The sequence below is a fragment of the Myotis nattereri genome, assembly GCF_964212035.1.
Source record: "Myotis nattereri genome assembly, chromosome: 3".
NCBI classification, from domain to species: domain Eukaryota; kingdom Metazoa; phylum Chordata; class Mammalia; order Chiroptera; family Vespertilionidae; genus Myotis; species Myotis nattereri.
Window position 1 is genome coordinate 68,307,605 of NC_138077.1, and position 144,179 is coordinate 68,451,783.

The following is a 144,179-nucleotide window of genomic DNA, read 5'->3' on the forward strand; positions in this document are numbered from 1 at the left end:
ATTTTAATGCATTTATCTCAACCGTATTTATATGATACACACATATTCAAACACATATACACACTGCAGTCCTTGTGACATAATTGAGATCACAGAATATAGTATTTTAAATCTTACTATTTTCACTTAATAATATATTATTAATATTTTCCTATAATTTAGCATATTCCCTGAAACCATTACATTGGAAACATTACATTTATACTGTTTTATATTATAAATGCACCATTATATATTAACTTTTCTCCATTAATGAGTTTTCCTATTTTTTCAAATATTTGCTCTTTTAAATAATTGAATAAACATCTTAATACATGAATCTTTGATTATTTTAATATAGCTATAGGGTAGATTGCTGAATGGGAAATGATTCAGTCAGAGAGTATGGCTTTATTTTTAGAAAGATGCATTAGTTTATATTCCTGGAAACAGTGTATGAGAGTGTTATTTTATTATCCTGTTTTCAAACTGAATATTATAATTTAAAAATTCTTTATTACTATAAAGAGTAAAAATGGCATTTCACTGTTGTTTCAAGCCTCCTGGTTTTTAAGAGGTTTCTTCTTTTCGAGGAGAAATGAAGGGTAACTACATGGATGGCATATTTATTCACAAGATCGATAGTAGGGCTATCTGCAGTGCTTTCCATCGTAAATGGAAGCATTTGGTGGTGACTGATATTCTCAGTGTGTGCTTTGCAGCATCAACATGTCAGAGCACTGGCTGCAGAAAGGAGAGGAAGAAGGGGGCAGGTCTGAACAGGTGGGGTGCTCAAGCCCGGAGTGGGACCCTGGGAAGGGTAGGCGCCCTCGGAGCAGCTGAGGCAGGAGGACTTTGCACACGGGGAGAGGAGGTGCTCGGGGATAGAAAAGCGTGTTTGAGGGTGTGACGGTGTTGAGACTGACACTGTCGAATAGCCATCTTACCGAGATGTTCCTATTGAGAGAAAGGATGCTGAAGTGGGCAGAAATCATTAGCCACGCTTACAGCAGAAATGAATAGTCAGACCTACCCATCTGGTGAGCAGCCTCCTGTCAAGCAAAGTGGCAAGTGGCAAGATGGCCATCCAGGAAGGCAGAGTATGCATCCAGGGTACAAGGTGGCAGCTATTGCTCAAGCAGACAGCACCTGGCACTGAGGAGTGCCTTGACCGACTCCTGGTGGGGGTCACTGACCTTGATGAGACAGAGAGAGCTAAATACATCGTCTGCACAAACGCGGGGCTAGATCAGGGAGTTGCAACAGGCAGGAGCAGACTGTGGGTTGTTAGCTGTGATTCAGGGAAGGACCAGCAATGTAAGGGGGTGATCTGAGGATCTGAACAAGTTAGGTCAGATCCTTGAACCCTGACACCCAAACAGGAAGCCAGTTGCCAAAGCTTGTGTGCAAGCTGTGGGCTGGATGGAGAGATCCTTGAGATCTATGACACTGACTCCATAGGATCGTCAGGCAAGGTCTGAGATTGAGCCCAGATTCTGCCTCCAGATGGGGGTGGAAAGGTCTCAGTGATGGGGACTGGCAGACGGAGTTGGCAAGGAGCCAGGAATGTCCTCACAGAAAACAAGCAGAGAGCTCAGGAGGACACCCCGAATGAAACTCAAAATATCGCATTTCGTTCTCACCATTCAGGTTCATGAACAACTGGAAACTTCAAATAAGTTGCAAGAGATTTATGGGTGAGGGGAAGTTATATATGTATTAGAAGAGGCCCTGTGGGGAATGAACAAAACACATAACCACAAAAGTAGCCTAAAAGGAATAAAATGAGCAGCCACAATGAAGTGTTTTGATACCAGCAAGGGGGAATGAAAAAGCAGGAGAAGGATTTGTAGGGACACTTTTTTTTAAAGCCAACTTGTCGTAAATCAAGAGCATGAGATTACTGATGACTTTAAAATGGCTAAGGTATTGAACTGATTTTCTTAATCTGTCTTTAATAAAAGAAATGGAACCAAGCAGCCGTTTCAATTAGGTGGTAATGTAAAGTTTGCAAAAATGTCCACAGCTGGTAAGAAAAACCTGGAGACTGTATAAATATGCAGCTCAGCAGGTCTTGATGGGATTCATCCTTGAAGTGATGCCTGCAAATAATACACATTATGCAGGGAAAGGGGTAGGCAGAGTGGGGGATGGGGGAATGCAGAGGGCAGACAGCCAGCTACTGAACCCCTAGAAGAGTGCCATGCAGGGCTGGAGGAGATGTGGATCATATAAGAGATGCGTGTAATGTCCTCATTACAGTGGTAGGGAGCAGGCACTAATGTGTGTTACCACTCACGAAAATACCCAGAGGGTGAAGGAGTTAGGAACACCGGTAAGGAGTTGTAAGTAGTGGTCAACAGCATCATGCTTTCCCACATGTCTTTAACACATTCAAAACCATTTGTCAGATTACTACCAACGGCATTTTTAGAAAGAGCTACCTTCGTGTTGAAGAGCATAATGTTATGTTTTGTTCAATCCAGGAAATATTTGCCAAGTACATATTACGTGCCTCGCTTGTGCTGGGGCGGGGGGCATGAAGAAGACAAAAATATATTATAGTTCGTCTCTGCCTTTGTGGAGCTTATGCAGTCATAGAGGCACCAAAAAACAAATGAGAAAATCATGCAATATGGTATAAGCTAGATGCTCAGCATATGAGGGGCAGGCCCTATGGGGCAGGCCAGAGAACAGACTTTCAACAGTATAGAAGACGTTAAGAAGGCACTCAAAATTAGCCTTAAAGATGGGAAGGATCCAGGCAAAGAAGAGCATGAGCTGCCCTTGCAGAGGTCAGCATAGTGGGTCATGTGTGTTGGGTGGATAGTAAATCAGCTGAGAACTGAGAGCTTGTGCTGGGAAGTGGGAGGAGGTAAAGCAGATAGCATGCCACATTGCAAAATGTTAGAGCGATTGTCAACTGGTGTGCCGCAAGAATTTTTAAAACATGCAACACCTGATTATTTAGTTCAGGGCACTGACCTCTTTTCCTTTAGATGTCAAGTAAAAACTGACAACAACCAACATGACAATAGCCACCTGGTGTGAATGAATCAAAATTATACCTATTTTTTTGTCAGATTGGCAAAAAATATATTTTTTGGTGTGCCAAAGAATTTTAGTAATTAGTTTATGTGTGCCATGAGAGGAAAATGGTTGAAAATCGCTGCACTAGAGTGCTATTTTTTCTTACTTTAAGATTTGTTCAGCGAGGAGTTATGTTGGTTTTCTTCAGTAAGTGACATGAGAAGCATGGAATTTAGAAAGAGGCTCAGCTTTGGAGAACACAGAAAGAATAGAGCATGGGCCATATGCCTTCAATATTAACATTACTTTTCTTGCCACCACCCTGATCTAGCCACCACACCTCTCCCCTTGCTCCACTTTGGTCAATTTCAACATGGCAGCCAGAGCGATCTTGTTGAAGAATAAGTGGATTATATCACTCCTCAATTGAGACCCTTCCAATTGCTCCTAATTCACGCAATAGATAGCCCAAGTCCAAATAATGCCCCAGAAAGCAGTGTTATCATTGCAATTAGCTATCATTAATATTAATGATAGGAAGAGAGCGAAGGGGAGGCCAGCCATGTTAAGCATGGTCATCTGGACAGCTTCACCAGGGAGCTGCAGCTTCATGCTCCCCAGGGGAACCACTGGTCCATTCCCTGCAAATCACTGGGGGAAGGGTCCAATAAAGGGGAAGATGGGCGCATGTGCATAGATTGGTGAGGGGGTGACCCCAAGATTTCAGAAGCCTGTGAAATCTTGGATAGTTAATTGGTTAGTTTGAAGACGCTCTTGGTTAAAATCCCCAAACAAAGAGTTTCCTCTCTCTTTGTTCTCTCTTGTTCTGTGACCCCTACTCTCCCTGTGTGTTCGCACATTCTCTCTCCATAGTCATGTGGCCTTAAGCAGCCACATGGCTCATGGCCATGCCTACCCCGTATACCATGGGCTACACCTGGGAACACAAGCTAACCTGGCCAGATACTGGACTGGACATTAATAAGGAGAAGAAACTATGGACATTGACCTTTATTCTGGCCCTGCTGCAGACACTGCTGGACTTCTTCTGTGGCAAGATGGTTAGAAATGGGACTGTGGAATGAACTCCCTTAATTTTACATCATCAATAAAACTTTCCATGAAACTCCATCCTCCAGTGGGAGCCTCAGAAAATTTTTTTCCTAGTGGCACCCCAAGAAGTCTACTTCCACTGATAACAGTAGTATCCCATCCAATGTCCACCTCTCTCATTCCTTCCCAAATCTCATGTTCTGCTTCTTTCTCTTCCATCACTCATTGCTATACCTCAAATGCTCTGCTTGCATTGGAATTTAACTTGGCAGACACTCAAGCCTATGTATTGGATGGATGGAGAGATAAATGGATGGATGGGTGGATGGATGGATGGATGGATGGATGGATGCATAAATATCACAGAAAGCTGAAAAGGGTAGTGTGTGTAAAGTGAAAGAGTGCTTAAGAATGGAGAAACGGGGTATTACTGAGGAGAGACAGCATGAAAATGCCAGAGTCTTGAATTACTGAAGGAATAATTAAGGAAATGCATTCCCTTGCAGCAGAAACCCTGCTATTACTCAGTGTGTCTGAAACGGCTGATAAGGTCAGAGTTTTATGAATGGGAATCATCTTTAAAGCATGATCAACATCTGAATGAGACCCATTAAATGACCTGTGACATGAATAAATCTCAACTTTTTTTTTTTTCCAGGATATTCTTAGTGAGGTTTTGAAACATGTACTTTTTCTCTTCTAGCTTTAATTCTGCTTGATATTAATGCAAATAAAATCCATTTTAATACTGGTCAAAATTCTAAAATCAGTTATTAGTAAATTCTATTCATTTTCAGAGCTCATTTTTAAAATAGCATTTTGAAGTTTCTAATGACAAATATTTTAATCCATTGTTTTACAATGAGAGCTCTCAAAGAACCTAACATGTGGACATTGAAAATAAGGAAAACATATATAAGTGATATGAAGAAAAGGAACATAAACGTGAGTGGGGAAAATGAGGATAGAAACAGGAAAGGGATGGGGTTAAATTTTTTCTAAAGTGCTGCTATTAAAAAAATACTCATGGGCTAGAGGTGAGGTTTGATCAATACAAGAACAAACAAATGGTGTGGAGGTGGGGTCGGTGTGGGCTTTGAGATGGATGAGAGAGGGGCTGGGGGAGGCTTTGCATAAAGCGCTTAACATCCTCTCAGCATCCACCTGGCAATATGTGGTCCAGATGGTCTAAGGACACAGAAGGTATGTCTGCAAGGAACAGAGAGGCTTCGAGGACCTGAGCAATTAAGAGAAAGGGGTGGGGGGCTGATATGATTGAGGTTCTGTTTTTGTTTTTTTTTTACTGTGCAAAACAGTCCATACACATAGGTGTGCAAGAAATATCACATCTCTTTATGTTCGTCTAATCAACTTCTAAAGCCATGCTTCCATCCCAACTGGTAAGTTGGAAATTTGAAGCTATTCTTGCAACATTCTTCTGTTACCTTTTCTATTTCCAGGTTGTTTCAAAGTCCTGGAGTTGTATACAGTACCAATGTGGTGGTGGTCGTGATTGAAAATTCTTCCCAGACATCACTGTGTCAGCACATGGATCTCTAAGCCCACCACTCCGCTGCTTCTGAACCAGGACCAGGACACGGACAGTCCTGCCTCCCATACTCACTGGGAAACCATTCCCTCGGATATCTGCTACACATACAGGGAAATACCACAGACAACAAGTGTGTCTGTATTCCTTATGGACCTACCATTCTAGAGCATCTTTTTTAGTTTGAAATAAATGGCCTTCTCTTCAAACTCTATTCTCAGCATACTAGTTTTTTAGGTTTCCAGGGGAAAACCCAGAAAAGAGTGGAATTAAACTCCCCTGAAATGGGGAAAGATGAGAGATCACTGCCCCAAAATAGGGAAGGAGTAAGGTAAAATTAAGGAAGAAAACATAAATTAATAACTTAAATATTATCTTGCCATTTACATAGATTCCCTGCCTACTAGTATAAATAAATGAATAGTAAGAAATCTGAATAAAAGTCACCAGCTTCCTTCCTGGTGTGGGCCGGGGAAACACACTGCCCACATCCCCTTTCGAGAAAGGAATGGTTGCCCCAGCTCTCAGCCTGGAGTAGACCCTGCGCAGAGGCCTCCTCACTCAGGAACATGCCCAATCCTGGGCAGCTCACATCCAGTGACCCAGGGAGGCAGGGTAGGGAAACCCGGCCATTTCAGCCAAATGGGAGATAATGCTAATGGGCCATATGTGCTCCAGACCTCCCTGTGGGTGAACTGAGTGTTTTTGGACCTGCAGCAGAGTCCTTTCGCCCTCTCCATTCCACAGGTGTGCATCTCTAAAAAAGCGCCCTGCACACCAAAATCATCTCCGCATCTGCTTCCAGAGAGCCCAATCTACAGCAATTCATCTAGGAGTGGTCCCAGACAGCAGTCAATAAAACAGGAATCTGGAGTCAAATCACTAGCTGCCAGGCAGGCAATGAGGACCCAATTGGTGATAGATGGAATACGGTATCCCCTGGCCCAAGAAGGCAGTGCGTTGGGTGATAAAATGGAAAGACATATCCATGAGTAGGAATGCACTAGCAGGTGAAATTCATCAGGTGTTTCCCTAACTGGTTTGGCTCAGTGGATAGAGCATCGGCCTGAAAGGTCCCAGGTTTGATTCTAGTCAGGGGCATGTAGCTTGGTTGTGGGCACATCCCCAGTAGGAGGTGTGCAGGAGGCAGCTGATCAATGTTTCTCTCTCATCAATGTTTCTAACTCTCTATCTCTCTCCCTTCCTCACTGTAAAAAATCAATAAAATATATATATATATATATATATATATATATATATATATATATATAAAGAAATTTATCAGGTGCTGAGAACTAAGGTAGAACTGTAAGGACAATGGGATTGGATGAGTATTGCCAAGAGCCATTGACATCCTAAAAATAATGAAAAGCTGCAGGCAAGTAACAGGCAATTGAAAGCCAAATATGAAAGTCAGAGGATCTCCCTGGTAGTTTACAGGGAGGTTCCCATAATTTGCAGTTGAGGTCCAAGCCCAGGACTAAATCTAGTGATCTCCAGAGACAATTAAATTTCCAACCCAGCAGACCCGTTATGCCAGCCTACTTGGGAAAAATGGGACCCTGACACACACTTGGGATAGAAACATCTATTTTTGAATCCCCAGACTCCTAGGGAGACCAACTGTCCTGGTCTCTGCTGATTGAGGGGTTTCCTGAGATGTGGGACTTTCTGTGCTAAAAGCTATTCAATCCTGGGCAAATCGGGGCTATTGTTTGCCCTATAAATCCTGAATTCTCTTGGAGATAGCATGTCCCTTTTGCTTTGTATCATTGCAGTTTCCCCCCTTACAGACAAGCATGTGCCCCACTCAAGATCTCCCCCAACTTCTCCTCCTGGCTTCTAGGCCCATAAGCAGAATTAAGTCACAGCATAATCACTGCAGGACATGCTGGGAGAAAATAGACTCTACACCAAAGGAGCAGCAAGACCCAGCCAACATATACAGGCAGGTGCCAGGGCAGTAGCAGGGCGACTAGCGTCTGAGGCTGCTTGAAGGAGAGAGGCTGGAACATATCATTGGACAAGCGAGAGTTTACTAGTTGGGGAACACTCTCCTGCGATATACTTTGGCCAGACCACTAGGAGCTGGCGTCTGTCCTCTGTTACTAGGACGATTTCTAGAAGCATGGAAATAGCAATGGCCCATACTAAGCACAGTTGGAATGGCAGAATTGTCTTGGGTGATTGAGGAAGAAAGGATGAAAAGGCTCAGGGATGTGGATAGGCTGAGGCCTGAGAGCAACCAAAGGATGATGCTCCACAGAGGACATCCCAGTAACCAAGGCCATCAGGCGTGGCCATCATGAGCATGCTGGCGAGGGGGGCTCCAGCATCACTGGCCTGCGTAGCAATGATGAAAGCACAACAAATGGCAATAGGTTACGACCCCAAGTGATAGGACCCCAAAATAAGAGGGCACGTGTGTCATGCCTGAAGCAAGCCGGGGGGACACAAGTTTCCAAACGAACAGCAAGGGCATAGCAGCAACCAAAGGGGCTTGGCCTGCAGAGAGCTGTGTAGATTGCAGGGGTCCCCAGAACAGCAGCCTACTGGATCCAAACTCTTGGGGTGGAACCCAGAAATCTGTGGCATAACAAGCTCTCTAAGTGATTCTAATGCAAGCTCAAGGTTGAGAACCACTGAGTTCACAGAACGCTGGTATGATGGAACTGACTTTGGAAAGCAGGAATATGCCAGGAAACCCAGGAAGTCAGCATCAATCACAGCAGGTGACTTTTATGCTAGAGTGTCCTTTGCATTTTAGAAAAGGCTTTGCTTTCTCTAGCCAACAAAAGAACAAAGAGAGTTACAAAGAAGCCACAGATTCTTCAAGTCACTTTGCCTTATGCCTCTCTCTCTCTCTCTCTCTCTTCTCTCTCTCTCTCTCTCTCTCTCTCTCTCTCTCTCTCTCTCTCTCTCTCTCTCTCTCTCTCTCTTTCTCCCCCTATTTAATAAAGGTTTATTTTTCAAACTGTACAGCCGGTGAGATCTGTTGTTCATGCATCTTCTCCAGCAGCTGGGGCGACCACATCTTTGGTGTTTCTGGTGTAAATCACCTGAGCTCTGTGCTTTGAGACTCGTTTAATAAGTCCTTCACTAAGGAGCTCCTGAAGGGCTGCTCTGGCCAAGGAGCCATGAATCTTTAGCCTCTGGGAGACCACAGCTAGGGTTACAAGCTTGTAGTTGGGAGCTTCTTTACAGAGCTTGTCATATGTGGCTTTTTCAAACAAGACCAGATTATTGAGCTTGTCCTGAACTTGGACCACTTCTTCTGTTTGCCCTTGGACCACTTCCTCTATTTGCCCTTGCCCCCCGTGAACAAGTCTTTGTCTTTCTTGGCCAACTTTCCAGCATCTTTCTTCTTCTTGTCGTCCTTGGGTGGCATCGCCGGACTCGGAGAGCAGGGATGTGCTGCTGCCTTGCCAAGATATTGGCCCGAGAGGCCTTATGCATTTCTACTTAGGAAATGCCAAGCTGTAAAATTAGCAACTGGGAGTCCTGAGCAATGAATGGCTCCCCACTCTGCTTCACTGAGCAGGGGAACATGATGACCACGTCTGCCCAGCAAAGCTGCTTGTTTCTTTGCTTTGATTTGTGCTGATAAATACAAGTCAAAAGCATTAGTCCTACACTGTGGCTTTGGGCTTTATTATCAGTAGGAAGGAAGAAGTTTAGGAAAAGTAAGGGGAACCCTAGCCGATTTTGTACAGTGGATAGAATGTCGGCCCAAGGACTGAAGGGTCCCAGGTTCAATTCCTGGTCAAGGCATGTACCTTTGTTGCAGGATCGATCCCCAGCCCTGGTCAGGGTGTGTGCAGGAGGCAACCAATCAATGTATATCTCTCACATGGATGTTTCTCTCTCTCTGTGTCTCTCCCCCTCCCCTCCACTCTCTATAAAAATCAATGGAACTATATCCTCAGGTGAGGATTGGGGGAAAAAGTAGGGGGAGGCCCAGGAGATTGTGGACAAGACAATGGGTTATTAAACACAGTTTATGAACTAATACCAACTTGGAAACATAGTAGACTTATTTTGTGGATGAGTCACTAATTTCTCTAGAGCCTTCTTATAGCAATTTCAAGGGCTATGGAAGGAAAATTTTTCTTTCCCTTACGTTGTCCTTTTTGGTGAAAACATAAATCTAAAGTTAAGGCTTTTCCCAAAACCCCTTGGGAGAAGAAACAGGGAAAATATCTGATTGCAAGAGTTTACAATTGCATCTCTAACCAGAGACATAGCCTTCCCATTTTTTTTTTTTTTTTACCCCCATCTTGGAACTCTTGCACAAACCATTTATATGTGTAGAATGTCTGCTCTTCTGTTTACCTGGACATTTTTTATCCATTCAACACTCAGCTAAAATATATTTTCCAGGAAGTCTTCTGGATGGATCAAAGTATATCCCCCTTTATTACTTTGAAAAATGAATTTGACTAAATCACAATCAAACATGTTTCTATAATGAGGCTTTGACTTTATTCCAATATGTTTTTGACATTCTGGGAAGGGTGCATGTGGAAATGTAGCTATGATTCCAAAGCAATGATGGATGAGAAAGAGCCGGAGGCTATTTGGAAGTCTAAAAATACAATGGGCGGGGACAGATACTCTCCTTTCTACTGATTGGTTGTAGGGGTGGAGGAGAAAACCAATGAAAACCCTGAAGATGGGAGCTGTCTTCCCTGATTACTCTATGTCATATGTGCACAATTAGAGATGTTTGACGTCGGTGATGTGCTGGTCAGCTGGCACCACTGGCAGTGTGAATTGTGCATGTCCTTTTCCAACTCCAGGTTCAGTGCTGTCCTGTCATGAGCTCAAAATTGTCCATGGTGTGAATATCAAACTCAACAAATGCTGCAAACAAAGGTTCCTTATCTAATCCAGTGAGCAGACTTATTAGCACTCCACTGTGCACGTTATTTTATTTTAAATATTTTTTATTGATTTTTAGAGAGAGGGAAAGAGAGAGAAACATCCATAGGAGAGTGAAACATCCATTGGCTGCCTCTTGCACACCTCTCACCAGGGATTGAGCCTGAAACCTGGGCATGTGCCCTAACCAGGAATCAAAACAGCAACCTTTTGGTGCACAGGTCATCGCCCAACCAATTGAGCCACACCAGTGAGGGCCACACATTCTTTTTTGATATCCCATATCTACCTCCAACAGGCTCATTTTTTCCTCTACCTTCTTGAACACGGTGTATTTATAGTACCATTTTAATGTGTTTGTCTATTAATTCTATCCTCTAAGTCAGACGTTGACTAACTGGAGGGCAAATCTAGTATGCAGCCTGTTTTTATATGGCCCAGGAGTTAAGAATGGTTTTACATTCTTAAAGGATTATAGAAAACAGACATCATTAGCCATTAGGGAGATTGAAATAAGAAACAATGAGATAGCACTTCATTCTTACTAGGATAGCTATAATCTAAAGACAGATAACAAGTGTTGCTGAGAATGTGGAAAAACTAGACCCCCCCTACACTGTTGGTGGGAATGTAAAATGGCGCAGCAGCTTTAGAAAACAGTTCTTCAGAAAGGCTATGCCATAGAGTTTCCATATGATCCAGCTATTCCATTCCTATGTATAAATGCAAGTGAAATAAACACAGGTTCACACAAAGACTTGTATGTGAATGTGTATAGCAGAATTAGTCAAAATAATTCATAATTACTTCCAAAACTGAAACAACTGGACTGGTGAATGAATAAAATGTGGTATGTCCATGCAATGGAATGTTATTTGGCATAAAATAATATTACTGCATGGATGAGCCTTGAAAGAATTATGCTAAGCCAAAGAAGCCAGGAACAAAGGACCGCATATTATATATGATTCCATTCATATGAAATGTCCAGACTAGGTAAATCCACAGAGACAGAAAGACTGCTGGTTGCCAGGGGCTGGGGAGGAGGGTTGAGCATTGGATAAGAGCGGATTTCTTTTTGGGGTAATGAAAATATTCTAAAATTGATTGTGGTGATGGTTCCACAATTCTCTGAATATACTAAAAACCACTTAATTTTATACTTTAAAAGGATGACTTTTATGGTATCTCAATAATTTTTTAAAAGTGGTTTCCAGACTTTAGGATATTATAGACCAGTAAATTATTCATCCCTAAAAAAAAAAAATAAATAAATAAATAAAAAAAATAAAAAAAAAATAGGGGTCTACCATAGGTGCTAAATTTTCTTCTCTTTCTTTCTTCCTTCTTCTCCTCCTCCTCCTCCTCCTCCTCTTCTTCCTCCTCCTCCTCCTCCTCCTCCTCCTCCTCCTCCTCCTCCTCCTTCTTCTTCTTCTTCTTCTTCTTCTTCTTCTTCTTCTTCTTCTTTTTTTTGGTAAATAACCACATGAAAAGTTATCACCTAACACCAAAATCATTTCATAAAAGGACATTTTTGTGGGGTGCGGCTACAGTGTTTTGGCCAGGTTCAAGCTTCGGACTAATGAAAGGACAGGGTCCTCTCATTGCCACATGCAAGTCCTAGCTGGAGGTCAGGGCCCTCCCAGCACAATCATAGCCAACAGCTATGGTTGTAAGCTTGAACCTATCTATGGTCCAAACACGTGGCCCCACGTGCCTTGTGCTAGAGTTCAGGTGCATGTAGTTGAGCAGGGCTGAAACTCATGAGGATGCTGTAAACAACTTGATCATGCCCCTACTTTGCCTCGTGGCATCTGCTATAAAATAAAGACAGGGCTTGTGGGCGCTGGCGCTGTCTCCTCATCAGGGAGCAGCGTCCCACCGAGACCCAGCTTTCATTCTCTTGTCTGTCTTTTCTCAATCCTTTCACTTCCCCACTCAGGATCACCTTTGGCCGTAACACATTTTAATATCTAAAGGTTAATCAAGAATTAAGTAAACCAAAGAACTTATATGCATGCATATTAGCATAACCAATGGACACTAAGGCGGTGGGGGCTTGCCTGGACTGGGAAGAGAAGGGGGAGGGGGTCAACTGGGGAAAAAGGAGACATATGTAAAACTTTAGACAATAAAAAAAAGAATTAAGTAAATTTCTATAAGTGGAATAAATTTAACTTCACCGAAAAATGAAGCCCTGCACATTTGTAATACCTTAATAAAAAAAAAAAAAGAAGAAGCCCTGTCCAATGCGGTTTAGTTGGTTGAGCATCATCCCATGAACCAAGAGTTCACAGTTCGATTCTTGGTCAGGGCACATGCCTGGGTTTCAGGCTCGATCCCCAGTAGGGGGTGTGCAGGAATCAGCCAATAGATCAGTGATGGCGAACCTTTAGAGCTCGGCGTGTCAGCATTTTGAAAAACCCTAACCTAACTCTGGTGCCGTGTCACATATAGAAATTTTTTGATATTTGCAACCACAGTAAAACAAAGATGTATATTTTTGATATTTATTTTATATATTTAAATGCCATTTAACAAAGAAAAATCAACCAAAAAAATGAGTTTGCATATTACACGCGTGTCATAGGTTCGCCATCACTGCAATAGATGGTTCTGTCTCTTCGATGTTCTCTCTCTCCCTCTCCCTTTCTCTCTCTCTCTCTCAAAATCAATAAAAACATTTTTTAATAAAAGCATTATAATATGTAACTTGTCACGTTTTAAAAAACATTTCCAATACGGCTTATGTATAAAGTACTTTTGCTACTATTATTAAAATACTAGAGGCCCAGAGCGTGATATTGTGTGGCCCTGCCCTGCTGTGCTTTCAGCCCCGCCCACCCGCCTACCCCTCTCACAGCCCCTCTTGCAGCCGCACCCACATCACTGTGCCCACCCACCTGCTGCCCCACCCACCAGCCACCAGCCTTGCTACCATCAGAGCCTGTGGGCCGTGGGGGAGGGCCCAAGAGGTGCTCCATGCACCTCTTGCTGGCTGGTCGTTTGGTCATTTTGGTCATGAAGCCTCTTGGCCTTTTATTATTATGATTTTTTCAAAAGGATTCCTGTATTTTTTCTATTTTTGCCATTTCTCAATTTTTCTGCATTAACACTTATTATTTCATTATAATGCTGTTTGCTATTACAAAACAGCAAAAGGACTCCTGTATAAAAACTTACCATTTCTATGAAAGATGTTCTTTGAATCTTGAATTTTAATTACTGTACTTAGGTTATTAAATTTTATATGTATTTTAATCACAATTGATTTATTGATAATAATGTACATGAAAAATTTTAGTTGATAAAAACTTTATTCAAAATATGTCAAGAACTATAGAGTTCAAAACTGTAAAAATAAAAGGCAATTTTTGGTGACTTAAAAATAAAGAATATCTAAAACCACCACATTAACATCTATTATTTATAATGCAATCTTCAGACTCAAAGGTAACCTTTCTATTTCTGTATTTGCAACAATTGAGCTAGAATCCTCCTCCTTATGCCACTACACTGTTGGCAACCCCTTCAGTTTTAACACTTAAAATACAATTCGGGTATTTTCTGACAAGCAATAATATATACTATTGATTTCCTCCTATACATCAAGAGAAAAATAGATCAAATTACTAGAAACTAATTTTCACTAAAAAAAGAACATATTAGTAAAACATTTCTTTTGAAAATAAGTGGATTAGTCTTCTTATCCGTCTCCTTTTTTTTTTTTTAATTGCGCTACACTAGAACACTCTACCTAAAGACTCTCCCGATTTTTTGCAACACATTCATACAGTACTGGGCATTGGCAAAATGTGTTTCAACATTTATTAGTTAGGACTCACAATACCTAGGTGCTGTGATATTACAGAACTAACCCCTTGTTAATATGGGAAGAACCAAGGCACAGGGTGAGATTTTGCCAGGGCAAGAGTGAGACCTCATTAGCTTCTGGCTTCTTGTTTCCAGAGCCAGATGCATCTTTACAGAGGACATTCATTTGTTTAACAATGGAAGCTAAAGTACATGGATTTGTTGTGGGAGAGTTAGTTTTGGCTTTGTAAGTAAATCATTCAGAGTGTGCATAAGGTAGAGAGAACAATTTCAGTGTGAAAGGGTTAATAGGAAGAAAGTTAGAACCAGAGTAGAGACTCTATTCAGACAGAAATTGCTTTTCAGAAATAAAAATAGCAATACAGGAATAGTAAAAAATACAATAGCTATAGAGTTTCTCATTTCTAAGCCAAGGTTTTTTTGTTTTGTTTTGTTTTTTATAAAATCACTTTAAAAGTAAGTTCTCTCTTGAAGACAATCGTTAAACATCTTCTTTTTCCCTCCACAAAACTCCTATGAGGTAGAGTGCGCTAACTCCCAGGAGTGAAACTGAGAGGTAAAGAAGAGGTTAAGACCACATGGAGAGTGAACAGGCTGGAGCAGATGTTATGTCTTAGAGCACTGGCTTAGAAATAGAAACAGAAGGGAGAGGATAAACAGGAACTTTTCTGGATGGACAAGTGGAATAATCCAGGATCCAGTAGCAATACCAGCTACTTAACATTTTTTACAAAGGACTTGGAATTTCAAATACACGATGAAACCTAAGACAACAAATGCGCTTCTGGGTATTAAAGTGCTCAGTTGATGGGAATATATGTACTAATTCCTCATAAGGCCATGTGAAAACGCAAAGGCATACGTAAGCCACAGTGTGGGCAAGTGCAATCTGGTGCATTTAGTGCAAAATACTGCTGCCTATAGTTAAAAACATGATGGATGCTGAGCCATCAACATAGCATAAGAGAGGAATTTAACTTAGTTGTGTAAGGGTAGATTTAAAAAAATACTGGTGATTGTTAGAAAGAAAACCAAAACAAGGGAACCCGTTCACTTGGAAACTCATGTGCAATCCTGGGCATCATAAACCCGCTGTGAGCTATTAAGGGACAGTGTTTGTGTTTGAAGTACATTCCTGACCTCTGGAGGGGACACATAAAACATCTCCTCGTGACTGTCAGGCATATTTTGTAGCGGGAGAGGACACAGTTCCAAAGCAGTGTAGAAAATCCAATGTTCTGGATTCCCAGGAAGGCTTCCCTCAAGATCTCCTCTAATCGACTTTCACAGTTAAATCCCAGGCCATGGTAATAAATACACCCCATTTAGGCCACAGGGAACCTGTCATAAAGTCTTTAATGGTAGGGCTGGAGAAAAACCCAAGAGGGCGGCTATTGGTGGAAAGATGTGAGTATCTCTGACTGCTGCTTTCTGCTTATTGAAAATTGTTTGGGACAGCAGTTATAACCCAGTAATAATGTACAGTCCAAGAGTATATCTCCTTGGGTCCAACTGACATGACTCCTGTGTAAAACGCTTGCAAGTGGCAACTGTAAAGGACACAGCTACAGAGTGCGAACACTTCGAGGGCAGGGCCCTCCCCACTTTCAATTCATGGAGATGTTACCATTGGCCATAAATAGTCACAACCTCTGTTCCCCTGAAATTGAGGCATTTATCCCTACAGCTCACAGCCAGAGGATACAGACTGTAATTAGCACATGTTGGTGCAGGGAGATATGTAATTTGATACAGATCATGGCCTTAAACTCCCCCAAAGGGATTAGAATATTCTGGAGAATGAACCCATGGAAAGGAATTTTCTCAGCCTATGGAATGAAGAACGCTTTAATTGACACTGGTGGTTTCTCTGCCCCCTGAGATACAGAAGGCAATTCCACATCATGGTCTCAATCGATAACGTCTGATAAAAAGATGCTTAGTATGGTCTGAATTTTTGACATTCTCTCCACAATTGCAATTTAAGAAGAAAATAACTATCTTAATATTGGAAATAGAGTAAAAAAAAAATCCTGATGTTTTAGATATGTTGGCTGTCAAGGTAAATATGGCCTCCCTTTTCCTCTAACCATTTTTTAGAGATGTTAAAACAAATATAATAAAATGGGCTTGAAATAGTGAGATGTTTGCACATGTAAGGGTTCTCTTGTATACGTGAATAGCAAATTTTTATTCAGTTGCGAATGTTAAGTAGTCCTTTTTTCCCTGTCACATACCACACACACAGACCCCTAAGAAGGAAAAGGCTGTCACTAAGGAGAAATGCCAGTGAGAGTCTACTCAGCAGGTGGCTGACTTTACAGCAGTGAATACATCTACCTCAGCCTAGTGTGAGGAATCCTTAACAAATTGTTATATTCCATGCATTTTAATTATTTGGGCATATGTTAATTAGTCTTATTAAAGGAGTAGTTATTTAACCTTTGAAGTATCCCGAGTTGGAAACACACCCTCCAAAAGTTGTTATATAGCATTTGAAAATTCTAGTCCTGGGGTGGGAAATTTTTTTTTTTCCAATGGTCATTTGGATATTTATAACATCATCTGCAGGCCTTATAACATTATCAACTTGAAAATTAACCTGCTATATTTGGTCAAACATTTAATGAACTCACCCCTAATGCCTTAGCATGGCCAGACATACCCCACCCCTGCTCTAGTCACTTCAGAGGCTAATACAAGAGCTTTATCTGTAGCTCTAGAGTCTACACAATACGTTTTGTTAATGAGTAATTATTTTCAATGGTCAAACTGGTGGTGTTAAAGGTACATGGATTGACCCAAATACTGTAGGGCACTCCAGCCCTTCCCTGAACAGGTAGGAGACTCTAGCAAGCCCACTAGCCCTGGGACCCCTAGATTCTGTGTCTAGAATTTAAACAGAATTGGGTGCCTAACACTGAGTCTGCCTCAATATTACTGGATTCATTTCTAATAACCCTTTCATTTAAGATATTATTGGATTCCTTAATAGAACAGAGTTGGGACTTTTTCAAGCTTACAGGACAGGTTGACTGTTACAGGATGTCCATTCTAGTGCCTGCTTACTTATAAACATGGATGATGCAAAATTGGTCTAAAACCTCATGTCGGTATAAGGTTTGGGGGAAGAATATCTACAGCCCTCAACCACCTCTACTCACTAAAGGCCACTAAAAGCAAATAATGGCAAGTGGCCAAGTCTAGCTTACAACAATTTTCTCTAAATGAGGAAATACAAATGCCTTTTCAGGTGCCATAAGATTAATCCAGTCATATCTACAGTTGAATGGGCTTGCAAAAGGCAGTTTTTAGTTAACAGAAGAACTGGAAGTCCCTGGTTCTCTTATAAGATCTGCAAACAGGCCAAGGACAAAAGACCTTGTTAGTTAAGCACAGGAACAAGAGAAGCACAGAACTATGACATTTCTACTTCACACCCCTCCTCTTCTTCTGGCTTTCCACCAAAGCCAGCTCTCATTCTTGCTGTCCAGTGTAAGAGCGCCACCACCCCTGGGAGTGCGATAAAGGTGAAACAAACTAAACAGAGCAATGAACTAAGTTGAGCAAGAGCTGTTAGAAGTTTGTGCCACTAAAACTGAACCTACTGAAATGGAGTGGTTTTAATTATTTATAAGACTGGTTATTTTTGCTGCTATGGTTAATCTAATGGGTCTGAGCATTTTGAGATGTTCAGAAACTAAAAATGAGTGTGTATATTCTTGCTGTCATCTTAATAAACATTTCTATGGTTTTGTCCATGTTTCCTCTTATAACTCTGCTTTAAATTTTTCAAGAAAACCTCTTCTCTAACACCATTCCCCAAAAATAGATTTGAAAGAATACCAATGATAGGCATGATCCGTGGGAGTGCAGTATGGGAGTGTGAGCCTTTCTGTCCCCACAGGGGCTGCTGGAAAGGGAAGAAAACAGGAAATTTGGTTCTAATCAGTGAGATGATTCATGCAAGGTTCTTGCCCTAGAATCCAGTCCATACTATGCACTCTGTAATGGTAGCTGTCATTAGTAGTAATTTGAAAAACAAGAGCAACTACTGGTGATGGTAACGTGTACTTTCAATTCTAGGCAAAGCCTGAAAGGCTAAAATTTAGGTATCAAGTTTTCAATATGACATTTATTACAGTAAAAGGAATGTCTTCCTTATACTCAAATCAGGTCTGAAATTTTCATTTGCCACTTGGTTCTCCTTGGGGACACTATGGTATTCAAAATGCTGCAAAGGTTCAACATGCAACAATAATAGAGACATAGGCATTTTCATTTGAAGAGAACTTACAATATTCCATCCATTGTTAAAAGTCTCACCATATTGCTGATAGGGAAGGTGTTATAATCTCTGCTTTATGGCCATTGGCAACTGATGCCCTGGACTTGTTAAGTGACTTGCCTAAATTTCCATGGCTAAGAAAGGGTGAAGCTTGGAGTAGAACCTGCTCTTTTGATTCTTGGTATAAAGGTCTATCCTCTATGTCCCCAGGAAGTAACAGGTTTGAGGGGAAGGCTCTATTGTATGTAAAGAATGGCACTAGGAGACCAGCACAGTGCAGGGAAAGACTGCACAATGAGAAACAAATAGTAACTTTTAGACTACTGTTAAAGAGGACTTAGGCAATCATTCTCAAAGATGGACAAACTGCACCATCCTTATGAATAAACAAGGCCATAAAAATTAATGAGGGGACCTGTTAATTCAGTTTACAGCACCTTTCTTTAGTATCTACTATAAGCATGTCACAGGGAAGCCTGGCACAGGTAAGACTTTTACATTACGTGCCCCAAAGAGCATGGACTTCTTCAAAGTTAGAACACATATGAAGGTCAGGGATAGGAGAACCCTTATAGAAGACAGAACAAATCACCATTAAAGATTTAATCTAAATTCTTATCTCATTACGTGGACCAATCCTATGTGGTACAGCTGCTTTATTTTAGTGTGACCTGCACAGAACTGGTTATCTGCTACGGTAGCAACAGGGCACACTCCTGGAGCCTGGGCGGCCCACACAACAGGCAACGAAAGCTGTGTGTTTAAAATGGACACACATACTCCCCCTTGAAATGCAGAGTTGCACCATAAGTGGGTAAGTGCTCTGGGATTCATTTCTGTTTCAGTGTGTTTTAGTAAAACCAGGAGAGTCTCCAGTATCAGCTGTGGCTTACATCCCTAAGCCTCACTTACCGACCTTTAAGAGTCTAACTTCCAATTTTAGATAGCCACCGTCAAGCAGTCTAGGCTCCAAATTTGGAGATTGACAGGCTAATTTTGGAGGGTATATTTTGGTTGAGGGGGCTGGTTGATCAAACCCTTTTAAAGCTCCTTTCAATTCCACTCAGTATTTGGAGAGAACAGATGGGATGCAATTATACAGCTTACGTGACCCATGCAAGGGGCCAGCAGCTATAAAATCAACCATTTGTTAAAGAAATACCATACCTGACAGAGAAGCAAAAAGGATATTGAACTGCCTGGCTGTGAGGGAGGTATCCACATGCTGAAATTCCTTTTCCATAACTACACTGAGAATCTTACAAATGCGACACTGGGTTCTTCTTGGTAGGGAAGGTGTTATAGAAAGTCAAAGGGCTCCTCAAACCCAGTGCTTCCCAATGTCCTTCCCTTGTGCAAATGAAGGCATCTCCATTCCCCACTGGGCCCCAGGTGAGCTTCTCAGACACTGACCCAACAACCTGCTTCCCTGCAGGACCGTGGAAACCACCCCCCATGCGTGGGGCGTTTTTAGCTTTCTGAAGGAGGCCATGCCTCACAGTATCTCCTCTGTAACAGCCAGGATTTTATAAAACACTGCCCTGGGAGGAACAGCTCCGACCAGAGTCATGTTTCTGTTGGAAAACAATTGCAGGGATTCTTCTACCTTTAGTTACACCAACTTACTGATGGGATTCCACGCAAAGCAATACAATCAAATATATCCTTTGTGTGTCAGCTTGCTACAAAGGGCAGCAAAGTCTAGCTCTGTGATACAGCTGTGAGGGGCCTTAGAATTTATCCTTTGATCCCATATCACTTTTAAATTGCTAATTACCTAGCCAAAGCATTGAGTTAGAATTTTCTCCCAGAATAATAGGTCACCCAGGCCATGGGGGGAGTGTATTACTGCTGTAAAACAACCAGATGATTTCTCTGACCAAGGAAACTAAGGAAAGGAAACAAACGCAGGAGCAAAAACTAGAGCCAGCCCTACATGAATCACCAGGTATCCTTGGTATCTCATTAGAAATCTGTGTTAACATTCTCCCGCCCCCTTGAAGCTTAGGTTGGAAATATGTAATATTTTATAGCACTATGCCACTCTTTCCTAACAGATGACAAGTCTGTAGTTGTGTTTTTTTATATCAGTGGCATACCTCTAATCTTCCAGAACCCACAATAAAACAATGCTTCCTCGTGCTGTGAGGGAGGATGATCGACATTTGTACCTGTGCTCCCTCCTCTGCTCACCCCACTCTAATTACCACCTTGAATCTCAGCGAGGAAAAGCTGGCAAAGGGAAGTGAGAAAACTCAAGACTAACATCGACAGGCACCAGAGTGGTGCAGGATACACTGGTATGTTGGTCACTACATTACTGGCTTTTGTTTTAGCATCTCTTTATTCTTGTTGTTGACCAGGTAACGCAGGGGAGGAGGGATCAAAGACAACTTGTGGGTTCAGCACATATGCCACATTGAAGTGGCTCTTTTTTTTTTTGTTGTTAAGTTTTCAAATTTTCCACCTGTCATTTCAAAACAGGAGTTATTTCACAGTGGTTTTCCAGTAGGCTTTTCTGAGGTGGATAAAACATGGACAATATGTAGTCTGAAGAATGCAGAGTGGGCAAAGGCCTGTGTGCATGGGATTAGTTTGAAGGAGATTTCAGTAGGGAAAGCTGAGCCTGTCATATACAATACCACAGAAGAGGGAAAAGGCTCAGGGCTGTCCACCATTTAAACAGGGTCTTTAGAACTTAATAGGTGAGAAGTAAGCTAATCTGGCTAGTAAAGGACAGAAGTGTGGGAACAGGGACAGAGCAAGAGACGGACCTCGGTTAGCACTCTGCTATTCAACACTAGGCAGATACCCAACCTAGGCAGGAAATACGCCCCTCAGGACCTCAGTGACCAAGAAGGAGCATCTCTCACAATGTGGCAAGAGTCTAAAAGCAACCAACACGCTTGAAGGTTTAAACTGCCCTTTGTTGTTGTTTTGTGGATAAAGAACAAATTTTGCCTCTTTCCTCAGGCCTCTTATTTGTACACAGGTGTTGTGATTATATTAAGCATATCAGGGAAAGCCAAATTCCAACTAAATAATTAGTGAAATGGATCTTGAACTCCTTTTTCTGCCCGTTTGATTGACAGATGAATAGGCTGGCCTGCCTGAGACCCAGTGAGGTTAACACTCCCAGCTGGGGCCTTTCTTTCTGGAGAATCACTGCTGGCATCCCAGGCAGATGCTCTACTTTAAAATGAACATGCCACTGTAGGCCAGATGTTAGTAGTTAAACATCATCACACCATCGTCACAGAAACACACAAAGCTGCAGTCAAGGTCACAGACACAGCTGGTGGTGAAGGAAGTCTTACTGGAGGAAAGACATTCGCCATTGGCTCCAAGTCATTCATCACGACTTCTGATACTTAGAGGGGGACCGTTTTATATGAGAGAGAGCAAAATAATAACTATTGACCTTGGTTTCTCTCCCTAATCTGGGAATAACATTCGGTAGAACACCCACTAGAAGCAGAGCCGTCACACGTAATGCTCTCGGGGGTTGATGTAGACTCTCTCGGGATCGTTGCTCCTATGATGCTTGCCAGGGCTCCGGTCTTGGTAGCACATCTGGTTGTAGAGAGGGCACATCTGCTGAATCCCATCTTCCCCCACTGGATTCTCATCTTCATACTCAAATCTCCTGCTATTTAGTCCATTCTAAAAATTCAAACATTGCTTACATTAGCAGAACAGCTGTTGGCATTTTTCTAGCACTTCGGTAAAAACAAGCAAGAATAGAATTCATTACAGTCTGTGTTCCTGATTCCTTAGCCCACACACTATTGAATGGCAAGGTAAAGTTCAACAAATTTTCATTTTCTAGTCCTTTGTTGCTTTCCATACCTGAACAAGACTGGTGGTGTCTTCTAAATAGAAAATTGTGACTAATGACTGGAGACTATAGTTAATTTCAGTTTTTGAAATTTGGAATTAGTATCTAGTTAAGGTAAAATGGTGAAAAAGAAGGCTGCGAACTTCAGGTGTCCCTCAGCATGGCTCAAGCTTGGAAAGACTGCATGAGATATACAGGGTGTTCCCCCCAAAATATATACAGGCTCTAACAGCTGATGGCTCAATTTAAAAAATGAAATGTATTTTAATGAACACTGCCTTTATAATTATTTCAAGTGTGTATATACATTTTTGGGGGGACAAACAAGCAAAAACAATGAAATACAAAAAACAGAATCCCAAAAGAAACTTCAAGATTCACCACTGGGCAGTTAGGGAAGACACACAGAAAAATGAACTGGTTTTTTGACCATACGTCCAACTTACTGAGAATAAGAAGTACTATAAAAAAATATGTGTATTCTTTTCTCCTGACTGGTATGGCTCAGTGATTGAGTGTCAACCCATGAACTAGGAAGTCACGGTTTGATTCCCAGTCAGGGCACATGCTGGGGTTTCAGGCTCAATCCCCAGTGTGGGGCCTGTAGGAGGCAGCCGATCAATGATTCGCTCTCATCATTGACGTTTCTATCTCTCTCTCCCTCTCCCTTACTCTCTGTGAGAAAAAAATTCTCCTGTATTTTTTAACCTTCCTTCCTTTCTTACACAGCTGACACTATAAAATGAACTCCATGATGATCTCTTTGTCTGGATCTGATCCCTCTACCTGGTTATTGGTTTCATAAAAGTTGGTTACTTCTAAGAGGGATAAGCAAGAGCAAGAACTTTATAAAATGATACTGCAGATGCTTAGATATCAGAGAGATGAATAAAATAAAATTTCTTAGAAATCAAGTGATATTTTAATAAGTATGGTGGCCACCGGCTTCACCTCAACAGCATAACCTCAACAGCAGGACCGAGTTACTCACAGAGGGCTGGAGACCGCCAACCTCTCTTCCTTTGAAGTGACTCTGCAAAGGCAAGTGTTCAGTCTGGAGGAAGAAGAGAGAAAAAGGTATGCCCTTTAAAGCACCAAGCACATGGCAAAACAGATAACCAAGACCACTAAGACTCCTGTTTTTATGAGGCAACCATGTCTTGTGAAATGTTTGCCAACTAAACAAAATGCTCTACATGAACATGGGGAAAACAGCTACATTACTTGAGAGTTTTGTCTCTCTTTCTCTCTCCTGGCTCCAGACTACTTCTGGAAGGAATAAGAGACTCAGAACATCTGCTGCAGAAGTTCTCAGGCAAACTTGTTTACACCTTACATCAAGGAGGACTCAGCACCGAAGGTCTCTCACCTTTTCTCAGGGAAGAGTGCCATTTTAAATCGCTAAAAGTAGTTTCATGGTGCTAATGAAAGGTCATTTTTTTGGATTTCTCTACAGATGGTTTACATGGTCACCCTTCTCTTCCTGCTATTACTCCCTGCCCCCGAGCCCCACAGGGATCATAAAGGGGACTTACGTTTTCAAACCCTGAGAAGGCTCTTTCTCAGTGGCCCTTGGGCTTATACAAACATACTTACCCTTCAGCCTCCAGGTCAGATATCACCTCTTCCTGGAAGCCTAGCACTAAGTGCTCAGGCAGACAGCCACTCTCCTTTCTGTGCTCTCACAGTACGTATCATCCCAATTATTTATGTACTAGAGGCCCAGTGCACAAAAATTTGTGCACTCGGGGGGCAGGGGAAGTCCCCTAAGCCTGGTCTGTGACCTCTCACAGTCTGGGACCCCTCGGGGGATGTCCACCTGCTGGCTTAGGCCCACTCCCTGGGGGGATCAGGCCTAAGCTGGCAGTCAGACATCCCTCTGGCAACCCGGGAGCCCTCATGGGATGTCCACTTGCCAGTGGGGAGCAGACCTAAGCTGCAGTCGGACATCCTTAGCGCTGCTGAGGAGGCGGAAGAGACTCCCACCACCACTGCTGTACTGGCAGCCGTCAGCCTGGCTTGTGGCTGAGCAGAGCTCCCCTTATGGAAGCGCACTGACCATCAGGGGGCATCTCCTGCATTGAGCGTCTGCCCCCTGGTCGTCAGTGTGTGTCATAGTGACCAGTCGTTCCCAGTTGTTCTACTGTTAGGGTCAATTTGCATATTGCCCTTTTATTATATAGGATATGCCTCTCTCCTTCACTAGAGTGGGAGTGCTGGTTGGAATATTTTACAAACTTCATTTCATTTCATCTTTATAATAATTCTACAAAACCAATATCTCTATTTTACAGATGACTGAAACCAAAGCTCAGAGTGGTTCAATTGTCCCCAGTCACACAGCTGGGAAGTGATAGACTGTGATTCAAACATGGATTTGTCCGATGCCTAATCCTGTATTTTTACATCATCTGCTTTTATATCAGTGGCTGGAAAATAATGTTCAATAAAGATAACAAAAGAATGCCTAGCCCTGACCAGTTTGGCTCAGTGGATAGAGCATCGGCGTACAGACTGAAGGGTCCCAGGTTTGATTCCAGTCAAGGGCATGTACCTTGGTTGCAGGCACATCCCCAGTAGGGGGTGTGCAGGAGACAGCTGATCGATGTTTCTCTCTCATCGATGTTTCTAACTATCTCTTTCCCTTTCTCTCTATAAACAATCAATAAAATATATATTTTTTTAAAAAAGAATGCCTAAAAGTCACATAACTATAAACATGCTCTCCATTTTACTGCCTTTCTTATACTGTTCTTTTTGTCTAGAAGGTCTGCCCCTTAGTCTCTGGTAACTAAAATACTACCCATCCATCTTGCCCTGACTAAAGTCATTTTTTTCCTCCTACAAGGTTTTTCCACATTGCCCACCAAAGTTAATTTCTCTAGTCCCAGTTTTTCTATTGTTCTTGTTTATCTCTCTATCAGAGCACTCATCGAGATCTGTTTGTTTCATTCATAGTTCCTAATGTCTTTATCTTTCAAGGCCATCATCCCCCATCCTCACACCCTAGCCTGTGGTTCTGTAACAGGAAGAAGTCAACAGCTGACCAATGAATTTACTGAATTCTAAACTATTGATTCTTGATATCACATTCCAGGGTTATCCAAATTATAAATTATCTGTGCCTCTCCTCCCCCGTCTTATTTTGCATGATTCTGGGTGCTTTCCACATGATTAGTTCATATAGACAGTACACTAAAGTCTAATACTGGGCCAGTCTCAGGGACGAGTGACCAGTCACACAGAACCTAGTGCTCACCAGGGTCCCACTTTGGGATTTAATGCTCTGTGGTTGGCACCTTAAGTTTCTTCATGTCACTGTGAATGTGTATTGGAAGTGATCTAATGTGATAAAGGAGCATGTTTCAGGGACTTGTAGCCTCAGCTCAAGGGTGTCCTGCCACCCGCTGCTGGTCACTGATTTAGTGCTTGGCCACCACTTACCCACTCTGGTGCCATATCCCCTCCCTCTACATACCAGTACATAGGATGTCCCAAATATTTTAAGGACAGTATTTTTTAAAATATATTTTATTTTCAAAATTGAGCTATTAGCTGTTAAAGTGCATATGCATTTTTTGGGGACATCCTGTACTTTCCCCTCCTGCCCCTGTCCAGTGACTGCTGCTGCCTTCTGCCTGGCAGGGGCCTGAGTACTAGCACAGGGAAGGCTGGGGTCAGGAGTGCATGCCCCTCTGCTTCATCCGCATCTGGGAGGTGCCTGGAGAGCATGTCTCATGAGGGCAGACTAGGTACCTAGTCGGGACATCTTGACATTCTTAAGTTTAAAGCAAGGGGCCCTGCATTTTCATTTTTCCCTGAGCCTCTCAAATTATGTAGCTGGTCCTGGTCCAAGGAAAATAGACTCAGGGAAAAATACCTAAAGTTAAAATTCACATTTTGTTTGGTCTACTTGCTGTTTTAGATGGTCCTGTTGCTGTTCCCCTTCCATTAATGCAGGTCATTGAGAAATGATTCTATGTTACTGCCGAATGTAATTTGCCAGGAGGCAGAGCACTTAGACGCCTCTGCAGAAAGAGTAAGTGCCCTCTCCCGCTGGTGGAAGTGTGTGGAGAGCAGGGTACGGTCCATATGGAAAGAGATCATGTTCCAGAAATACAGTGATTAGGACCTCAAGAGTTCAAGAGAAGACTTGGTTGAAATATGTGCTGCTTAATTTTTATGCTATAAAATTCCAAATGATAAATTTAACATGACCATATAATAAATGATCATTCACACTTTACTGAGCACTCAGTAAGATCTGCATTTGGTCATTACCAACAAAATACAGTACAACCTTAAGTTCTCCTTAGAAGCCAGTATTCATGGCGGACACTGGATGGCACAGCGTCATGAGTAACAATATAACCAGTGTTAGTTTAAAAGTATTGGGCAATTAGAGAGGAAGAAAATTCTATTCTGTTTCAATACAAAGAGATTTCATAGATCCATGGCTTTATAAGTAATGAAAGCATTGCTACCTGTTTCTCATAATAGGAGATATAAAATTAGCCAGAAGTGGTACGCTTGACAATAAAGGACAAGAAAAAAGTGGGTCCTAGACTGGAACGATCTTCACATGCACTAACTGGACAATAAGCAAATACCCAAGCTCATCTTCTATACCCAATATTGTAAACCTTCATCCATACATCACTATGCCTCCCACAAGCCCATGAATTTTTAATTTTGTAATACAATATTTAATCAAATAGTTTATATAGACAGGAGCCCCACATATCCTAGGGATGCACCCACCTCACCCCTACAACCTGCCCCAGAATCAAGGGCTATTGAAAAGCATGCTTAACTCTATACTGTGTGGCCATCCAATTTCTCACAACATACGTGAGGCATAATTTATTCAAACAGTGGGTGGCTACATGTGTTCTCTTTTTGCTAGTCCATAAACTACCTGAAATGTTGCATATTCTGATTTATTTACAAAGTTACTGATCACAGTATATAGAAAACTGTCTTGCATAATACCTCACACATTTGGTGTTTAATACATATGTAATGAATTAATCTATGATACTTTAATTGTTGGATTCATGGCATATATTATTCCTGAATGTTTTTCCTAGGAAGAGTTGGGCTACTCTGAATCTCTAATACATATTTCAGTTTCCCTATTTACATGTATCCACTATGTTAGAGCAATTTCTATTGAGCTACAACCCATATCACTTTCCTAATTTATTAAAGTCACAGAGACTTTCATTCCTGGATTCCAAGGTGCTAACAATACTAGTTTTTCAAGTTTTATTCTATGTGATCTTAATAAACATTTTGCCTTTTCTGGCTCAAAATATAAACTAACATCTTCACTTTTTACTATGTATTATATTTTAACCTGTTTCCAAAACAAAGTTTTCAGAGTTGTTGAGGTTTATTTTCAGTAATGACAGAGCAAGATTTCAAGCCACTATTGCCATGAGGTCAACAATAACTGGACTCTCAGCTCACTCTGGCAGTGTTCATGTGGATCCATTATTCCCACTTCCCAACCTGAGTCTTTTTGGTGTCCTATCTTGTTTCATAATTTCATCTTTAGAGATAAATGAAAAGATAATATCCATTAAAAATTCTACTTCTAAAAAGGTCCTTAGCTTACCTCCCTAAACCTCAGCTTAACAAGTTACCTAAAACTCATTACATGCTGAAGGAGCATCAGTCTTTCCTCCGTTCTTATTGTGAAGATATTCTAAGCACCCTACAACCTCACACCTGCTGTGTAATCGGTGGCTCCTCCACTGCTACTTTCCCAATTCAAGCATTTGCTGAGCTCCCCTATCACATCATTGGGTAACTTTCCGCTGCCACACCAGACATATTAAAATATTTTAATGTGCAGTCACTACTTCATATGGAACCAGAAAATCTCAGAGTATAGATTATATGAATAATGTATGAATAATAAATACTCAATTACGTTGATTCTGACTGAAATCTTGGCTGGTTCTCTTAGAAATGGAGCAAATTATTACACATTGCCCTATTATACCTGTATAGAAACTCTGAATCTTAGATAATACAACCTTTTTATGACTCTCTACTTTTTAGTTTGTTTCTATTCTTTTGTTATTTTCTCAATTCCACTGTTGAGTAGGCGAATCTTACCTCTCTTTCTTTCCCCTGGGTCAGAGCTTCAGGTTAACCTAGGATTCACATTGAAATTACTTTTCACTCGACTCTAGAGAAGGTTCTGGAATTGCTGGGTTGCAAGACCCTAGTCATTTTCTCTGAGCTGAGTTCTTGCTCCATGACCTACAATATTTTCCTGGTTTACCTTCTACAAGATGCTCTGCATCCATTGACACACATTCTCTTCCAATTATGCCTCCTTAAAGCTTTTAAATGGGCTTCATCCTATCAACATATTTTACCCTAATGCTTTTTCCTTATACTGAAAAGTGACACATTTTTACTTCTGCTTCCAGTCATGATGGAGAACTAATACCAGAATAGCCCTCCTGTCATAAATTACTGAAAAACTGGTCAAAATATACAAAACAACAGTTTTCAGACACTGAACATTTTGCTGCACAGCACTGGCATCTCACATAATGGGAACACACACACACACACACACACAAACACATACATGCATAGGCACACACATGCACATGCACATGCACCCCTGATTTGGGAAGAGGAAAACGCAAGAAGATTACAGGGTATTGCTGAGCTGAGGAGTCAGAGCTCAGCACTTGGCAAGCTGAGGTGGTTGTAACTGTGGGACAGAGCACGAAAGTGAAGAAGAATCCTCACTGAACAGGTGAGACATTCAGTAGAGACCCCAGGGTTATACCAGAAGAGCAAGGCTAAGGAAGCTCTAGAGGAGAGACAATTCTAGAACCACCCTAGTAAAGCAGTGTCCAGCATCTAATATAAATATACTGAACATGAAAAAACAGCAAGAAAAATATAAGTAAAGAGAAACAAAGAGAAAAGTGATGAAAATGTATGATAGAATTAGGAGATAAGAACTTTAAAAGAGCTCTTATAAATGTTTGTTTAAGAATATAAAGGAAAATATAAACATAATATGAGAATTGAAAACTCTGAAAAATAACCAAAGAGAACTTCTAGAACTGAAAAAAAATATATATCTTAAATGAAAAAGTCACTGCATGTCCCTAATAGGCTATTTCAAAGTCAAATTGTTGAAAAACAATGATTAAAAAACAAAAAAACCCTAAGATGTAGCCAGAGGAATAAAGAAGATACAATATGCACAGAGAAATAAAGATAATAATTATCACTGGCTCCTCAGGAGGAAAAAACGAAGGCCAGAAAACAATGAAGTTACAATTTTAAAGCACTAAGTGAAACAACAAAGTCAAACTAGAATTATATATCCCATAAAAGTATTTTTAAAATGAAGGTAAAATAAAGAAATTTTCAAACAAAAGCTAAGAGAAGTTGTCAGCAGATCTACACCATAAATAATGTAACAGGAAAATTCTTCAAGTCAAAAAACACTGATTCCAAACAAAACATCAATTTCTAAATGTTTGAAAAATACATATTATAGCCCAAAACAAAAATATAAGAATGTATTTTTGGGTTTATAACATGTATGAATATAATGTATAAAAATAATAAGAAAGGAAGGGAGGAAATCTAAGTATCTGTTAAAGTTCTTAATGATATAATAGTATAATGTTATATTAAGACTAGTGGCCCAGTGCACGAAATTCATGCACATTAAAAGGGATTAATTAGAGGAAATATTTTAATATTGCTATTTGCCTTTTCTCTATAAAAGAAGTGTCAGAGATGAAAGAAAATTAGTAAAATGTATATGAAAATCTCCCTCCTGTCAGAGTCTAGAGCGCACTGCGGGACCCAGAGTCAAGTCCCCACCGACCCACACACAACTGGAAATCACATGAGACCCAGACCTGGCTGACCCCACCCCCATTGGGCAAGGCCTAGACCTGGCCAGCCCCACTCCCTTTAAGCCCTGGGGCTGGTGCAGGGAGCGGAGACACGAGCCTCATGTCCCGGGGCCAGCACTGGGAGTGGGGACACAAACCTCATGTCCCCGGGCCTGGTGCCGGGTGGGGGATGGGATGCAGCCTCATGCAAGTCCCCAATGCTGTAAGTCCCTGCCCACCCATGCCTGCTGTGCAGGCAGCCTCTTGCAGATTGGTCGTGACATGTGAGGGTGTCATGACCATTAGCATATTAGCTCTTTATTATATAGACTAGAGGCCCAGTGCATGAAATTCATGCACAGCGGGTGTGTGTGGGGGTCCCCTCAGCCTGGCCTGCACCCTCTCCAATCCTGGATGTCCGACTGCCTCTTGCAATCCAGGACCTCTGGCTCCTAACTGCACACCTGCCTGCCTGCCTGATTGCCCTTAACCCCTCTGCCTGCCTGATTGCCCCTAACTGCTCCCCTGCTGGCCTGATCGCCCCTAACCACCTCTGCTTCACCTTGTACCTGGGACCCAGGATTCCCTCCTGCCAGTCACAGGCACCCAGGACCTGGGCTTCCCTCCCTCTGGCTGGCCGCAGGCACTCAGGACCCAGACCGGTCCCAGTGGCAGCAGACCATGGGTGGGCAGCTTTGCCTGGGCCGCAGCCATAGGCACCTGGGACCGTGGGGCATGGAGCTAGTCCCTCTCCTGGGCCATAGGCGTAGGTGCTGGTGCCCAGGACTCTGGGTCGGGTGGCTTAACCCTCTCTCAGGCCGGAGCCTGGCTGGTCCCCATTCCTCTCTCATGAGCTGATTTGTGCCTGGCTGATCTCCATTCCTCTCTCGTGAGCTGATTTGTGCCTGGCTGGTCACCATTCCTCTCTCCCCAGTGTTGAGCGTCTGAGGAGTTCTGGTGCAAGGACCATTTGCGTATTAGCTCTTTATTATATAGGATAGTGGTAAGTTAAAAATGTACATTCTAAAACCCAGAGAGATCACTAAAAAAGTAAAAACAAAGAGGTATAGTTAATAATTCAATAGAAGAGGTTAAAATATTAAAAATCTCAGTTAATTTAAAAGAAGGCAGGAGAAGAAGGAAAAAGGGACAAATAACTCATGGAACAAACAAAACAAGTAACAAGGCCCAAACACAACAAGAAATGTATTAAGAATAGACTAAACTAAAGTGAGGGATTCTGAGACTAGGCAAAAAAGGCAATTCTCAACTAGATGGCATCTATGTGAAATGCGATCCTATATAATAAAGAGATAATATGCAAATTGACCATCACACCCTCACACAAGATGGCCACCCCCGTGTGGTCACAAGATGGCCACCACAAGATGGCCAGCAGGGGAGGGAAGTTGGGGGCAACTGGGCTGGCAGGGTAGGGCAGTTGGGGGCGACCGGGCCTGAAGAGGAGGGTAGTTGGGGGGACCAGGCCTGCAGGAGAGGGCAGTTAGGGGTGACCAGACCTCAACAGATGAATGAATAAACAAATTATAGTATACTCAGAAAATGGGATACTACTCTGCAATAAAAGGAAATTTATTCATGCAACAGCATGAATCTTAAAAAACATGCTAAGCAAAAGAAATTGGATGCAAAAGAGCGCACAGTGATTCCCTTTATGAGAAGTTCTTTTAAAAGGGCAGAACTAATATGGTGTGACAGAAATCACATTAATGGTTGCCTTGAGGCAGGAGGTGTGTGTGCATGGGTGGGTGGGGTGGTGGTAGAGGGTTTATGCAAGAAATTTTATAGATAGGTAATTTTTTAGAAATGTTCTTGATTGGGGTAGTGGTTACATCAGTGTGTACATTGGCAACGTTTATCAAACTGTATACTTAAAGTGGGGCATATGTATCTCAGTAAAGTTGAGTTTTTAAAAAACTGTATCTTTGCATTTTATCATAGTTATTACATTTTGGAGGAGCATGCATGTGGAGGTGAAGTAGCCACTGAGAGTCCAGAGTCTGACATGATACAAGTACATGGTAAATTCTTGATAGTTTACAACAGATTGTCCTTGATGCATGAGGTTCTCAGCTATTGTATCTGATTGTCTATTTGTGTTCTAGTGATTGCATTGCAAACCTATAGAAATGATTTCAGCACACCAAAGGAGTAAGATTTAAAAAAATGGCTACCACACATAACTCACAAAATATGGATTCCTCAAGGCATAAAGATTACTACATTCCTATCTATTAACTATCTCTGAACAAATTTATAAAACATTATTAAAATTATGAACCAAAGGTCAATTTTCCTTTTCACTTTTTTAAATAGTTGTGAGAGCTGCTGACCATGTTGCATAAGAAACAACTATAAAGACTGTGCTCTAATCAAGCAAAATTTATAACATTAATTAGGCAATTGTTTAATGAGATCCATAATTGTTACTGTTCTCCATGATAATTACCCATAAGACTGAGCTATTCACACGAATGTCTCTATTATTAAAGTAGACCCTTGCCATTCACAGATTTAACATTGCTGGTTTTTAACTACTCATGAGTGAGTTTAAAAGGTTATGACAACTACTAATTTGTAATTTTGTTGAGACAAAAATGGAAATCAAGACCTGGGATGTTTTTGCAATGGGATAATTTTTTAGCTAGTTAATGAGCTTAGCAATTGCTCAATATCCATCTTTCAATGTGTCTTTATCATTATCAACCCTGAGTTTTAAAAAAGATACGGGCATTTAGAGATGTATTAGTAACATTTTCAAAAACCTATGCATGTCAAGGGGGGTGCTGTATTATTAATCAACTTTTTAAAAAAATTATAAGCATTTCCTTATTATTTTTTAGTTAGCTCTTTGTTCTCTAGTGTCTGCAATCACTCATGATGGATACAGATTGCCACTACACATTGTACAGGTTAAATGTACAAAGTCTGTGTGACCTTGTCTCCCAAGAATTGAGATTTCCTTACAGCTCCTCTTTCTGAAAGTCTGGGAAGTAAGGTTCACGTCTATGTTCTGTGCATGCATTCCATCCTATAAATGATTTCCTGTGGACTCCCTAAAAGGTTGACAGGGAGGTTCCCCCAAACCTCACATGTTGCTATCACAGAGAAGATGCTCAACGAACACTTGCTGACATACTATCCATGCACAGGAGGTTTTGGTGCTGCAGCATGCTGGGAAACCTGTGCCAGTTGGACTACAAACCTTGGGGCCTGAATCCCTAACTGCAAGGACCACACTCTTCTGTTCCTTGACCCTTAAGTAAGGTGTTGTACAAGATGCTTTACATGGGCTCCTATTCTTATACTATCTCCTTGAAGGCAATTTTATCACTGGTGCCATCATAAAGAAGAGGAAAAGCTAAGGCTTAGAGAGATGTAGCCATGATCCGAAATTCATAGAGCTGAGATTCAAATGCATGCGTATGTAATGCCAAGGTCTGTGTCTTAAACCATCATACAAGGCTGCCCATCTTGAGGATAACCAGTCTCTTGCCAACTAGACAGCAGAAAGGGACTGGAAAGCAGGAAGATGAGCACATCAAAGGAGAGAGGGCAGAAGACTGAGGGGGAAGACTGGCATGCTCAGTACGCGCCAGCACTGCCACCTGCTCTGGGTTCTCCGCATCTGCACTGGCCACGCAGACGCTCTGGCCTGCATTACTCCATGCACTGGCCACGCAGACGCTCTGGCCGGCATTACTCCATGCACTGGCCACGCAGACGCTCTGGCCTGCATTACTCCATGCACTGGCCACGCAGACGCTCTGGCCGGCATTACTCCATGCACTGGCCACGCAGACGCTCTGGCCGGCATTACTCCATGCACTGGCCACGCAGACGCTCTGGCCGGCATTACTCCATGCACTGGCCACGTAGACGCTCTGGCCTGCATTACTCCATGCACTGGCCACGCAGACGCTCTGGCCTGCATTACTCCATGCACTGGCCACGCAGACGCTCTGGCCGGCATTACTCCATGCACTGGCCACGCAGACGCTCTGGCCGGCATTACTCCATGCACTGGCCACGCAGACGCTCTGGCCGGCATTACTCCATGCACTGGCCACGTAGACGCTCTGGCCTGCATTACTCCATGCACTGGCCACGCAGACGCTCTGGCCGGCATTACTCCATGCACTGGCCACGTAGACGCTCTGGCCTGCATTACTCCATGCACTGGCCACGTAGACACTCTGGCCTGCATTACTCCATGCACTGGCCACGTAGACGCTCTGGCTTGCATTACTCCATGCACTGGCCACGTAGACGCTCTGGCCTGCATTACTCCATGCACTGGCCACGTAGACGCTCTGGCCTGCATTACTCCATGCACTGGCCACGTAGACGCTCTGGCCTGCATTACTCCATGCACTGGCCACGCAGACGCTCTGGCCTGCATTACTCCATCCCCTGCTTTCGCTCCAGCCTCCACTAAAGGAGAACAAAGGCAAGGCTTTTCTTGAGCAGTCTGAGACGCTCAAGAGATTTTTTTCTTTTAATCTGCCCCAGCCCATGGTCATTTGCTAGAGGATACTTAAAAAAAAATTAATTTAGCCGAAACCGGTTTGGCTCAGTGGATAGAGCATCGGCCTGCGGACTGAAAGGTCCCGGGTTCGATTCCGGTCAAGGGCATGTACCTGGGTTGCAGGCACATTCCCAGTAGGAGATGTGCAGGAGGCAGCTGATCGATGTTTCTCTTTCGTTGATGTTTCTAACTCTCTATCTCTCTCTCTTCCTCTCTGTAAAAAATCAATAAAATATATTTAAAAAAAAATTAATTTAGAGGGCATTTTCCCTACTGTCCTGTTGTTGGTTGATATCCTGCAGTGATGTAGTTGGCACCTTAGAATGCAATGTCTAGTCCCCTCATTTATAATATTAAAGATTGCAATGAGCCAGTAACAAGAAGACAGGACTACAGAATGTCCTAGTGGCAAATTTCAAATGTAGGCTTAAGACATGAGGTTGATTTATAAACAGAAGAATATTGGATATTTAATCCCACAAGGCAGCACTGGAATTGTCTCAAGTCACTGCAGAATTATAACAAGCCTAGTTGTTGAAAATCTGGTCTTATCCAAAAGGAAGTCGATGTTCTTTCTTATCAATGATAAATAAATTTCATTACTTCTACAGAGTATACATTCCAGATTTTAATTTTCCAAAGTGAAATTTGATATGACACATTTTAATAAAATTTCCTATCTTGGTTTTGGCCTTGCTTAATCCTTACATTAAAGTGCACAAGAAAATGATATTTCACCTAAATTGTAATATGTATGCAAAGCCAAATATCTAATTAAAGCAGACAGATGATAAAGGCGATGGAAAATGATTTGCAGGCAAACTAGAAACACACAAAGAAGCCTAAAATGTCCCTAACCATAAATCCTAACCGTTTCTAGGGCACAAGTCAAATGATTATGTATTCATATGCACTATTTCCCACAACAAGTAAATACCTGCACATTTTAACATCAGAAGGCTACTCTGTCCTTGTCACATCTGTGCTCTTCAAACCCAAACCCAAATGCTGCACCGGATTACCCACTTTATCTCCAAAATTGCCCACAAGGTAAACTTTCAATTCAGAGCTGATCATGTAGTTTAATCCATGTACCCAAACACCCTCAAAGGTGTTAACTGTCTCTCTGTATCTGGCACAGTATTGTATCCCAAACCACTATAATATACTAAATGTCGAACACCATTCTCCTTATGTTCTTTCCTATTGAAAGGTGAGACAATACAGGATTGACTTCCCTTACCAATAATCTACATTTTCTATTGAGGGTGTGACTGAAAAAGGTAGAGAATGACATATGGGAGCACTGGAATTTTCTCAAGTCACTGCAGAATTATAACAAACCTAGTTGTTGTTGAAAATCTGGTCTTATCCAAAAGGAAGTCAATGTTCTTTCTTATCAATGATAAATAAATTTCTTTATCTGTTTGCTTAATGATTACTATCCCATAAACTAAATAAGGAATCTCTTGAACATATTTAGTTAATAATTGCATGTATTTTCTTCAGGGTTTTAAATTTATTTATTTATTTATTTTTTACTATTTTCCTGAAAGGGAAAAAAAAATAGATAACATAAACTTTTTCTCCTTCTGAAGGAAGATAATCTAGTAACAGCACAGAAAATGAGACAAAGAAAAATCACCTGCTATGGAAAGCTAATATTAATCTCAGGGACACCAATTCTGTACATAGAAAACCCAGAGTAGGTAGTTTTACTTGAATTAGAAAAGTAACTATAATCCCAGTTTGGCATTTCCCTGCACATGGTTGCTAAAGTCTTAAGCGATTTGCACAAAGGCATCATAAGTGGGAATCCAAGCTCATGAGATAAGCACAGCCAGGTGATGCCTCAGTGATTAGAAGGAAGGATCCCAGCACTGTGGTTTGAGGAGGAAAGTGAACCAGAGGATACAGAAGCAGAAATACTGTCTTGAGATCTGATGGGGATTTTGTTCTGCTGTCTATGAGAACTGAGCACTACAGAGGTACATTTAAGTCTTCTCTAATGGACTAGAAATTAATAGTCTTCCCTCTAAAACACCCTCACCATGAATAATACTCTACTAATGGGGATGCAAAAGAATTTATGGGCCCCTGCTCTCCAGGAATTTATAATCTTGTTTCATGTGGCTCTTCTTCAGTTTGAATGCAACCTCCTTAAAATTGGGAAGCCTGTCCTATGTTTTTACTTTTTCTTTACTATCACCATACCCAGGTCACTACAGGGATATGAAAGCTGATGATCTGATCTGCTTAGATGCCCAAATCACTACAGATCCCCAATTTTTATCTGAATCTTTTAGGGATAGATATATTTGGAATTCAGAATTTTTCAGATTTTTAGAAAGGTGATAGGTACTTATTCCATATATTTATAAAACATCTCTGGTACAAAATCCCATAACCAAGCATATAAATATTTTTGTAGTGGAAATATGAATATCCTCCATTAAGTGAAGAAAGTAGTGAATATATATAATTTCAGGGGAGTCAGCAAGTTCAGATCAGATTTTGGTACAAAACAAGTCAGGAAAAACATCAGGTGCTTGGCAGTGTTGATAGCAGACTGTGGAGCTGTAATCCTACCACAGAATGACAGGACTTCAGAGGCCACAATAAGCAAGGTAAGCTACGGAGAGGTGGAGGCTGAACAGGATTAGTGAGGAGCCAAGCCTTTACTGGTGAGATGGGGAACCCATGTGACTACACTGAGGACACTGGGCTAGATATGGTGGGGGCCCAATCCCCAAGGGCCAGACCCGGAGTTCCAAGTCTCCAGAACAGGGGTGGGGAACCTTTTTTCTGCCAAGGGCCATTTGGACATTTATAACATCATTCACAGGCCATACCAATTTTTCAACTTAAAAAATTAGCCTGCCATATTTGGTCAAACATCTAATTAACTCACCCCGAATGCCTTGGCAGGATTAGACCAACTGATTTTGCAGGTCTTATACGGCCCGTGAGCCAGGCGTTCCCTACCCTTTCTCCAGAGCGACACAGTGAAAGTGGGCTTGATAAATATTAATCTGACCAGTGATGATGATGATGATGATGTAGGAGAATTTAGCATTTTACTACTAATAGTAGGGAACAGAGAAGAGGACATGAGAGGAGGCAGAAAACACCAACAGACCTATAGGCCTAAATCAAGACTGCGGATGCTGCACGCATAGCCAAAGAGAGAGACTAGGAGGAAAAAACGGAGACATGTAGGCCACATACTTCATTACAATTTTATGGGAGAGAAGTATGTTAATCTGTGAAAAGGAAAAGTGTGGATAACAGCAGAGGTTGTTACTACAGATTGAGTGGAATTGTGAAAAAGGTCACACCCGACCCAGGAAAACAGAACATAGATTTTTCAGAAGCATGATAAAAGGAGAAAGAAATATCAGCCTAACTATAGGAGGGAGTATATACAGGAGCTGGCTCATCTTGATGAGAGGACAGAGGCTGCAAAAGTCTCCAGGTAGCTAGTGAGCAGTGCATGTTACAGGTATTGAACCAGTTGTGAGGTTCGGGAGGAGTACAGGGATAGATAGTACCTGGGGAAAAGTGGGTAGGACTTTATGGGCCCCAATGAATGATAAAGGCAAATCAGAGTTGAATCCAGACATTCTTATTGAAAGCATCTGAGTGAAAGATCTAGAAGAGGCGAAAGTTGCTCAAGGCCTGGAAATGACTAGATGCAACAGAATGGGAGGGGTTAAATGTTATCACATGGAGGGAAATGCATGTGGAGATGAGGAGCAGCTGGAGTTTCAGAAATAAACCTCCTTGTTCACAGAGATGAAGCATGTTGTATTAAAGGAGAGTGGCATGCACTTGGAAGAGGAGTCATGTTTTCCTAGCAGACCAGCATGGGTAACACATCAGAGAGTGAGCACCATCTGTGTATTAAAGGGAAAGGCATAATGTTTGCTTTTGATTGTAGCTGGTTTAAAAAAAAAACACACCAAAAACTGTTGCATTTCTATGTAAGGTGCTTAGAGGAGAGGAGGGAAAGAACATATATAATGTAAGTGGCTTCAAAAGCTGCAAACATTTTCTATTACTTTTCCTCCAAAGAAGCTGGGAGTGCTTCTCCAGAATCTCATTTTTAGTTTAAAAGGATTTGGGGAAACTCAGCAATATGGGTGGAACAAAGGTTCTCAGGAAGATCTGTCTGGATTTCAGAGTAAGTCTAGGTGCTCTGCTGTGTTAACAGAGCACATGAGGGCTACAACCAATGTGTATTGCAATTGCAGATCAAAGAAACTGGCCAACAGGACAAATACCCTCCTGGTAACAATTTGTGGGTGGAGAATTCTCTAACAGATATTATGACACCATTAAAGATGAAGGTTTTACTGCTTAGCCTGTTCAATTACTGAACGTAAAGACCCTCTTTAATTGTCTCCTTCTAAAATCAATTTTGAATACTATTATCATTGTATATTTAGTATGGTTTGGGGAAATATAAAATTTTTTAAATGAGTACATAAGGAAGCTACTTAATACATATTTCTTTTCTGTGACACAGAATCCAGGCTAACTTTAGACCCTTTAAATGTGTACAAGTTAGATGGAAAGGCGTATATTTTCAACCATCTTCATTTAGATTTAAACATGTTTATGACATTTCAAGCTTATCTTCATTGATGAATATGCATTTTAACTTAGCATGATTTAGGCTTTTGCATCAAAGTGACAGGGCCCAGAAGGACACACAATGTGGGGTGATGTGTGTGCATATGCATGTGTAAGCTGAGGTGGGCAACGGTGGTGAGACTCTAGAATAAGGAAGGAAAAAGGATTATGGAAAGCAGCAGCTGCCAGACGCACAAGGAGAAAAGATCAGCACCAAGATTAGAGGGCTTAAAATCTACTTGTAGAACTCATAAAGAAAAGTCATAAAATATGGCAAGTATTCAGGCGAAGGATATATAACAGTACGTCCTTTTATTTTTAAAATACCATTTAGCCCTGGCCAGTGTGGCGCAGTTGGTTAGAGTGTTGTCTGTGTACTGAAAGATTGGGGGTTCAATTCCCAGTCAGGACACATACCTAGGTTTTGGGTTCGATCCCCAGTAAGGGCACATACGGGAACTGATCAATGTCTGTCTCTCTCTCCTTTCCCCTCTCTCTAAAATCAATAAGCATATCCTCAGGTGAGGGTTAAAAAATACTAATAAAATAAAGTACCATTTTAGTTGAATTTGTATTCAGTTCAAAACAAGAAGGGCTCAAAATATTTAGATGGTTAATGCCAACCAAAATGTCTGAATGTTTCCCTGCTTTGAAATGTTGGCGGGAGGGGGGCGGGGGATCTACCTCAAGTACTTGGCTACAAATCTGTGCAACAGACTTTAAACAGGCAAGTCGGATGACGAAGTGAGTTGTTCTGAGAAAATACATGCACTTCACATTGTAGCTAAACTCTTTTATTTTTAACTTAGTAGGGGATGACATATATTTCAACTGTTTTTAATTTAAGAGGTTTTTTTCTCTCCCTATGAGGTTCCACCCATATGTGCACTGGAGTCATATGATATCTCCTTATAAATAGCTTTCAAATGGCAACATGCACTGCATATGGAGCCCTGTTCAATGCAGATGCAAAGGCACCTGATGTGTTGGGAAAGGATGATGTATTAAATTGCAGCAGCTGAGCATCTTCTGGGTACAACCCCAGGGGCTGTGGGCTAACACAGCTACAGAAGTCTAAGACTGTCCTTAATAATTGATGAACCAAAGCAGCAGACTTGCTTAGCCCTTTTCATCTGAAGAATTCTAAAATGTCAGTGCAAGAGGGCCTCAGGAGTTATTCAGAAACAAATGCCCATCTTTTACATATGAGGAAACAGAGTTCCAGAGAGAGAGGTATAGGGATTTCCCCAAGGATTCATTCATGACAGAGCTGGACACGAATCTGGATCCACATTTCTTGACTCCCAGGCCAGGGATATCTCCGGGATTTGCAATGTGGTGGACACTCGATGTGGTGTGGACTCTCAAATACCGGAGAGATCCCTGGTTCTAATCATGGCTCCATTAGCTGGGCAACACTGGTAGTTATTTGATGCTCTGGGCTCCAGTGTGCTCATCTGAAAGTGGAGGATAATACTAGCATGGTATTACAAAGTTGTCAGGAGGACCACTTGAGTTAATACATATAAATCACTTAGGACAATGCCTTGCATTTAACAAAAGCTAAATAAATGTAAGCTCTCATTAGTAAGTGCTACTATTTGTTCTCTCAAATGGTAGTTAACAGGGAATAGAAGAGCCCAAACTTAGAAGCCCTTTCCTGGAAATGACCCTGGGGAAAAATTTAACCCATCAAAGCCTTCATTTTCTAATCTAAAAAATAAGGAAAATAGTAATTCCTACCTGACAAGGTGACTGTAAGGATTAAGTGAGATACTTCATGCAAAATGTTTACAGTAGTGCATGGCATATAAGTGGTGCTCAATAATTAATAGGTATTATTCATAATACAGTAATTCAATGAAAGCTTTTACCAACCTACTTCCTCCTTTTCACTACCTTTCACCTGTCTCCATCCCTATGCCCCCAAAGAAGAAAAGAGTAGGGGATTTTTTTTTATTCTTCAATATTAAATAAGGGAAGGAAGAAAAAAGTTTCAAAAATAGGATTTAATTTACTATATAAACAGCCAAATTAATATATCAGTGGCTAACAGCTGACATTTGAAGACAGGAAAAAGTGGATGCCTGAGCACACTTTCAACTCACCAGCATGCCATCTAGGGCCTTAATGTAGCATAGCATAATTTTGCTAAGTGCAGAACTAGCCAATAAATGAACAAAAAGACATGCTTTCCTGTCACACACTGTTAGTGACAGTGTACACTGGTATAAAGTATAAATTTGTTGGCAATAACCATCAAAATAAAAATCCATATACCCATTAATTTTTCACTTAGAGAATTAACAAGTATGCTTCCATGTGTATAAAAATTTGTTTTTACAAGTTAATCAATGCAGCTGAATGTAAAACTGTTTCCCTAATTCTTAGTTCAAGATTCTTGGCATCTTTCCAGTCTCTAGTCATATGTACCTATCATCGAGGATTTTAATGCAGAAGTGATATCCTCCCATTAGACCTTAGAAGTTAAGGAAATGGAATAAACAGCTTTAAAGTATGCTATGCTAACCATGCTTACAATATACTAATTTTCTGTGATAGTGCATTTTACTTACCCTTGAGCACAATTTGCTACAGGAAAAACATATTTATTTATTTATTTTAATATTTTTTATTGATTAAGATATTACATATGTGTACCCTCTACCCCCCCTCTCCCCGCTCACCCCCTCACCCCCCCATTGTCCGTGTCCATTGGTTAGGCCTATATGCTTGCATATAAGTCCTTTGGTTGATCTTTCCCCCTTGCCCCCACCCTCCCCTACCTTCCCTCCAAGGCCCGACAGTCCAATCAATGCCTCTCCGTCTCTGGATCAGTCCTTGTTCATCAGTTTATGTTGTTCATTATATTCCACAAATAAGTGAGATCTTGTGGTATTTATCCGCTCTCCAGTTCCATCGATGCTGTGGCAAATGGTAAGAGTTCCTTTTTCTTCTTCCTCTTCTTAAAGAATACCTTTCAGCATTTCATATAATGCTGGTTTGGTGGTGATGAACTCCTTTAGCTTTTTCTTATCCGTGAAGCTCTTTATCTGACCTTCCATTCTGAATGATAGCTTTGCTGGATAAAGTAATCTTGGTTGCAGGTTCTTGCTATTCATCTCTTTGAATATTTCTTGCCACTCTCTTCTGGCCTGCATGGTTTCTGTTGAGAAATCAGCTGACAGTCGGATGGGTACTCCCTTGTAGGTAACTGACTGTCTTTCTCTTGCTGCTTTTAAGATTCTCTCTTTATCTTTTGCTCTTGGCATTTTAATTATGATGTGTCTTGGTGTGGTCCTCTTTGGATTCCTTTTGTTTGGGGTTCTCTGCGCTTCCTGGACTTGTAAGTCCATTTCTTTCACCAGGTGGGGGAAGTTTTCTGTCATTATTTCTTCAAAAAGGTTTTCAATATCTTGCCCTCTCTCTCCTTCTGGTACCCCTATAATTCTGATGTTGGTACGCTTGAAGTTGTCCCAGAGGTTCCTTACACTATCTTCATATTTTTTGAATCTCTTTTCTTTTTTCTTTTTCGGTTGGGTATTTTTTGTTTCTTTGCATTTCAAATCTTTGACTTGATTCTTGGGATCCTCTTGTCTGCTGTTGGATCTCTGTAAAGTATTCTTTATTTCAGTCAGTGTATGCATAATTTCTAATTGGTCCTTTTTCATGACCTCCATGGTCTCACCATACTCCTTGAGGGATTCATTAAATTTATCGGCGGTTTCCATAAAATTCTTGACAAACCTTATAAACGTGGCCTTGAACTCTATATCCAGTCGTCTGGCCTCCTCCGTTTCTGACAATTGTGACCTGTTTCTCTGTCTCCGCATTTTGGCTGCTTCCCTGTGTTGATAGAGTGTCCCTGCGCGCCAGGTGTCCTTTAGGGCCCAGTAGCTCAGCCTCCCCAGTTACCTGGGGTGGACACTCTTGGTGCACTCTTGGTGCCTCGGTTGTTGTAGGATCACTGGGAGGAATTGACCTCCAGGCCAATTGGCTGTGGGAAGCAGCTGTGTCTGAAGTGGGAGAATGGTCCCCCTCTGACCACTGGGTACAGTGGCTCCTGGATCTAAGGAGGTGCTAATTCAGCCCCTGCCTGAGGCCACACAGCAGGAACTACGAAGAGGCTCAGCTGTGAAGCAATGCAAGCCGCTGCGGGGCCTTGGGCCTTCTCTTGGAAGTTCCGGGTCTGGCTGGCCCGGCTGCAGTTAGGTAATTATCAGGTTGCAAAGTTCTGGGGCATTCACATGCAAAAGCCTCTGCCGCAGCCGGGTGGGGCGTGGTCTCAGGGAGTCAAAGGGCGTAGAAAGAAGCAATGGCTGATTCTCCGCACCCGGAGTCGCGCGTCTCAGTGTCCCGGTAACGGCTGCAAGCACCTCTGAGGGAAAGCGGCCCTCAAGTTCGCCCGCTGCCGCCTGAGAGAGCCGCCTCTCCCCGTATGAGTCCTAAGTCCCCAGAGACTTCCTAGAACCGGAGATCAGAGCAGTTGGGAGCTTGTGATTCAAAAAGACAGCCGCGTCCTCAGGTGCCACCCCCTTTCCGCGCGCGCGAGCCGCTGCCGTACCTCTGCACTCAGCCTCCGCAGCTCCTCTGGCTCTCAGCGTGCTTTTCTTTTCTTCTAGTTGTAGAAATTACACTCAGCCAGACTTCCTGTTGTTTTGGACCATGTTTGCTCCGTCCTTTGGGCTAATTTTCAATTGTTGTGTGGGGCGACTATTTCCCGGTGTTTATCTATGCCGCCATCTTAGTTTCTCTCAGCGAAAAACATATTTATTGACAATATCACAATATCATGCTGTATCATGCTTAATGTCAAATTTTAATTCTATAGTATCAAACATTTGGGGGAGTAGGAAAGCCCAGACTTCAACCCCCATTAGATGAACAATTAGACATCTATCCACAAACAAAAACAGCTCAGGGAGTGCTCAGGAGTCCATTTAAGAAACTTCAGCAGAACAAACCACCTGAGGATAGCCGTGGGTAACCGCAGGAAAAGGGAAGGAAGGGCGGCTTCATCCTGCCTGCATCACTCCATCCCCCAGGCCAGTGCTGTTCAAGGAGAGAGAACTTTCCAGATAGAAAGAGTTCCCCTTCTTGGAAAGGGAGGGTGGGGTGGACAGCCAGACTCTCCAGCCTTTTGGGACACCCCACAAAACTTCGGTTTCACCCACCCAGAGACTGGCAAAGCTGAGATGTACAGAGACAGCCAGGAATAAGGAAGAGTGGGGGCTACCAGTATCTGCCATGCGACCCATGCAACCAGTTCCCAGTGACCAGCTCTGCAGAAAACCCCAGAAGCTTCCATCACCAAAGAAACCAGAGCGAACACAGCCACCAAGGAATCACTGCAGATTTTACCAGTTTTCACTCCCAGTATTCATGTTTGCAGATCACCAGCCACTTACCCATTCCTCAGCCTCCCTGACTTCATTGTAGCCCGAGGTTCCCCTCAACAGCAGCCAGCCCAGGTCTGTGTGGCCACATGAGTACAAGGCACCAGCCTAGACCTCTGTGGCTGAATCCCACCACAGTGCATGCACCTGGAGGTAATTCCTCAAGCTGTGCACTTGCATACCACCAGCTCATGCCCATCACTGGCTTCCACTGCTGTGTATGCGGCCCTGGCAAGATCCTGCAGTCACAGACGTACACACTGACAGTCAAGGCCTCTCACAGATGCTTGTGGCCCAGACTCAGTTCTCTCCTGTGTCACTGCCCTATACCACTGGGCTTACCCATAGGACTTACGGGACACCATTAAGGTCAACCATCACATATGCATCTCTGGAATCCCAGCAAGAAAAGAGAGAGGGGCAGAATGCTTACGTAAAGAACTAATGACTAAGAAATTCCCAAACCAGGGGAGATTTGGGCATCCAAGTTCATGATGGTAATAGGTCACCCCATCATTTCAATTCAAAATAATTTTGTCCTAGTCACATTAAAATAAAACTACATAAAATCAAAGTCAAAAAGGTCTGTCGGAAAAGCATCTAGATTAAAAAAAACACACACATGTGCTTGATAATTGCAGTTTAAATGACTTAAAAGAATTTTAGAAATCAGAATCAGGACTAATTAAGTTGATAGTTTAGATTTCTGATTTTCTAGCCATTTTGGCTACCAAAAATGAAATATACTGCATTGTGAGGTAGTTAAGTTGTTTATGCAAGTGTTTTAATTTGACACCGGATGACTACCTTCTTGGAATACTGAAGAAAATTTTGCCTTGAGTGGGAGGAGGAGCTGTGGAACCTCAAATGGTGTTTCAGCTGCAGAGCAATGACTCAGATTTGCCATATGATGCCCTAACAACTATTCACATTCCTCCTTTTAAAAAATTAAGTATGATGGATCATGGGCAGTTAGTTCATTATGGAAAAAACTACCATCCAGAACAGGATTACTCAGTTGTAGAGAACTTTAAAATCGTAATGGGCATGAGGGTGAGAGATTACTCTCTGAAAATAATTTTGATGCTTCTACTTCTAATTACATATAGTATTTTGAAACAGAATGACAGAAAATAATAACTAAACCTAACCTAGTACAAACTGCTTTCATAGAAACTAAATACAAAAGTAGACTTATACAAGGTAAATTGAAGTTATTATTAATTATAATAACAACACTTAGTAAGTCAGTCTTTTTTAATCTTTTTTAAAAAATATATTTTATTGATTTTTTACATAGAGGAAGTGAGAGGGATAGAGAGTTAGAAACATTGATGAGAGAGAATCATCGATCAGCTGACTCCTGCACACCCCCTACTGGGGATGTGTCTGCAACCAAGGTACATGCCCTTGACTGGAATCGAACCCGGGATTCTTCAGTCCCCAAGCCGAAGCTCTATCCAGTGAGCCAAACTGGCCAGGCAAGTCTTTTTTAATCTTAGTCAACCTAATGGGTGTGTAGTAGCATTTTATTGTGGTTTAATTTGTATTTACTTCAGGACTAATGATGCTGAGTATCATTTTCCTTTGAGCATCTTTTCATGTGCTAATTAGCCAATAGCATATCTTCCTTAATGAAAAGTTTATAAATAAAATATTTCTGCCCACTGAGCTGGCATGGCTCAGTGATTTAATGTCAACATATGAACCTGGAGGTCATGGTTCAATTCCTGATCAGGGCACATACCCAGGTTGCACACTCTATCCCCAATGTGGGGCATGCAGGAGGTGGCTGATTGATATTCTCTCTCATCATTGATGCTTCTCTGAATCCTTTCCTCTCTGAAATCAATAAAAATATATATTTTTAAAAATTCTGTTCACTGTTTAAAAATTGGGTTGCTGTCTTCCTGTTATTGTATCTGAGTTGTATCTAAATACAATTCCTTTGTCTGATTTATGTGTTGTAAGTATTTTCTCCCAGTCTGTTGTTTGCCTTTGTTCTCTTAATGGTATCTTTCATAGCTCAAACAGCTATGAGATTATATTATAATTTGCATTTTAATAAGAACTTTTAACTTAACCAAGTTAAATTTATTATTTTTTATATCTCATTTTGTGTTATAGTACAATTAATTTGTTTGGTGTGTGTGTATGCACAGGCACACATGGTTTCCAGTTTTATATGTAGTTCACATCTTAGCAAGATGTGAAAATTTTCAACTTTGTAAATTGCCCTTTCTTTTTATTTTAATATATTTTAATTGATTTCAGAGATGAAGGGAGAAAGAGAGAGAGAGATAGAAACATCAAGGATGATTAAACAATAAAGAATTTTTAAAAAAAGAAATATCAATGATGAGAGGGAATCACTGATTGACTGTCTCCTGCACGCCGGCGTCTCCACCAAGGAGAAAGCCCACAATCCGGCACGTGCCCTGACCTGGAATAGAACCAGCAACCTCTTGGTTCTTGGGTCGCCACTAAACCACTGAGCCACACCAGGCCAGGCTACCCTTTCTTGAATATAGCCTGTAATTTCTTAGGTTCTGCTTAAAAGTAAAGCTACCATGGGAACACACACATCAGTAATAAGGCATTTAAAATGTTTCAAACAAATACATTTACATGGCATTTCTTTTAATAAATAGGAATGATGGCCTAAATAATTACTGCCCACCAAACATTTGAAATGGAGATTATTATCTTCTGTAAAGTATCAATGCATTTAAAACAGGAATCATGAAAAAGTTGAGTATTTCCTTTTAAAGACCTTTAACAATTCCTTATTCTTCCAAAGTTACTTATGTGCATGAAATATTCTGGTTAGCAAGTTTATATCTCATCTAATAGGCACTGTAGTGCCTAGTTAAAGCTACTGCAAGGATATCATTCAAAGTGTAGTTCAAGTTTTAGTATTTATGTGAGAAAACAGTCATAATTGTAAACCAACATAAAAAATGTATAATATTTTTCTTCAAAAAACAGTAAAAAAATTTGAAGTAATTTTTGCTTTTTATAAAGACAATAATATCTGTAAAGGGCAATAGATCTTGAAATGAAACTTAATTAAACTATGTATAGAATCAATTACCTCTAAAATACATGCTTTCTGTAAATATTACACTTAGAGTTCACATTAAGATATCTATAGAGAACACTGGCTCCTAAGTAACACCAACGTTATTTTGCACTCTACCACCCATATTATTTTCTTAGGAGAAAAAGACTCAAGAGACAGGATGAGAAGGGGCCTTCAAATTCAACATTACTCCAACTGCAGAAATGATTCCTGTAACATACAACAAAGGTGGCGGAGTCCTTTAAACAAGGCCATTAGGAACTATGTATTACTTCTTGATGTATCAGCCTCATTATCAGACAGATCTAATTATTGGAAACATCCTTTAAATGAAAATAAATGTTTTTATTTTTTAACTTATCTTTATAGTTGAAAGTATAACAGATCCCCCTCTTTTTTCCCCCATTGACTCCCTCTACCCTGCTCCCACCCTCTCCTTCTGCTTTCACTGCACTATTGTCTGTCCATAGGTTATGCATATAAATTCTTTGGTTAATCTCTTCGCGCGCCCCACCCCACTTCCCTCTGAAATACATCACTCTGTTGAATGCTTCAATATTTTGTTCCTCAGTTTACTTTGGACCTGGAGAGTATTATGCTAAGTGAAATAAGCCAGTCAGAGAAAGACAAGTATCACATGATCTCACTTATATGTGAAACCTAAGGAAACATCTTTTTTCTATTGAGTATTCAAATCTATGTTCCTATGACCTTCACTTTCTAGTCCTGGCTCTGTTTTCTAAAACTACAAAGAAAAAGAATACTTTCCAAATCAGTGGAACAACAGGAAATCATCATGGATAAGCAGCCATGTCATCACAGGAGGGCTAAAATGAACTCTAGCTGGGTCTCCTGAAAAACTAGTAGGCCTAAAAGAGTTCATTGTAAGGGATGATCCTGAATGTGTTACACATGTGATTGGTATTCGTCACCACACAAAGGTAAGGAATGTGAATTGTGACATCTTTGTAAATATGTACAGCAATGATTTCCACAGGCCTACTGATTTCTGAAAAATATTTATTAGGTAGCATCATGATTCAAACTGAAGTACCATTCCATATACATTGTTCCCTCCAAAAAGTGGGTTTAATGAATGCATCAATGACAAAATGCTTTTTAATCTGAATTATATGATCAACGTTTTAATTTACAAGCCCAAGGAAACATATATAGCACTTTGGGGCTTATTTCTTCTCAGAATCCGAGTCCCAAATAGCAAGCAACATATTAAATATAAAACATTGAGCCAACTACTTGCCTAGCACACGTTCCTAATTACGCATAGTTCAGTAAAGCAAACCAAGGGAGATTGCTGTATATAGAACTGAGGAGACGAACATCTTGGTTTGAGAATATGTGTCAAAGAATCAACAAAATAAATATGGGATCCTGCCACAACCAAACTTAACCGGTGGTGAAAACATGTCTTAGGGGAAAGAGAGTGGGAACTGTGTCTACTCTTACTTATCCTAGGAACAGAACATTTGTCCTATGGTAGTTTGGTAACTATGGAAACTCATCTGACAAGTTGCCAAGGGCAGACAGGGAGAAAGATTCCCATACTCACGTAAGAAAATGAAATAATTTTGTGGCTCTAGCTCAAATGACTAAGGTTAATTCATCCAAGGATAACAAACCTTTTTTTGTTTTGTTTTTTATATACTGATTTTTTTAAAATTTAATTTTTGGCAGTTTAAAGACTTCTAAACCAATAAGCATCTTGAAATTAACTGAGTATTTCTAGCTGATTTCTAACTTGTAGCATTCAAAAAATTATGGCCTCTGCTTTATTGTTGTTTTGTTAAGCCAATAAACCCTTCAGAAACATTTAAATTAATTCATTCAAACATGCTTTCCTCATATTTAAGAGGTTTCAAACATAAAATACATAAAATTTTATTTTAATGAAAATGTATTCTAATTTAATTTCATTTAAGACATCTGAAATAGATTCTAAAATAACCGAAAGTGTATTAAGTATTCAGTAAATCTGTCATTAAATGAACTTTGTTTTAAATGAAGTGATCAATTACCCATTTTCTAGCTCTTCCTAAATATATATTACACTCTTTTCTAAGCACTCCATCACTACATGAAAGAGAATTACAGTAAAATATTAAATATATGATATACTATTATACACAGCACATCACAATATTAGAACCCAGGCTGCACTCCAAATAAGATCACGATTTCCAATTACACTTTGGAAACTGACTACATAACAAATACTTTACCTATAGTTCACATTGGTACATTATATTCTAAATTCGATATTCCAATTAGCTTAGGAAATTTTTTTAGAGGTTAAGATATAGGAGTCATATAATTATGGGAAGAAGGTACTTTGAATTGGAATGATCAGAATTGAGAAAAGGCATGGGGTAAGAGTGAGGGCTAGGGATGTCTCTTAGAGAAACAGCAGTCTCAAAATTAGGGGTAAGTGCACTTATATGCATACTGACACTAGGGTACAACTAAGTGAAATCAGGACCAACCTTGAAATTATAAATATAAGACTGCTATACCAACACACAAGGAGGATTCTGATAATCAACAGCCTGAGATAGCCTCCCCATCATGTTAACAGGTGATAGTAAAAAATATTACTAAATGTTATCTCTATTAAACTCTATTGTAAGTCTCTATGAATCTATTATTCTCTGATGTGAGGCAGTGTGGCAGACATGAGGCCTCATTGGCATTACACACATTACAACATGAAGGTAGATACCCAAAGCAACTCTCCTTTTAGCTCAGTTCAATTTGACCAAGGACTCCATATTGAATTAACTTTAAAGGAGTTTAAAAATAAATCACTATAATTCACTAAATGAATGAATGAATTCTCTAAGTTTAGATGTATGGGTAACATTTATCTTAAATAATATAGCATTTACATCTTTCTCTCAGAAGTCCATATGTGGCCTTTATCATTTATTTTATTTTGTTTTTAACATGTCAAAAGAACTTGAAAAAAAAAACAAAAAACCCAAAGAACACATATTCAAACAATCTGCCAGGACTAAAATCAAGAATAAGTAGCCAAATTTAGAGTTAAATTAGGTTGATAATGTCTGTGTGAAACGATGTACAAATAATGAAAAAATCCATTCTCTGAAAACACTTTAGTTGCTTTGTTCTGAAAATTTACAATAACTCAGCTCTCTGTCCAGACTTCTCTGTACTTAAAATGAATCACTCCCTGAACAGAAAATCATGAGTTCTTTTAAACAAAGAAAACTATTAGATCCTCATAAATTTGGGAGGAAATTTCATTGTACTTAGCTGACTGTATTAAACTTCAATAGTTCTTCTACTTCTACTTACTCATAAGTCAATCAAGAGTCACCTATAATTAAGACTTCTACTTCCCTGATGGCAGTGTGAACTTAACACAGGTCTCAAATAAACCACTCAAGATTTAATGTTCTGATTGCATCTCAAGTATGAATAGTCTGAATTTAATTCTTTAAAAATCAAGGCAAAAAACATAATTTAAGTAAATTAATGGTTATAATAATATCTTACTGCATGAATTCCCAAATAGCGTTGAGCCATTAAAACAGTTTTCTTCCCCAAAGTTTAGCTTTACATCTGAGTTAATGTTTCACCTTTAACATGGCTTATGAGATGCTTTACAGTATTTTGGCGGTAATGTTAAAAGAATTGAGGTCTGTTTCCAGTTATTATGAGTTGATAGTGATAATTCTTTGGAAATGATATTATAGGTTGGCACTTTATTACATCATCTTGTTCAAAGACAACGATGGACTGGCAATACACTTTCCAAATTGTTTAAAATAAATTTCCTAAATGTTACACATGCAGAAGGAGGAGGTGACACTGTCCGATGTCTTCCCTGTTCACCACCAATTCCTGCAATTACCCTCAACAAGCTTGAGAAACTGTGATTTTATAAATAATTTTACTGTAACTGAATCTCAACAGCAATTTCTGAATAGCCTATGTGCAGAGCAGCTTACTAAATATCAAGAAAGGTTACAAAGGCAATCGTAGTCATGGTTTCCACTTCTAAAGAGCGTATAATCAAGAAAACTGAAAAACAGGAGAACCACAAGCGCACATGTATAAGTACAAGTAGTATGTAATTTTTATAGTGAATCAGTTATCATAACAGTGCTAAGGATTCAAAGCAAAGAAAGAAGATGGGATGTTTTAGCATAGATCGAACCAGGAAGAATTATAATAAAGTCTTACAAAAGGGTGTGAATGCTCAGAACATCTTAAAAAGCCAACATTTAATTCTTTTATTTCAATCATCTACTTTCTTTTATTGGGGACTAGAATGAAGCTAGCTATTTTAGATCATTTAATCTCCATAAAGTAATTCAATCAGTTTGAGAAATAGCTGTGAAGGAACTATTGCATAACTTGGTTTCATACTTTTGTTTTCCTTTCTTAAGACAGTCCTAACTTCCCTACTCAGACAGTTCAGCCACAAATCAGAAATAGGTAGCAATGAGAATTGAGGTCAAAGGATTTCAAGTCCTTTCTAAAAATCCCACGATTAATTCACTGATGCTGTTGATACCATTAAAAACACTGAGATGCAATACAACTTGGAAGCTTTGTTGTCTAGAAATTACCACTACAGCTTCCCAAGACTATTGTTTTATATTGATTTATTTATATTGATCAATTTACATATATTGATCAATATATATTTATATTGACTTATATATTTACAGTAAGTCTAAAATAAACTTTGAATATTTTTACAATTTTCAGCAAGTCAAATTCATTGGATCTCAATCTTCTTAATTATAACAAGATTGTTAGATCACATTTGATTCTACAGAAGATAAGAGTTAACAAGACTCTAAAATAATTGTCCTTCCTATAACTCATTTATGTCCTATTTTAAATTTTTTATTAAGCTTCTTCTCTATGCTAATTACTATGGCTATACAGAGATAAATAGAACATATAAAGAGATACTGGCTACTTTAGTGCCACAGGTTACAAAACACTATTAGAGGTCAAGTTTTTCTAATAATTCCCATTTTTCAAGTGAGATGAGAATTACTCATACTGTTTCTATCTCCTAAGCATACAGAAACTGAAGGAACTTTAGTAGCCAATTTAAACCACTACTGTCTTTGAATTCACTAAATCTCCTTCTTTATAAAATTTACACAGGAAAAATGAAATGATGTATTATAAAAACAACTATTAATAGCAACTGTATTAATAGCAACTAACAAAAAAAGTACTAGTTCCCCATTCCAGAAAGAAAGCGTAGCATTACATTTTCATCATATAAATTGTACTTCATCAAAATTAAGAACTTCTGTCCTTCAAAAATCACTATTAAAAGAATGACAAGAGAATGGAAAAATATTTCCAAATCATCTATATCATAAAAGTTCTGTGGTTGTGACGCTGTAACGGCAGAACGACCAAACAACTGGTCACCAGGCGGTGCATGGAGCACCTCTCACGGGCCGGGACTTGTGGCTTGCCCAGGGCAGGCTGGGCTCGCGTGGGGCTGTTGGGGCTCACATGGGGCTGGCGGGGCTGGCACAGTGGAGGCGGGCCCGCAGCCCACACAGGGTGGGTCTGGGGTCCTGCTGCTCACGCAGGGCAGGTCTGGGGTCCCGCCAGTGCGGCAGGTCTAGGTCTCACGCCATTTCGCGTGCTGGGCCTCTAGTATATCTGATAAAGGACCTGTATCCAAAATGTCTTTACTGCTAGGGCTGCTATAACAAATTGCCATGGACTGGGTGGCTTAAAGAACAAATTTATTTCTCACAGTTCTGGAGGCTAGGAAGTACAAGCCTCATATTTGTCTAAGATTTTGGCTCTTGGTGAGGGCCCTCTTCCTGGTTTATAGACAGCTGTCTTCTTATATCTTTACACTAGAAGCTCAGCATGCGAAATCACGCGGCCTTGCCCACCCGCGCACATGGCCTGCTGGTGACCAGTCTTTGGTCGTTCTGCTGTGACGGTGTCCCAACCAAGGGGTTTTTATAATAGAGATGGCAGAGAGCAGGGGGAGAAAGGAGCTCTTTCCTGACTCTTCTTAAGAGGGCACGAATCCCATCATGAGGGCTCCAGCCTCGTGACCTAATTATCTAACAAAGGCTCCATCTCTAAATACCTTCACATTAGGGATTAGGGTTTCAAAATATAAATTGGGGGGAGGGGGAGACACAAATACATAAAGAAATCTCAAAACTAAAAAATTAAAAAAAGAAAGAGAAGTAAATAGTTAGACAGTATCTTCACCAAAAAAGATAAATGAATCATAAATCAGCAAATGAAAAAAGTTCTACATATTAGTAACTAAAAAAAAAAAAATTAAAAATACAAATTAAAATCATAATGAAGTACAAACATACATCTATTAGAATGTCTAAAGTTTAAAAAGTCTGATCATAGAAAGTGGTAGTTAGAGTATAGACCAGGGGTGGGCAAACTTTTTGACTTGAGGGCCACAATGGGTTCTTAAACTGGACCAGAGGGCCGGAACAAAAGCATGGATGGAGTGTTTGTGTGAACTAATATAAATTCAAAGTAAACATCATTACATAAAAGGGTACGGTCTTTTTTTTTTTTTAGTTTTATTCATTTCAAATGGGCCGGATCCGGCCCGCGGGCCATAGTTTGCCCACGGCTGGTATAGACCAACACATGCAAGCCTGGTGGGAACATAAATGGAAAAAAACACTTAGGATGACATTTTAGCATTTTCTTTAAATACATTTTAAGTTACCTTTACCATATGACCCAGTCATTTCATAGCTAAGTGTTTACCCAAAAGAAATGAAGGCATATCCTATATAATAAAAGTCTAATATGCTAAGTGTCCGGTCAGCCGTTCAACCAATCAAAGCATAATGTACTAATGATATGCTAAGGCCGCTCAGCTGCTCGCTATGATGTGCACTGACCACTGGTGGCAGATACTCCGACTGGTAGGTTAGCTTGCTGCTGGGGTCCAGCGGGTCAGGACTGAGCAAGATAGGTCAGACACACTCTGGAGCCCTCCCATGGTTTCTCCCTGGATGGCTAACCTCCCATGTTCCTCCCCAGCCCTGATCATGCACCAGTGGGGTCCCTCAGCCTGGCCTGCACCCTCTTGCAATCTGGGACCCCTCGGAGGGTGTCAGAGAGCCAGTTTTGGCCTAATCCCACAGGCCAGGCCAAGGGGCACCACTGGTGCATGAATTCGTGCACTGGGCCTCTAGTATTTGCACAAAGACATATGTAAGTGCTCATAGCAGCATTGTTTTGTAATAGCCCAAAACTGGAAACTATTCAAATATCCATCCACTAGTAAATGAATTTCAAAATTTAGTATATTTACAAAGTACACATATCTAGAAGAAATAACTATTGATCAACACAACATGAAGGAATCCCAAAATCATTATGTGGCAAGACCAAAAAAGAGAATGTAACTGTATGATCCTATTATATAAAATTCAAGAACTTGTAAACTAATACATGTAGACAGAAAGCAGATCAGTGTTTGTTTCCCTAGGGATGTGGAAGGAGAGCAAAGATTACAAAGAGGTGCAATGAAACTTATGAAAATGATGGATCTCTGCGTTATCTTTTTTATGCTGATGTTTCCTGGGTCAGTTTGTTATGTATGCATGTATCTATGTATGTGCTTATGAATAATACGTAAAATGTATCAAACTCACACTTTAAATATGTATAGTTTGTTGTATGCCAACTACTACTTCTATAAAATTATTTTTAAAAAAGATTTCATAGTAGGCATTTATTTGTCACTAAATATGTGAGGTCCATAAAGACATTAACTTTTTTATTTGCTTAATTAACTAAGCATTCCCAGTACTGGAACATATTAAGCATTCAGGAAATGTTTGTTTGATAAATGAATGACAGTGAAAAAACAAAACAAAACAGAACTATGAATAAAAAAATATAACTCCATACATTTTTATTTCATTTCAAGCATTACTAAGCTTATAATAAAAGTATAAATAACTTACAAAAGAAGTAGAGGCTGAGTTTATATTAGTCAAAGTAGTATTAGTTTTATTATTCTACTATATATATATAATAATTTCACTGCTTGCTCTCTTCAATATTTTTATTGGGAATTATATATTTTAACAATAATAATAACATCAAATATATAGAGTTCACTAGATTTCAGGTAATTTTCTAGGGTGTAACATTTGGTAATTTATTAATCTCTATAAATAATCTTATAGAGGAGGTTTACTTTCTCATTTATAAGAATGCTGGAGGCCCACTACACTAATTTGTGCATGGGTGGGGTCCTGCCAGTCTGCTGTGATGGGAGACGATTGGGCTAGGACAGTGTGGGGAGGGGATGTGGGAGGTTTGCTGGCCGGCCCCGACCCTGATCGGGGTGGGGGAGTGATCGGGGGCAGGGCTGGCTGGGGGAAGGGGCAGGCTGGCGGTGGGGTGCTGATCAAGGGTCGGGTGGAGGGGCTGCAGGCCGGTTGGTTGGCCGCAGTGCGTATCATAGCAACCAGTTGTTCTGGTTGTTCTAACGTTCAGGTCGCTTGGCTTTTAAAAATACAGACTAGGAGAACCAAGATGGCGGCATAGGTTAACGCCGGAGTTTGCTGCTTTGAACAACTACTTCAAAAGTGAAACCAAAAAACGGAAGGGACATCACCCAGAACCACAGGAACGCTGGCTGAGTGGAAGTCCTACAACTAGGAGGAAAGAGAAACGCATACGGACACTCAGAGGAGGCACAGTGCTGAAGTCAAATTCTGAGGTGCGGAGTGCGCGGAGCAGGCTGGCGGCGGAGGGCGCGGTTGGCGTTTTCAATCGGGAGGGAGTCGCAGACTCTGAGCTCCAGATACGGGCGAGTCTTTAGGGACCCAGGAGAAGCGGGACTGTCTGGCTTCAGTCAGAGCGAGTGCAGCTTTCTCTCCGAGGTGTGCAGCGGGTGCTGGGACTCAGAGAGGCAGAGCCCCTGGGACAGGACTGAGAGCTGCCATAACTGCTCTCTCCGGCCCACCCTGTTGATCCTGTGAGACCCGCCCCGCCCAAGCCCTGCACAGAGGCATTTGCCGGATAGCCTCAGGCAAAGGCTAGATTAGCACCTCCCTAGAGGACAGAAGTTCTCTCACTGCAGACACAGCTGATTCTCATAGCCACTTGGCCTGGAGGTCAAACCCTCCCTGGCATTAGCTACAACAATCAAGGTTTAGCTATAAGATTGCGCACAAAGACCACTAGGGGGTGCACCAAGGAAGCATAACAAAATGCGGAGACAAAGAAACAGGACAAAATTGTCAATGGAAGATATAGAGTTCAGAACCACACTTTTAAGGTCTCTCAAGAACTGTTTAGAAGCCGCCGATAAACTTAATGAGATCTACAAGAAAACTAATGAGACCCTCGATGTTATGATGGGGAACCAACTAGAAATTAAGCATACACGGACTGAAATAACGAATATTATACAGACTCCCAACAGCAGACCAGAGGAGCGCAAGAATCAAGTCAATGATTTGAAATGCGAGGAAGCAAAAAACACCCAACCGGAAAAGCAAAATGAAAAAAGAATCCGAAAATACGAAGATAGTGTAAGGAGCCTCTGGGACAGCTTCAAGCGTACCAACATCAGAATTATAGGGGTGCCAGAAGATGAGAGAGAGCAAGATATTGAAAACCTATTTGAAGAAATAATGACAGAAAACTTCCCCGACCTGGTGAAAGAAATGGACTTACAGGTCCAAGAAGCGCGGAGAACCCCAAACAAAAGGAATCCAAAGAGGACAACACCAAGACACATCATAATTAAAATGCCAACAGCAAAAGATAAAGAGAGAATCTTAAAAAGAGCAAGAGAAAGAAACTCAGTTACCTAAAAGGGAATACCCATACGACTGTCAGCTGATTTCTCAACAGAAACTTTGCAGGCCAGAAGGGAGTGGCAAGAAATATTCAAAGTGATGAATACCAAGAACCTACAACCAAGATTACTTTATCCAGCAAAGCTATCATTCAGAATTGAAGGTCAGATAAAGAACTTCACAGATAAGGAAAAGCTAACGGAGTTCATCACCACCAAACCAGGATTATATGAAATGCTGAAAGGTATCCTTTAAGAAGAGGAAGAGGAAGAAAAAGGTAAAGATACAAATTATGAACAACAAATATGCATCTATCAACAAGTGAATCTAAGAATCAAGTGAATAAATAATCTGATGAACAGAATGAACTGGTGATTATAATAGAATCAGGGACATAGAAAGGGAATGGACTGACTATTCTTGGGGGGGGAAAGGGGTGTGGGAGATGAGGGAAGAGACTGGACAAAAATCGTGCACCTATGGATGAGGACAGTGGGTGGGGAGTGAGGGTGGAGGGTGGGGTGGGAACTGGAAGGAGGGGAGTTATGGGGGGGGGGATAAAAAGAGGAACAAATGTAATAATCTGAACAATAAAGATTTAATAAAAAAATAAAAAAACATAAAAATACAGACTAGAGGCCTGGCCCACGAAATTCGTGCGCAGGTATGGTTACAGAACAATAAATAGGCAATCAATTATAAAACTTTGTCAAGTATTCTACACAGCTTTTGAATGAGCTATTTTTTCAATTTTATCAAACTGGCAAACAAAAAAGTTCTACTAAACAGTATTAGAGAGGGAAACGGATTTTAGTATATATAAAACCCATTTTCCCCCTTATCATGGGGGATACTATTAGAGAAGGAAATGTGTTGTAAGATACATAATCACCCCTTTTCCATGGGGGATATGTTTAAAGACCCCCATATCAAGTGGATGCCTGAAACCACGGATAGTACCACAACCTATACATACTACATATTTTTCCTATACACACATATCTATGATAAAGCTTACTTTATAAATTAGGAACAGTAAGATATTAACAACAGTAACTAATAATAAAATAACTATAATAATATATTGTAATTATTAAGTACAATAAGTGACTAATGGACGAGTACCTTATACAGAGTTGATACACTGGACAAAGAAATAACTCATGTCCCAGGTGAAGCGGAGGCAAGATGAGATTTCATCACCATACTCAGAAAGACACACTATTTAAAACTTATGAATTGTTTATTACTGGAATTTTCCATTAAATATTTTTAGAATGTGCTTACCCTGGGTAACAGAAACCATGAATAAGGGGGACTACTGCACTATTTATCTATATATATAAAAGCCTAAGTGACCTTTACGACCGAACGACTGGAAGAATCAGTCAACCAGTCACTATGACAAGCACTCATCACCAGGGGGTAGATGCTCAATGTAGGAGATGCCCTCTGGTGGTCAGTGCACTCCCACAGCCAACCTCCCACAGCTGGCCAACCTCCCGCGGTTCCTCCCCCTGGCCAGTCCCTCCTCCTGGCCAGCTGGCCAACCTCCCATGGTCCCTCCCGCTGGCTGGCCAACCTCCTGTGGTCCCTCCCCTCGGCTGGCAGGCCCTGATCAGCCCAGTCCCAATCCTGGCCCCAATCAACCCTGATAACCAGCCAGGTCTAGGAACCCCACCCGTGTATGAATTCGTATACCAGGCCTCTAGTGGGAATATAAATTGATATAGCTAGTTTGGCCAGCACTGTGGCACCTATTTACATGTTAAAAAATCACAGCAACTCTATTTCTTTGCATATATTTTATGAACACGTGTACTATAAAGTATATAGAAGCATCCTTACTGCAACAATTATAGTTATGGAAAAATATTGGAAACAACCTAGGAAAATAGATAGGTAATTTTTGGTATGTCAACATGATGGAATACTACTTCAGCCATTAAAATGGATACAGAGACAGCAATATATCTCAAGCTTGAATGTGCATTTAAAATTCACCTGATGTGCTGGGTAAAATGTGCACTGCCTCCAGCCCAGAGATTCTGATTTAGTAAGCCTGAAATTGTGTTAAAAAATCTTCATTTTTAATAACCCAAAGGATTCTGATACATGGTAACATTGGCCACTCTGAAAAACATTGGTCTGTAACAGAGTGGGAAAAACAATTTCTAGAATAATATGTATTGTATGACTACATTTATGTTTTTTTAAGAATATTTGTAGATTTAAATGTAAATGATAGATGCATGAAAGTAAATTTGTGGAAAAAGTCTGAGATCACAATGGTGATCTCTGAGGAAGGAAATGAGCTATGAGGGGATGGATAAATAAAGGAGGACTTTCACAGTTTATAGATTTCTGTAGTATTTGATTTTTTTGATAGCAAGAATATACTTAAGTATTAAATAAACAATGTTAAGAAAATACAACATAATAAAAAGGTAAAATACATTTTAATGTCATGAGTTAGTATCTGTTTCTTAAATGAAGTTTCACTTTTGTAGTATTATCATCTAAAATCCTGACAAGCTGGTGGTACTTTTTAATTACTTTTTGACAACATGCAAGACATTCCTTTTTATTTCCCTCATACTTACGCGTGTCTCCATGCATTATCTCAGCAATACAGAAATATTCCCATTCAAGGAACTATTCACAATATCAGGCCTCCTTCTCCTGACTAACATATTTAGAATGAAAATTATCAGGGATGAATTTGGCACTATTACCACAAAAGCAATGGTTAAGCAGGGCAAATGTGGGTAGTGAGAAACTGCTTCTTGCTGTGGTTTCTCAGTGGTAGAAAAACACTGATGGGCAGAACATTTGGGAGCATGGCCTGGCTTATTAGGTCACTAGGCCTAGTTCTGAGGGCTGAGGGCTAATGCCTTCAAGTAGGAATTAGTTTGAAGTTGACACATTGTCTACTAAGTAGAACATTAGAAGACATTTATTATTATAACATGCTATCCTGGCATGAAACTAATTAGATAGTAATTACACACTTACATATTGATTTCTTAGTAACCAGAAAACAGTTCTATGTAATTTATATTTTGATATCACAACATTACTTAAAACAGACATACAGTAAATATCTGACATTATAATGCATGAATCATAAATTATCTTGCTGATGGATAATGAGTTTAGCCTAAATTTTTCTTAAAAGCTTTATTGTATTAAGTTATTTCATCTCCAACTCAAGTTCTGACTCTTCTAGGTGGAATGATAGCAACTAGTCTACAATTAGCAATATTTTATAGAATGTTTACAGCTAGAAGAGAAAAATAAACAATTACGTTTTTCATCTGCTTAATTTTATAGATGAGGACAAAATCACAATATTCCTAAATGGTCTCTGATTCCCAAAGCCCAGTGTTGTTATCCATTGCAGGTGCAATGTTTAATATACCATGACTAGATAATATTTTGAAACAAATGATATATACTGATTAGTACCTTTTATTTTATTCCATTTTAAGTGCACTCATGAACACTTACCTGATATAGAAGGTCTTTTTGAGGCAAAGGGGGGGATCTTTTTTCATACACAGGCGGTGGTTTATGTGTGGGTGGAAGGTCAATCCTGCATTAAAAAGGTTAAAAAATGTGACTGCCATATTCAGCAAAAATTAAAAAAAAGAGAAGGGGAAAACAATCAAGGTTCTCTTAATTTTTGAGGATATTTTCCTCATTCTAACATTTATATATCACTGTACATTATATATTTAATTTGCTCTTATATTTCCACTAACCTATCATAGATGGAAAATAAACTAGTTTTAAAGGTTTCAACACTTAAGACAATCTAACAGATGCATATTTTAAAAGCAACTCAAATAGAAACATTTCTTCAAATTATTACTAAGCAAGCAATATAGTACATGGCCCATTTATTTATGCATTGCATATTTTTACATCTACATGCCTACCAACATTTTAAAGGTTGTAAAACATGTATGTAATGGAAGGTACTTGCCCCTAAAGTGTCATAAAAGTGATTTAAGACTATATTTTAAAATGATAATGAAAAAAGTTTAAATTGTATTTGGAAATACTTCTAAAACTAATTTTTTAAAAGCATGGCCACTCAGAATATTCACAATGCAAATTAATATTTTCAATCTACAGACCATTATAAACCTTGCAACCTGAAATAAACAAAGGCACCTTAGGGGACCTTAGATCATTTCTTTTGCCAAAATGACCTAATCTATTAAAAAAAAAATAGTATCATGCATTTTAAACACTGTTTAAATAAATAAAATTCAATATATCTTGTAGCTTTCTGCATTTTAGAAGGTAATTTTTATATATTCTCATACTCTTGAAGATCACAGGTAAATAATTTTCAGTACTCATAATCAGTAAATCAAACAAGAATGTCACCTATATTAAAGGATAAAGAGAATGAAAACTATAGAGGCCAAAGTAATTAAAATTGCAGTCTGATAAACTTCTCAATGAGAGCATGAAATCATATTTTAAATGAACAGAATTCAAATAATAAAATGGTTACATGGATTTACTAGTCTATTAGTAAATTTTGTTTTTGAAATTATAGAAAATCCTGAGATAATTTGGGAACTAAGATGAAGTTAACCACACCCTCGTCACTTGAAATGTTATAAAACTCATCTTACAGGTATTGCACTGAAAGAGTATTTTACGGTCCTTTTATCTAAATTAATTACTTCCTTTCATCTAACAAAAATATCAGCAAATTTATAGCTCCAAGATGTCATAGGTCATTTAGGTGAGAAAACTGAAGCTCATGGAGGTCATGTGAGTTGTTCATGTTCATACCACTAATTTGATCATGATAAAAGCTGAGACTAACTCCCAGGTGTCTTCAAAACAAAAAGATCAGTGCTATAACTGTGCCAGATTAGAGGCATATGCAAAACATTTATAAAAATAAGAAATCTATTCTTTGAGAGCCAGCCTATGTCCTAATATGAAAACTGTAATAACACACACGAAATAATGCCATCTGTGTAGAACTTCAGAGTCTATAAACATTTTATTCTCTGATCACAACCAGGTGAGGTAAGTAGGACAAGTAATTCTCATTTCACAGATGAAACAACAAAGCTGTTGATGCAAATACATGAATTGGAACATTAGTATTTTAATTTTAAATAAGTGTTTTTATTGATTTTAGAAAGAGAGGAAGGGATAGGGACAGAGTTAGAAACATCAACGAGAGAGAAACATCAATTTGCTGCCTCCTGCAGCCCCCTACTAGGATCAAGCCCACAACCCAGGCATGTGACCTGACCAGGTGATCAAACTGGTGACCTCTTGGTTCATGGGTTGATGCTCAACCACTGCGCCACACAGGCTAGGTGAGACATAGTCTTTTAATTCTACAGCAAAGTGCAACTTCTGCTTTATAATTCTATCTCAATGATTAGGCCGAAACCACTGCTTTCCCTTTAAATAAAAAATGCCCATTTTATAATTCACCAAAACAAAAATTCTTTAAGGATAAAAGTTTTAAAATTAGATGTGTTTAATAACTACTGTCAGTTGAAAGTTAAATCATATCTATACATAAGACAGGCATATATAATCTAAAAAAGCAATTAAACTTCTAAGATTTTTTTTTATGTCTATCAACTACTTCATTAAGAGCTACATTTTTATTCAGAAGGCAGGAAAACACAGAGTGCCATTATGTTACCATATGGAAAGGTGTCTAATGTAGTGTAGGTGAAAAAGCTGTCTAATATACTTGTTTCCAGCAGCCCCTTGACAGTTTATTTACTGAGATGTAATTTGAGACGTTCTGATGAAACCCTGGTCATCACACAAAGATCTAACAATACTTTTATGCACTTTCATCCCTGTCACTTTCCATATGAGTAGCTATAAAGGTAAATACTGACACAGACCAAATATTCACAGCTGAAAACAGGCAAAAAAGTTACCTACACTTTGTCAAGATAGGATGGTCTCTTTTTTCGAGGAGTCAGCAGCACAGTCACAAAGACAGCAATGATGAGAAGGGCAAGGACAGCTCCAATTACAGCTCCAGCTATGGCTATGGAAGAGGTGGGCTTAAACGGAACATCTGCAAAGTAATAAAAATTTGGCTTTTCAAACAATTTTAGAGTTCTTAAATTTGTGTATCCTAATTTTACAATGTGCAAAGGCTATGTGATCGAAGTATGTCATTCAACAGCAAGCTCAGAGGATCCCAAACTTGATTCTTTTGTAGCATTATACTAACACCCTTCTTGCTCTCAAGATACCACCTTAGCAGGCCAGCTTTGCTTTTCTCAAGTTATGAAAATAACCCAGTCACATCTCAACAAGTACATCTATTCTCTATGGGCAAAGACTATCTGGAGGAGAAAAGGATGAAAATTTGTAAGTTCTGACTTTAAAAGGTGCTAAAACAAAAAAATTCAGTATTGTTAACCAACAATACAGACATTTACTATCTTTATTCTTTTTAAAAAATATATGTTTATTGATTTCAGAGAGGGAGAGGAAGATAGAAACATCAATGATGAGAATCATTGATCAGCTGCCTCCTACACGCCCCCTACTGGGGATCAAGCCCATAACCTAGGCATGTGCCCTTGACAGGAATCAAACTTGGGACCTTCAGTCTGTAGGTCAACGCTCTATCTACTGAGCAACGCTGGCCGGGCACCATCTTTATTCTATTTAAATATAAAGATATCCTATTAAAGGAACCAAAAACCTTCAAGAAGGGGCAAAACATCAACAACAAAAAATCCCACTTATTTAAAATAGGCAAAAAGTCACATTGTAAAACTTAAACATTTTAAAAATACAAATATTATTAAAATAGTACTGTTATAATTTCCCTTGATAAATGCACATTTAATAAAAAGTAAACTTAAGATAGTATCTCTATTACAACATTAAATGAAAATTCATCCCTGTCTCCTCACTACAGATACACTCTAACATTTCTGAATACCAGTTTTTCTTCCCCAGCCTTCACCACAAACTTAGGATTTTTAAAACATAGTATATAACGGTTAGAATTTCACATAATTCCTAAAAATCAAGTCACACTATTTTATTAACTCCAAAATAAGAAAAATTACTAAGATTACTATATATATTTTCAAATATAAGTATTATGGTGACAAAACCACCAATTCTTAATGTGTATTATTTTGACAATTTTAGCCACATTAAATCCAACAATTAAATTTTGTTACAAAGTACCTTCAATATGCATATTTTGTTTTATCTAACTAAAAAGATATTTAACATTTTATCAATGCAGACATTCTGCCCAAGACCATTAAATCCGTAAGTAGTAAAGAATACAGAATAAAATAAAATGAGGTTGGAGTAGGATGGAAGCCTCTATCCTTAAGTTCTTGTTGTGAGAGAATGTTTTTTTGCAGCATCTAATGTAGATGCTCTTTCTGGATCCCCTACTTGATAATGAAGAGCTCTTAGTTTTTAAACTGACATCCACAAATACTCTTAAATACTTGAAATTACTTTTGGGATCCAGATATGGCAAATTTAACCAGAATTAAAACACTAACAATTTTGAAATATGTTTCACCTACTTACCATAGTAGTCCATATAAATAAATATTTAGAAATATTTTCCAACTGTTTTTATTAAAATGTATCATGTGGTGCTTTAGATTGCTAAAAAAAAAAAAAAAAATGCTTTCTATCCAATTGTAAAAACTTCTTTACTGAACTAAAAAAAATTCTGGGTTTAATTGGTCACTTTATTAACTTCATTCTAGAATAAAAATCTTACACCAGTGAGTGCCAAGTAACCCATTTCAATCACCTTCTAAACATTGAATATAATCTAACAATAGTAAAACGTACAATTATCCTATATAATAAAAGCCTAATATGCTAAGTGTCTGTTCATTTAAGCAGTCACTATGACGCACACTGACCACCAGGGACTGGGCAAGATGGGCTGGACATGCCCTGGAAACCTCCTACAGTCCCTCCCTGGCCCTGATCATGCACCAGTGTGAGGGACCCCACCAGTGCACAAATCCAGGCACCAGGCTCTAGTCTATATAATAAAAGGGTAATATGCAAATTGTCCCTAACAGCAGAACTGGGAAAACTGGTCACTATGACACACACTGACCACCAGGGGGCAGGTGCTCAATGCAGGAGCTGTCCCTTGGTGGTCAGTGTGCTCCCACAGGGGGAGCTCTGATCAGCCAGAAGCCAGGCTGATGGCTGCCACCACAGTGGTGGTGGCGGGAGCCTCTTCCACCACCTCAGCAGCACTAAAGATGTCCGACTGCAGCTTAGGCCTGCTCCCCACTGGCAAGTGGACATCGCCCGAGGGCTCCCAGGCTGTCAGAGGGATGTCTGACTGCCAGCTTAGGCCCGATCCCCTGGGGAGCGGGCCTAAGCCAGCAGGTGGACATCCCCTGAGGGGTCCCAGACTACTAGAGAGCACAGGCTGGGCTGAGGGACACCCCTTCCACCACCAAGTGCACAAATTTTGTGCACTGTGACTCTAGTTTTAAATAATATAACTGGCTGTCATTCAGGATGTTACCCTCATTTACTACTACATGCCTAGCTTATCTTCCTTGTGTTGCTCATTATTCTACAACCTACTATATCTCCATTTGAATAAGTGCTAGATGAGAAAAAGATTTGAAACCTAGGCCAGTTAAATACTACTCTGGTCTTGCAAAGGTGAGAGATTTGGGATGACTTAGGGGGGGTAATCTATTCTACACTATCACTTTTGCCACCATGAAATTATAGCTTTGTATTCAGTCTTTAACAGTAGGCCAATTGAAACCTATTAAGGTTACGTGATCAAGCTTATTTGACCAAGATCATACGTCTTGGCATTGGCACAAATAAAAAAATCTCAATGTGTCAAGTATGCTTGTTACCTATTTCACACGTTATTCTAAAGATATCCTGTTAATGGAAATTTTTCTTTTGCTAAGGGAGAAAGTAGCCTGATGATATTTTGTCCAAGTATACAGAATTGAAATGAATATTGTTTTGCTGATAATGTCAAAGTTGATACTATATTTATAGTAATACTTCTGAAATTATGTTTGAAAAACTCAGGTTATTCTTTTATGTAATTAGTCCAAAGTAAGATTCTGAATGCACAGATTATAAATTCAAACCTCACACCTCAAAAAAAAGGTTTTCATTTAGTCTTAGCAATATTAAATTTGTTAGTGCTTTGTAAGTACTAAAACATAATCAGACTTTTAATATCCTAAAGTAATTCCTGACTCTGAATATATACTATTTTTAATATCCTGAATTCTAAAATCCAAATAAGATACAATTTTCTAAACATTTAAATTATGGTCTACTTAAGGTAGCAGACCTGTCCAATTAGTCTTATAATTTATAGCTCTTCCATTCCTTAACTGAGGGCTGTTTGTATACCATAACACTTCCTTCTATCTTAATTTGGGTGTATTTATTTCACCTGGGTCCGTACACTATTCATATTTATCCTCTCTTATTTGCACACCTCCTCTGAGGATCAGAGGCTGGAAAGTGCTGAACAGCACAATTGGAATGAAAGCTTTCTCTTAATCTGCTCTATATAGGTAAATCAATTGTTAAACATATATATGGGTTATGTTTCATATTTCCATTTTTTCTTCCTCTAATTGACAAAAAAAAGAAAAAATAATATATTTAAGGGCATTAACAGATGATGAACACTAGTATGAAGTGCAAAGAGCTGAAATAGTTCCATTAAAGTCAAAGAATTTTGGTGAAAATTTAGAATTTAGCCCAGCTCTGCCTCCCCTATATCCCTGCCCACATAACCTGTATAGACTCTATATTCAACAAAAAGGCCTACATTGAGAAAAAAATTAAGTAACCAATCATATAAAAATGTGGACCTTGAAAACATTAAGCAAGTTTACTGACACCAAGTAACATTACCATCACCTGGGGAGATGATCTACTAAATCTGAGCCTGTGATGATAAGCAGAAAAGAGAACATTAAAATTTTTAGGATTAAAGGACTAGTGCATGTATCTCTCAAAACAACAGTTTCCTGTCCTCACAGCAGTTATATGAACTCAAATACATTGAGAACTCACTTCTAAAACCAGAAAAATAACATTCCCCCAAACAACTTAAGTATACCACTCATAATTAAAGATACCATGCATATGTCTTATGAGAAAAAATGTTCAAAAATCAGTAACAAATCAGACTGAAAAAAAGAAATAACTTTCATTACTTTTTGCAAAAATACATACATTGTAGATAATAAACTAATATTGTCTTTATTACAAATAAAATATGTGAAAGCTATTCAAACACACGCTCACCTTACATCTGAAACTGACATCTGAAACATGACAATACTTTTAAAAATACTATTCTAGAAAAAACCAAGATGGCGGCATAGGTAAACACTGGAAATTGCTGCCTGGCACAACCACTTCAAAAATACAACTAAAAGACAAAATGGACATCATCCAGAACTACAGGAAGGCTGACTGAGTGGAAATTCTACAACTAGAAGGGAAGAGAAAAGCACACTGAGACTCAGAGGAGCGGGAGTAAAGTGCAGAGGTACGGAGGCGCACTTGGAAAGGGCTGGCAAATGAGGACACGGTTGTCTTTTCAATCAGGAGGGAGTCTCAAGCTCCCAATTGCTCTGAACTCCAGTTCCAGGCAAGTCTCTGGGGACCCAGACTCATATGGGGAGAAACTGGACTGTCTGGCATCGGTCGGAACTCGAGGGTGGCGTTCTCTCAGAGGTGCTTGCAGCGATTACCAGGATACTGACACGCAGGGCCTCTTAGGGTAGGACTGATGATCAGCCATAGCTGTTTGCTCCACCCTGTTGATTCCCTGAGACCCTGCCCCACACAAGCTGTGCACAGAGGCTTTTGCATAAGAAAGGCCTGTCCCTTTGCAATCTGAAAATTACCAAGCAAACTGCAGTTGGGTCAGAGAGACCCAGAACTTCCAAAAGAAGGCCCAAGGCCCCACAGCAGCTTGCATTGCTTCACAGCTGGGCCTCATCTGGGCACCTCAAAACCCCAAAGAAGAGGAATCTGGAGATCTCTCCATAGCTCCTGCTGGGTAGCCTCAGGCAGAGGCTAAATTAGCACCTCCTTAGAGATCCAAGAGCCAGTGTACCCAGTGGTCAGAGGGGGGACCATCCGGATTACAACTCCTCAGATCCATAAGGGACACACTCAGGGGGCAGACTTAGTGAGCACCAAAGCCCCACTGAAGCAAGTCTTGCCTCATAAGGGTGTCTCCAGCACAGAAGTTCTCCCACTGTAGACACAGCTGATTCTCACAGCCAACTGGCCTGGAGGACAATTCCTCCCAGTGATACCTACAACAATCAAGGCTTAACTACAACAAGATTGTGCACAAAGCCCACAAAGGGGTGCACCAAGAGTGTCCACCTCAGGTAACTGGGGAGGCTGAGCCACTGGGCCCTATAGGACACCTAGCACAGAAAGCCACTCTATCAACACAGGGAAGCATAAAAAATGCGGAGACAAAGAAACAGGTCGAAAATGACAGAAACGGAGGAAAGCAAGCTACTGGATATAGAGTTCAAAACCACACTTCTTAGGTTTTTCAAGAATTTTCTAGAAACCGCCGATAAATTTAGTGAGACCCTCAAGAAATCTAGTGAGACCCTTGAGGTTATGAAAAAGGACCAACTAGAAATTAAGCATACACTGACTGAAATAAAGAATATTATACAGACTCCCAACAGCAGACCAGAGGATTGCAAGATTCAAGTCAAAGATTTGAAATACGAAGAAGCAAAAAACACCCAACCGGAAAAGCCAAACGAAAAAAGAATCCAAAAATATGAAGATAGTGTAAGGGGCCTCTGGGACAACTTCAAGCGTACCAACATCCGGATTATAGGGGTGCCAGAAGAAGAGAGAGAGCAAGATATTGAAAACCTATTTGAAGAAAAAATGACAGAAAACTTCCCCTACCTGGTGAAAGAAATAGACTTACAAGTCCAGGAAGCACAGTGAACCCCAAACAGAAGGAATCCAAAGAGGACCACAGCAAGACACATTGTAATTAAAATGCCAAGAGCAAAAGACAAAGAGAGAATCTTAAAAGCAGCAAGAGAAAAACAGTTACCTACAAGGGAGTACCCATACGACTGTCAGCTGATTTCTCAACAGAAAACTATGCAGGCCAGAAGGGAGTGGCAAGAAATATTCAAAGTGATGAATACCAAGAAACTACAACCAAGATTACTTTACCCAGCAAAGCTATCATTCAGAATTGAAGGTCAGATAAAGAGCTTCACAGATAAGAAGCTAAAGGAGTTCATCCCCACCAAACCAGTATTATATGAAATGCTAAAAGGTATCCTTTAAGAAGAGGAAGAAGAAAAAGGTAAAGATACAAATTATGAACAACAAATACACATCTATCAATAAGTGAATCTAAAAATCAAGTGAATAAATAATCTGATGAACAGAATAAACTGGTGAATATAATAGAATCAGGGACATAGAAAGGGAATGGACTGACTATTCTCGGGAGGTGGGGAAGGGGTGTGGGAAGAGACTGGACCAAAATCGTACACCTATGGATGAGGACAGTGTAGGGGGGACAAGGCGGGGGGGGCAGGTAGAGGGGATCTATGGGGGGGGGGAAGAGGAACAACTGTAATAATCTGAACAATAAAGATTTAATTAAAAAATACTATTCTATACATGGAAATACATGTTTATAGTAATTTTCTAAAAACATTTATAAGTCCCCTTTTACTTACTGGTACATTCCAATACCCAGTCCAAACAATTAAATAAAACATTTACGTTTTGTGTCTTTTCCCTCTTGATTCCTTTCATCAAAACTTCAGCAATACCATCATGACTAACAGGTCAATGTGATACTTATCTTCCTACCTTTTATTTGCTTCCATAGTACAGTATGTCACTGTATTGCCACTTTTCTGCGTAAATAACCCCATCCTTTTATTTTTTAATAGCCTATTTAATACTTATCTTTTCAATATGACATCTAAATATCTATATCCAGCCAATATTTATCTTACTACTTTGTAATAAAAGTCCTCTACTTAGGTCGGGTCAGTCTCACTCATCCAACAAATTACCTATAGTAATCTGTGTCAGTCTTACACTAAGTTCTAGGACAGCAAGGATGAGTTTTACATAGTTCCTGTCGTCATAGTACAGCACAAAATCCCCAAAGTGGGGCCATACAATCCATTAATATATTTTCCAATAAAGTGTAGAAATTATCACTTATCTAAAAAAATAGGAGAGGAGGGCATTTAATAAAAATAAATGTTGTTCTAGTATTCATGGGTAGTTCCAATTGGTCCATGTGTCAGGAGTGTTCACCTGTCACATGGATTCATATTTGTTATGTGTGGAGTTCCAGAATGAAATCAAGTAGATAGTTACACCTTCACTTAATTGTTCCCTCTTAGCACAGCCAGCATCCTGTGCCAAATTGTGATGTATGAGAGCTCAACTGAGTGAACAAATAACTTATCTACAATTAACTAAGAGTAAAAAATGTAAAGGGGGAATGAAATGGGTGCCCTTGTGAGAAGTGACCATCTGATACGTGGACCAAGTGAGGGCATCACTGCTAATCCATGTTATATATTATTAGTAAGCATTTATTCCTAGTGAGTCTCATTCCTCCAAAGAACTGGCAGACTGAAGATAATCCAATATTGTCAGAAGTAACAACAAAAAAACAAAAACTGTCAATGCAAATATGTCACTCTTACTAGTAATACACAAACTTTAGCAGTTACATTGTGAAGTAAAACCATGGCAATCCAATCAACTGTGATGAGTCAACCAACAAAAAAACAAACAAAACATCGAACACATTAGGAGTCCAAATAAAATAAAAATTTATGTTCACTCTTAACAGTAAAGCTCACACCAAACCAGTACTATGTGGGAATAGTAACTAATGTGAGGGCTAAGTTTATTGTGATTAGCAAGACAAGGAAATACCAAACATCTTGAACATGAAGATAAGCTCTGAACAGTAGTTGTAATGAAACTGTAGAGGTCCCCAACAATATACTTCTATCTGAATCTACTTGTTTTTGAAAGGTAGCATTTTAACTATCATAGCTAAAAATCAAGTTATCAAAATATATTGAACCTGAATTCACAACTTTAAATCACTGAATCAAAAAGTATAAAATCAAGATTAAAAAAAACAAACACGTGTGTGTGTGTGTGTGTGTGTGTGTGTGTGTGTGTGTGTTTACCACAATTAAAATGTTTTAGTGAGAACATAAGTTAACTTTTAACATGAAGGACACACTGTTTCCCCAAATATTATTGCTTTAGTGAAACAAGTATTTTTAAAGTATTTTATCAGATGTTAAAACTTCCATTTTTGAATATTTTATAATGCATAGAGCAAACTTCTATCACTGCACATATATAATTTATACTTATTAGGAGTACATAATAATTTTTAACCAATGGGTACAGAAAAGCCTTTTGAAGACCAATGATATAGAGAAGGCAGGTAAAAGCTAAAATAAAATGTGAAGTTATGATAGCTAAAAGTTGACCTTCAAGAATATGGTAGCAGTTAAAACTAAAAGGGAAAGAAATTTCATAAAGCTATTATTTGAATAGGACCTTGTATATGGACTGGTTTCCCAGGGTGGAAAAGGGAGGAAAGGGACTTTCAGGTAAAGGGAGCAGCATCGACATAAATACTCAGACATCAAAGCACACTGTATAGTTAAAGAATAGTTAACAGATCTAAATTGAAATGAACATAACTATTATCAAGGTTCAAGAACTGACCCTAGCCAATATGGCTCCATCGATTGAGTGTCCTCCTATGCTCCCAAGGGTCGCCAATTTGATTCCTAGTCAGGGCACATGCCCAGGTTGCAGGCTCTATCCCTGGTATAAGGTGTGCAGGAGGCAGCCAATTGGTGTTCCACTCTCATATAAATGTTCCTCTCTCCTTTAACCTTACTCTAAAAATCAATAAAAAAAAATTCTAAAAAACACTAAGATGAAATATATATATATATATATATATATTTTTTTTTTCCAAAAGCTTTGGTAAGCTATGCTTAGTTTCAAGTTCTTGATGTAAACTTATCACAACTCAATTAAAAAAAGAAAACTACCGCTTACTGGAATATAATAGAAGAAAACAGAAAGCATTTTGAAAAACAGAAAGCTGTATACTGTGTATACTAAAGATTTTTTTATGCATGAATTTTTATTGGTATAATAAAAGGAAAACCAAACTTAGTCTAGTCAAAATGTTATTTAAATAAAAAAACAGCAACTTGCTCTAAAATAACAAAGCTTAGAAAAAATTAATTATAATTTTAAACATCAAAGACACAAAATAAGGTGATTACACACAATTAGAACCAATGGCATTTCAAACCAAAGTAGCTCACAAGCTATAAGTGAAAAACACTAGGCGGAGAAACCAAGATGGCGGCATAGGGAAACACCGGAGATTGCTGCCTCGCACAAACACTTCAAAAATACAACTAAAAGACAGAAAGGACATCACTCAGAACCACAGGAAGGCTGGCTGAGGGGAAATTCTACAACTAGAAGGAAAGAGAAAAGCATACCGAGACTCAGAGTAGGCGCAGAGCTGAAGTAAAATACAAAGGTGCGGAGGTGCGTGCAGAGCGGGCTGGCGGTTGAGGGCACGGTTGTCTGTTTCAATCTTGAGGGAGTCCCAGGCTCTGAGCTCCAGTCCGGGTGAGTCTCTGGGGACCCAGACTCAAACGGGAGAAGCGGGACTGTCTGGCATCCATCGGAATTCGAGGGCAGCTTTCTCTCCGAGGGGCTTGCAGCGATTACCGGGACACTGAGAGGCAGAGACTCTGGGGACGGGACTGAGAGCAGCCATAACTGCTCACTCCACCCGACCTGTTGATACCCTGGGACCCGCCCTGCCCAAGCCTTGCACAGAGGCATTTGCTGGTTAGCCTCAGGCAGAGGCTAGATTAGCACCGCCCTAGAGATCCAGGAGAGAAGTTCTCCCGCTGCAGACACAGCTGATTCTCACAGCCAATTGGCCTGGAGGTCAAATCCCTCCCAGTGTTACCTGGAACAATCAAGGCTTAGCTACAAGACTGTGCACAAAGACCACAAGGGGTGCACCAAGAGTGTCTACCTCAGGTAATTGGGACACTTAGCACAGAAAACCACTGTATCGACACAGCGAAGCATAAAAAATGCCGAGACAAAGAAACAGGACACAAATCTCAGAAATGAAGGAAAGCAGGCTGCTGGATATAGAATTCAAAACCACACTTTTGAGGTCTTTCAAGAGTCTTCCAGAGACTGCCGATAAACTTAATGAGAGGTACAAGAAATCTAATGAGACCCTCGATGTTGTGATAAAGAACCAACTAGAAATTAAGCATACACTGAAATAAAGAATATTATACAGACTCCCAACAGCAGACCAGAGGATTGCAAGATTCATGTCAAAGATTTGAAATACGAAGAAGCAAAAAACACCCAACCGGAAAAGCAAGATGAAAAAAGAATCCGAAAATACGAAGATAGTGTAAGGAGCCTCTGGGACAGCTTCAAGCGTACCAACATCAGAATTATAGGGGTGCCAGAAGATAAGAGAGAGCAAGATATTGAAAACCTATTTGAAGAAATAATGACAGAAAACTTCCCCTACCTGGTGAAAGAAATAGACTTACAAGTCCAGGAAGCACAGTGAACCCCAAACAAAAGGAATCCAAAGAGGACAACACCAAGACACATTGTAATTAAAATGCCAAGAGCAAAAGACAAAGAGAGAATCTTAAAAGCAGCAAGAGAAAGAAACTCAGTTACCTACAAGGGAATACCCATATGACTGTCAGCTGCTTTCACAACAGAAACTTTGCAGGCCAGAAGGGAGTGGCAGGAAATATTCAAAGTGATGAATACCAAGAACCTACAACCAAGATTACTTTATCCAGCAAAGCTATCATTCAGAATTGAAGATCAGATAAAGAGCTTCACAGATAAGGAAAAGCTAAAGGAGTTCATCCTCACCAAACCAGTATTATATGAAATGCTGAAAGGTATCCTTTAAGAGGAAGTAGAAAAAGGTAAATATACAAATTATGAACAACAAATACAAATCTATCAACAAGTGAATCTAAGAATCAAGTGAATAAATAATCTGATGAACAGAATGATCTGGTCATTATAACAGAATCAGGGACATAGAAAGGGAATGGACTGACTATTCTTGGGGAGGAAAGGAGTGTGGGGGATGGGGGAAGAGACTGGACCAAAATCGTGCACCTATGGATGAGGACAGTGGGTGGGGAGTGAGGGTGGAGGGTGGGGTGGGAACTAGGAGGAGGGGAGTTATGGGGGGGGGGGGAAGAGGAACAAATGTAATAATCTGAACAATAAAGATTTAATTTAAAAAAACAAAAACAAAAACAAACAAAAAAGAAAAACACTAAATGCCAACTTATAAATCATATTAAATATGTTAATTCCAAATTAAAAGTCAATCTATATAATTTGACTTATGTCAAAGTGACAGCAAAAACACTTAAAGGTAGAGCTATAAAGATAATTTGTGACGGTGGAAAACATATTCATGATGTATATACATGAGATGAGAATTAAATGATTAATTAAAAGCAAAGGTTTAAAATGGCTAACATATCAATTTAGATGCTCCCTGAACTTTAAATGTATCCTTAACCTGATACATTCTTATTTGGAAGAGATATAAGATTTCTAAATCCCACAAAATATCATTAATTAAAGAAAAACTAGGTTACACACACACCAGCAAATATCATAATAAGAACAAAGAAGGTAATACAAGAGCCATAACTTGTTATAGAAATATGCCTCTATAAATAATTTTTTAAAAAAGCTTTTATTTAAAGATTGTTGTGTGGCTACTGGGGCCAACACTGGATAAGTAACTTGTCAAAAAAATAAAATAAAAATTATTGGTACAAATTAAAATTCAATCCAAACCAAATGTGCCAAAAATCTGAGAAAGAAGCTTTTTTTATAGATGTTACGTTTCTAAACAATAAACAGGAAAAGTAATTTGAACTATAAATCATTCCACTATTATAATTAAATTTCAACAGGGGTACTTCCTTTCTTCCCTTTTACATTAATTACTTCTACATATAACAATTTCTTACTTGTTCATATATTTTGGTTTAGCAGTATTCATCAAAAGCAAAATCAAACTCAATTCAGATGTTTTCACATATCAAATGGCTACATTTTTCTACATTTTTGCACTAATACATTGTATTTCTTACAGCCCCTTATGCTAAACATTTAGCCAATGTTATCTTTATAAAACTTTTCACTATATGACTATCAGAAACAATTTACAGTAAGTAGAACTTATTATTGAAAAACCTTAATGTTTTAATGTTAGACTTGTCAAACAGAAACCTTTTAGGCACATGGTAAGATAAATCTTTAAACTACTAGTACTTCTCAAACATCACTTTTGAAGTAATCACTAGCCTATTAAAATTTTGATGTATTTTAATAAAGAATGGCAGGAAAAATAAGTGTTGCATTAATCTCCATTGTACTATAGAAATATTTTTACCAATGTGAAAGAAAAACCTTACCTAAATACAAAAATGAAAAACCAGTTCAAAGAATATGAAATAAACAGGTATAAAGATGGCCAAAATTCTATTCTTTCATTTTTTTCTGAGTAGGGTTTTCATATATATCAATTGTCTATGCACCACTGATATTCAAAAATTAATTTAAGAAAATTGTTTATTTCCTATAACTACTCATGTTTAAAAACAAGTCTCTATGTACAGTAATCACACATAAAGCTCTAACAAACAACAATGCAATGCTTCAGAAGGCCTTAAGCATCAGTATCAGATTCTTAAAATTTTGGAATATTTTAGTTTGCCAAATAGTTTAAAGATACAGAATTATGTCAAATACTCACTTGCAGTTTTCCTTGCATCCTCTCCAGCCAAAAACAAAAGAAACAAACAAAAAACCCTAACTGCACAATAGCCATAATATAAAGGAAGTTCATAATCACTTAATTTTTTAAAAAATATATTTTATTGGTTTTTTACAGAGAGGAAGGAAGAGGGATAGAGAGTTAGAAACATCGATGAGAGAGAAGCATCAATCAGCTGCCTCCTGCACACCCCCGATTGGGGATGTGCCTGCAACTAAGGTACATGCCCTTGAGGGGAATCGAACCTGGGACCCTTCAGTCCCTAGGCCGATGCTCTATCCAGTGAGCCAAACCGGTCAGGGCACTAAGTAATTTTTTGAAATACAGTTCTAATTTCCTTCAGATTATACTTAAGCTGAGATTAATACAGTATTATAAATGTGACTGCTGATTCATATTGCATTGCAAATGATTGTTCTAAAGATAAAATTTGTTCAAAAAGCCACAAATCATCCATGGTAAGAAAATTTAGAACCCATCTTTCTGTGGCTATATTATTGCTGATACTTAATTTAAAAAAAAAAAAAAGTCATTTCAACCACCAAGTATTGTCAAGAGTTTTTCTTCCAATGAGTTGGACCAAAGAGACTTAATATTTATTTATCAGTTATATTTAAAATCAGATATTTTTAACAAGGTATCAGTGAACTGGATTGAATCCTTAATGGACATTATAGCCTTATACTAAGTGTTTGGAAAAATAGGTTTCTAATTTTCAGAAAATACTGAGTTAAAACAAAGGAAACTGAGTTATACTCATTTAGAATAAAACCTTAACTACTTGTAAAATCCTATGAACATGTTAGAGCTTTGCCGTATAAACCATTTTTTTAGATTTGACAAGGATGAAAAGGGAGGTAGTTGGGATGGTAAAAAAAAAGGACCTACTTTGTTTTTTTATTAACAAAATAATTTATTTAATTTATGATTCTCCTACTAACTTCCACTTCAATTCCCTGGCAAAACACCTAAGGCAATTCTATACAGTCCTTTTGTAAATGAATCATCAACAGAAAAAAATACAAAAACCATATTCTTTGGGCTTCAAAATAGTTGTCATTATTACAATTTTATAGGATTCCACAGAAGCAACTTAATTACCTCAAAAGGAAATCCACATTTGAAGATTTATATAACATTTTTTTTCAAGATACATTTCTGGAAAGAATATACTTAATGAATTAGGTAACAAAAACAAAACAAAAACCTCATGATGTTTCCAGTTTTAATTGGAAAAACAAAAATCTTGAAACATATACATACATTTGGGGGGAAAAGGAGGATGGTCTGACAATATCCATCAGCAAGTGTTAGTGATTGGTTTTATAATTCAGATTTTTATTGTTAAATCTCAAGTTCCCAAGTTTATCTAAATGTTTTTCTGTATATTTACCCGTTTGAACAATATCAATATAAATGACTAAAACAACATGGTCTAGAAAATTCTTTGTATAGATTCTTGGCTGAAACATCTTATTCCTAAAATTGGCATTCCAATGCTAGTTTGCCCATGTTTATCCATATACTGAAATGCCCTCTCTGTACTATTATTAACTGTGTACCATATTTTATTATTATTCTTATATTTAGGACATAAAGCATCAAAACAAACTAACACTGTACCAAATTTCATGTTCACATGACTACATAAGAAATGTCCTCCAGAGATGAAAAATATTGTAATTACGATGTTTAAAAGGCATGTTTTTATTACTCTTGCATGTATTCTGGCCAAAAATACTGAGCAGCTAATTATGCTCTTCCACACATCATGTTCACTGAGTTTACTAACACAGTTTTAGTGCAACAAAATATCTTTGAAAAGCCATTCTACAGTAATTATGGCAAGGCTCATTAAAATGCAGAGGTAAAGATTCCATTTGTAGAGAAACTTAGAAAATAATGCTTGAAAGGAAAGGTGTTTCATTAGACTGAATATTTTTTGTATACTAAAAATATATATAAACATTTCTTGAATTAGTCAATTTAAATGTAGTATCATTTAGTGGTGATAAATTTTGAGAGGTATGTTTAACAAACATTATAATTGAGATTATAGTCTTAGGTAAACATTTAATACACAATACCAAGGAAGTTTCCTTTCTTTTTTTAAATTTGTGTACCAAAAACGTCATACATTTAATGTTGACATTTCTTCTTACCTGTGTGCCTCAGACCAGTAAAGTACTCTGCATTAAAAATTAAATCTTGAGACAGTAGTACAGCATTGAAAAAAAAATTGTAAAGCAGCTCACATACATCGAACCCAGATTTTACATTTGCATCTGTCAAATTAGAATATAAAAAAGCTTGAAAATCAAGGTGTAAAAGCTTATTCTTCCTCAAGAAAAAGTATGAACAATCTGAAAATGATCAACTAGTATGAATGAAACATTGTACATAGTTAAGTCAAATTTAGTGGTTGCTAAACATACCACTCCCTCCTGGAAATTACGGAACCATCTACATGTGAAACTAAATCATCTTCATTTTCGTCATAATGTTCATCACTGACGAACTTCATTCCCATTTTTAGATCTTCATAATAATCCATTGGTCTTTCAAATCTGAGATTTTCTACATTGTTCCACTGCGTTTTTTCAGGCTCTTCTAAATAGTCTTTCCGTATTAGATTATTCACCGGATTTTTGTTTTCTTTTTTTACACTGTCTGGGTAAGAATCAAGCTCATCTTGTTGAAGGACATCTATTTGAGATTCTTTTTGCATATCTGAGGGTGGAATGTAGTTCTTGGCAAAGTAGTCTCCACGAAACGTCCGTCTTCTCCTATAGCAGAATATTCCACCCAAAACACTTACAAGTATTACGAAGAGAGCCCCACCCACTACACTAGCAATGATCGTGCCAATTGCATCATCCTTAATTGTTGCCAAAGTTGACAATGGGAAGGGCAATTTTTTTACGTCTTTTGTTAGATCTTCGATGTCAGCAGTTGAGAGATGCCACTGAACTGTAGGCTGAAGGGTGGTAGTAGTAGGAGGATCTAATGGAAACAGTAAAGATAGACAAGACACAGAAAGGCAAAGAATGTCAATGCAGGCTGATTCAGCAGCAAGTTGAAAAGACAGCACAGCTAATGAATATATATTCATAGTAACAATAGTTTTTCATTCTTAATTAAATTAGAATGTAATGGTATTTCTATATTTTTTAAAAATAACAAAACTGACAATTACCAATAAAGCAAAAGGAGTTAAAAATTACATACGATGTAAACCTAAACTATTCTATTCCAAGTTTAAGCATTATATTGTACTCAGAGAAATGTTGGGAGTTTTTTCTTAGTTTTTTAAATGAAAAGCATTACTTAAGTGTCCTATATATATAGCTGGCTTAATAATTATCATACCAAAAATTAAATCAAATAAATAAAATGTAATTTTTTTTTGGCCAGTAGCACAAGGAAATACAAAAAAGACTGAAAATAATCAAAGTAGGTTTTCTTAATATCCATTTTACCTAATATAGTTTATTTTTATAAGATCTGAATTAATTTATAAAAGAATGAAAAACTATAGAATCTTGTTAAGTGGTCATAGAATAAGCTGTTGGTTTAATAATTCTCTCAAAAATATTTTCCTTAAATAAAGAGAACTTCAATTTTTAAAAAGGATATATACAGTACATGCCATTATTTAATAATTAAAAAAATAAAAAGCATATTTAAACTGTGTTAGCCAAATGGGCTATTATCAAATGAGACTCACAAAGTAAAAACATGTAAACTATAAATTATAAAAATGTCTATAGCCCATGAAAAAATATGTGAACATTTAGAAAATGGAGGGATTTCAACCATATATGCAAAATTTAATGTTACATTGCTTTATGATGGAGTTTCAAAAAAAGTAGCTAATATTTTAGAGAGAACATTCTAATAATACTTAAATATTAGATGCAAATGATCCTGTGTATTGCCATTAGAATACAGAGAAAATAGCCATTAATATTAAAAAGCAACTAAACATAAACAGTAAAAATTAAAGATTGGTTAATTATCAATTAGGTGGTGTTCATAGGTCATGTTGCATAAAACTCTAGAGTTTGAAGAAAGGATGAGACAAAAAAATCTTGAATTTCTTCACTGAAAAAATAAATGACCCAAATGGTAATCTCCTATTATTAATTTTTACATGAGTGGTACTGATAGTTTTTAAAAATGATTGTTAGAAAAATACTAAATCTACATGGGATAAGTTATTCTAAAATTACAAGCTAAAGAAATATACTTACTGAAACAGGTTTCATCACGGAATGCCATATGTATAGAATGTGGTAAAAATTTAGCAAGTACAGTATAAATTTAATAAGTACAGTATAAGTAATTTCCTATGAGTGTAAACCAATCGAATAGGCAATCCTGTCAAGTACCTTGAATTGGATAATAGTTATATTATATGTAAGTGAATCAAGGAAGAGTTTTAATTTGTGAGAACAAATTCACTAGCTGAACAAATTAAATCTCAAAAAAACCCCACAATTGTGGAATTGCAGGACCATTTCTAGTATTAAAGTAATAAAGCCTTATAAAACCAAATTCACAGAACCAGGCTATTAAAGAAATAAACTAAAAATTAATCATTTGTAAGACAAGTCATGTATTTTCTGAGGAGGGAGGGCTAATAGAAAAGTCAAGTTTTAAGTATTAAATGTCATTTTTACAATGATTCCCAAAGAAAAAGTATTACAATAAACTGGCACAGCATATTTAAATGAAAGTCAATCACCTAAGTAATTATTTATAATTCAAATTTTTATGCACAGAAAATTTTAAAGTTTTTGATGGCTCTTAATGAAATGCTATTTTTACTGAACAATGCATATATACCTGAGCTCTCAACAAGTGTAAGACATATAACATTTTTGCAAAGTGTCCTAAAAAAAACCAACAATCTAACATTTACTACTTCTACATGCAATGTTCTTTATGTGAAAGCTGTTCTTTACAGCTTTTAGATAAATCTAACTTAAAAAAGTACCCCCAAAATGCCAATTAAAAAATCTTGTTATTTAATTTTGTCAGTGGTTCTAGAAATTTTTAAGCAAACCATCCCCTTCTCAACCAATGTTAAAAATAGCATACCTTGACTATTAATATGATTGCATGAAAATGGAACTAGTGTTAATACTTTATTATTTTGTATTTTTAAGCAATGGACATATGGCAATGCATATGACATTTATTCATATTTTTAAATTATTTCCCTCCTCCACGATAAATGAAAGTCACAATTAATGTAAGGAGACAGAAAGACTAGTATTTTGTAATCACCAATAGGTACTTATTTATCATTATTTAATATCCTTCACAACAGCATTTCTTATTTTTTCAGTCAGACTTTTTTTTTATATTATTTGCTGAATGTGTGATAAATGAGTATATAACAAATGCAATGAACTATACAGTGAGTTCTTCACACCTAAATGAAGAACTTCTTAAGTTTCTTTTTCAAATTAATGAGTTCTGCCAAATGGGGGGGAAAAATTACAGTAAGGCCCTTTAGTGATAAAGTATATTTTAGCATAATAATTACTATGTTAAAAATTAAATTGATTACTTTTCTTTAGACTTTATATAAATTCTTTAAGTAAACAAAATCTATGAATCTTAAAAGTTTAAGGATTGCTAAGAATATGTGGATTCTAAGTCTTATAATATGTCTGGATCCTAAAAATCAGTATGATTTGAAATTCAAGATCTGCTTAGATAAGTACTTTGAGTTTTAGGCAGGGAAGAACTTATGTGATATATAAAAAATGCTTCCCTATTCTTAGCAGTAAGAGGTATCAAGGAAAAAATACAGAGCAAAAGCAACTACAAAAACACATACTGGACAAAGAGCCACTGTATTCCCATGAGTAAGAACTGAAGTCGAATATTGCAATCTTGAATCAATCACCTCTTGTCCAAAATTTTATGCTTACCCACTTAGGAAACGTATAATAAAATTATGAACAACTTCTCTCAAACAGGATTGCTAACTCTACTTTGTTCTGAGTAGAACTTTCAGTCTCCAGTCATAAGACATTCCTTTCACAGGTATTTTTAATTATTTCTAAAAATTATAAATACCAATTTTATTTTATTTTTTAAAAAATATATTTTATTGATTTTTTGCAGAGAGGAAGGGAGAGGGATAGAGAGTTAGAAACACAGATGAGAGAGAAACATCGATCAGCTGCCTCCTGCACACCCCCTACTGGGGATGTGCCCACAACCAAGGTACATGCCCGTGACCAGATTCGAACCTGGGACCTTTCAGTCCACAGTCCGACGCTCTACCCACTGAGTCACACCGGCTAGGGCTATAAATACCAATTTTAATACTGAGGTAAAAAAAAGTTCCAATGAAAAAGATTAACTTTGACAATTTACTCTGTGTGAATTATGACCTTTTATTCTAATAAAAGCCTACTAAGCTTTATCAGTCATTTTGGAAAGGCAGTATTTTATCTAGGAATTTTGATATATTCCTAAGAAGCTCTTAGACGATTTAAATAAACTCGGCATAATGTATTGTATTAAACACTGTGGATAAAAAAATAAAGTCTAATTCTTGAAGAAAACCATGTCATATAATGCTATCTTTTTCTTAAGTTCTTAGTGGCAAAAAAACTGTGATTCTTAGGAGACTTACTAGAAAATAATCAAAAAATGTATGAAGTTTATTACCAGTTACTTTGTAAAAAAAAAAAAAAGTTACATAAAATAGATTCTTGATTTTTAATTCTTTCCTGATTGCTTTCTTCTCAAATTTATCCATTCATGCAACAAAAGTTCACTGGACACCTACTATGTGCTAGTAAGCATTATTATTATTGCCAATGATGAGAATGTAGCAGTAATTATAGCAAGCAAAAATCCTGCCCTCTTAGGACTTATGTCCTAGTTAGGGTAAAAAGAGACGCATATAAATAAAATAAAATATGTAGTATGTCACATGGCAATAAGTACAGTAAAGAAAAATAAGGCAGAGAAGGAAGACAGAAACTAGTAGCGAGGCAAGAAGAGAGAGGTTTCAATTTTAAATACAATTGTAAGGGTGATATTTGTTAAAGACCTAAAGGAAGTGAGAATGGAAAGTCCATGGAAAGTTTAAAAGAGAGAAGTGGCATGATTTGACATATCCTTTAAAAATATTCTGGCTGCTCATTCGATAACAGATTAAAAGTAGAACAATTAAATGGCTGTTCCAATAGTTAAGTAGAGTTTCTGATGGCTTGGACCAGAATATTTGAAGTAGAAGTAGAGAATTGGTAAGGTTCTGTATATAACATAATGGGAAAGCTGACATTGATTTGTTGATGGATTGAATAGGGTATGAGAGGTAAGTATCAAAGGTAAGTAAGTCTCAAAGATTATATCCTCAGACACAGATGGAAAGAGCAACCAATAAGTGAAGGGAGGAAGACTAATGGAGGAAGAGATTTGGTGGCAAGGGGCAGGAGAAAGATTAGGACCTTAATTTTCAATGTGAAATTGTGTCTATTTATACTTCTACATAGGGTTAATAATCATTAATAGTCAGTTGGACACAAAAGTCAGGAGTACTAGGAAGTGGATCCAGAATGCCAAAATATATGAATTTAGGATTACCACCAATGTAATCAATATATGTGAGATTTCCCAAATTGAGCCCTAATATTTAAATTACTAGAGCCCGGTGCACAAAAATTTGTGCACTCAGGGGGTCCCTCAGCCCGGCCTGTGCCCTCTCGCAGTCTGGGACCCCTCAGGGGATGTCCACCTGCTGGCTTAGGCCCGCTCCCCGGGGGGATAGGGCCTAAGCTGGCAGTCAGACATCCCTCTGGCAGCCCAGGAGCCCTTGGGGGATATCCACTTGCCAGCGGGGAGCAGACCTAAGCTGCAGTCGGACATCCTTAGCGCTGCTGAGGAGGCGGGAGAGGCTCCCACCACCACCACTGTGCTGGCAGCCATCAGCCTGGCTTGTGGCTGAGCAGAGCTCCCCAGTGGGAGCGCACTGACCACCAAGGGGCAGCTCCTGCATTGAGCACCTGCCCCCTGGTGGTCAGTGTGTGTCATAGTGACCAGTCATTCCCAGTTGTTCTGCTGTTAGGGTCAATTTGCATATTACCCTTTTATTATATAGAATAGAGGCCTGGTACACAGGTGGGGCCGGCTGGTTTACCCTGAAGGGTGTCCAGGATCAGGGTGAGGGTCCCACTGGGGTGCCTGGTCAGCCTGGGTGAGGGGCTGAGGGCCTTTTTCAGGCTAACCACACCCCCTTCAGGGTGGGAGTCCCTACTGAGGTGCCTGGCCAGCCTGGATGAGGGGCTGATGGCCGTTTTCAGGCTGGCCATGCCCGCAGGCTGGAAGCAGGTATCTGGGATTTATTTATCTTCTATAATTTAAACTTTGTAGCCTTGAGCGGAGCTCAGGGCCAGCCAGGCAGGCAGGAAGTTTGGCTTCCTCCTTCACTGGGGCAACCCAAGCCTCCTGCTTGCTCTAGCTCTGTGGCCACCGCCATCTTTGTGATGGAGTAATGGCGTGAGGGAGTGACAGTTAATTTGCATATTATTCTTTTATTAGATAGGATTACATAATCATAGCACATTGGGTCTAAAGTTTACAAGTAATATCTCACACTAAATTTTGTACAACAGAAAAAAGTAAACAGTCCTTAAATAGGTACATTTTAAATATACATTTCCTGTGGCTTTAAGGTTTTTTGTTTTTTTTTTAATAAAAAATCTCTAAGGGAAAAAGGGAGACTAGTATACTAATATCTAATCTTATTTAGATTTCTACCAAAGCACTGCTGCTGGAAGAAAGGGAGAGCTAAGGATGTACATAGTTCTAAACTTCTTGTGAGATTCATGAAAAAAAAAATTGAGCCCCTATCATATGCCAGGCATTAACTAAGTGGTAAATTAAGTGAACACAATTGTTTAAATGTGAGGATAGGCAAGTAAATAAATGAACATGTGATTACAAATTGTGATGAGAAATATAGGGGACTTTTCTTAAGTTGAGTGATCATACAAGGACTGAGAATATAACATAAAACCAAGCTTAAAATTTCTCTAAAATCTCTAATTTAGTTTTAGATTTGAGCAGAAATGAATACTCTAACTACCTATTATAGAATTACCATACAAACCTGTATTTCTCAAGGTTCTCTTCCTTTTGCCTTTAATTTTCCATGTGTTAGGCATGAAGATTGCTGCATTCTTATAGTCAGTAAAGAGATGCTCAAAATAATTTACATAATTGGCATAAATAAGAATTCCACTGAGAATTTATTACTTCTAGCCACACCCAGAAAACAATGTTTTTAGCATCAACTATATTTTGTGAATATTCAAATTTATACTGTCAAATTAACAAGAAGTTTCACAGCAAAACAAATGGAATGTGAAATATCTAAGTTCTTAGTGGTTTAAAGACTAACAATAAAAAACATCTAAAATTTATTTCATTAGAACATTTTCAGTAGTATTCCTACTTTACCTCTCAGTAACCAATATGGCATAGTAACACTGAGTGACAATGTTATTTAACTAGCCAGGTCATCAAAGTTGATATCCTACTTTATTTATCATACACTTGTGTGCCGAGTGTCCAATCCAAGACAAAAAAATCCCACTGCTTGTTCTTGGTGTAAAGAACCTAGAAAGGCACACACTACCTATGAAAGTAATAAATAATACTATTTAACAGTAAATTTAACTATATGCATAGGTCTTAAAGTTGTTGCATAGACATTTTGATATTTCTTTAAGTAAAGGAATGCCACTTTGCACATGTATTTCAGATAGGATTACTTTATTTTATCTTTAGATTATTTGGAAAATCTCTGAGGAATCTATATCTTCACAAGTATAAATTATCACCATAATTATAGTATTATTGTTATGATTATCACTATAGGAATAATTCAAGTAACCCATTTTGTAAGAAGATATTAACTTACCTGAAATGTAGATGACCTTTTGATCACTTCTTTGACCGAGGGAATTAGTGACTTTACAGACATAAACACCAGAATAATTGAAAGTCAGTGGATGGACAAAATGAAGAGTATTATCTGAAGCCAATAAGCCATCAGGCCATTGTCCATCCAACCTAGATTTGAAAAAGAATGAGATTATTTTATATATCTTTAGTCTCTATTTACTGATAGCTGTTTAAATAAGATATTAACTTTTAAGATGTTAGTGAAAGAACCAGTATCCTATATGTAAAAGTCACTATAAAATGAAGAATGTACTAAATTATGAATTTTTAATTTTATAAAGTTGAACTAATAAAGCCCATTAAGAATTCTTTCAAAATATCAATTCATATAAGTGTACCTAGGTCAACATATTAGAATGGGAGGGGAGGAGAGAACAAAATTATGAGATTCTCAAGAATTATAATCAGAAAGCTAGAAAATTAGAAAAACATCTTATTTGAAAACATACTCATATTATCAATGGAATCAAAATACTTATCTATGAATTATGGACCTACTCATGATATATCTACAGTTTTCTTAATGGAACATCATCTCATTTAAGTACATGATATGTTTTAGCAATTTCTGTAATATATTTAAAAGCATCATTTAATGCAGAACAAGTCTGTGCTTTGCTCCATCCAAAGATGGTTAGTTTTTTGGCCCTGGCCAGTGTTTCTCAGTGGTTAGAGTTCCAGCCCATGCATCGAAGGGTCACAGGTTCAATTTCTGGTCCTCGTTGGGGTGCTTGCAGGAGGCAACCAATTGATGATTCACATAAATGTTCTTCTCTCTCTCCAACCTTACCTCTCCCTTTCACTCTCTCTAAAAAATCAATGGAAAAAATATCCTTGGGTGAGGATTAGCAAAAACAAACAAACAAACAAAAATACACAAAGATGGTTAGTTTTTAAACCACCAAGAAGGATCCTCTAATAAAATAATTTCATTTGTCAGGTGGACATCTGTGACTGTAAAAACCACGGCACCATTTTTAAATGGTACCTACACTAACTTGGCTAGTCCTGTCTAGTATCCTATCTAATAATAGACAAACATGGTAATTAACCATACCTCCGATACGCTTCCCATTGGCTAATCAGGGAGATATGCAAATTAACTGCCAACAAAGATGGCGGCTAATTTGCATACTGCAGGCAGGGTGGGACAGCGCCATCCCGCCTGCCCCGCCTGCTATTTGCGACCTGGGTGGCAGGCAGCCCATATGGGAACAGACCCAGGGCTGGCAGGGGGACCGCAGCCATCGGCCACCGGCCATGCCCACAAACGGCCCTCCGGGGGGGGGAACACCCGGCTGACAGGTGCTAATGCACCGATCTGCCAAAACGCATACCCGGGCCGCCTTTGCCCTGCGAACTATCCAGCCAGGAGAGGGGAGTGGGGCCGCTGGGAGTGGGAAATAAACAAAAAAATTATGCACAGTTGAAAAATACAACTCTCTAGATCAGTGATGGCAAACTTTCTGAGCTCAGCATGTCAGCATTTTGAAAAACCCTAACTTAACTCTGGTGCTGTGTCACATATAGACATTTTTTGATATTTGCAACCATAGTAAAACAAAGATTTATATTTTTGATATTTATTTTATATATTTAAATGCCATTTAACAAAGAAAAATCAACCAAAAAAATGAGTTTGCGTGTCACCTCTGCCACGCATGTCATAGGTTCACCATCACTGCTCTAGTTTGAAGGAGCCCCTATATATTGAGAAATATGAATAAAATCTTTATTGTAATAGTTAAAATTTCATAATTAAAGAGAATTATGGATATACATAGTAAGCTACACAAGTAAAAACAAGCCAATTACTAGCCTCAGGGAAAATAGCTTATACAAAAGAAAACAGAATTCCAATACACCACTTAGCTCTCAGTAAATAGTATTTGCCTGTCACATAGAGGCAAACAACAATTAAAAAATTTAACTAAAAGTAACTTAATCTCGCCCTAGCCAGTTTGGCTCAGTAGCTAGAGCGTCAGCCTGTGGAAAGGGCCTGGTTTCGATTCTGGTCAACGGCAAATGCCTGGGTTGTGGGCTCGATCCCCAGTAGGGGGTGTGCAGGAGGCAGCCGATCAATGATTCTCTCTCATCATTGATGTTTCTATCTCTCTCTCCCTCTCCCTTTCTCTCTAAAATCAATAAAAAAATATTTTTAAAAAAGTAACTTAATCTCATTGGGATTACAAAAGGTAGGAATATGTATGTATATGGGTACATACATGTGTGAAGGGGTAAATCTAAAATTAAATTTTCATCAGTCATAATAAGAAGTGAGTAGGTAGCATTAAAAATGACTAAATGGTCCTAACCGGTTTGGCTCAGTGGATAGAGCGTCGGCCTGCAGACTGAAAGGTCCCAGGTTCGATTCCGGTCAAGGGCATGTACCTTGGTTGCGGGCACATCCCCAGTAGGAGGTGTGCAGGAGGCAGCTGATCAATGTTTCTCTCTCATCGATTCTAACTCTCTATTCCTCTCCCTTACTCTCTGTAAAAAATCAATAAAATATATTAAAAAAAAAAATGACTAAATGAAGAAGGAGCAGTTTAAGACCTATAATAGTAACTATCAGAAGGAACTGCGAAAGTAGCCTCTGTGGTTGGTAGAAAGAACTGTGGTTGGTAGAAAGGTGGGGGGAGGTGCAATAGAACACCTAGAAACCCTTTAATTTAATTTTCACCTATTAATATAACCGTGTATTACACTGATAAAAAACAACTTTAAGCACTTAAAAATTCTTTTCACTTTTAAATAAATAAATTTACAAGTATCTAACATTATTACCTGCTCCATACAGATTTGAAGGGTGGTGGATTTGCATCAGCATTACACTTGAGATTAACACCTTTTCTTCCTACAAACCAATTTCCATCATAGCCAGTTACTGAAACTTCGGGAGCATCTATAAAATAAATTCATGACAGAACAGATTATTTTTTGTTAATGATAAATACAACATACAATGGTAAAGCATAAACATAGTAAATTAAACTTTAGAAGAATAGAAATAAATTTTTCTTCTCTCAATGTACATAACCAATGTGGAAGACAGTATTCAACAAATATTAGTTGACCAAATGAGTAAATAAATGAACAAAGAGTACCCAAACATTAAGCAACTACAAGCACTTACAGTTCTTGTTATTATAAACACTGAATGTAAGAATATCCACAAATCTATAATCACCAAAAGCAAAATTTAAAGAACCCTATTATGAAAAATATAGATATATATGAAAATACATTTCAGTTCTTAATTTGACAATGAGACATGGCATTTAAACCTATTTACCTAAAATCTATTATGGAAAAGAATAGGATGGTAACAGAGAAGACAAGAGGAAGGGCTTAATTTAAATTGGGGATGAGGTTGGGGATGTCATGAAAGACTTCTGTAAGGAACTAATATAAGGTACAGGGACCCTCCATGTTTCTGTGAACGACATAGTAAATTATATGAATAGTACATGGTCAGATGGGAGGTTAGAGAGAGACTATATTAGTCTGTAACTATGCCAGAAAAGCTTGACCTACTATCAAGCAAGGTTTATAAAAAAGTAGTAAAAAATTAAACTTTCACTAAGGTACAATTACTTTAGAATTCTAAAAAAGAAATGCCTGCCTCTTATACATTCCAAGAATTAACAAACATTTTTGAAACTTAAAATTGGAACTAAAAATGTTGCTGAAATAATAGTATAGATATCTCTGAGTTTTATTTTAAAAGGAAGGGAGATTAAACTTTGTTCACATGTTTTATGGTCCCTATTAAGAGGAAAAAGCCATAAACACTCTAACAACATTTTAGGAGCATGGTAATAAATCTAAATAATAATTACAATATCTTATAGTAGAAAAAATGTATTTATATATTTAGGATTGCATTCAAGCAAACAAAAAATAACATACATAATACAAATGGAAGAAAATTTCAGTAATGATTAGATACAGGAAAAGAAAATATATCTAAGAAAATATCAATAGTGCTTACAATTAACATCTGCATTTTACAAGAAAAGGAAAAAGTTAAGCGTCTGAAAGTAAGGTAAGAAAGGGGGGAAACTTTAATTGGATTCTCCTCAGAAGAAAGGGGACAAGGTACTCATATTGAAGAATACAATGGTAATAACATTCACATAGGTATCTTCTCAAGTTTAATCCTATAAATGTTTTTTAAAAATCTTTAGAATTAGCTTTAGAAACCATTACACCAAGTCTAACTAATTTTAAATTCCATGCATTATATAAAAAACCCCACAAAAATTAGAACTTCATAAACCTATCTACATTTATGATCTGTACAATGATCATAAATAACATAAATGACAGTAGAACCTAAAAAAATTTATTTCTAATATGCTTAATTTTCACTTTCTTTGCCCTTATTGATATGCACCATCAGTTTTTATCTTGCTCAACTTTTAAAATGCTTTGCAAAAATATAAAGGGAAAAGTATACACACACATACAAACATAAGCACAACAGAGTATCCCATAACAAAAAAATACAAGCTAGGCCAACTTTAAACTTATTTATAATGATTATTATCCCAATGATGTGTCAAAATATTGTTTTACCTATATGAGAATCTTACACAATCAATAAAATTAGGTTCGTATACTGAAAGAATATAGATTTTTCAAAATAATTTAAATGCATTTAGGAAGTAAAAGATTTTTGCTGAGAAAAGAGAAAACATTCTGGGTGGCATCAATAAAACTGATTAACAGCTAAAATAATTGGACTGGCGAAGTAGTTTGTCTCTAAGTACTGTACATTTGAAGTATAAATTTCCACAATTTGCTTAAGTCCACCTTATTTTTAAGGTCTAAAAAAAAAATAAAGCTAAATAATTCTAAGTTAGAGAATATCTTTAATATCATTGTCCAACTTTACAAACTGATAAAAACTGTTCTGGTTAAATGAAATTTCCACAAAAATATTTTTAAATTAAGGGGGAAAAATGTCAGTAAGGAAAAGCTGTAAGAATTTCTGAATACTAAATATTAAAATTAAACACAGTTTGATACAGAATAATTTTAAAGGAAGAAAATGAAAACAAAATGCATCACATGTTTAAAAAGCTAATGTTACCATTTACTTACATTGTATATCTAATATGAAAGAATATCGGATGTCCTTTTCCAAGGCTGGATGTTTTACAACACAAGTAATTCGCCTTCCTCGAGCAAATCTGGTTGGAAACAGCTTGTATTGGCTGACAATTGTAGCTGTTTCATTTGGAAAGGAAGTTGTAGTGGATTCCATTTCACCAAGATCACCTTCCCAGTTAATATGTGCAACTGGTTTCCCAGTTGCTGCAATACAAATGGCTGCTACCGTTTCGTTTCCTCCATCAATTAAAGAATCTGGCCCTTTTATCAAGCTCACAGTGGGTTCAACTGTTCAAATTAAAAAAAAAAAATTACATGTCATTTAAGATTATATTTATATCCTCCCAAGCCACATCTAGACATATTTCATAAATTTAGGAGTAAATACGTATAAAGTATAGACACACACTTTTACGGTAAGTCTTGGAACAAAAGATGATCACGAGCCAGGGCAAATAAGCAACCAAGATTTTATAGAAACACTACAAAGATGGCTCTCCTAGTGACAGATGAGTCCTTCTCAAAATCAGCATGTACAAAAATTACTGTGAAATGGACCATAATTTCCACTATGAAATTAAAGGTATTATTACTCTGAAAAGAAAAAAGTAGTTCTACTACTTAATGATTCATTTGTGCAGCAAAAATATATAAAGCATATTTAAAAGTAAAATATAAGTATAGAACTGACACTGTTAAAACAGAATATCACTAATACTTATTCAATGGAATGTGCATGCCACCTATTTTTTTCCCGGTATAAGTAACCTTAATGTTAGACACTTTCTATCAAAGGCCTTCAATCATTTTCTGTATCCCCCTTAAAATCTTTTATCTGATAAACACTACTTACCCAGATGATCCCTAATTTTCTCCAACTTTGATATATGTCTTGACTCTACATTTTCTAACCATCTGCCTGGTATTTTTTGCCTATATATTTTCAAACTCAAAAAAACAAATGTTGAACTTTTTATCATCTTGCTACCAATCACTAACACCTGTTTTTCAAAGAAATTCCCATTTAAATTAATGGTAACATAATTTACTCAATCACCAAGGTTCAAGACCTGTTATTTTTCAAACCTCCCTTATTTCTTATATTCAGCCAGTTACAAAGATCTGCTAGTTATTCCTTTATAATAGCTCCCTTCTTCAGTCAAGTGGCAGAAATTAGTAAATGAATTTCAAGCCCTCATAACCTCATAGCTACAGCATTATAATTTCAGGACGTCTTCATTTTAATTAATCAAAAACACCAGACTGATGATCCTGAATCACAACTTTTATCACATTACTACCTAAATCAGGTCTAAGTCATGCCTCTAAGCAAGGTGAGAAGGTGGTCAAAGCAGTGTTTCTCAAACTTTACTGTGCACCCAAATCATTTAGGGATCCTGATAAAATGTAGATTTATCACTCAGTAAGTTTGATAGGTAACTGAAATTCTGTATTTTAACAAGCTCCAAAGTGATATCAATGCTGTACAGTTCATGAACCACACTTTAAAACAGCAAGAGCCTGAGAATAGAAGGGAGGTGAGAAGCAGCACAACAATGTACACTAAGTTCAAATTTCTAGTAATATACAAATCAAATTCCCCATCCTAACATTCAAGTTACTTTAATGTGGTTCTACACTACCTTTCTAGCATTTAATTCTTTGAATAATCAAGAAATTATTCGATGTTTCAACTAATGGGGGTTTTCAACATTGAGTGTTCTCCTGCTCTCCCCCTCTCCCCAAAGGGCACTTGGCAATGTCTGGTGATATTCTAAGTTAGCACAACTGAGGAACTGCTAATAGCATCTAGTGGGAAAAGCCATTGAGGCTGCTAACCAGTCTACAATGACAGGATAGCACAGTCCAACAAATTCCAGGCCCAAATTTCAACAATGCTGACTTTGAAGAAATTCTGCCCTAGTGTGTATTGTTTTCTACCTGCCTCTGTCAGTTCACTCTCTATACTTCTTTCCTTTTTGCCTACCCCAAACCTACCCACCATTCAAGAACTGGCAACTATTTTTTATACAAAACATTTCTAAACTGACAAGTTCACCAGTCCATTCCTATATCCTTCTTAAATAACATTAATGTATGAGACTGCTATTAACTAGGGACTGTTACAGGCTTGAGGAATATCATGTTAGATTTTAAAGTGCAAAGTTGTAGCCCACCACATGTTTACAGTGGGGGAAAAAATATAATGAACAGTATGGTAACTGCTACAATATAGTCACGCTCTACATACAATGGCAAAAGCAGGGGTCCTCAAACTACGGCCTGCGGGCCACATGAAAATACAAATGTTGTATTTGTTCCCGTTTTGTTTTTTTACTTCAAAATAAGATATGTGCAGTGTGCATAGGAATTTGTTCATAGTTTTTGTGTGTTTTTTTTTAACTATAGTCCAGCCCTCCAAAGGTCTGAGGGACAGTGAACTGGCCCCCTGTTTAAAAAGTTTGAGGACCCCTGGGCAAAAGAATAAAAATCATCAAATTGTGGAGGGAGTAGATCTTTCAAGAATGGCTTCCAAAAGAATGTGTTTTGATGGACAGTGGTTAAATAGAAGAACGTAGGAAGAGAGAGATAGAAGGAATAACAAGGTAATCCAGGCAAAATGACAAACATAAAAACGTGGACAGGTGTTAAAAGAACTACAAATAGTTTACTAGGATTGTAAAATTTGAGTTCTGCGAGAGGAACAGAAAGGAATGAAATAGGTGAAGTTAAAGAAGTAAGCATGGGTAAAATTATAATTAGTCTTACACTGTAAACAGTCTTGAGTTTTAAAGCACTGAGTGCTGCATTAATTTAGGAGAAATTCCTAAAGTTTAAAGCAAAAATAAATTATTCCCACCAGGTTTCTCTTCCATTTACAAACTATCTATTATGTTCTTGATACTGCACTTAATTGGCCTGTACTTGATTTTTCAGATATTTATGCCTTGCCTTCCAAAATATTTCTTAAAAATAGCAATTTTCATAAATGTAAGTTATATTTTCTCACAACTCGTTAGGATAGTGTCTTAAACATATAAATTCCTCAAAATTTTTATTTTATTTCTATTTTTGCATACTATCTCTCAATATAAAAATCTATATATAGAGAGGTAATATGCTAATTGGTCCTAATGGTGTCCCAGTCACGACTGTTCAACAGGCTGCATGCGCACAGGAGCTGGTGGGCAGGGACTTGCACCACTGAGACATGAGGCTGCTGCTGGGGGTAGCGCCCCCCCCCCCCCCCCAGCGGAGGCACATGTCAGGATGGGGGCAGGGCCTCGGCAGAGAGCTCTCAGCACTCCTACCTGGGGTCTGAAGGCATGAGAGGAAGAGAGAGCAGATAGGCATTTAGGGGAATCAGGCCAGGAAAGAAGAGCAGTTAGGCAGTTAGGAGGATCAGGCCAGGAGGGGAGAGCAGTTAGGAGGATCAGGCTGGCAGGAGAGAGCAGTTAGGCAGTTAGGGGAGCAGGAGAGGAGGGGAGAGCAGGTAGGGCCATCTGGCCGGCCAGGGAGCAGCTAGGGGCATCAGGCAGGCCGGAAAGCAGTTAGGGACATTGGGCAGGCAGGTGAGCACTTAGGAGCCAGTGGTTCTGGATTGCGAGAGAGATCCCAGATTGGAGAAGGTGCAGGCCAGGCTGAGCGACACTCCCCCCACCCCCGCCACCCCCCCACCCCATGCATGAATCTCCTGCACCAGGCCTCTACTATATATATAACAAATTTGGACCAAATTGTTTTCCTGCATTCAAGAGACCCTAAAATTACTGCATTAACCCCTAGAGTGCCGGGAGCGCAATCGCGCTCCTCCTGCAGTGTCACTATTATATGTTTTGTTCAAATTTTTTTTTCTAGTAGTATTTTATAATACAATCAGCAAACAATATATGTCAAAGATGAAAACAAAGTTACTAAAGGTTTCCTTAAGTTTTTGAATATGTAACTTCATTTACTTGCGATTCATAATTTTTTTTCTAAACTGCTGTAAAATCAGCAAAAATGCCTTGGCAATTTTAGCATAGTTCCTAGGATATTGGCTGGCACTCAACGGGCTAAATGTTAGGGGCTATGTACTTATTTGTTTCTCTGAAAGCAGACACTGAGACCAAGTGAGGAGTACTAAAGGCTTATTGGGAAGTAACATCTGGGAGAAAAGTAAAGAAAAAGTATGGAGTAGGGGGAGCTATCAGCAGACCTGACAAAATCCTTGACAGGTAAATAGGCAGATCTGAAGCAGAGACTGCCCCACTAAAGGAGTCCCACTTTGGGTGGAAATGTCTAAGGTACTGTAACTCCTTAATCTTTATTTTATTATTCAAAAGTACTCACCAGCATTTCCAAATTGGTTTATCTTTCACAGCAAATGGCTATCTTAATGCTAATACATTAGCTCATTCTAAATTACACAATAAACTTTAACAGTTATCAGACAGAAAAGATCTTTCATTAGGAACAATAACCCAGGATTCAAATAGCTATGCAAATCCATGACAGCAGAAATAAAATTTTATTTGAAATACAAACCTGAAGTGTCAATGGCTCCAAGAAGAAAGTCCTTTTAAAAAATGGAAAAGCTATTTAAAGGTTTTAATTACAAGGTGAAAACTTGACAGAAAATAAGTACGACAAAGAGCCCTGACTGGTGTGGCTCAATTGGTTGAGCCTCATCCTATGCACCAAAAGATAGTCTATATGATTCACAGTTACAGATTTGGTCCCCAGTTGGAGTGCTTACAGGAGGCAACCGATCAATGTTTCTCTCTCACACTGATGTTTATTTCTCTTCCTCTGTGTCTTCCTTCCTCTCTAAAATCAATAAAAACACATATACATATATATGCATATATACACACATATATGCATATATATACATATACACATGTGTATATATATATTGATTGATTGATTGATTTCAGAGAGGAAGGGAGAGGGAGAGAGAGATATAAACATCAATGATGAGACAGAATCATTGATCGGCTGCCTCCTGTACACCCCCTACTGGGGATCGAGCCTGCAACCTGGCATGTGACCTTGACTGGAATGAAACTTGGACCCTTCAGTCCACTGAGCCAAACCAGCTAGGGCAATAAAAACATATTTTTTAAAAAGTATGGCATACCCAGCCAGTGTGGCTCAGTGGTTGAGTGTTGACCTTTGAACTAGGAGGTCACGGTTTGATGCCCTGGTTGCAGCCTAGATCCCCAGTGGGGACATGCAGATAACAGTTGATCAATGAGTCTCTCTCATCATTGATATTTCTATCTCTCTCTTCGTCTCCCTTCCTCTCTAAAAATCAATAAAAATACTTTTTGGAACTATGTCAAAAAAACTCAGAACTTAGTATAAATAAAAAATAATCTCATGAAAAAAGTAAAATAGCTAATACCTACATACAATTACATAGGTAGGTAGGTAGGTAGGTAGGGAAAAGAGTTTGTTTAAATTAAGAACTTAGAATCAAAGGATTTTAATACAGAACTTGAAAAACCTATTTTAAACCTAAATTTATATATCATTCCAATAATTTTGAATTCTTTAAAATATTTTTAGTATAATCCTCAGAACTACCACCAAAACACATAATTCAAGCATACCTACCTAATACAGTTACGGTTGTAGAGGACTGAGCATTTCCAAGTGGGAATGTAACAGCTTTGCATATGTATTTTCCAGAATCAGAAAATCCTATGTTATGCAGAGTAATTGTTGCATCGTTAAGTGAGTAGTTTTTAAACAAGACTCTTCCCTGATACTCTCCTTGAACAGAGAATCCATATTGAGGATGATGAACTGCAACAGTCTGTGAACCTTTGCCATGTACCTTTTCCCATGAAATTTGGGTTATAGTTTCATTCACTTCAATTAAACACTTCAATGAAACATTCTTTCCCCATACTGCTGTGACATGTGGCTCCACAATAATTGGTCCAGCTAAGGCACCTATTGGGGGAAAAAAATATAGTTCTTAAAAATATATTGTGCTAAAATCATCCTCCCCTTTTTTTACTCTCCCTCCTTTCTTCCCCTCCTATGGGTACACATACTCACACACATGTTCTTGGGGTTGGATGTAAGACCCAAAGAGTGACTTTTAAATAAAGTAAATACCCAACGATATTTGTTGCAGTGGAAAAAACACTAGATTGGGCCAAGGGTAAGCTTGGAAGCAGATCCTGCCCCAGTCAGTTCTTCAGTTGAGATCCCAGCCCTGAGCTGACTGCATTCTCATAAGACTCTGAAGCAAAGAACCCAGCTAAGCCATGACTTGATTCCTGGCCCAAAGAAACTAAGAGATAATAAGTCTATGTTCTTCTAAAGCTGCTAAGTTTTAGAGTAATTTGTTACTCAGCAATATATAACTAATTCATATAGATCTGTTAAACCACATATAATACTAAAGTATCTTCCTTTGAAGGTCCTCTCTATCAAAATCTCTATAAAAACTTAATTTAAGATACACCAACTGACAGAAAACATTAATTTAGGAAACAAACAAAAAAGTAAAATAAATTTTCCCATTTCACAGATAAAGAAAAAAAAACGCCACAAGTGAAAGTTAAAATAAAATTACAACAAACTTCTTCCTTATAATACTAATTTCCTTCCTAAAAGCAATGGACCAAATCTAAATAATTTTAAGAGAAGTAAGACTGATATTCATGAATACTAAAGTCAAATAAGACACTGATCACTGACAACTATATTAAAATATAAAACATAGTCCTTGGAGAGTTTACAACTCACATATGCGTTCTGACCCCTAATTCCCCCCACCCCCCAAAAAATCTTAAACTAAGAAGTAAACCAATATAAGCACTCAAAATAGAAAGTATAAACAATACCTTTAAAGTTTAGAGTTATGTCTAAATATTTTTAAATGAATACAGAAATGCAGAAGGGTATCACTGAAGAAAAATCTGCTTAAATACGTTCAAACATTTCTAAGTAACAACAAAAACTTTACAAATTATTTCCATGAACCTTTTTGAGAGAGAAAAAAAACACATAAATTAATGAATTCATGAAAAATAAATGAGGACGGGCATAGATAGATAGATAAAAGAGAGCAAATTTTACCACCCAAAAAAAAATGACTGAGGATATTACAAAAATGTACTAACAATTCTTATCAGCTATGGAAGAAAGAGGGGTTTTTGAAGCATTGTCTCAAAAAAGTATCATGCTCCAAAAAGTTTACCATCATGCTCTGACATGCTTTCAAGTGTAGATAATTACGAAGTTTTTAAAATTAATCTGAAACATAAAACATAATTATTCTAATGGATTTTAGCAACCTATATCATAAGCCTAGTACTAAACCAGAAAATATAAAGACAATTAAACAGTAATTTTTGAATATTAATAAAAATACTCACATACTATGAAATAAAAGAAAAAGACTCAAAGAGCAAGTAGAAACTCTAAGAATGTAAGAATATTTGAGGCTACTCATCACACTGAAATCTCACACAACTTTTTCATTTGATGCTAAAAAGGCATTTAATAAAGTTTAACATTCATTAATAATCTGATTTTTTTAAAATTGAACAATTGAGAAAAGGATTCTTAATAATAAAGTTGATTCTTCTAAAATGGTATCACAATAAAATAAAAAGGGGATATAGCTATTAAGAAAAATCAAGTCAAGATGGTTTATTATCACTGTTCAATTGAGACTGAAAAGTACAATGTAAGGAGATAAGAGAAAGAAACAGGAAAAAAAAATATTAGAAAGGAACAGACACAATTTGAAAACCCATTACCTGAAAAACTTAAGAAGGCAAGTAAAGGGCATTAGAACCAATAATATGGTTGCTTACAAAGCATGCAAAATATAAAAGCATCGTGTTATAATAGGTGGCTACATTTACAAATTTATTGCAGAAAAAAAGCTTAATATTTGCAAAGCATTAATATTTAAAACACCCATAAATAAAGCTGTAAAGAACCTATAAAACTGAATGACTAGAATAAATAAAAGCTATGTCATATTCCTAGATAAAAATACATAATACTATATAAAGGGCAAACCTCCCCATATTAACACACAAATTTTAAGCAATTGAAGTGAAAAGCCTGATAAAAATTCTTGAAACTAGACAAAGGACCATAACAGCTAAGAAATACTTCAAAAGCAACAAAGGTCCAGTTGGAGAGAGAAAAATATTCAAGTAAAAACAATAAAAATCTTACTATTAGTATCCTAAAACAATTGAAAATTACACAGACCAACATATATAATGGCATCTATATATATATGTAAGTCCAAGTGACCATTACAACTGAACGACCAGAATGACCAGTCGCTATGACACACACTGACCAGCAGAGGGCAGATACTCAAAGCAGGAGCTGACCCCTGGTGGTCAGTGCACTACCACAGCCAACCTGCCCCTGGCCAGCGAACCTCCCGTGGTCTCCCCCTGGCCAGCAGGCCCCGGGCTGGGATGAGAAACTGGGGATGGGTGGCGGAGGACACTCCCTTTTCCAAGAGGGCGGAGGGCTGACTCCCTCCTCAGGGCCAGCAGCCAACGTCCCACAGTCCCTCCCCCCATCCAGCAAACCTCCCTCAGCCCCCCCCCCCCCAGGCCTCAGCAGTATGGGGGTGGGGGTGGTGGGGGAAGGAGGATGAAGGGAGGTGGGGAAATGCACGGTGGCGGGGCTCCAGCATGGGCTCGCGTCTGGCATCCATTCCTTCCGCGCCCGGCCTGACGACTGTTACCTCCTCTCCCGACCCTGCCGGGGCCTTTGTGCCCTGGGCTGGGATGGGAAATCAAGGCTGGGTGGCAGCAGACGCAGTCCCTTTCTCAGAATTTTTATCAGGCTTTTCACTTCAATTGCATAAAATTTGTGTGTTAATATGGGGAGGTTTGCCCTTTATATAGTATTATGTATTTTTATCTAGGAATATGACATAGCTTTCTCAGGGGGTGCGAAGGCTAGCTCCCCCATTGGGGCCTGCGGCCAAACTCCCATGCCCTGTCTCTCCCCCCAGCCAGCAGGCCCCGACTGGCCCGGTCCCAATTGGCCCTGATCACCGGCCAGGCCTAGGGAATCCCACCTGTTCGCTGATTTCATGTACCAGGCCTCTAGTATGGTATATAATACAGTTAATTATGTTGTACTAGAGGCCCTATGAATGAAATTCATGCAAGGGGCTTGGCCCTCGCAATCTCGGTGGCTGCCTCGACCTTCACAGCCGCAGAGGCTGCCTCAGCCCTTATAGCCCTGGCTTTTTCCGGAAGGTTGTCCAGAAGGTCATTCAGCTGTCTAGTCTAATTAGCATATTACGCTTTTATTATTATAGATGAGTGTGTGTGGGGGGATAATGAATTAGTCAAGACATGCTAAAAAGACAGCTGAATATTTGGAGACATCTCTGCTTTACACTAAACACACACACAGCTTAACTGACGACCTAAATGTAAAATATTAGTTACATATGCATGCATACATACTGATGACAACTTTTTGTATATTCTGGCAGATAATATTAGCTATTCCTAGGAAATGGGAGAAGATTAAAGAAAGAACTTTCATTATTTGTGTTCTTTGATGTCAGATGATTTACAGTAATTTTCATAATAAAAATAAATTAAAAATAAACAGAATTACCCTCTTCAGGTGGAAGTAGGCAAGATATAGGATAAAGAAAGTATTATGAACTGAATGTTTTCACCCCTTTGAAGTTTATGTTGAAGCCCTAGCCTCACCTCTAAAGTGACAGTATCTAGAAGTGGGGCTTTGTTTGATTATTAGATTTATATGAGGTCATGAGGGTGGGACCCTCACGCTGGCATTACAACAGGAAGAGTGACTAGAACTCTCTCTCTCTCTCTCTGCCATATTAGAACAAAGTGAGAAGGTGAGGGTCCTCACCAAGAACCAAATCTGCCCTAATGACAGAAGAGCTTGAGTAGATACTGACCAAATAAAAACTATAAATGGCTATTTTAATGTATTCAACTTTACTAATATTAATGTAAATATCAGGTTTTTCTCACTTTTTGTTTTAATATCTAGGAGGTAATGAGTGATTTTTGCTAATTTTTTCCTAAAAAAATATTCTGAGCAGTTTTATGTTAATTGCAAAAGTAAATATTGATGTACATTTTTTTCTTGGTTCCACTCTTAAACCACTGAGCAAGAATATTACCCTACAAAGTATTTATAATTTGGTTCTCTCACTAAACCACTTCTGAATAAGATTTTCCCCCATAGAATCTTAAAACCATGAAACAGATTTTCCATTGTGGTTCTTGGACCACAAAGTCAATATTATAATGCCTCACTACTCAAGGTCTCCTGAACATTTAACCTACTCCCCCTCCCACTACTTCCCCATACACATTGTGTCCTGGAGAAACATAAATCTTTATTACTGAAGAGTTAAATTATTTGAAGCATGTACTTCATTAATGGTGATGTAAGCTTAGAATATAAAGAGCCTAAGGAACAGCAAAGGATTGAACCTTTCATATCTGCAAGACCCTAAACTTGTCATAAGGTGTTCCTGGCTACTGTACAATCTAGGGGCCTTGGAAAAACATGGTAAGATATGATGCTCTGTTTCTGCTCTGTGAGTCTACTTGATTTATGTTGAGTTTTGTATCCTTAACTAATTAATTAAATTGAACTTATCTTTCAGAGAAAAAGAGAAAGGAGTGCTTTTCCACTACATGCAGTTCTCATGAAAACACTATAACTATGGAAATACAACTATTTGGAGTTTTCATGTGTATCTGAATAGTCCAGCAATTTTCAGTGTGCCAGAAGAATTTTTAAAACATACAATTCCTGACCTCTTTTCTCTTAGATTATCAAATTAAAAAAATGACAACAGTCAACACAACAATAGCAGTCCAGTGTTAATGAATCAAAATTATACCTATTTTTTTGTCAGATGGGCAAAAAATATAATACATTTTTGGTGTGTTGCGGAATTTTAGTAATTAGTTTATGAGTGCTATTAGATAAAAAGGGTTGAAAATAACTGGAAGAGTAATTCAGTCAGGATTTAGAATGCCCAGAGGATACAAATCACCTGAAAATATATGTAGTTAAAAATAAGCTTGTGACAGAAAAAGAAAATATAATGACTCATGTACTATAACTTCTATGGGTTATTTAAAAACAAAAAAAAAATATGAGATTCCTATTAGAGATCACATTAAAGTATTTGAAATGTAAGTGTGAATAAATTGGCATTGATTCACTTTCTTACCTCTCCCACTCCCAGCAATGAACCAAAAAGTAATAGAAGTCATCACAAATCTTTAATACTATCCTGTTGGTTTTTTAAATTTATCTTTATTGTTGAAAATATTACAGATGTCCTTTTTTTTCCCCATTGACTTCTAGCCCGCACTCCCCTCTCAACCCCCACCAGGATCTTTCAAATGTTAGGATCTATAAAATAGGTATGTGCAAATACTCTACAAATGAAACATTTATTGTACTCTGTGTCCAACTACAAACATTACCTCCAAAGATCTCCTTTCAGACGCCTCAGAATTTAGAATACTTTTTTGAAGCAACTAAAATAAGTATATATTTTCAAGAAACTAGCAAAATCACAGCATCTAGATATTTTTAAAAATTTCAGCATACTTAAATACAATTTAATCAAATCTACCACCAGCAAATTCAATAATAAATGTGAATTGTTTTAAACTGATGTTTAAGTTATTCAACTTTGAAAATGCAGCAAAAAAGTATTTTCAATAAAATCCACATTCAAAACAGAAATAAGCATAGAAGAGTAGAGCATCAACAACAAAATGAAATTATAAAATGGAAAACTACTGATATAGTGCAAAATCAAATACTATTAGAATGTGGAAGAATATCTAACTTCCTGTCATGTCATAACTAAAAAGAATTAACTCTGGGATCACAGAAGATCTTATATTCTAAAGCGAAAACCTGGATCACATACCAAAAAATTGTTGAGATAACTGAGGGCATTCATTTATCAGTATGTATTAAGTATGTACTTCTGCCAGACCCTGTTCTAGAAGCTGGGCATAGTACTGGAAAGATATCAATGTCCTTCTGAAGGTATATTCTTATCAGATAAACAGATAATCAAGAAAATAAAAAATATCAGATAGTAAAAACTACAGAGGAAAATAAAGGTAAGAGGAATGGTAATTATTTTAAGGTAGCACCATAGCTTTTTTTTATCTAAGAGTGATAAAAGAAAACATTTTGAAGAGGACACTGGAACAGAGACTTGAAAGAAGTGAAAGAGTAAGAGTGTCCTTGAGTGTCCCTTGCAGTGTCCCTTGAGTGAAAGGAAAGGAAAAATGGAAGGCAGGGGGCCAGGCCACATGGGTAAGACTTGGTTTTAATCCTGAATACAGTAGGAAACCAGGAGAGATTTTTTTTTTTACCAGAAAAGTGACATTCTAGCGCTTATCTTTTAAAAGGATCATTGTTGAAATAAACTTATACAGAGAAATGATTAATGGTACTTCATGAAACTCCATTTACAATATGTGAGACAGGTTGTATCATAAGGACTTTCCTTTCAGTGCTGGGTTGGAAGTGAAGATCAGGACTGACAAACTATATGTGAGGACCAGTCCCACAATAGCGTCCAAAAAAAAAACAACATGCTGACTGATAATACACAAAACATCTAATCTCCTCAACAGTTTCCTAGTTTTTGCAATTCTATAATACCAACTTAAATAAACTTAATATTACAGAGCCACTTAATCAACTTCCTTGAACAAATATTCTGATTCACCTAAAGCAGTGGTTCTCAACCTTCCTAATGCCGCAACCATTAAATACAATTCCCCATGTGGTGATCCCCAACCATAAAATTATTTTTGTTGCTACTTCATAACTGTAATTTTGCTACTGTTATGAATCGTAATGTAAATATCTGATATGCACGATGCATTTTCATTGTTACAAATTGAACATAATTAAAGCATCGTGATTAATCACAAAAACAATATGTAATTATATGTGTGTTTTCCGATGGTCTTAGGTGACTTGACCCCTGTGAAAGGGTCGTTCAACCCCCAAAGGGGTCGCAACCCACAGGTTGAGAACCGCTGACCTAAAGCCTACTATTTTCCTCTCTTGTCCTGACTCCTCCTGGTGCTAAGTCTCCGTGAATAAAGCCTCTCTCTAATATATAATCTGAATTTTCAATATTAAAATGATACTCTAAAGATAGTAGGGTTCACATTACAAAGAGGAAAAGTTTTGCTTCCTGTTTAGAGAGAGAATTATAGATTATATAGCTACACACCCCCAGTAATCTTTTATGGTTTATTTCTTTGTTTTTTACTGAATTTATTAGGGTGACAATCTACACTAATAAAAGAGAAAAATGGTAATTGGCGTACGACGCTACCCTTTTCATTGGCTAATCAGGGCTATATGCAAATTAACTGCCAACTAAGATGGCAGTTAACTGCCAACAAAGATGGCAGTTAACTGCCAACAAAGATGGCAGTTAATTTGCATATGTAGGCACAATGCAGGGAGGCGAAAGGGAAAGCAGGAAGAAGCCCCCTGCCACTGACAGTGATCGGAAACCCAGGGGGGCGCTAAGAGGTGAGGGGCAGGGCAAAGGCGGCCCTGAGGCCGCCTTTGCCCTGCCCCCCAGCCATGATCGGAGAATCAGGCGCCTTTGCCGCCCTGGCCAGTGATAGCAGGAAGTAGGGGTGGAGCCAGTGATGGGAGCTGGGCACGGTCGAAGCTGGCAGTCCCGGGAGCTAGGGGTCCCTTGCCTGGGCTTAAAGCGGAGCCTACTATCGCGGTGCCCCCCGCTGCCACTGCAGGTCCCCGCTGACTGGGCCGGAGGTATCGTGCAGGGGCGGAGCCCGAGCGATCGCGGCGCCCCCTGCTGCCACTGCGGGTCCCCGCTGCCCGGGCTGAACGCTTAGGCCAGAGGCATTAGGCCTGGGCAGGGGCGGAGCCTGCAACCGCGGGGAGCTGGGGGTCCCCTGCCCAGGCCTAACGCCTCGGCCAGAAGCGTTAGGCCTGGGCAGGGGCAGAGAGGGAGATCACGGGGAGCTGGGGGTCCCCTGCCCAGGCCTGACACCTCTGCCGGAGGCCTCAGGCCTGGTCAAGGGGCCGATCCGGTGATTGGTGATCGGAGGGTGATGAGGGTCAACTCCTCTGGCCGAGGCATCAGGCCTGGGCGGGGGGCTGGGGGTCCCCTGCCCAGGCCTGATGCCTGGGCCAGAGGCATCAGGCCTGGGTGGGGGGCAGAGCTGGGGATTGGGGGGATATGATGGTCCCCTTGCCCAGGCCTGAAGCCTGGGTCAGAGGCGTCAGGCTTGGGCGGGGGGTGGAGCAAGCGATCAGAGGGAGATGGGGGTCCCCTGCCCAGGCATGATTCCTGGGCCAGAGGCCTCAGGCCTTGGTGGGGGTCAGAGCCAGTGATCAGGGGGAGATGGGGGTCCCCTGTCCTCTGGCGGAGGCGTCAGGCCTGGGCAAGGGGCTGATCCTGCAATTGGAGGGTGATGGGGGGTCAATGCCTGAGGGCTCCCAGTATGTGAGAGGGGGCAGGCTGGGCTGAGGGACACTCCCCCCACACCCAGTGCACGAATTTCGTGCATTGGGCCCCTAGTAGTTAATAAAATTCTATAGGTTTCAGGTGTACAATTCTATTAATACATCTGTATTGTATGTTCACCACCCCAAGACCCCATCCATACCATTTTTCTCCCTTATACCTCCCCCCACCTCCCTTTCCCTCTGGTAATCACATACTGCCTGAGTCTATGAGGTGTTGCCCTCTACAGCTGTCAGCCTGTATTTATCAAGGACAGTAGAAGTCCTTATGTAGGACATAGATCAACATGTAAAAATCAGTTTTGATTTTATGTATTAGCAATAAAAAAGTGGAGAAAAATACTAAAATACTGCTGTTTAGAATAGTATCACACATACAAAAAGATGAAAAAGGGATATATCTGACAAGAGCTATGAAAAACCTGTACAATTAAAACTACAAAATTTGCTGAGAATTTAAAACCCACATAAATATAAAGATACTCTTTGAAGTATAGAAGAATCAACATGCATAAAAAGAGGTACAAGAAAACCCCAATCAAAATCCAATTGGACATTTAATAAAAATTGACAAACTGTTTCTAAATTTCACATGGAAAACACAAACAAAGTTTTTTTAATCTTGGGTTGGTAAATATTTCTCAGATATGTGACCAAAAGCATAATCAGTGAATTTCATTAAAATAAAAAGTTTCTGCCCTAGCCGGTTTGGGTCAGTGGTTAGAGTGTCAGTCTGCAGACAGAGGGTCACAGGTTCAATTCTGGTCAAGGGCACATAACTTGGTTGCAGACTCCATTACTGGCCCAGTTGAGGCATGTGCAGGAGGCAACCAGTGGCTGTGTCTCTCTGGCATCAATGTTTCTCTCTGTCTTTCCCCACACTCCTTCCATTCTCTCTCTCTTTCTCTCTCTCTCAATAAATAAATAAATAAATAAGGAAAATATCCTTGGGTGAGGATTAACAAAAAACACACCACGTTTCTGCACTTCAAAAAGACACTTTTGAAACATTACACTTAATATGGAAAGAAATCTGTGCAAAACATCTTTGATAAAGGAAGAATATCTGATAAAGAACTTTAATCCAAAATACATTTTAAAAATTCTCAAAACGCCACACACAAAAAAACAAGCCAATAAAAAATAAGCAAAAGATCTGAGCAGACATCACCAAACAGCACAAGGAAAGATGCTCAACATCATTAGGGAAATGCAAAATAGGATCACAAAATATACCATAACACATCCATTAGAGTAGCTAAAATGAAAAACACTGACATTTTCTTTGAGTCTTTTCTCTTTTTTTTTTTCCTTAGTGAGTCTAGCCAGTTTCATTAATCTTTTCAAAGAACCAGGTATTCGTTGCATTAATTTTTTTGTATACTCTTTTTATTCTCTGTTTGTCCCATATGCAAAAAGTAACTCAAAATGGATAAAGACCTAAATATAAGACCTAAAACAATAAATTACATATAAGAAACCATAGATACTAAACTTATGGACCTCAGTCTTAGACTTTATGAATTTGACCCCATAGGCAAGGAAAATAAAAGTGAAAATAAATGAATGGGACTTTATCAAACTAACAAACTTCTGCGCATTGCCCCGGCGGATGTTGCTTGGTTGGTTGGAATGTTGTCAGGTATACCAAAAGGTTACAGTGTTGATTTCCAGTCTGGGCACATACCTGGGTTGCATGTTTGATCCCCGTTTGTGGCACACAGGTAAGGCAACCAATCAATGTTCTCTGTTTCATCAGGTTTCGTTCTCTCCCCACCCATACCCCCATTCCTCTCTCTCTAAAATCAATGAGCATAACCTTGGGTGAGGATTAAAAAAATAATTAAGCCCTAGCTGGTTTAACTCAGTGGATAGAGTGTCAGCCTGTGGACAGAGTAGGGTCCCGAGTTCGATTCCGGTCAAGGGCACATGCCCTGGGTTGTGGGCTTGATCCCCAGTAGGGGGCGGGCAGGAGGCAGCCAATCAATGATACTCATCATTGATGTTTCTATCTCTCTCTCCCTCTCCCTTCCTCTCTGAAATCAACAAAAAATATATTAAAATAAGTAAATAAATACATAATAAGAAAAACTTCTGCACAGCTAAAGAAACCGCCAACAAAACAAAACACACAACCAAACTGACACCACTGACTTCAAGACTTACTATAAAGCTAATCAAGATAGTATGGCATTGATTAAAAAGACAAATAGACTGATGAAACAGAGAGCCCAGAAATAGATTCATATAGCTGTGGTCAACTGATCTTTGATGAAGGAGCAAAGGCAATATAATGCAGCAAAGAGAGTCTACAAACAAACGATACTGGAATAATTGGACACTCACATGCAAAAATATGACACAGACTTTACACCCTTCACGAAAATTAACTCAAAACTGATCACCAACCTAAATGTAAAACACAAAACTATAAAACTCCTAGAAGGTTAACATAAAAATAATCTAGATGATCTTGGTTATGACAATAACTTTTTAAATACAATACTGAAGACATGATCCATTAAAGAAATAAGAGATAAGCTGGATAACATCAAAATTCAAATTTCTGCTCTGCAAAAAACAATATCAAAAGAATGAGAAGACAAGCTACAGAGCGGGAGAAAATAATTACAAAAGACATATCTAATAAAGGACCATTATTGAAAATATAAAATTAACTTTCAAAACTCAACAGTAAGAAAACAAACAATCCAATTAAAAAAATGGGTCAAAACCCTAAACAGATACCTTACAAAGAAGATATACAGATGGTAAATAACCATAAGAAAAGAGGCACCATTACACACCTATCAGAATGGTGGAAATCCAAACACTGACACCACCAAATGCTGACAAGAACATGAAACAATAGGAACTCCCATTCATTGCTGGTAAGAATGAAAATTGGTGCAGTCACTTTGGAAAAGTTTGGCAGTTTCTACAACACCAAATATACTCATATCATAGGACTCAGCAATTGTTTTCCTTGATACTTGCCAAAATGAGTAGAAAACGTTATGTCCACATGGAAACCTGCACACTTTGTTTCTAGCAGTTTTATAATTTTTAAAACTTGGAAGCAACCAAGGTATCCTTCTATAGGTGAATGGATAAGTTGTGGTATATCCAAAGGAATATTACTCAGTGCTATAAAGAAATGAGCTATCAAGCCACAAAAAGACATAAAGTAACCTTAAATTGCACCTGTTAAGTTAAAAAAGCCAATCTGTAAAGGTTAAGATTCCAATTATATGATGTTCTGAAAAAGACAAAACAGAAAAGCAAAAAGATTAGTGGTTGTAAAGGGTTTGAGGGGTGGGAGAAATGTATAAGTGGAACACACAATTTTTAGAGCAATGAAACTACTCTGTATACTATATTGGCAGATGCATGCCATTCAGTATGCATTTGACAAGACACAGAATGTACAACACCAAGAGGAAACTGTAATGTAAACTATGGCCTTTGGGCGATAATGATGTGTAGGTTCACTGTAACAAATGTGCCACTTAGGTAGGGGATGATGATCTGTTGATCATCCTGGAAGGGGAGAGGGAGGTTAGAGTGAGAGGCACCAGGGGTACTTGGTACTTTCAATTTAATTTTACTCTGAACTAAAACTGCTCTAAAAAAAAAATTAACATCAAAAGTGTTTTTAAATATACATGTAACAAAATACTGCTCAGCAATAAAAGAAAATAAACTGATACACACAACAACATGGATGAATTTCACAATAATTATGCTCAAAGAAGACTGAAAAAGAATACAAAGAGTATGATTCCATTCATTTAAAACTCTAAAAAATGCAAACTACTTTATAGTGACAGAAAGCAGGTCAGTGTTTGCTTGAGATAGAGGAGAAGTGATAAGATAGATGATTTAACAGAGGACATAAGAAAACTCTTGGGATGATGGATAACATTCATTACCTTTATTGTACTGGTAATTTAACAGGTCTACATTTTGTTAAAACTTATAAAAGTGTACACCTTACATATGTGCAGCTTATTATATGTCACATATACCTAGTAAAGCCGTTATATAAAAAAGTGAGAAGAGGGATTGGAGAACACTTAGTATACAGGTAACTTTTGTTAGGAATTTTACTCTAAAGTCAGGCAAAGAGATCAGACAGAAGATCAAGAAAAATGAGGTTAAAGAGAGTATATTTTTTAATGGGACATATTAAAATAATTGAAAAAAATGTATGACAGAACAGATGGTGCAATTTTTAAAGTGGTATCTTAGAGCAGAGAGGACAGTGTGGAACAGGATTGGAAGGGATACCATCGGCCATTCATTATGCATCCATCATGGCAGGAAGAGTCTCCCAGTACAGACGGGTAGCCCCACCCCCATCTGTGGTTTCACTTTCTGCAGTTTCAGTTACCTGCAATCAACTGAGGTTAAGAAAATATTAAATGAAAAATTGTAGAAATAATTCATAAGTTTAAAATTGTGCAGTTCTGAATAATGTGATGAAATCTTATGACATCTCACTCCATACCCCCAGTATGTATATCATCCCTTTGCTCAGTATATCCACTCTGATTACACAACAGCACTTAGTAGCTGACTGTTGGCAGTATCACAGTGCTTGTGTTCAAATAATCCTTATTTTACTTAATAATGGCCCCAAAGTCATTCACATAACTTTTATTACAGTCTAGAGGCCAAGTGCACGAAATTCATGCGGGGGGGGGGGGGGGTGGGGTGTGGGGAGGGGAGGAGGTCCCCTCAGCCCAGCCTGCACCCTCTCCAATCTGGGACTGCTGGCTCCTAACTGCTCACCTGCCTGCCTGCCTGATCGCCCCTACTGGCCCCCCTGCCAGCCTGATCACCCCTAACCGTTTCTGCCTGCCGACCAAGTCGCTCCCAACTGCCCCCCTCCCACCAGCATGGTCATCTCTTACTGCCCACCTGCTGGCCTGGTCGCCCCCAACAGACCCCCTCTGCCGGCCTGGTCACACCTCACTGCCCCCCCTGCCGGGCTGGTCGCCTCACACAGCCTGCTGTTCAGTCGTTTGGTCATCCCTCACTAACTCCCCTGCTGGCTTGGTCGCCCCATGTAGCCTGCTGCTCAGTCGTTTGGTCGTCCCTCATTAACCCTCCTGCTGACCTGGTCACCCCATGCAGCCTGTTTTGTCGTCGATTTGGTTGCGATGGCCCCTGGCTCTTTATATATATAGATATTATTACAATTGTCTTATTTTACTGTAATTGTTACTCTCTTACTGTATAAAACATAGTATATACAGAGCTTGGTACTATCCACGGTTTCAGGCATCCATTGGGGTTCTTCGAACATATCCGTGGTGAACAAATGGAAACTACTGTAATAAGACAGTGACATTTATCATAGTCTAGACATCAGGAAATGCTTTGCAAGAGGTGTCATTTAAGCTATGCTCTGAATATTAAGATTTTCATAGGCTAGGAAGACCATTTCAGATTAAGCAAAGATCTGGTAAAGTGCAGTAATTGGAAATTACATAGGAAAGAACTAGAACTCATATTCAAATTATCCTCTGACACAGTGCTCAGAACTTCCTAGAAGAGCACTGTCCCAGCCACTAAGCCACCTGTGGTTATTTAAATTAAAATTAAATAAGACTTAAATTTCAGGTATTCACTTATACTAGCTACATTTCATGTTCAATTGCCCCATGTGGCTAGTGACTCTAGTCATGAAAAGTACAGCTTATATTGCTTCATTGCAGAAAGTTCTAGGTAGCACAATTCTAGAATAGAAGTTCAATAAAAGTTAACTTATTTTCTAATGACAGATCTAGTGTTTTCTACAAAGCTAAAAAAATTCAGTCTCAGAGAGCTAATTTTTTAAAGTTTAGATTTCTATAATAATGACTTACATGTAACCAACAGCAATAAAAGATACAGAAATTACAAACTTCTACTACACTATCTCCTATATATTAATATTAAATAAAGATTTCACCCCACTATATCATATTTATTTCTACTAATCTTTAAGTAGCAACTTCAGCTTTATAAAATGATCTTTCTAAAATGTCATTTCTACCATCTATTCTCAATATCTTTTAATTTCTAATAAAAAAATCTTAATTTAAGCAATCAACGTTAATAAAGGTTCTCTTGAATTTACTTTATATTTAAAAGCACAATTCCTTCATATCTATAATAAAAAAAGCATAATATGCAAATTGACCTAACGGCTGAACAGCAAACAACTGTCTGGACTACCAGGCTATGACACGCACTGGCACCAGGCCAGACAAGGCGGGTGCGATGCGATTGGTTGGGGGACCCCACTATTGCCCCAAGATTGCCCCGCAGAAGGAGGCACAGGCCACCGGCCGGCGGGGCAATTGATGGGGGGGAGGGGCGTGCTCCGCAATCACCCCTCAGAGGGAGGCCCAGACCACCCTCTCAGGGCGATTGATCGGGGGAACTCCATGATCGATCACCCTGCAGAGGGAGGCCCAGGCTACCCAGCTGGCAGTGCTGCAGAAGGTGGGCAGGGCCTCCCTCTGTGGGGTGATCAATCGCAGGGCTCCCAGAGGGCGAGAGGGCACAGGACGGGCTGAGGGCTCCCCCCACCCCCTGAGTGCACGAATTTCATGCACAGGCCCTCTAATTTTCAAAATAGAAGCACAAAATCTTAGATCAGGAAGAGAAATTAGAGGGTACTTATCTAACCTCATTTTAAATAGTGAAGTGATTGGTCTTCATCATATGGTCAGTGAAAACACACAAACAAGAAGCCTCCTGGCTTCAAAAAGTAATCTTTCCAACTCTATCACGGTGCACACATAAATGTTTAATTGAAGAAAACCTAGAAGGGCTATTAGTTGAGACAATCAAAAGCTCAGCGATTTTCAAAATAAATTGTTGGAGGGGAACTGTAGTTCTTTAATCAGCACTACTTCCATCAGAGGTGAAATGTATGGGTGAACGGAACACAAAACAGAACACATGGGTTAATAAAATAGGAAGTAGAGGAAAATGTATGATATACCACCAAACAAAAACAACAGACAGAAACACAAAGGAAAAGAACCAATGGAGGCACAAAGCTACCAGAAAATAAAAGCTAAAATGGCTAAAGGAAATCCTCATACATCAATAACTACCCTAAATGTAAATGGTCTGAATTCACCAATAAAGAGGCACAGAATAGCAGACTGGATCAAAGAACAAAACCTATCCGTATGCTGCCTACAAGAGACAAATCTAAGTTGCAAAACAAAGGAAGATTCTAAGATAAAGGGTGGAAAATGATTCTTCAAGCAAGTAACATCCACAGAAAAGCAAGTATAAGCATACTTATATCTGACAAAATAGATTTCAAGATAACAAGAGACAGGGACACTTTATAATGATAAAGGGGACAATACATCAAGAAAACATAACACTTCTTAATATATATGCACCCAACAAAGGAGCACCAAAACATATAAAAGAGCTACTCACAGAATTAAAGAAAGAATCAGATCAAAACAATCAGAGTTGGTGATTTTTATACTCCACTGACAATTTAGATAGATCAATCAAACGCAAAATCAATAAAGAAGTATTGGCCTTAAAGGAAACACTAGACCAAATGGACACAACTGACATTTATAGAAGCTTTCATCTCAGAACATCAGATTATACATTCTTCTCCAATGCACTTGCAACATTCTCAAGGATAGACCATATGCTGCATCACAAAACTAGCATCAACTAATTTAAGAAGAGTGAAATTATACCAAGCAATTCTCCGACCATGATGCCTTGAAATTAGAAATCAACAGCAAAAAGAAAGCAAAGAAACCCGAAAACATGTGGAGATTAAACAACATAGTGCTAAAAAATGACTAGATCAAAAAAGAAATAAACGATAAGATTGAAAGATATATAGAGACAAATGAGAATGACAATACAACACATCAAAACTTTTGAGATGCAGCAAAAACAGTAATAAGAGGGAAGTTCATATAAGTACAGTCTTATCTCAAGAAACTAGAGAAGTCCTAAGAAAACAACCTACAACCACATCTTAAAAAACTAGAGGAAGAAGAAAAGCAAAGTCAGCAGGAAAAATAAAATAAAAATTACAGCAGAATTGAGTGAAATAAAGAACAAAAAGGCTATACAAAAAATTAATAAAACGAAGAGCTGGTTCTTTGAGAAGATTAATAAAATTAACAAACCCTGGCTAGACTCAATAGGAAAAAAGGGAAAAGACCCATATTAAAAAATCAGAAATGGGAGGGGAGAAGTCACCATAGACATAACAAATATAGAAAGGATCATACTAGAATATTATGACATACTATATGCCACCAAATTACTAACTTAGAAGAAATGGACAGTTTCTAGAATAACATACCTTCCTAGTCTAAAACATGAAGAACTGGAAAATCTAAATAGACCTATCAGTAGTGAGGAAATTGAAACAACTATAAAAAACCTCCCCAAAAAACAAAAGTTCAGGACCAGATGGCTTCACCAGTGAATTCTACCAAATGCTTAAAGATTTAAAACCAATCCTTCTCAAATTCTTCCAAAAAATTGAAAAAGAGGCAATATTTCCTAACACATTCTACAAGGCCAATATAACCCTGATACCAAAACTTGGCGAAGATAACACACACAAAAAAAATTACAGATCAATATCTCTGATGAATACAGATGCAAAAATCCTAAACAAAACACTAGCAAATCAAATGCAACAGTACATCCAAAAAATAATACATCACAATCAAGTGGGGTTCCTCTCAAGCACACAAGAATGGTTCAACATATGGAAATCAATCAACATAATACTTTACATTAACAAAAGAAAAGATAAAAATCATATGATCGTGTCAACAGATGTGGAAAAAAGCATTTGATAAGACACAACATCCATTTGTGACTGATTAAAACACTCAATAAAATAGGAATAGAAGGAAAGGACCTCAACATAATAAAGACCATCGATGATAAATCCTCTACTAATATCATACTCACTGCGAAAAACTGAAAGCTTTTCCCCTAAGATCAGGAACAAGACAAGATGTCCACTCTCACCACTCTCACCTCTAGTATTGGTTCCTAGGCCTGGCCAGCGATCAGAGCTGATAGGGGCCTCCTAGCTGCCGTCTGGGGCCTCCCTTCCCCGGCTGCTGGCCAGGGCCTTTCTTCATTCCACACCGCCCCAGGGAGGTCAGTGCATGTCATAGCGAATGATCCAACTCCCAGTCTCTGGGTCGAACTCCCAAGAGGACACTTTGCATATTAGATATATATATATATATATATATATATATATATATACACACACATACATATATACTAGAGGTCCGGTGCACAAAAATTTGTGCACTCGGGAGTAGGAGGTCCCTCAGGCCGGCCTGTGCCCTCTCGCAGTCTGGGACCCCGGGGGTGACCACTTGCTGGCTTAGGCCTGCTCCCCGGGGGATTGGGCCTAAGATGGGAATCAGACATCCCTCTGGCAGCCCGGCAGCACTTTAGGGGATGTCCATTTGCCAGCAGGGAGCAGACCTAAGCTTCAGTCAGACATCCTTAGCGCTGCTGAGGAGGCCGGAGAGGCTCCCACCACCACCGCTGTACTGGCAGCCATCAGCCTGGCTTGTGGCTGAGCAGAGCTCCCCCCTGTGAAAGCGCGCTGATCACCAGAGGGCAGCTCCTGCATTGAGTGTCTGCCCTCTGCTAGTCAGTGTGTGTCATAGTGACCAGTCATTCCCAGTTGTTCTGCTGTTAGGGTCAGTTTGCATATTACCCTTTTACTATAAAGGATAGAGGCCTGGTGCACGGGTGGGGGTCCCACTTGGGTGCCTGGCTAGCCTGAGTGAGGGGATGATGGCTGTTTGCAGCTGGTCACACTCCCTTCAGGGTGGGGGTCCCCACTGGGGTGCCTGGCCAGTCTGGGTGAGGGGCTGATGGCTGTTTGCAGCTGGTCACACCCCCTTCAGGGTGGGGGTCCCCACTTGGGTACCTGGCCAGTCTGGGTGAGGGGCTGATGGCTGTTTGCAGCTGGTCACACCCCCTTCAGGGTGGGGGTCCCCACTGGGGTGCCTGGTCAGCCTGGGTGAGGGGCTGAGGGCCGTTTTCAGGCTGGCGGGCGACTGAAGCTTCCAGCCTTTTTTTTTTTCTTTTCATTATTTTATTCTGGGATTTATTTACCTTCTATAGCTGTCACTGGAGCTGAGAGCCAGCTCCAGCTCTGAGGCCTGGCTCCAGCTCTGAGGCTGTTGCCAGCTGAAAGCAGGTATCTGGGTTTGTTTAGCTTCTAAAATTGAAACTCTGTTGCCATCACTGGCACTCTAAGCTCTGAGGCCTCTGCTGGCTGAAAGCAGGTATCTGGGGTTTGTATGGCTTCTATAATTGAAACATTGTTGCTTCTGGAGCTCAGAGCTGGGCCGCAGCAGGCAGGGAACCTTGGCTTCTTCCATCACTGGAGCAAGCAAGCCTCCTGTTCGCTTCAGCTGCGTGGCTGCCGGCTGTCATCTTTGTTGACAGTTAATTTGCATATCCTGCTGATTAGCCAATGGGAAGCATAGCTGTGGTATGGTTGATTACCATGTTTGTCTATTATTAGATAGGATATATAGTGCTGGAAGTCCTAGCCAGAGCAATAAGGCAAGAGAAAGAAATAAAAGGCATCCAAATAGGAAAAGAAATAAAACTATTGCTTTCCACAGATGACATGATTCTGTATATAAAAAACCCTAAAGACTCTACCAAAAAACTACTAGAAACAATAAATACAGTCAAGCTGTAGGATACAAAATCAATGTGCAAAAATCCATTGCCTTTCTATATACTAATAACAAAACTTCAGAAAAAGAAATTAAAAAAGCAACTCTTTTTGCAATTGCAACCAAAAGAATAAAATACCTAGCAATAAACCTAACAAAGAACATGAAAAATCTATATCCTTAAAATTACAAAGCATTATTAAAAGAGATTAAAAAGACACAACAAAATGGAAAAATATCCCATGTTGTTGGATTGGAAGAATCAATATAATTAAAATGGCCATATTATTGAAAGCAACATACATATTTAATGCAATCCCCATCTAAATCCCAGTGTCACATTTTTTAAAGAAATAGAACGAGAAATTATCAGATTTATATGGAACCACAAAATACCCTGTATAGCCAAGGCAATCCTGAGAAGAGAACGAAGCTGGAGGTATCATGCTACCTGACTTCAAAATACCAGTATACTACAAAGCTACAATCATCAAAACAGCATGGTATTGGCAGAGAAACAGACACAGAGATCAATGGAACAGAACAGAGAGCTCAGGTATGAAACCACATGTACATGGGCAGATAATTTTCGACAAACAAGACAGAAACACACAATGGAGTAAAGAGAGTTTCTTCAATAAATGGTGCTGGGAAAACTGGAAAGCCACATGCAAATGAATGAAACTGGATTACAGTTTGTCCACATGTACAAAAGTCAATTCAAAATGGATCAAAAACCTAAATATAAGATCTGAAACAATAAGTTACATAGAAGAAAATATAGTACCAAACTTATGGACCTTGGTTTTAGAGAAAATTTATGAACTTGACCCCAGAGGCAAAGGAAGTAAAGGTAAAAATAAATGAGTGGGTCTATTTAAAACTAAGAAGCTTCTGCACAGCAAAAGAAACTGACAACAAAGCAAAGAGACAGCCAACCAGATGAGAGATATTTGCAAATAGTAGCTCTGACAAAAGTTTAATTTCTAAAATATGTAAAAAAATCATAAAACTCAATACCAAACAAAAAAACAACCCAATCAAAAGTAGGGAGAAGACCTGAAAATACACCTCATCCACAAAGACATATGAGTATCCAATACATATATGAAAAGGTGTTCAACCTCACTGGCAATTAGGGAAATGCAAGTCAAAACTACAATGAGATACCACCTCACACCTGTTAGAGTGCCCGTTATCAACAAGACAGGCAATAACAACTGTTGGAGAGATTGTGGAAAAAAGGGAACCTTCATTCATTGCTGGTTGGAATGTAGACTGATACAACCACTATGGAAAGCAGTCTGGCAATTCCTCAAGAAAATTGAGAATAGAGCTACCACACCACCCAGCAATCCCTCTCCTGGGAATATACACATAAACCTCCAAATCAGATATTCACAAAGATACATGCACCCCTATGTTCACTGCATCATCATTCAGGACGACCAAGACATGGAAACAACCAATGTGTCCTGCAATAGAGGACTGGATAAAGATGTGGTAAACATACACAATGGAATATTACACGGCCATAAGAAAGGATGAAATAGCACTATTTCCAACACCATGGATGGACCTTGAGAACATTACGCTAAGTGAAATAATTCAGGAAAAAAACTAAAAACCATATGATTTCACTCATATCTATACTAATAATAATAGAGGAATATGCAAAATGTCCAGGACACCATCACGTAATGACCGTTTAACAGGCTGCAGCCCTGGCCCTGCTCAGGAAGTTGTGAGGCCCGAGGTAGGTAGGTAGAATAGGATACGATAGGAGGGGATAAGAAAGGAGAGGGAGAGGAAGGCAGGCCTGCATGCAGACAGGCCAAGAGGAGAAACAGAAATACAGAAAGGGAACAACAAAAAGACGCAGGAATGGAAAAGGGAAGGGAATTCGGGGCTGCACGAGGGAGGGGGTGGCGACCCCAGGGTGGGGGGGAGGAGCAGCTGTGCCCGGTGAAGGGTGGGATGCAGGCAATGTGAAGCAGGTAGCCCCTCCTAGACATGGGAGGAGGGCATTGGGACAGAGGGATGGACGGTCCGAGGCCTTCCGGGCAGAAGTGATAGCAGCGACAGGGCCACGCGGGCCTTGGCCACACTTGCTGGGCCAGGCACCCCCCACTGGGAGGGCAGGCGCAGCTTAGGTTGGGCGGAGTTGGACACTAAGGAGGGTACTGCTTTCGTCCCTGAGGGCTGGACCCCAAAGACACTGGCCAGGGTTAGGTTGGCGGCGCATTAAGTGTACTTTGTTGACTAGAAGTTGGGGCATTCTGGGCAGGGGATGGGAGGAGGATGGCGTCGGGTAGTCCGGAGGGGGTTGGCGGCAAAGGCCTGCCTGAGGCTGGGCCCTGGGCTGGGGGTTAACGTCCCCCAAACGAAAGCTTTAATATCAAAGCATGCTCAGGCAGGGCTGGAAGCAGGTCCCAGACAAAGGGGAAGGTTTAAAAGTGAAACCAGTGAACATGGTAGGGGATAGTGGGGGTAATAATAGGGATGGAAGGAGGGAGGCAGGGTTCAGGCTCACAAGGGAAAGGCGAATGGTGGGGGAGGGTGGGAGGAGTAAGAAGGAGACAGACACGGGGAATGAAGGGAAAGAAGGGAGGAGGGAGAGACAGAGAGGGGCCATGGAAAGTTCAAAGGGAGGGAGGGAAAGAAAGCAGGAAAGAGAAGGATGCTAAAATGGGGTGAGGCCAGGAAAATCCTATATGATAAAAGAGAAACATGCAAATTAACCATCCCTCTGCTACGCTCAAGCCATGCCCAACAGCCAATGAGTATGCAAATTAACCCGACAAAGATGGTGGGTTATTTGCATACACAGAGCAGTGGGAGAGCCGGTAGCTTGGAGGGAAGTGGCTCCCTTGGTCACTGGACGGAGAGCAGAGCAGGAGAGCCGGAGGCTTGGGGGAATATGGCTCCCTCGGTTGGGGAAAACCAAGAGCGTGGGGAGCACCAGGAATTCTGGGAATAGCAGTTTTGGTGGCAGCCCCAGGAATGGAAGCGGAAGCCTAGAGCACGGGGAGCACCAGAAATGCTGGGAATCATAGTTCTGGTGGCGGATGGAGCTCCTAGACCAGCGGTTCTCAACTTGTGGGTCGCGACCCCTTTGGTGGTCAAACAACCCTTTCACAGGGGTCACCTAAGACCATCCTGCATATCAGATATTTACATCACGATTCATAACAGTAGCAACATTACAGTTATGAAATAGCAACGAAAATAATTTTATGGTTGGGGGTCACCACAACATGAGGAACTGTATTTAAAGGGCCAGAAGGTTGAGAACCACTGTTTAGACACTAGAGAGAAGTGAGCCTGGAACAAGTTACTGTTGCAGTGGGGGATGGAGGGAAAGCAAAGGTGAGAGACATAAGTAAAGTCAGAGTGTCTAGGAAAAATTAAAGGGAAGATATCCTAAAACTTCCAGGAAATCTCCACCAATGGAGCAAAGAAAAAAAATGCCTCTATTATTTTGGGAACAACAAACCAAACTGGGTTGAGGGTCTCAGACAATTTGCTCATATGATTGCAAAGACAGACAGAAACTCACAGATTGGAGAGGGCTCCCCTGAGGGCTCCCAGATTGGAGAGGGTACAGGTCGGGCTAAGGGACCCATCCCCCTCCACCCCCCCAAGTGCACAAATCTTCATGCACCAGGCCCCTAGTAGTTAAATAAAAAGAAGAAACAGAATGTAAGAGTGAGGGGCATTTAAAAGGAGGAGTTAGTAAGAAAAGTAAGTACAGGGTGATTTTTTAAAAATGTAGTTGGACATCCCCTGAGGGCACTAGGATTGTAAAAGGTTGCAGGCTGCGCTGAGCCCACCCTCCCACCCCCACATGAATTTTGTGCACCGGGCCTCTAGTGTGGATATAAAACAAACTCGAGATCACAGACAGCAGTGTGGTGGTTGCCAGAGGGAAGGGGTAAGGGGGTGAAGGGAGTCTTAATATATGGACAGAAGATTTTCCTTTGGGTAAGTTACATGGTACAATATACAGATCTTTTCAAGTATTTTCCTTGGATAAAAAAGTATTTTGAGAAGGCCACTATGAGTGTAATGGAGTCCATACTTATGTACCAGAATATAGTAAACTCGTTATTTGAACAGTTCAGTGAAAGATTTGACCAATTTAGAAGCCTAGAACAGACCATTAAAATAATTAAGTATCCGGAAGTAGTTGTCTACAGTACTTTGGAATTAAAGATTTCCAATGGATGCAAATTGACGATTTAGAGATGCAACTTGCAGATTTTCAAGGTAGCATTTGGACTCATGTGTTTGTCGACTTAAGGTCGAAACTTGAAATTCTGGAACGAATTGTTTGAATAATGATGGAGAGTGCAACTACGAACAAGAAATTTTGGGTGCTTGGAACAGAGTACCTGACACTTTTAGCGACATAAAAAATCTAGCGATGGCTTTGCTAACAATTTTTTCATCAACATATTTTTGTGAGACTGTTCTCAGCATTAAATAATATTAAAACGAACCAAAGAAACCAGCTAACAGATGAAGTTAGTGGCGCTTGCTTAGCCTTGAAGTGCACCAAGTATGAGCCTGCAATCAAAGAATTAGCAGACAAACTTCAGCACCAAAAAAGTCGCTAATTTCTAGTTTTGTACCATCTGATTATCATTGTTTTTATTATTATTTTTTCCTAAATGTACATTGTTTTTCTGTTTTTGTTCATTTTATACATATTTTTTGGTTGATTTTTCTTTGTTAAATGGTATTTAAATATATAAAATAAACATCAAAAATATAAATCTTTTTTTACTATGGTTGCAAATATCAAAAAAAAATTATGAATATTTCTATATGTGACACAGCACCAGAGTTAAGTTAGGGTTTTTCAAAATTTTGACACGCCGAGCTTAAAAGGTTTGCCATCACTGGCATAGAGGCAAAAAGCAATACAAGGAAAGTAGGATTCTCAATGTGAAGAAGTAACAGAAGCACCTTCAACATTTTTCCACTTATCTTTGACTTTTCATGTGTGCTCACAAGCTGGATAATTAAAAAACAAAACAAAACTATGACTACAATATTTAAAAGTATGAAATAAAAGTATAATAAATATAAAATAAGCCAATACATATAAAATACAAATTCTAAGTGATAGTAAAGCACTGCCATAGTTTTTGTTTTTCTTTATAGTATATAATTTATCTCTTAATGACCTCTTCTATTTGATAAAATATGATTGTCAAAATTTGATATCCTAATAGAATAAGCAAGCATCTACAGAATAAGTACACACACAAATCAGAAGTCAATTCAAGGTATGACACCCAAAAAATATAGTAAGAGATTTAAAAAGAATTATGTTTATATTGTTTCTACATTTCATATACTTTCTAAGTATTTAAGTTAAATGTTTTATTTGAATCAATAATTCTCAGTTTCTAGAAAAGCAGTTTATAGACATTTTTCATTGCATTCGACTTAAGAGGTGCAAAAAATACATAATAACTTAGTTTCAAATCTTATGTAGGAACTTTAAAGTACCTTTATGCTATAGAGATATATTTGTTATCAATTTATTGCTTCTCAACTCCAAATGCACTTTCCATGCATGCTCTGTGATAAATGGAATTCCTTCAAGTATTTCTCCTTTAATATGAACGTGATGTTAAGCTTTCTCAGGAGCTGATGGATGCTATAGGGTTACTGCAAAAGGAAGACACTCTCCTGCCATGTTCAAAGCATGCTAGGAGTCAACAGTGTGGCTATGAGGACCCTGGATCAGCCAGTGAGGGTAAGAAAATATCAGACAGAGCCAGCCCCATCCATGAGTCCAGAACTCAGTCCCTCTACAACCTTGAAACCATGGTCTAGCAATAACCATTCCTCAGAACTCACAATACAAAAACCAGAGACCCCAAGCAGCCCAAATATTCTTGAAGGTCTATTGTCCCTACTAGCACCAGAACTCACACTACACACCCATCCACCACCTGCACTCTCAGAAGATACCATTAGCTTATTCCTTACCTAACAACTCCAAACCAGTTCCAGCCTCATCTGCTATCAGGCAAGTTGAACTACACCTTCTCAACTAAGTCTGAACCCTTTCCAAGTTTGTTGTACCACATCATAAAGAAAGAAAAAAATTATTATCATCTGATCATTTCAAAATTAAGATAAGGTATTTGATAAAATCAAACACCATTCATTAACAAAAATTTTTAGCAAACTAAAAATAGAAACTCCTAATCTGATGAAAAAAGGGGAGATCTATTTTTTAAAAAGATACAGCACACATCATACTTAATTTTGAAATGTTGAACACTTTTTTTACCTCTGAGATTAGGAATGAGACAATGATGTCTGCAGTCACCACTTTATTTCAACATCATAGTGGAGGTCCTAGCCAGTGCAATAAGCAAAAGAAACAAAGACAAAAGTGTAAGGACTGGAGAGAAATAAGGCTTTCATTATCTACAAATGGCATGACTGCATAGATGAAAAATCCAAAAGATTCAACAAAGTACATATTAGAAAATAAAGTTAGCAAGGTATCTAGATATAAGGTCATACCAAAATAAACTATATTTTATATGTCTGAAAGCAGTAATATTTTAAAATATCATTTTCAATAAATCAAGAAAACCAAGTAACTTAAAAATCTATAAACTTAGATGAAATTTAATCTAAAATGTATACTAATGCAAAACCTCTTGAAACAGATAAAACTGGGCTATTTTAGGACAAAAAGATTAAAAACCTACCTCACTATACAGAAAGATAAACCGGGTTCATGGAATGGAAGATTCAATACTGTCAAGATGCTAATTTAATTAGGTTTAATGCGCTCACAATATTGTGTGTGTGATATTGTATGTGTGTGTGTGTATGTGTAAAAATTAGTGTGTAGTAAACTGGTTCTATGGAAATGAAATGGGTCAAGACTAGCCATAATAAACTTGAACAAATGGACTTACTCTAGCCCAGCAGTTCTCAACCTGTGGGTCACGACCCCTTTGGGGGTTGAACGACCCTTTCACAGGGGTTGCCTAAGACCATCGGAAAACACATATATAATTACATATTGTTTTTGTGATTAATCACTATGCTTTAATTATGTTCAATTTGTAACAATGAAAATATATCCTGCATATCAGATATTTACATTATGATTCATAACAGTAGCAAAATTACAGTTATGAAGTAGCAACAAAAACAATTTCATGGCTGGGGGTCACCACAACATGAGGAATTGTATTAAAGGGTCGCGGCATTAGGAAGGTTGAGAACCACTGCTCTGGCCAATATCACCCAATATCAGCCAATATCTAATAATAGACAAAGATTGAAATTAACCATACCTCCGCTACGCTTTTCATTGGCTAATCAGAGAGATATGTAAATTAACTACCAAGAAAGATGGCGGTTAATTTGCATACATAGGAGCAATGCTGGGAGGCAAAAGGGGAAGGACAGAAGAAGCCGCCTGCCACTGACAGTGATCGTTAACCCAGGTGGCAGCCAAGAGCCAGGAGGCAGGACCAAGGCGGCCCCAGCCCGTGAGAACCGGGGGAACTGAGCCGCTTTTGCCCACCCCCTGCCAGTGATCTGAGAAGCCAGGCAATCGTGTCTCCCGCAGCGATGCAGGCCCACCCCCAGAAGCCGCAGCAACGGGTCTTGCCTTGCGGCCTGGGAATTGCCCATCAGCGGTCTGGGCCTGCAAGGCAAGGCCCATCCCCAGAAGCCCCAGCTACTGTAAAAATAGAATGATCTCCTTTTGAACCAATCTGTTTAGATTCAGGATTAGTAAAACAGTATGGAACTAATGAAATACAGTGATAGGAATTAGGAAGTGTGACACTGATGGTTCTGGGCATGTGAAGGGTGAGGGACCAAAGGGTACACAGGGTTTTCCCTTCAGTTCTGCTGGAGAGATGAGCTCCAAGGGCCAGAGCTGCTCCATGCCCAGAGGAGGTGGGTCTGGTCAGTGGCTCTGTTACAGAACTTCTTGCCAAGCAGAGACCTTACCCGACCCACAGGAACCTTTTTACTCCAGAAAACAGAAACAGCCAGTTCCCAATGGGCATGGGAAAACCAGTGTCCCCTCCTGAGCATGGCATCTTGATGGGGTGACGGGGGAGGTGGGTGAGGGGAGCAGTGCAGGGTTGTTAGGCAGCTGGAGTGGGAGTGGAAAGGCCATGAAATGTCCACAGTCCTGGCTGTGCCCACGGCCTGGGCTGCTCCTCCAGGCCCTGGCTGAGGGATTAGGGCTGATTCTCTCGGGAACAGAATATTCCATGGGTGAAAGATTTACAGGCTCAGGGTGGGCCGTGTGTTAGTTTGGGGCAAATCCCTCAGCATTCCTGCTGCCAAGCCCTCAAAGGAATGAGGCAGAGGAACCCCTCACCCCCAAGACCCCTTCATGGATGTTTTAGCATATTCGTGATTTTTAATCCCTTCAGGGAGACGTTCTATCCTGCAGTCCTATCCTACACCACTGTTGCTGTTTGTCGGCCAGCTGGGTCGAGCATCAAGGGGAAGGGGGGTTAATACTGACTGAAAGACTACTGATCCTACCGGGAAACCAACCTGTTTACTGTACTGCTGTAAATATCATACCCTTTATATCCTGTATATTGGCTTCTTTTAAATAAAGTGAAATGTCTTAGAAAAAAAGAAAAAAAAGGCAAGGCAGGGCAGAACCCAGAAGACCCAGAAGCCACCTGATATGGTAGTAACTCTATCAGTAAGCACTTTGAAAGTCAGTGGCATAAATGCACCAATTAAAGGACAGATTATGAGGGTGAATCAAAAACAAAATCCACTTTAAATATAAAGACACATACAGATTAAAAGTAAATGAATTAAGCTGCAGCCTGTTTTGCTCAGTGGATAGAGCATTAGCCCGTGGACTGAAGGGTCCCAGGTTCGATTCCAGTCAAGGGCATGTACCTCAGTTGCTGGCTTGATCCCCAGTCCCTATCAAAGCATGTGCAGGAGGCAACCAATCAATGTGTCTCTCCCTTTCCTTTCACTCTCTCTAAAATTCAGTGGAAAAATATCCTTGGGTGAAGATTAACAAAAAGGAAGTAAATGGATTAAGTAACATTAAAGAGATTATAAGAAAAATATATTCCAAATTCTGTTAGTTGTATAATGGTTATGTTTAAATTATTAACAACTAAGAAATTGGGTGAAGGGTACATATAATATGCTGTAGTATTTTATAGTTTTTTTACATGTATGAGATTATTTCAAATTAAAATATTAAAAAATTAAAAATTAATAAAATATTAATTGAATTGTATTTGCATTACATGAAAAATCTCCTAATTGCTTCTAGCACAATTTATTAAATTGTGCTAAAATTTGCAAGGGTTCAATTAAAAAATATCTTAATTCTAAATGATGTAATAGAAAATATATAATAGTGCAGTTATAAGCACTAATCTGAAACTAAAAATTTAAAGAAGTGAATTTAAAGAAGGGATTAGCCAAAGAAAATATATGCACAACCCATGGACACAGACAACAGTATGGTGATGGCCAGAGAGAAGTGGGGGGCAAGAGCTGGGTAGAGGGGGCTAAAGGGGAGAAATAGGGACATCCTATATAATAATAATAAAAGGCTAATTATGCACATTGACCGAACGGCAGAATGGTCGGTTGCTATGATGCACACTGGCCACCAGGGGGCAGATGCTCAATGCAGGAGCTGCCCCCTGGTGGTCAGTGCACTTCCATATGGGGAGTGCCACTCAGCCAGAAGCTGGCTCATGGCTGGCCAGCGCAGTGGTGGTGGCAGGAGCCTCTCCCACCTCTGTGGCAGCACTAAGAATGTCCAACTAACGGTTTAGACCTGATCCCTTGGGGGCCTAAGCCTTAAGTCGGACATCCCCTGAGGGCTCCCTGGCTGCCAGAAGGATGTCTGACTGCAAGCTTAGGCCTGATCCCCCGGGGAGTGGGACTAAGTCGACAGGTGGACATCTTCCAAGGGGTCCTGGACTGTGAATGGGCGCAGGCCAGGCTGCAGGACCCCCCCACCCCCCAGTGCACAAATTTTTGTGCACCAGGCCTCTAGTATATATATAAAAGCCTAAGCGACCGTTACAACCAGTCGACCGCTCAACCGGTCACTATGATGATGCACTGACCACCAGGGGGCAGATGCTCAACACAGGAGTTGCCCCTGGTGGTCAGTGCACTCCCACAGCGGGAGCGCCACTCAGCCAGAAGCCAGGCTCACGACTGGCAAGCACAGCTGCAGTGGTGGGAGCGTCTCCTGCCTCCACAGCAGTGCTACTGAGCAGTGGCAGTGGCAGTGGCGGTGGCAGGCACAGCGTGGCCGGGATTAGTGGGAGCAGCGCCGGCACAGGCTCCTCCCTGGCCACCTGCCGCTTTGCACACTGCTACATCCCCCGAGGGGTCCCAGATTGCAAGAGGGCACAGGCCAGGCTGATGGGCCTAACTGGTACACAAATCCGTGCGCCTGGCTTCTAGTAAAGCTATAATAAGACACTGTGGTATTTGTGCAAAGATAGTAAAATGAATCAAAGGAAAATGGAGAGTCCAAAAATAAATGCAGGCATATATGGCTAATTAACTTATAAAGGCAGCATTGCATAGCAGAGGATCTATTCCATAAATGGTGATGGTCAACTGGATAGTAAAGGAATTAAAAATATGAACCCTACCAAAAATCATAAAAATAAATTATAGATGTATCACAGTAAAGGCAAAATAATAAAGCTCCTAGGGAAAGGTTTTCATAACGGTATACTACAGAAAAATTCTGTAAATAAGACACAAAGAATTAACTATACAGGAAAGGACTGTTTTTGACTACACAGATAGATATTAAGAAACTTCTGTTCATCTGCAGATACCATTAATGGAGTGTAAGGCCAGAGTCAAGGAAAACTATTTGATTTGGCAAAGGGTTCATGCCTAGCATATATAAACAACTCCTAGAGATCCATAAAAAGACTAAAGGCAATCCAACTGAATAAGACGGGAATATAATTAACAGGGACTTCATAAGAGGATATTCAAATGACCCTAATCCTCAGATCTCAGCCACCAGGTAAACACAAATTACAATCACAATGTTATACAATTACATATTGATTAGAATAGTTAAAAGAAATTATTGATACTAGAGGCCCAGTGCATGAAATTCATGCACTCGGGGGGTGGGGGGGGAGGGCCCCTCAGCCTGGATTGCAAGAGGGTAAGAGGGTGCAGGTCAGACTGAGGGGCCCCACCGGTGCACAATCGGGGCTAGGGAAGGACGCGGGAGGTTGGCCAGCCGGGGAGGGACTGCGGGAGGGCTCCAGGGTGTGTCCAGCCCATCTCGCTCAGTCCCGATTGGCCAGACGCCAGCAGCAAGCTAGCCTACCGGTTGGAGCGTCTGCCCCCTGGTGGTCAGTGCACATCATAGCGAGCGGTTGAGCAGCCTTAGCATATCATTAGCATATTATGCTTTGATTGGTTGAATGGCCAACTGGACACTTAGCATATTAGGCTTTTATTATATAGGATTATAAAGAACTGGTGAGGATGTAGAGCAACTGAAGCTCTTACACACTACAAGTGGGAAGTATAAGTTGTTACAAGCACTTTGGAAAACTTTTTCAGCAAAAACATACATAAAAGGAAACAGCAATTCCGCCACCGAAAGAGAGTTACAATGATGTTCATAACAGTAGTACTATACATAAAAGCCTCAAAGTGTAAACAAGCGAAATGTCTGCCCAAAATAATGGATTGGTCATGGGACAGAATACTGAACAATTGTGTAAAAAAAGAAAACATTAACCACTGCTACATGCGACATATGGAAGAATCTCTGAAAATCAACAAAGTTATATAAACTTCAAAAACAGGATAAATTAACTTATGATGTTATAAGTCAGAACTGTGGCTATTACTGGAGAAGAGAGAAGGAATTGTGATTAGAAAGGATTGTGAGGTGCTTCTGCAGTACTGGTAATGATTTATTTATTGACCAGGGTGATGGTTTCATAGATATACTCACTTGGTAGTAGTTCATCTGACTGTACACTTATATACCATGAATACATATATATCAATAAAAAAAAGTTATAACATTTCATGAATCCAAATCTTGCTCAAACCAGCTCATACTAAACATCTTCAAATGCTGTGTTTACCTGCAAGTATGACTTGAATCAAGCCTCAAATCTCACAGTTAACACAGTGAAAACCAAAATCATTACTGCTTTGTTATGAGTTGAGTTGTCCCCCTTAAAAAAGTAGGTTGGCCTGACCACCCTGGCTCAATAGTTGAGCATCGACCTATGAACCAGAATGTCAATTCTGTTAGGGCACATGCCCTGGTTGCGAGCTTGATCCCCAGTAGGGGACGTGCAGTAGGCAGTTGATTGACTATTTATCCTTCTCCTTTCCTCTCTCTGAAATCAATAAAAACAGTAAAAAAAAATAAGTAAATAAATAAAAAATAAGTGGCTTGAAGCCCTAACTCTAAGTACCTGTGAATGTGATCTTGTTTGGAAATATGGTCTTTGCAGATGTAGTTAAGATATAAATTAAGATAAGGTCATACTACAGTAGGATGGACTTAACACAATATGACTGCTGTCCTTACAAGATAACAAGCCATGACAGAAACACATAGGGAGAACACCATGTGACAACAGAGGCAGACTCTGTAGTGATGCAGCTGCAATCCAAGGAATGCAATGGATTGAAGGCTACCACCAGAAGCTAGAATGAGGCAATAAAGGATTCTACCCAAAATCTCAGACTCCTAGGTTGCAGATCTATCTATCATCTATCTATCTATCTATCTATCTATCTATCTATCTATCTATCTATCTAAAAGGCTAAGTGGTCGACCGTCCACCCGTCCGACTGTCCAGTACATATGACGCGCACTGGCAATCTATATATATAAAAGGCTAATATGCTAAGTGTCCCTCCAACCATCCAACTGGTCGCTATGATGTGCACTGACCACCAGGGGGCAGACGCTCAACGCAGGAGCTGTTGTGACGCACATTGGCCATTTACAAAGAAATGGCACTGTGGACTTGGCGCCCACAAAGCAACACTTGACTTCCCCCAAGTGGGACACAGGCCCCGCCACCACCCCGGAGCAACAGCCCACCAAATCGCAGCCAATGCTGCCGAGACTTCATGGCGCAAAATGCAGCCCATAGCCCAGCCCAGCCCGGAAATGGTCGCTGTGGGCCTAAGGCAGTGATGGCAAACCTTTTGAGCTTGGCGTTTTGAAAAACCCTAACTTAACTCTGGTGCCATGTCACATATAGAAATTTTTTGATATTTGCAACCATAGTAAAACAAAGGTTTATATTTTTGATATTTATTTTATATATTTAAATGCCATTTAACAACAACAAAAAAACAACCAAAAAAATGAGTTCGCGTGTCACCTCTGACACGCGTGTCATAGGTTCGCCATCACTGGCCTAGGGTAATGACATCACGTAGCAACGCCTAGATTTCTCTCCCTACCGACTAGCCTTCTTGCAGTTTCTTTAGCCCAGGAACATGATTTGCTTTATAGCGAGGTGCAAACATTTTACACTTTAACCAAATGTCTGTGAAGTGTTTTCCCATGCCTCATCTCATTTGATCCTCACAGAAGTCCTGGAGTAGGGAGATAGGAGACTCGGTAGAAACCTATTTTCTTTTCATTAGCTGGAAAACAGAGATTTAGAAAATTTAGAAATTTGACCTGACTGAAAAGAAATAAGAAATGGTGGACCCTGAAAATGACTTCAGGTTTTCTCACTGCACAGAATATAGTCAAACACTGCTGCAGTTATATTTTACCATTTGTTTTCCCTTTGTGATCTACAATAATAATGTGTTTCGTGTTGATATTTACTGCTGTGTTGCTGACAATTACCTGAAAGAGAAGTTGGGGTGTTTCACTGGGCTGGAAAAAGTTTAGCTAAATCAGAAAGTAGGTCTAATTAAGCAAGTTTATTCTATATATACAAAAGGCTAAGTTGATTTGCACATGCACGATACATATAAAGTTCTTGCTGACGCCAATCACACGCATGTGTTTCAAGCTGTCACTGTTGACCATGAATTTGGTTGTTTTTGTTGACATTCTGAACTGAAAGAAAGCAGCGTCATGGACAGAATATGTCTGAAGACCAACTATTGGCACAACATACCTCTAAAGCTGAGAGAAGCCAGCACTGACAACAGAATGTATCTGAAGACCAACTATTGGCACTTTTATTATAGAGAAATATTTCTTCTAATTAATTTCCTTTCAATGTGCACGAATCTGTGCATGGGGCCACTAGTGAGAGATTAAACTTCTGTTGTTGTAGGCCACCCTGTTTATGGTACTCTGTTATGGCAGCCTTATGAAATGAATACACTCTTCCATGTAACATCTAATTCTTAGCTCAACCTCCTTTTCAACAATATTTACACTATTCTCCCATCTGCCTAATACAAAAATTCCAAATGCACTAATTTTTCCCCATACCTCATATTCTGGGATCATTAAGAGGTATTATTTTGCCTTTTAATTATCTCGTGTTTTTTAAACCTTTCCCTTTCATTTCTATTACCATCCCAATTCTGGCCTACTAATTCTACATCTAGACCAGTGATGGCGAACCTATGACATGCGTGTCAGAGGTGACACACGAACTCATTTTTTTGGTTGATTTTTCTTTGTTAAATGGTATTTAAATATATAAAATAAATATCAAAAATATAAACCTTTGTTTTACTATGGTTGCAAATATCAAAAAATCTCTATATGTGACATGGCACCAGAGTTAAGTTAGGGTTTTTCAAAATGCTGATATGCTGAGCTCAAAAGGTTCGCCATCACTGATCTAGACTACCCTTTTTATGATAATTCAGTATTTCTTAAATACCACTTTCACTATACTATTTCTCTGTTCTCAGACTTCTGACAACACCCTATTACATCATATTCAGAAGACACTTGGTAATCTAGCTCTGTTCTATTTCCTTCAATGCATAAATACAACTGGTCCCCAAGAATACATTTTCTTTCATCAGCTGGTTTTTCACATTTGTGTTTATAATGTTTGTACTTTCTGTTCCTGCCATATCAATGTGCTTCTCCTACCACCCTCCCAAAGACAGAGACGTCTCATCATAAAAAAAAGATTTTCTTCAACCTTCTGTAAGGGCCCATGGAAAAGAGATTCCCTTAGACTATGGTGACAAAAATATCCAGTTTCTAAGAGCAGCAATACCAGTGTCAGAGGCAATATTATAATATCCAATGTCTCTAGGGGCAGTAAGCAATGAATGACCTTGAAAGACAGCCTCTTTTCATTATCTTGGTTGTGGTTCTGGATCCCTAGCTTTATTTAGTTCTTGATTTATTTAGTTCTAAATTCATATCAAACTCTTCCTCACCCACAATGATCTCCAAACACCATGTAATTTACTTCTCAGATCCATCCTTCCCCTAAAATCCCTCTGCCAAATTGTCTTTACCTCCACAATCTTCTCTTCCCATTAATGACTACAATGGTTTTCCCTTTTGCTTGTCCCTCATGAATCCATACATTGCTGTCAGAGCTATACAATGTTCTCAAATCAGACTTAGTAGTTACCTACATTCAAAAGCTCCTCACTCCCTACCACATAAAGTTTAATCCCTTTAGCAAAAGTATTTAAAAATCCATTACTTCCCTCCATAAAGCTCATGCTTATTAAACCACATGAGAACATTAATTCCCTGCAGAGTCCTCAGTCCAATCTCGTCCCAGTCTCTTTGCAGTCTAGAATGCCCTCTTTTTCACTGATATTCCCTCACAGATGGAAATCTTAATTCTTTCTTCAAGGTTCAGCTAGAAAATTGGGTCCTCTATTAAGTCTTATCCTATTCATAGTTAAACTGCTACTTCTTCTGTAATCCTGTAACACTTTGTTTATAGTATTTCTAACTAAGACAATTCATTTTCCCTTGCATTACTATTAGTTGTATTTGTAAAGCACTTTATTGCAATTTAATAAGGATTTAATTTTCACAGAAACTCTGTACATTTTACTGGAAATGAAACAGGAAGAGAGGTTAGTAACTGGGTTTAAAATAGTCTCTCTCTCTCTCTCTCTCTCTCTCTCTCTCTCTCCTGATTCCAAATCTCCAAACAATGAAATTTTGTATTTCTTAAGGGCAAAGACTCCAAGGAGCTTAGCACAGTCCTTTCTGTGTAACAGATGCTTTGTGTTTTAATAAACATTCTCTTCTCTGTTTGAAATAACCCTGCTTTACCTGTCTGAACTCTGATCTATTCTTGAAAACATAGCTCAAAAGTTTCATCTCTAATTAGCTTTCCTTAACTCTTCCAGGGCTTACCTTTTTTAGGCTGAATCATACTACTTGATATGTTGTTACAAATGTCTTTTACATATATAAATTTTTAAAATATTTTTTATTGATTTTTTACAGAGAGGAAAGGAGAGGGATAGAGAGCTAGAAAAATCGACGAGAGAGAAACATCCATCAGCTGCCTCCTGCACGCCCCCCACTGGGGATGTGCCCGCAACCAAGGTACATGCCCTTGACTGGAATCGAACCTGGGACCCTTCAGTCCGCAGGCCGACGCTCTATCCACTGAGCCAAACCAGTTAGGGCTACATATATATTTTTAAATGCATTAGTTGTAGTAATGGGTTTATAAGCTTGGGTGTAACCACCATGTCTTATTCCACTGTGGTATTGTCTATACTACCTAGTATAGGTAGTCAGTGCCCTGTCACTTGTTTCCTGAATAATGCTTAATAGTCCCCAGTCTATTCCCTGCTCCAATTTCTAAGCCCTTTATTTTTTGCATTATAGGTAGATATCAACTATTGGAAGAATTATCATACTTAACAGTAAATATTACTCAAACCACTCCTAAAATTTAAAGCTCACAGGTCAAGGAAAAATTTTAATCATCTAATGGGAGAAAAATCTAGAGTGACTATTTTAGATGACTGTAGAGGGCAGCAAAGCAACAGTAGAGTGTCCTCAAAGAAAAATGTGTTCTTAGGGAATTTCAGATTTGTTTTTTTTATTTTCTAGCAAATGCTGTTATGATTAAAGCTTTTAGAATTGAGACCTTTTAGTGTGCTATACACAAATTTCACCAATTACTCATATATTTAAACATTTTCACTATCAATTACAAATATAACAAAAATGTATCAATGCCCAGATCCTTTATACACAACTGAAAAAATTAGTTTCATGAACAATTACATGACTTCAAAATAGCCACCATAATTGCTAACTCATTTATGAATCTAAAAGTTGAAAATGTTTTTCCATCGAAGTGTAAAAATAACGTGTATTAAATACAGAAAACAATGTCACTAGTAAGCAGTCTTATTTCTTGCTAAGAAATAACATGTCTTCATTAGTATAACTCTAGACTTGATATGTCTTTTTTTGTTATTCAAAATCAGTCAATGAACTATATCGATTATCCCAGTTTAATAGAAAAATAAATAAATAAATCCTCTGACATTGTATTAATGTACAACAAACAGAAGGTAAGACCTTGAAAGATAATAGGAGTGTCTTACTATTATTTCAATATTAAAGTCCATTTTGGTTCTATTATGAACCAGGCAAATGAATTGTATCATCAAAATAATCATATATATAATCTCAGAATTGCTTAAAAGAATGTGGAAAAAGTATAAAAATATATATTCAACACAACTGCATTATTTGCACATGTTTTTCAAGGTTTTTGTTAGAGGTAATTTTTTACCTCTTTTAAGTTTAAAAAGCAGAAATTAGAGATTTAAAGTAGCTGCTACAGTCATTAACATGTGTAGACTCCAGTTTAGTGAAAAAATGCTATGATGTTCTAGCTCTTTGCCAACAGTAAGGATAGAACTGTTAGCTATGTACCTTTCCCTACTTAAATCTCTTCAAAAACAAAGAAAATGAGAAGCTTTAAAAAAAAAAACAACTTTTTTTTTTTTTAATTTAAAGTAATGGAACCAGATTATCTCTGAGCAGATAAAGCCAGTTTATTGTCTGACTTAGTATTAAACTGAACTTATAGCCATGAACAATTCTCTCTAATCTAAATAAAATTAGAAGGGAATTTGGAGTTCATAATAATGACACTTGTGAAATGAATCTTAATCTCTCTCACAGTAACTATGACTAAATTAGAAATCAAATTAGTAATTTTCAAAAACAATAGTCTAAGATATTTTAGTAATGACAATCATGACTATCATGCATAACATACAGAAATAGTTACTATATGAAATTAATCTTATCACAGTTCACCATACTAACATTTCATTAATATTGTTTTTCCTCTGAATTAAAACCATTAGAAGTGTCAAAACACACTCTTAACTATAAACAATGTTCTTAAACACTGAGTTGAGTCCTAGCTGTGTACACCTATTATGTGTCCCTTGGTATTCTCTTGTCCTCCCCAACATTACAAAATAGATTAGCCACCTTAAATTTACCTATTTTATTACTAAAACTCAAATCCAAAGTAAGGTTTATTGTACATCAAGTGAGGTATGACTGTATCTAAACTGGAGTAAATAAAACACAGCTGATTTTGCAATACCAAAGAACTTATTCATCATAGTTCAATTCTGCAAACACTTAAGATTCAAAACGGGTAAGACACTGTGGAATAAAGAAATGGAAGTAAAGCAAGCAAAGACAATTTTTAGAAAAAAGACAACCACAAAGAACTATGTCATCAAGCAACTTCTTTAAAATCTACCACGCTTTTCTGTTTAAGTAAATGTGTGTGTGTATTCCCACCCATCTTGGCAGGTAAGAATAGGAGTAATATCAAGACAAGAATAATAACAAGTGTACAGACCTCCCTAAGGATATGTTTCCTAGATGGTGTTCTGCACAACATAGCTTCTGCAACATAACAGATACTACACATAAAAAAATAATTTGTTTAGTTTGTAAAACAATATTTTACTGAAGAATTTCTTAGACCATTAACAAACTAATGTACATAGTGACTTTTCATGCGGGTGCTATATGGTTAGCTTTTCCCATTCCCAAATGTATTCAATTATATTACTTTCTTCCAAAAACATATCTTCTGAGACTAGTAGTCCACTGAAATGTTTTGGCAAACATTGCTCTACCAAAAGCATGAAAAAATAAACAGAATTTGCATGCAGTTCCCACTAATGACCAAATGCACACTGTTAAACACAGAACAGGGTAGGCCTCCAGGGACTAAGGATTTGAAAGATATCTAGGATCAGATAGGAAATAAAGCAAATTCAGAAAAGTTTTTATAGTTATTTATTATAACTATTATTCTACTTTATTATTAATTTCAACATGGAAGATGAAATCATAAACCAAGTACTCACTGATACCAGTTTACTGTATAATAAATTTGGTCAATTCCTTAAACCATTATAATAGGAGAAAAGCAAATATTGAAATCAATATAACTTAAAAAATAATTTGTGTTTATTCAGATATGTGCTATGATGTATATAATGAAGCTTGAAGCAAAGTCTTTACTGCAAAGAGCACATATTACAACAAATTTGTAATTAAATACTAACTAATTATAGTATCTAGTCTATACTATGTAGTATAGAAGGTTGCATGGAGAAAATCTTAAACAGGACACTTCAGAATCTGACTAGGTAAGAAGAGTAATATCATTTTAGGCCTTATAAGGAATAGAGAAGGACATACCTACTTCAGAAATAACAAATAATTTAGACCTGCGCTGTCCAATATGGTAGCCACCAGCCACACCTGACTACTCAGCACATCAAATACAGCGAGTTCAAATTATATTATATACCAGATTTCAAAGACTTACTATGGAAGCAAATGTATTTCAAATTTTAAATATTAATTGCATGCTGAAATGATATTTTTGGTTATATTGTATTAAATAAAATATTAAGATTAATTTCATCTGCTTCTTTTATTTTTTAACTAGAGGCCCGGTGCATGGATTCATGCACCAGTGGGGTCCCTCGGCCTGGCCTGCGGGGGTTGGCCGAAACCGGCTCTCCAACATCCCCTGAGGGGTGCTGGAGTGCGACAGGGCACTCTGCAAAGTTGCTGTCACTCAGGAGCTCCTGCATTGAGCATCTGCCCCCTGGTGGTCAGTGCATGTCATAAGCTACCGGCTGGTTGGCTGGTTGGCCAGTTGCTTAGGCTATTTTTATATATATAGATGTGGCATCAGGAAGACTTTATGTTTGTGGCTCACATTTGATTTCTATTAGACAGTGCTGGTTTAAAACTAAGTTTGATTTTGCTGTTAAACTCCTGAAATAAAGAAAATTGAGAGCCTACCCATATCAAGCACATGGGGACACATGAAAAAAATAGTGAAGTATTATTTTTTTCAGAAGAGTGACTACATCTGATCAAATCATAAATAAAAATTCTGTAAGAGCACTTTGGAGGGAAAACAGAATCATCTTAGGTCTCTTAAAATTCAAATGCCCCAACTCCCAGGCTCCACTTCCCACCCCTCTTGCAAAAAACTGATGATCCAGTAAGTCCATAGTGAGGCCTGGAATGTTTGAAAAAGATTACCTAGTACCTATAATTTGAATCCATCCACACATCCTACTTTTGCTGACCCTGGCTATCTGAGAATAATGATTTATAGCCCCTCCCTGCTTTAAAATTTTTTTTTATTTCTTTTGAAGAAACCTGGGCTGAGAGCCTTTGCTGGGTGTAATGGCCAACCTATTTAAAATAAGAACAAGTTTGATTTTATTTATTTATTTTAAAAATATGTTTTATTGATTTTTTACAGAGAGGAAGGGAGAGGGATAAGAGTTAGAAACATCGATGAGAGAGAAACATCGATCAGCTGCCTCCTGCACACTCCCTACTGGGGATGTGCCTGCAACCAAGGTACATGCCCTTGACCAGAATCGAACCTGGGATCCTTGAGTCTGAAGGCTGACGCTCTATCCACTGAGCCAAACCGGTTAGGGCTTATTTTATTTTTAATGATTAAAGTTAAAGGAGACCAAATAAAGTTTTTTAAAAAACTATTATATAAACTTCTCCTATTTATAAAGTCACATTTACTATCTTACACCTAACAAAATAATCATTTAAAGTGTTGAAAAGCATACTATCATTTCTTATCCAATTAACTCAGTTATGAGCTGGTATGTTTACACAGCAGTTTATGAGTCAAATTCCAGTTTATGAGTATCTACTCACAATGCAACAAGTAGCTCTTTCCTACTCATCTTAATTAGCAGAATGAATGTTGGATAGTCAATAAGGTTACAAGAAAAACAATCTCCCCGGATGCTGAAAATTCACAATATAAGTATGCAATAAATATAATATCCTTTCTAAAGCAATTACAGTTATCTCCAAATATAGCTTGTATCTACAGGTTCATAAGAAGCAGCTCTTAATAAAATTTTAAAACAGTGATCTATAAGAAGTGAGTCACTTAGGAAAACACTTAAAGCTCACCCTTGATAAAGGTTCACAAGAAATACTATTTAAATATATGACTAGACTATGTCAAAGCCTATTATAAAAATAAAAATTATAAATTTTATAAATTTCTGGAGAGAATACGGGTTCAAGACTTTACAATTTTAGATTAAAATATAAAAGATAATCAAAAGTACAACATTAAAGATATAAACACTTTTGGATCTGAGTGCTTGGCACACAGAACCATCTTTACTGACTTAAAGATTATTTGATTTCATATTAATAATATTAAATACCGTATCTTTTGTAAACCATATAGTCCTTCTTCTCAATTTTTATGAAGACTTCAATAGGTTACAGAATATGCTATAGCAATATATTATTTACTCACTAATTTTTAAGGAGTAAATTACAAAATGTCAAAACATTAATTTTTAGCAAACACCTCGTCAATAATTTCCAAATATGCAAAAGCCATAAATTTTATTCCTTGACTTACTATGCAGATACAAAATGTACATCAGAGTTGCCAGGTCACTAAATTATGTACTGGACATAAAAATATGTACATAAAAATATATGTACTGGAAAACATAAGTGACATACACAAGGTAACACACACACACACAAATATATTTTCTAATTCCTATTTCTGATGCCGTAGCTAAACACAAGAAAATATTTTATCTTTTTTGCTTGCTTTTAAGTTTGGTTCACTTTTCAATTATATCTGTTCAGGATACAGAAAGATTCATACATGCAATATGAATTATAGGCCCCAACCTGATACTATAAGTAACTTGATAAAGTATAAGTGAAGCTGACACTCTCCTCTTCAACTCCACATTTTCAACATAATCACTAATATTCTAAGTGACTCTATGGAACTACCAAGTCCTAAAATACATTCTACATCACGAAGGGAAGATTCAACTAGGTTTCATATAATTACAGTTGATTTCACCATATCCCAATATTCTGAAAATTGGTCATCTATACATTTACTTGAAGTAAATTTAACAGATATCCAAAAAGTACTGGCTGCACTATACACTTAAAATAATGATGTAAAGTACACATATAAGTCACTGAACTTAAAAACTCAATTATTCAAGATATCCTAGTAGAATTTAAGAATGACAAATACCAGGCTGGTTGGTTTTAATGTGCAATACACTAACTAAATGATAACATTTAAATGTTTACTATATTGCATGCACTCTACTAAATATTTTATTTTATTATTTCACTTAATCTTCAGAAGAGCTCTATAGGCAAGGTAGTACCATCCATTTGTTTAAAAGATGAGAAACCTTAACTTTACTGAGGTTAAATAACTTGCCAAAGACTCACACATCTAGTAAGTGGCAGTCTTTTTTCAGAATCAAATTATTTACTATCTAAACCATAAACTGCAGAGACAGAGAAAGAACAAACTTGTACTATCTACCATAACGTCTAACCTCAATAAGAATATATGACTCAACTTATTTTTGTAAAGTAGTTACCCCGCCCTCCTCAGTTTAATTCCTATATCTTTATCTAATGGGTTAGGTATCCCTCTTCTGGGCATAGTACCTCATGCAGATCTCTTTTATAAACTCCAAACTGTCCTATAATCATCTATTTCCTTTATGTCTACCACATGCTATAAACTCCTTGAAGTCAGGATTCTGCTTTAGTCATGTTTTATGCCCCCAAGAACCTGTTAACTGCCAGGAATATAAAAAGTATGGAAAGTGCAGTTAGAGGTTCAACATCATATTAGATCTTTTCTATAATCTTCTAAACATCATCTTAAGATAAAACCTTACTGAAAGTGGAAATAGTAAAATCCTAGATTCAAATAGGAATTTATGAATTAAGGTCAAATAGTATAGCTTCTCTTTCATTAATACTATATCCCTGCTAATACTCTATATCTCAAGAAAAATGTTGGGAAGAAAAGTGAGATAAATCTGATCACCTATGAATTGATCATAAAAAAACATGAAATTCCAGAATTAAATAAATGAGGTTTCTCAAGTCAGATGGTATTGTAAATCTAGTCTCCTTAACCTTTATGCCTAGGAATTTGTTAGGCTTAAAAAATATATCAAAACCTGGCAGTTTGTCAACCTGTAAAATTCTCACTTAAAAAGTTCAGTTCTTCAAATAAGATAGCTAATGTGTATCCCCAAACAGCAAATATGATGTAATTTTTATAGCTTTCAGAATATTGAATCTACCAATCGCAAGGGGTTCTTTTTAGCAGTCAAATTAACCTATGAAAATAACCTTGTACTAAAGATGATATTGCAGAAGTTGAGTATAAGACTATGCAAAATGTAAACCACATATCAAAAACACTAGCAAAATTAAAAAAGATCTGTGCATTATAAAAAAGTAAAGCATTCTGTTAAGACAAATCATCAGACAGACATCTCTTTAAAGCCTAAAAATTTTTTCAACTCTGAAACTAACTACTCAAACATTAGTACATGCTAAACCTTGTAAGCAGTATAGGAATGTTTGATCAACGAACAGGTTAAATGAAGAAAATTCTGTTCCCATACTTACTAAGCATCCATACATCACAACTGTGCCCTAGTCAGAATGAATTTAAAATAGAGAAAGGTTGATAGAAAAGAATCATCATAAAGGTTCACAAATTAGGGTGTTATAACACTATAAGCCAAAAATGGAAACTCTTAAAATGAGCAGTGCACATGAACACAAAACTAGTGTCTGCCTCTACAACTACAAGCAGAGTTGACTCTAAAAACTTCAATTTACACCTCTCCTAAGTCACAGTCCATGTGCCTATACTGCTTGGATTTTTAGGACTCTAAAAGATGAAGTCCCTTCTATAGCACATTATTAAAGAGATTTTTAAAAACCTCTTTTCTTCTTCCACGAGAAAACCAATGTGTTCCTTCAAAAAGCAAACAACACTTCACTTGCAGAACTGTGAAATTATTACCCAAATTCTATTTCCTTGTATTAGCTGTACGTCTAGCTAGATTCAGTCTTCCATAGGGCTTTTGCCTAGCTAGATAAGCTTTTACTGGGGGTACAAGTAATATTCCTCAGTCCTTAACACAATCTAAGTAAAGACAGTAAAACTGTTAACACTTTTCTCCCACCCAACTGTAATCCACAGTCCTCCCTTGATGGCAAAGAACAGTGCACAAATTCAATCTAGAATCTTGCATCAATTTAAAGAGGCAACAGCATTAAAAATTGGGTGGTGGAACCAAACATCTGGAGCGTGGGGCTACGAAAACACTGTAGACTGGACAACATACCCTTCATCATCGTATACTTTGTAAATCGCAAACTTTCATGACAGTGCTTGAACCGTGGTGGTGAACTGCTGGCTGGTGGAAATGCTCAGCCTACAAGAGGCACTCCATCTCTTGAAAACTTTGCCTCCCACATAACCAACCACCTTGACACACCTACCTCAACAGGATTCTCCTTTTTCTAAATCGTTAATACCCAAGAAATCCGCACACATCTTTCCTTTTAATAAATACTGGTAAAACTCTCCTTGTAATAAATACTGGTTTCATTTAACATTGCATGACACACGGAGATCCAACAGCTGCCTCATGAACCGGTAAAAAAAAAAAAAAAGTATTGGGTAAACCAATCTCTGGGCAAACGTCAATTTTGCTCCTCCACCTCCTCGCCGAGTAGGAGCCTCTGAATGAATCAAGTCCTGCAGTGTTTATGGTATTACCAACGGGCCGATACAGCTAATCCCCGAAGACTGGTGGCCTTATTTTGCCAAATCATCACCTTCTATGAATGATCACTCATGTCCATCTCTCGTGCATGAAAGACATTTCTTACAGGATCCTGAGCAAGCAGGCTTCTAGCTTCCCGTATCTAGGGACAGAACTTACAAAGAGAATCGCTCCCAGGAAAACCGTACCCTCAGCACGAGGGAAGGGATGGGGAAGAGGCTTGGTGTTTGCCGTGATCAGAAGAGCCACGCACAGTCGATGCCATATTTAACACATAAATCAAAGCCCTGGGGACAAATCGTGTTTGCAAAAATAAACACTGACAGTGTGAGAGAAGTCCCACAAACGGAGGCAGCGACGGGCTCCACGCAAAGCCATCCCGAGGCAGGCAGGCGGGGCAGAACCGGGCCGGAGGACGGAGGCCAACGGACTGTAGGGGATGCTGCAGGGTGGGCGCCAAGGATGCCTCCTCCCGGGCGGAAGGCGGGGAGAGACGGACCCGAAGGCTTCATTCCGTCGGACCCTGGTCCCTAAAGGTATCTGGGATCACAGCTCAAGTTTCACCGGGGAACAGGGCGGCGGCAAACGTGCATCCCGGCACCCCAGCCCCAGCCCAGAAAGTCCGCGCTCTCGGTTTCCGGCTCGAATTAGCGAGGAAGTAACGGTGCCCGGAGCACGCCCGGTGGAATCCGGGCAGAAAGCAGCACCGCCCGAGCCTGGCCATCAGCGCGGCCGCGGCGGAGGGAGCGGGCGGCCGGCGTCGCACTCGCGGGCCCGGCCCTTCCCGGGCCTCGCCCCGGGCGCGGCGAAAAGTTTCCAGCCAAAGTCCGCGGCACCCGCTCGCGCAGCCAACCGCCCAACGCAACCGCCTCGCCGCTCGGGAGAGCCGCCCACGCGGGCCCGGCCGCGGTGCCGGGACCCCCGGCCGCGCCTCCCTCAGCCCACGCCGCCGCCGAGGTCCACCTACCGCAGAGCCGGGAGAAGAGCAGCAGCGGGAAGAGCAGCAGCAGCAGCGGCGGCGGCGTCGGGGGCGGCAGCAGGAGCCCGGCCCCGGGGGGAGAAGCGAGGGAAAGTTGTGCTTTGCCGCCTCCGGGACACAGCGGAGCCGGCCCCGGGGTCCGCGCCATTCCCCACCCTCCCCCCGGCCCGCTCGCCCGCCCGCCCCCTCCGGTTCCCCGGGACCCGGCGCCTCCGGCTCTGGGCGGCGGCGGCAGCGTCTGCGGCGGAAGGTCGGGCGCGCGCCTCCCCAACTCCTAGCTCCTGAGCCTCGGCCGCCGGCTGACACTGCGCCGAGCGCTCGCGGCTGCCTCGACACCGCCGTCGCCGACGCCACTGCCGAGGCTGAGGCGGGAGCCGCCCGCCGCCGCCACTCCCCGCCCCCCCGGCACCCGCCCGCTCCGAACTCCTGAGAACTCGGAACGCACCACCCCGCCCGCGCGGGAGGGGAGAGGAAGCCGACCCCCGAGCGGCCGCTGGAACCCGCCCGCCCGCCCCACGCCAACTCCGGCTCCCGTCCGATCCCGGACTGCCTGCCGCGCCTCCTCCCGCCCCACTCCCCTCCACACGCCCCACCCCTTTCAAAAAAAAAAAAATCTCTTCTCTCCACTTTGATAACGGGTTTCTCCCAGAGCAGGGCTCTAAAAGGGACAGGGAAATCTGGAATGGGTTAGTAGGCCCCGCCCCTCGCCCCGGCGTCGCACCCCCCCGCCCAGCCTTTCCAATGGTCTCGCCCACTCCGCCCCTAGTGGGTCCACCGCTGCCCCGACG

General features: G+C 39.0%; 1 protein-coding gene and 1 pseudogene across 2 annotated transcripts; both read right to left on the minus strand.

Annotated features, from left to right (window-relative positions):
• Positions 1 to 8,610: 8,610 nt before the first annotated feature.
• Positions 8,611 to 8,999, minus strand: LOC308517180 (small ribosomal subunit protein eS25-like; annotated as a pseudogene). The gene has a single exon. The product of its transcript is annotated as a small ribosomal subunit protein eS25-like (transcript).
• Positions 9,000 to 20,971: 11,972 nt separating this feature from the next.
• Positions 20,972 to 97,631, minus strand: NECTIN3 (nectin cell adhesion molecule 3). The gene is made up of 8 exons (XM_081088518.1): positions 97,561 to 97,631; positions 91,951 to 92,247; positions 89,629 to 89,746; positions 86,798 to 86,949; positions 63,795 to 63,933; positions 61,359 to 61,443; positions 23,444 to 23,506; positions 20,972 to 22,277 (listed from the first exon to the last, which is right to left on the minus strand). The coding sequence occupies exons 2-8, from the start codon at positions 92,111 to 92,113 to the stop codon at positions 22,098 to 22,100; spliced, it is 900 nt and encodes a 299-aa protein (XP_080944644.1). The 5' UTR covers positions 92,114 to 92,247; positions 97,561 to 97,631; the 3' UTR covers positions 20,972 to 22,097.
• Positions 97,632 to 144,179: the final 46,548 nt, after the last annotated feature.

What these genes read in the sequence shown, in the direction of transcription:
- NECTIN3 (XM_081088518.1), bottom strand. Translation starts at nt 92,113, where the DNA reads ATGGAATCCACTACAACTTCCTTTCCAAATGAAACAGCTACAATTGTC. An exon ending in AAAAAGACCTTCTATATCAG is followed by an intron (nt 23,507 to 61,358) that starts GTAAGTGTTCAT and finishes TTCTTCCTCCAG; the next exon opens with ACTGAACACTTGCCTTTGCA. An exon ending in TTGGCGGTCTCCAGCCCTCT is followed by an intron (nt 22,278 to 23,443) that starts GTGAGTAACTCG and finishes TTGAATTTTTAG; the next exon opens with AATGGACTAAATAGCAGGAG.